Source organism: Ruditapes philippinarum, unplaced genomic scaffold (genome assembly GCF_026571515.1).
Source record: "Ruditapes philippinarum isolate M1 unplaced genomic scaffold, ASM2657151v2 ctg2368_1_1_1_1, whole genome shotgun sequence".
NCBI classification, from domain to species: domain Eukaryota; kingdom Metazoa; phylum Mollusca; class Bivalvia; order Venerida; family Veneridae; genus Ruditapes; species Ruditapes philippinarum.
The window spans coordinates 161,812-305,990 of NW_026852697.1; the positions used below are offsets into that span (position 1 = coordinate 161,812).

Here is a 144,179-nt window from a genome sequence, read left to right on the forward strand (position 1 = left end):
GTCATGAACAATCACCATATCAAGTTTGAAGTTCCTAGGCCTATGCGTTCTTTAGGTATTGATCGGAAACTGTTTTAACATACAAGGTCAATGTGACCTTGACCTTTGATCCCTTGACTCAAAAATCAATATGGGTCATTAACTGGTCATGACCAATCACAGTACCAAGTTTGAATTTCCTAGGCCTAAGGGTTCTTTAGATATCACTCGGAAACCGTTTTTACCTAAAAGGTCAATGTGACCTTGACCTTTGACCTCTCGACCCCAAAATCAATAGTGGTAATCTGCTGGTCATGAGCAATCATCATATCAAGTTTGAAGTTCCTATGCCTAAGCGTTCTTTAGTTATTGATCGGAAACCGTTTTTAACATACAAGGTCAATGTGACCTTGACCTTTGACCCCTTGACCCTAAAAACAAAAGGGGTTATCTACCGGTCATGACCAATCACCATACCAAGTTTGAAGTTCCTTGGCCTAAGGGTTCTTTAGTTATCACTCGGAAACCATTTGATCTACGGACCGACGGACCGACGGACCGACAAGACAAGTGCAAAGCAATATACCCCCTCTTCTTCGAAGTGGGGGCATAATAAAAATGAAAAAAAAAATAAAAAAAAACAGTGGATATTAAAAAAAAAAAATCAAGATATTGCTTATATTTGAATTCAAATGAGAAAGGGGCGTTGTCCAAGAATTCAATAAAAGGCATAATAATTTGAAAAGTGTCCAAGGTACATAAATCCTATGAGCATATCAGTAAATTATCAATAGTCCTTTCCCTTGTCTAGAGCAGTAAAGCAGACGACCATTTAACCTATTGTAAACCTACGATGTTTATCATTCTTTGAATTTGTAGCATATGGGTCAGTTGGTTATCTTGATATTGAAAGGAAAAAAATCATATTCATGGCATTAGCGCAAAAATGGGATCTTCTCAATAAAGGTGATCATCCTTTGAAAATTGAAGGCTTGGTGTCAAAAGAATATTTAATGATTAAAACCCATTTTGACTCAGAAAAGCTATCATTTTTATTTCTAAAAACATTTTATTTTCGGTATCTTGTTACAGTTTATAAAAAAAGCTTATTTACCATATAATTTAATTGTCTTTGCTCCGTTTGCTTTGTTGGCAATGAAAATAATAATAGTGAATGAGTTTATTTTTTTTATGGAAGTGAAAATACTACTTTGTTTCCATTTTGCTACCTATACGACTCATTACTGCACAGTCATGGCTACTTTTTTTCCTCAGCTGTTAAACAACTAACACGGTCTAAATCCATTATTGTTTTATAATTTAACTTATGCTATCCATTATTGTATTATTATTATCAAACTTACTAGTATGTTAAACATTTCTGCAAGACCACTTTGATCGTGATCTTCATAAATCGGCGCCTTAAAACAATAGAGGCTTCTCCTAAGTAATGATGATCATCATTAGAAGCTAAGATACTGTGTGTCAAATGGGTATTTCTAGTTATCGAGCAGAAATAGTTATTTCAATCAAGGTCACCGTGACCTCTTCCTTCATGCATACCAACCCCTACAAAAAGAAATCAAAAATCAAACATTGTAAGACTGTATTCTTTGAACGTTGGTGATCAGTGTTGGAGGCTGAAGGACAAATATTGAAATTGAACAAGTATAGTTTTCATGCAAGGGCACCCAAAACAGAAGGGGTCTTCTACTCAATGAGGTTTTTATCCTATGACCTTGAATATTGTAAGTCAAACGGTTTCGTAGTAATTGAGCGGAAACAGCTTTCACAATTAAGGTCACTATGACCTTGACCTTATATGTTTATAAACACACGACGCCAGTGTTAGTGAGAATGCGTTGAGCTGTAATTACAGTACACTTAAATAATCTTATTTAAGATACATTCAATTAATTCCTAATATAAATTATCATTTTTAAACAAATAAATAAACATACCAACTATTGGTATTATTGCGGCGTTTTAAATGTATCGTCGTGATGCTTATAAACTGTATGAACGTTTTTAAATTTGATCATTGCGTTTCTGCTGACATAAAATATGACGTAACGCGGTGTGTTAAGCCGCGTCAAACGTTAACGTTAAATTTGGTAACAAAAATATCAGTAAATAAGAAAACGATATTATGTGAATTAAATAGATGTAAGAAAGAGAAAAAATGTAAATATATAACAAATATTATGTTAAAATCTTAATAAATTCAAAGAAGAATTTAATAATGTTGTTTTATACACAATAAGATTAATAATGCTGTAAGATAAGAAGACTGGATCAAATGGTTCACTTTCAGAAATGAACGAATCTTCCGACGGACGAACTTAAGGACAGACGAACGGACCGACCGTCATTTGCACTTTCTTTGAACAGGGACATTTAAAATTGTAAAACACGCAAGAAAAAATGGCCTGAAATATGTTTTCGGTTCAGACTGGAATGTCGGTTTTTCGGGTATCCGCCCAAAGACGTCTTCAAAGCGAGTACCCTGTGTCCGAACAAGATTGTCGGTATTTGATGAAGTCATTTTTAAAAGCTATCAGTTTCAATTAATAAGTGACTTTTTATGAGAATCTACAATTATTGTTAGCGCGGAGGAAGGTAGTCTAGTACTGGTGTAAGTCTCCAGGAACGATGGTTAGGAAACTACCCGCCTATATGACTGAAATACTGTTGAAAAAAGGCGTAAAATGAAACAAACAAACAAACAAAACAATTATTGTTGAGTAAGGTTTTTTAGGCAATCAGTTTAAATTTTTTCCATGTATTTTGATGTATAGAGTAACAAACATTGTTCTGTGTCAGTGTAACGTAAAACCCAATCAAACAAACAAACTATATAAATCAATATAATATTTTAAGTTTCCATGTTCACAAATGTACATATATGATGCTTCATTGTAGGCTGTATGTTGGTTCCCCTATTACACCATGCGCTAAGTACACCTTTTGAGTCCAACAAAAGTTCAGGTTTAAGAAATTGTGATCATAACGAATGCTCACTTATAACTTTTTATACAATATGAGTCAATTACAATGTGACATACAAAATAAAATACAATTTATTATAGCATCATCGCCATTTGTAAACAACATTTGAAGTCGTCGTCACCATCATCATCATCATAATCATCATCAGCAACAACAACAACATCATCAACAACTACTACTACAACAAAAAAAACATCATTATTAGCATCATCATCAATAAAACATCATCATCATCATAACAATAAATGGAATTAAAATCGCCTTAATTATCAGAACAACATATAATTTAAAATTATTAAGATAAGCCATTTGCTTTAACAAAATGCGTATATCATCATTTTTCAAAACGCTTTTCTCTTGGGTGTTGTGTTACAGTGACAAGGGAAAATAACTCTAAAAACACAATCTCATATTTCAAACTTTGATACTTGGTTATTTAAGAATGGTTGCTTGCCTTGACTCCCATAACTGTAAGAATTAAGACAAAATTATTATAAAATATATCAATTGTTACTCATTGACATAGCTGATTCATCAATTGCTTCTTTTATTGTAATAAAAATCGCGCTTTCCGGTGTCTGTTAAAAGTTTTCAAGATGGAGAATTATTTGCAGAAAGACATGTAGTTTCCTTTTTTTCGATTAAAATTGCAAGAAGTTCATTGTCCTAGAGATATTAAGGGCTTCGCTTTCAAGTATCTAGTCATATATTTCCTTGCACTCGGCACCGCGGTATTATCACGTTATTGACTAATAAATGATTTAAATTGAGAGACAAACGCATTTAGCTCACATTCTGACATATTATTGAAGCATGCGTACAAAAATAAGGCTACCAAACTTAAGTCCTTTGTGTTCAAAGTGAATGACCGGTTGAACCGAATTTCCTGTTTATCAATAGCGTTTGAAAAGAGAAAAGCGTGAGGTGAATGTCGCAGAGTTACAGTATAGACAGGAGTTTGACAGTATATACCAAGATTTCGGTTACAGTGTAGACCTCGATATAAAATTATATAAAACTGTTGCTTCTGTAGATACAAGGTAAAATGTAAAAATGATACATAGCCCTTTAAATCTTTAATCTCAGTTTAATTGGTGTGCTTATGAGCCCAATGTCATTCCTTACAATTTTTTACAATTTTCTTACAATTGCATGTGTGTCTTATGACATCTGTTCAATATGTACTTGACAAAATTTCATGAAATTTACATAAATGTCTACCATTTCTTTTAAAAATATGTCTTCCTGTCTTCTCGTAAGCAATCCTCCATCTTGCAAATTATATATTGTAACCGGAAGTCGCAATACTGTTACATGCTACTATACTTACTATAATGTGTCTTTTGTGTTTAATAGTTTACTAACAACTTTGTTTACATTTTGATACTTTTATCACTTTTAATTTTACATTCAGTGCTGTTTTCTTCCGATGAAAAGCGTCTTGAATGTTATCATCACCTCATAACTCATAACTTCAACATTATAAAAACGCAAGATTGTCCTTTCTACAATTTCTGAGGTTGATTGTGTCTTTAATTATTTATTCTATCTCCTGCCACATTTGATATTGCAATTCTAAATATAAAATTGGTAACCGGTGTGTAGAACGGCATATACCAGTGACTAAATGTGAAAGTTAAATTGCTAACAGCATTTGTTCTACCTTTGAGCTCAAGGCAGCCTCTCCTTTGTATAAAAGAGAGTTTTTTAAAGTCACGACATAAAGCGTTCAACCAACTTAGGTCAAACGAGAAGTATTTCGAATTCGGCACATATACGGCGTCTTCGTGTATTTCTGGAAGTCTGCTGCAGTAGAAGAAAGGAGAATTACCTTCTGTTTTATTTTCTCTATGTAGTGGAGTGTGGTAATATTTTTGATGGTTATATATATTGAATTGGGCCGATAAGAAGAGAGGGCCGGTGGCGGAAGGTTTGTTTAGCATAGGTTGATATAACGGCAGATTATCGATTATCTGTTTTAAAAACGGATGTTTTGCCTTACAAAATATCAGATCGTGGTACAATACATAAGGCATTTTAAACGTTATAGCGTGTATTTCAAAAGGCACAGTTGTCAATATACACGCATATTTGAAAGTTAGTCTCTTTAATGGTCTTAGACATTTTATACCAATGTCCGCAAATACACCACCGAATTCATACAGTACAACGTAACGAAGGATTTCACTTTTGGCTGCATGCCGAGAATAAGCGTCGTAGGTTCCCAGTAAAGGCCGGTGTCGTCTGCCAATAAGCTGTCTAGCAGATTCTTCCGTCCAGAAATGATATTTCCAATCAGAATTATAGTTAAGGAAGCTTTTTATATTTGAAGCGTATTCTAATGGGACGTAATGGTCTTTGTGTGCTTGGTGCAGTATATGGGGAATTCGGGGCTCAAACTCCGAGCCGGTTGGAAAGTCCTCGTGTAATTCCGGTTCGTATGGTGGATATTCTTCTATGTTCACCCAATCCGGCACGGACACTGCAATGTAAACCAATTATCGTTAGATTTCTGATTAAAAATATATACATATATTTATGAATAACATTTTTAATTTAAACAAAAAATATGTTGATGTTTTCATGGTTTTTATTTGTTTGGGTCGTCAGACCAAACAAATAATGGTAGCGAAATTTCAGAGTCTAATGTTCTTATTTGCAAATGCCGAAAGTAGTCCACTTTTTTGAAGCGGTTACTTCCCTTTTGTATGTACACTAAAGCCGAAAAAATCAGGGGAGATCACTGCGTAAAGATGGTCAAAGACAGGCGCATCAATTTTCAAGCAAAGTAATTCCCGAATGGTCGAAGATTTCTAATATTGTTTTCTGGTATTTTCTGATCGAAAATAACTAAATACAAAGCGGACATTCAATCTCTGACACAGAAGTTTATGACAAACCTAACAACAAGTAGTTCTCAAAACAGCTTAAAACTAGCGATTTAAAAGAAAGAAATATTTTATTTTGTTACAAGTATCCAACAAATTACAACGCATTTAAAGTTAAACAATAGCGTTGGCTTATAGAATTGTCAATAAATGCACAATCACAAATTACGCGGATGAATATGATTTTATCAATGAAAATACTATTTTTAGCCTGTAGATTACCGAATACTACACAAACCGAGTAGTGGAATATATAGATTCTACATGTCGGACTGTTTGGGCGAGAGGATTTTCGCTAAAATATTTACTTCAATTTTAAACAACAGGTTTACCCTGAACAAAATACCTCGAAATTAATAAGGATTACAAACCTGAATGCAATGGAAGTTCTAAATTTAGAATGACTTGATATTATTCAGACAATCTGTGTATAACTTCTCCTTGGTACAGTGGTAACGCGCTCGCTTAGTGAGTGAGAGGTCTCGAGTTCGAATCCAAGTCGAGGACATTTTTTTTTGTTAAATTCTTTTTTTAATTATTTTTGTTAAGGAAGTAGCCATAATTTACAAGGATAAACTGTGGCTGTCGTAAAAAAGTACATAAATGATTTTTTGATGCAACTCTAGTTGCATACAGATATACAGTACGATTTAGATTGCAAAGATCAGAAAATACCAAAGAACTTGAAGCCCTTTGATTCTTTATAAATATACATGCTTATAGTAAGCTTCAGGATTATTTACATCTGTGTTAAACAACAGTTAAAAGTCGTTACAAGCCCTAATTTAGAATAATATGGTTTTCTTCAGGCCGTTCACATATAAATTTAACCGTGGCTGAAGGGTTTTCGGGCTCGCTTAGGAAGCGAGAGGTCTGGAGTTCAAATCCCAGTAAAGGTAACTCATTTTTTTAAATTGTTAAAGTCAAATAAACATTGGATTGAATATCAGTGTTGCAATTAGTCTTATAGCCAATTTACTACAATTAAAACGCTGGAAAGCATTGGTGGCACTAAACATATAATCTCACAACCTGCACCTTTCTTACATTCTGAGACCCAAACAAATTCAGCGCCTTCTGTGCTTTGATTTTTGTATGTTTTTGTTGTTGTTGTTTTTTGTGCTTCGATTTGTATGAATATAAGTGACAAGTTCTGAAATGAACTAGTATAAAATGCTTTGGTAAATTATATATGAGCCGTGTCACGACAAAACTAACATAATGGGTTTGCGACCAGCATAGATCTAGACCAGCCTGCGCATCCGCTCAGTCTGATCAGGATCCATGCTGTTCGCTTACCAACTCTATTACAAGTAGAGAAACTGATAGCGAACAGCATGGATCCTGATCAGACTGCGCGGAAGCGCAGGCTGGTCTGGATCCATGCTGGTCGCAAATCCATTATGTTGGTTTTGTCGTGACACGGCTCATATATAGTTATAAATTACCTGTGTTATTTTTCATCAATGTAAGGACATATCAAAACGAGGTATTTCCCCATTTGATTAATAATGGAAGACCTCGCCGTTATGATATTTTATTAAGATGGTAGGCCTCTAATTGGAAATTCTAGCATTTTTTTACAAAGACGATAGAATAAAACAAAAACAAACGCTTTAAATAAACTTAAATTTTAGCTGAAATTGGTGATAAACCCATTCAAAGAATGTTTCCTGAAAAAAAATTCAATTTCTGTAAATTATACATTATTTTTGTTAAAAGGCACATTATGCCTCAGAATTATTTTTATTTACAATCTTTACAATCAAATGTTTTCTTTAATTATAAGTATTGCAATTTAGAAGGTCCACCACGACATTTTGCATAAGACATAGATGTTTTGCTCCAAAACCTGATATTTTAAATCTGCCGTTTGTGGGTCTGCAAAGCGTAAAAGGGAAGATAAACATGAAAAATAAGTCCAATGGACTCCTGAGGGTTACTAAAACAAAGAAAAAAAAAAGAACTTTTGGCACCCAAATTTCCTGAAAGTCTGCGAGTGCCGAAGAATCAGTCGCAGACCAACGAAATGAATTCTGGAGGGTCCCTTTATGTAAAAAAATCATTATCATCAAAAATTTCTGAAAGTCTGAGAATGCCCCAGAATCAGTCGTAGAACAGCAATATGAGCTCCTGGGGGTTACTAGAACCCGAATTGGATTTAAAATCAGCACCAAAATTCATGGAAGTCTGCGAGGATGTCAGAAGTAGTCGCAGACAAGTGAAATAGACCCCGGTGGTCTCTAGGCAAGAATAATAACATTTCAGAGGCATTGAGAGTGAAAGAGGAGGTATGAGAGTTTACATAAGGTTGGGAGGGGAATATATGTATAGAATAAAGTGAAACACTGGGTATATGGAACGAAAACGAGCCGCGTCACAACAAAACCAACATAATGGGTTTGCGACCAGCAGGATCAATGCTGTTTGCTATCAGTTTCTCTACTTGTTATAGGGTTTGAGAACGAACAGCATGGAACCTGATCAGACTGCGCGGATGCTGGTCGCAAACCCATTATGTTGGTTATGTCGTGACACGGCTCAAATAGTTCCATTGTTTTATTGATATCATAAATGCACCGTGGTGTTGAAACAAAACAACGCGTAGAAACTTCGCATAGCAAGCAATAAAAAATTACTTTATGTGTAACTTAGAATGTCTTTAGTCTTAAACTAAAAACATGATTGTCCAAACGGAACACTGTTCATACAAAAGTGGAAATAAAAGTAATGTCATGGACCTAGTTTGTGTATTGTAGATTTAAAGTCTAGAGTACGGTCCGTAAGTCATATAAAGTAGAGTTTTCATAAACATTTTAAAGGAACTCCTCTGAGATACAAATGCGTAAAAACATAAAAAAAGTTAAATCTGACAAATTTAAAGTAAAACACTTCAAATAGAAAATCTGCAAAGGATAAGGAAGAAATATACTCAGAATTGAATATAAAAATAAGTTTTGATCAAATTAAAGCCGCTTTTCAGTCAAGAGCGTTGCAACGCTTTTCCTTGTTTTGGATCAATTTGCTCTATAAAAATGATTATCCTGTGAAAACGGGGTGAGGGAATGACCTGAAAATTTGCACACACATTATTGGTCAAGATCTTCATCGGATGGTATACAAATCTGGGACAAATATTTCCAGTGATGTCATCTAAAAAAACCTCAGATGAAGCCCTTTAAGTATACACGAAAGGATGACTTTTGAAATGCAGGTTTCACAAAATTCATAAAGTTATTAGCCTTTTAAAAAGTAAGATATGATAGTATCAGTATCGTTCTACACTTAAGCTTAAACAAGAATAATTATCGCCAATTTCGGGTTTGGTACAGTGTCACTGTCGTCAATAAACCGTAATTTGAGCTACCTGTAATTACCATTCACAGTGTCACGCCAGGACGTAATTAAACCCAAATCGGTGAAGTCAAAACATTGATCCCTGACTTGTCTAATTCTAATTATCAGGTATCTACCTTAAAGGTCTTTACAATTCTTTATCGGATCTCAAAATAAATTGTCGTTTAAGTCCAAAAAAACAGCAGACTATGTATGTCGCTTACATGAACTAAGTTTGTAGCTCAAAGATCAAGGTCACATCAAGGGACTGAACATAGTTTATTTGTCGTAAAGTTTCAGTTTCAATTTTTATTAAACCAAGGCATATATTATGCAACTGGTTATAACAAACAAACGAACAAAACAAAAATAAGAAAGTAGTCAAAAATCACTTATATCATAATAAAAGAATACAATTTTGACTAGCTAAATAAACGAAAAAGGAGATTATATTGTTCATTTCAACAACGGGAACGGAGAAGGAAAAATATTAATTATCTTAAGTTTAACATAATGTTTTTACAATATAAAGACAATTTTAATAGAATCTTTTTATAACAACTATTCATTAATCTGTCAAGTTAAAAAATCACCGATTTTATTATTCCTCTTTTTAGATGACTTTGAATTATTTTTACAAAGGGATGTAAATAGTGGTTTGACTATAAACGATATTGTTTTGATTTTGTTACTGTTTGCTGATGATATGGTCATTTCAGGAGATACACCAAATGATATAAACAGAAGTTTGACGTTATTAAATGACTATTGTAAAAAATGAAACTTAGAAGTAAATATCGATAAAACCAAATGTGTTTTCAGAAAACGTGGAGTTTTAAATAACAATGAATTATTTTATTACGAAGGGAAACATTTAGATATTGTCGATAACTTCAATTACTTAGGAACAATATTTACTTATACTGGTAGTTTTAGTTTAAATCAAGAACAATTGATCGGCAAAACTCATAAAGCTCTAAATGTACTACTAATTAATTGTAATAAATTTCAGTGAAAACCTGAAGTGTTATGTCAGCTTTTTGACTCTTTTGTTGGTTCAATTTTAAATTACGCTGCTGAAATCTGGGGTTTTACTAAATCTAAGGAAATTGAAAGACTTCATCTTAAATTTTGTAAAAAGATATTAAATGTAAAAGTAAATTCATTTAAATTTGCTGTGTATGGTGAACTTGCATGTTATTCTTTATATATTTCAAGATATGTTAACATTTTAAGACTTTGGTTTAAAATGCTTGAGACAGATAATATCATTCTTAAAAATGTATATAACATTGCTCTTGAAGACTGTAATAATGGTAAGAAAAATTTGTTATCAAATCTCAAATTGTAACTATGTAATTATGGTTTTAATGATATTTGGGATTTTACAGATTCGTAAATAGTAAAATATTTTTACCAATATTTAAGCAAAGGGTAAAAGTATGTAAAGAGACCAGTCCTGTTTTGTATCTGTATAATCCTGTTAAAGATTCTTTTGTATATGGAAATTATCTAGATATAATTCCAAGTACTTTAAGGAACTCAAGTATCTTACAAGAATAAGAATATCTTCGCATTCATTACATGTGCAAACTGGTAGATTTCATAGAAACAGAATTGTTAGAAATAAAAGATATTGTTTATATTGTAATCTATATGACGTCGAAGATGAATACCATTTCATTTTAATTTGTCTTTGTTATATTGATATAAGAAAAATATATATAAAGATACTATTATATTAGATCTAGTATGCTCACTGATATGCTAAAATCAAACAATAGAAGTACTTTTAAATTTATCCTTGTATGTACAAGATGCATTTTCTCATTGAAATAACTTAGATTTTAAAAGTAGATACAACTTAATATATTAATAATTCATCCTCTTTATTGATATGAAAGAGACATGTTTAATTCCGATCTTGTGATTTATGTTAGTATGTATTGTAAAAATGTTTACATACGTATAAAGATTTATGATTGTACAAGTCAAAAATAAAGTATCTGTTCTATTCTGTGCTGATGAATATAAAAACTTGGGATAAGAGATGTATGTCTAATGTCATATGAAAGTACGAACATTCAAATAAGTAGTGAAATTCATCACCAATAACTTGATACGGACATAAGGAACAGAGTCTTTTATTATAACCAATTGCCAAATGGCTGCAATTTTCACTTGGTAAAAGGTAATTCATTGTTATTTACATAAATATTTGCCTATGTCAAATGGAAGTACATCTAGATATTTTTTCAAAACAATTAGTATTTTTATATGTACGATACACTAAACACTTCAAGTGTTGTTAAAGTACGTTAGCGGCCCGTAATTTATGTATAGTTAATTTGTACTAGACTAGTATAAAGTAACAATGTGTTGTTGCTTAAGATTAAGGTCTCTAGCTCAGATGAAGATCACTTCAAAGAGATTGAAAAGGATCAAAGGTGAAGGTCACTCCAAAAGGATTGAAAAGGATTGTGACGCTGTTATACCTGTCCCTTCTACTGCTGCAGGATTGATGCAGTTTTATCGAAATATTGGTATACATGATCATTTTGTGTCCGTCCGTAGTTGAATAGTCATATAATCGGATTAGTCGAATATACATATAATCGGATAAGTCGAATAATCATAAAATCGGATAAGTCGAATAGTCATAAAATCAAATGAGAAGAATAATCATATAATCAAATAAGTTGAAAAATCATGTAATCAAATAAGTCGAATAATCTTATAATCAAATAAGTCGAATATTCATATAATCAAATAAGTCGAATAATCTTATAATCAAATAAGTCGAATATTCATATAATCAAATAAGTCGAATAATCATAAAATCAAATAAGTCGAAAAATCACATAATTGGACAAGTCTAATAGTCATATCTGTCACACCGGTGATTTATAAATTGTAAGGAATTTAAAGACGGTGACTTGCACGGAAATGGGTAATTACTAGTTTGTTATCCCGGATTGACTATGGATTAACTGTCAAGTTATTATCAAAAATATTTGTTAAAATCAGCGTTTAAACGAAAAAAATGAAGAAAAAACAAATACAACAAACGAACAAAAACACTTTTCAAAGTGGTTATTTTATTATTTTACTGTGAAACATTGTTTTGTTATGGTTTAAGTAGAACATTATGCGCGTGAAGGTTTAATACTAAATATTGAACTCGTTGAAGAAAATAATACCATGCTTGTCAGCGGCCAAAATAAATACACGTTCACTCGCGCATAATATGATTCAAACCGACTTGTTCAAAATATAGGAAGTATCGAGAAGCTAGCACTGACATCGAAGATCGAAGATCGAAATTCAGTTTATAGTGAATATCGAGCTAGCTTTGAACTTCGAGCCAGCTCGAAGATCGAAATTCAAAGTAAACCAGAGCTGAATTTCGAGCTGGAGTTGAATTTCGAGCCAGCTCGAAGATCGAAATTCAAAGTAAACTAGAGCTGAATTTCGAGCTGGGGTTGAATTTCGAGCCAGCTCGAAGATCGAAATTCAAAATTTTCAAAAGTTGAATTTCGAGCTGGAGTTGAATTTCGAGCCAGCTCGAAGATCGAAATTCAAAATTTTCAAAAGTTGAATTTCGAGCTGGAGTTGAATTTCGAGCCAGCTCGAAGATCGAAATTCAAAATTTTCAAAAGTTGAATTTCGAGCTGGAGTTGAATTTCGAGCCAGCTCGAAGATCGAAATTCAAAATTTTCAAAAGTTGAATTTCGAGCTGGAGTTGAATTTCGAGCCAGCTCGAAGATCGAAATTCAAAATTTTCAAAAGTTGAATTTCGAGCTGGAGTTGAATTTCGAGCCAGCTCGAAGATCGAAATTCAAAATTTTCAAAAGTTGAATTTCGAGCTGGAGTTGAATTTCGAGCCAGCTCGAAGATCGAAATTCAAAATTTTCAAAAGTTGAATTTCGAGCTGGAGTTGAATTTCGAGCCAGCTCGAAGATCGAAATACAAAATTTTCAAAAGTTGAATTTCGAGCTGGAGTTGAATTTCGAGCCAGCTCGAAGATCGAAATTCAAAATTTTCAAAAGTTGAATTTCGAGCTGGAGTTGAATTTCGAGCCAGCTCGAAGATCGAAATTCAAAATTTTCAAAAGCTGAATTTCGAGCTGGAGTTGAATTTCGAGCCAGCTCGAAGATCGAAATTCAAAATTTTCAAAAGTTGAATTTCGAGCTGGGGTTGAATTTCGAGCCAGCTCGAAGATCGAAATTCAAAATTTTCAAAAGTTGAATTTCGAGCTGGGGTTGAATTTCGAGCCAGCTCGAAGATCGAAATTCAAAATTTTCAAAAGTTGAATTTCGAGCTGGAGTTGAATTTCGAGCCAGCTCGAAGATCGAAATTCAAAATTTTCAAAAGTTGAATTTCGAGCTGGAGTTGAATTTCGAGCCAGCTCGAAGATCGAAATACAAAATTTTCAAAAGTTGAATTTCGAGCTGGAGTTGAATTTCGAGCCAGCTCGAAGATCGAAATTCAAAATTTTCAAAAGTTGAATTTCGAGCTGGAGTTGAATTTCGAGCCAGCTCGAAGATCGAAATTCAAAATTTTCAAAAGCTGAATTTCGAGCTGGAGTTGAATTTCGAGCCAGCTCGAAGATCGAAATTCAAAATTTTCAAAAGTTGAATTTCGAGCTGGGGTTGAATTTCGAGCCAGCTCGAAGATCGAAATTCAAAATTTTCAAAAGTTGAATTTCGAGCTGGGTTGAATTTCGAGCCAGCTCGAAGATCGAAATTCAAAATTTTCAAAAGTTGAATTTCGAGCTGGAGTTGAATTTCGAGCCAGCTCGAAGATCGAAATTCAAAATTTTCAAAAGTTGAATTTCGAGCTGGAGTTGAATTTCGAGCCAGCTCGAAGATCGAAATTCAAAATTTTCAAAAGTTGAATTTCGAGCTGGAGTTGAATTTCGAGCCAGCTCGAAGATCGAAATTCAAAATTTTCAAAAGTTGAATTTCGAGCTGGAGTTGAATTTCGAGCCAGCTCGAAGATCGAAATTCAAAATTTTCAAAAGTTGAATTTCGAGCTGGAGTTGAATTTCGAGCCAGCTCGAAGATCGAAATTCAAAATTTTCAAAAGTTGAATTTCGAGCTGGAGTTGAATTTCGAGCCAGCTCGAAGATCGAAATTCAAAATTTTCAAAAGTTGAATTTCGAGCTGGGGTTGAATTTCGAGCCAGCTCGAAGATCGAAATTCAAAATTTTCAAAAGTTGAATTTCGAGCTGGAGTTGAATTTCGAGCCAGCTCGAAGATCGAAATTCAAAATTTTCAAAAAGTTGAATTTCGAGCTGGAGTTGAATTTCGAGCCAGCTCGAAGATCGAAATTCAAAATTTTCAAAAGTTGAATTTCGAGCTGGAGTTGAATTTCGAGCCAGCTCGAAGATCCGAATTCAAAATTTTCAAAAGTTGAATTTCGAGCTGGGGTTGAATTTCGAGCCAGCTCGAAGATCGAAATTCAAAATTTTCAAAAGTTGAATTTCGAGCTGGGGTTGAATTTCGAGCCAGCTCGAAGATCGAAATTCAAAATTTTCAAAAGTTGAATTTCGAGCTGGCGTTGAATTTCGAGCCAGCTCGAAGATCGAAATTCAAAATTTTCAAAAGTTGCATTTCGAGCTGGAGTTGAATTTCAAGCCAGCTCGAAGATCGAATTTAAAAATTTTATAAAGGCGAATATCGAGCTGGAGTTGAATTTCGAGTCAGCTCGAAGATCGAAATTCAAAATTTTCAAAAGTTGAATTTCGAGCTGGAGTTGAATTTCGAGCCAGCTCGAAGATCGAAATTCAAAATTTTCAAAAGTTGAATTTCGAGCTGGAGTTGAATTTCGAGCCAGCTCGAAGATCGAAATTCAAAATTTTCAAAAGTTGAATTTCGAGCTGGGGTTGAATTTTGAGCCAGCTCGAAGATCGAAATTCAAAATTTTCAAAAGTTGAATTTCGAGCTGGAGTTGAATTTCGAGCCAGCTCGAAGATCGAAATTCAACAAGAATTTCAATTTTATTGAACTTATTTTAAGAATCAACTTATTGAATCTAATCTGTTCAAAACTGTCATGTTTTCCAACGTTGAATGGTCATTGACACTGACGTGCATGTTGACGTTACGTTATGTTATATTACACTGCAAATGAATTTCCGTAAGTGGTCATCTTTTTAACTTTTGTCAGGTTTGTTCTTTTTTCACATTTGTATGCCTAATTGTTGCCTTAAAAGAAAACATTCTCAAATTGTAGATAATGAAAAAACAAAAATCTTTAAAGATACACATTTGACACATGTTCTTCAAATATTGTCCTTTACATCAAGTTTAGTTGGTTTCTTTCAGTGCAGGACAGTTCCATTCGGAAAAAATTTGGGAAATTTGAGTAGGTTCTTTTGTCTGTACTTGCTACGGACACTGTCGAGGCTCTTTTGATGTTTATATGTTCTGTTCACTGACCATATAATCAGTATGCAATTGACATGTTAATAAAACCGGAAAATATTACATTTATTTAAAGCTTTACTTTTTTATGTTTTCTGACAAATGTCAGATCACACTATTTCTTTCCTTTAAAAGAAAATTCAGGATTACATCTTGGTTCTTTATTTTTGTATACAGAATCCGTATTTGCAAGATTACGAAATTTTGTATGCTAGGAATTTGCGGACTTTTAATAAAAAGATCCGTATTTAAGTAGAGTATAAAGTTGCCGTATATTTCGAATGTACGAATAACGATATTTGTCATGTACGTATTGCATGATATACGGCCCTGTACACCTCCGTATTTTAAATTTCAGACCTATTTATAAAAAATTTATGTAGAATTCCGTACACTTCGGTATATCTGCAGTGGTCATAATGTCATTTATGGCGGAATTTTAACACTAATTTCAGCATAAAGAAAAATAAAACAATTTCCGTTGAATACAGCAGCATTTAAGATAATGTATCTGCCGTTGGCTAGGAAGTACCCGTAACAGTTGTCAAGGATACGCAGCGAACGGTCTTTGTTGGTCATCTTTGACGTCCTGTACAAAAATTGGCTGAAATTATTAAAAAAAATCCAACGGAATCTAATCTGAAATATGACAACATTTTACATGACGCTAGTGTCGCGTTCTACCTTAATTACATTTTATGTTAATTATTGGCTGAAGTATATATTATAATGTGAAAGAATGTGAATCTTGACTCGATAAAGCTCGACACCAATCATATATTCTGAAGTATCTGAAATAGATCTTTTCTTATACGTGTATCTCGTATGTTTTCAAATTATTTTAATTACTCTCCTATATTTGAAAATAAGTACTCGTACAATTGTAATATGACATTAGGAGCTACCTTTGACGCAGAAAGCCTTCATGATTTAATAACAAGCATAAAGTGTTCAATATATACACAGGATATGTCAAATAATGAGTAGATTTTAAGATACGAATGAATAGGTAATGTCCAGCCTATCATTGAAGTATTCCGAGTATTTCCGAATATCTCATCCGCTTATTTTGTTAATCTCTAATCAAAATAGTTTTTAATTTATTCAAACGTGATGATTTATCAAAATGGATATTAATAAGTAATTTCTTATGTTCATCATCGTTACTTCAGTTCTTCTAAATGATTATGATGTTTATTTACTGATTTTCTACATCATACTTCTACCGGAAGTCTTCTTCGGGACAGAAGAGACTGCCACTAGCAACTGTCTGAATTTTGTTGGCGCTTAAACAACTTTTTTTTTTTCAAAAGCGTCTTGAAATCTAATTATAGCTCAAATATAGAACCAGTCCAAGAGTTTCAAATTGGCGGCGTCCAGCTAACTATGGCTTTTTAATTAGACATTATATTTTTACTTGATTTAAATGTGATTTCAATTTAACTTACACAAGTCATACATGTTATCTATGACCGCGTATAATTTATTTAGATACTATTATTTTTTCTTCGATTTTCTCTCAAAAGCGAATAAGTAAGTGCGCTAAATTTCACGCTATCCCTGCTAATATTAATGGTAAGAGTAATTCAGGAAATACAAGAAGTGTTGGAAAAATAACTTGGTTTTCATCGAGCTAACTTTGTATTTCGTAATGGCATTCAAACAAGAAGGAAGTGTTCATGTATAATTTGGGACAAAAAAACCCAACGAGTCATGTTTAAACGCGCTGGAAGCTCCGGAATATTCCGGAAAATAACATTTAGTGTGGTGCTCCAATACTGTAAATAGTCTCACTCCTTGCGAATGCTTCCGAACAAAAATAGTCCAAGTATATATAGTTATCATTGCGATGAAACTTTCTTCTATATCAGTGAAGTTAACAATTTTAACATAAAAGTAACAAAACGCAATTATCTAGTTTTGTTAACAGTCAATGATGTAGGAAGCCATGTTATTTGTGCGCGTTTCCGTTCTCCACTGTATATACGGCGCACAGCCCGAGAACTTTTTGTTTATATATTATCATTAATCAGCTTATAGTTATAATAATAACAATAATGAATTCAGTTGGAAAAATTGTGACCTTTCATTTTCAGTGAAATAGAAATTCAAAGTAAGCTTGAAGTTGTTGGACAAAAATATTACAGCTTGATCGAATTTCAAATCTTTTCTTCAGTAGATAAAGACAATTTTGTATCTTATCTTGCAAGCATATAAACTTCAATGTATACCATGTTATACAATAACAAGCAACTGCTACTTCCGTTCATTATTACCTTTTTGGAAGCTTTCAGGAAGAAGACTTGATTATCACAAATACAATTTAGACGCTTTATCCCCGGTTACTAGTCCATTCCGATAAGAAATCTTACTTATGATGAGCGCTTGTTCGTATCATTTACAGTGTTTTTAAACAAAAGGAAAGACCGACACTCTCTTAACTTAATATAACCGATTGTCTTTGATTGATTTAGCAATAGTGATGATATATTCTAAGATATTTATGTGATACTCTCTAGGATTTAAAACAGAAAAACGTAATGCCTATTTAATTTCCATAAATGCTAAAGTCGTATGTTATTGTAATTTATTACGACTGTGTCATTGCGACGGTGCACCGTTTCTAATGTGTCTCTTATAACAACAGGTGGCAGAATCAGTGTTTGGACACCCATCCCACCATGCCCCTGGATCCCTGCTACAACCCTGACAAAAAAAAAGAATTCAACAATCTGATTCAATACTCTGAGTCTTACTATATGATATCAAATACAAATGAGCGCGTCATGACAAAACCAACATAATGGGTTTGCGGCCAGCATGGATCCAGACCAGCCTGCGCATCCGCGCAGCCTGATCAGGGCTTACAAACCCTATAACAAGTAAAGAAACTGATAGCGAACAGCATGGATCCTGATCAGACAGCGCGAATGCGCAGGCTGGTCTGGATCCATGCTGGTCGCAAACCCATTATGTTGGTTTTGTCGTGACGCGGCTCAAATGTGTAGAAAACGTAAAGATTATATCATTATGTCACTTTTCTATTCCGACGTAAAATGCTTTAAAAATGTGCATGGTAGTTTTTCAGGGTTTTTTTTTTCAGTTTTTTTTATTTTTTGAAACACACATATTTTGTTAATGAGTGAAAATAGCACCGAAAGATACAAAATGTATAATTTATTAAAGAGGGAAGTAAAACCGTTTGCATCAATGATCGAAGCAGTTGTATATCTCGTGTCATTGGCAGTTGAACATGTCAAATTCGTGCTTTAGTTTAAACAAGTTTTATTGCATTAAATACATGTTTACAAAATATTATACAAATAATGAGTATATATCAAAATACAAATGGGTTGGAGACAAGTTATAACAACATAAGATTAAGCTTCCCTTCCTGCTTGATGCAGAGTGGTGCTGCGCTATACGAAATTTGCACGAATCTTATCGTATCATTAAAATATTTAATTCATTAGAAATGACAAATATGTGTTTAATACTTTTTTAATAATAGATTTAGAGTATATAAAATGTTTAACAACTTATGAAATTTGCGCTGAATGTGCAGTAATGTTTCGTAAAGGTAGCCAAAATATAAACAAAGTTGTATTTTTGACTTCCATACAAAATGCTCATTTACTATGATTATACCCCTTTCAACACAGACAAAGAGCAAAAGAAAGTTAATGTTTGTGGCAAATGAGTATTTCATATGTAAGTGTAACATGATAACAAAAACAGAAAGTTTTTTAGAAATAAAAACGATAGCATTTCTAAGGCCTAATAGGCCTTTAAGGGAGGGAGAGACGTAGGGCTGGCCAAAGACTGAGTTTATTTAATTTGCGTCATGTATAATAAATGAGCCGTGTCACGACAAAACCAACATAATGGGTTTGCGACCAGCATGGATCCAGACCAGCCTGCGCATCCGCGCAGTCTGATCAGGATCCATGCTGTTCGCTAACAATCTTTATAACAAGTAGAGAAACTGATAGCGAACAGCATGGATCCTGATCAGACTTCGCGGATGAGCAGGCTGGTCTGGATCCATGCTGGTCGCAAACCCATTATGTTGGTTTTGACATGACGCGGCTCAAATGTACTCATGTAGTACCAGCCTAGAAAACACCAAATTCATGAATGGTATAGCAATGGTAAAAGGACTGACAATATCAGCTTATTAGCTCTGTGTTTCAAGGATCTACCGATTTGTCTGTAATGTGGTCTTTATGTAAAGAAAACTGCTGAATAAAAGGGAAATGTTATATGATTCTACATTCTAGGGAGAGTATTCCCATAAACAGATATATGATTCTAAAAATGGTAGATCTTATCATCTCAAGGTATTATTATATTGTGTTGCTATGTCGTGTGTACTTATGTATTTTGTCTTTGTACATGTACATTGTAGAAAATGTATAGTGTACAAAACTAGAAGATTTAATAATACGACATTTTGTCGGGTTTAGTAATTGATGACTTTGATGTTGATTATCATGTTCCTTCTAAGTTTTGGCTGTGACATACTTAAACTATTGATTTAGCTAGGCAAGACTTAACATAAGCTTCTAGTTCAAAATTAAACTGCTCAGGGCATGCGGTTGGTTTTAAAAAACAACAACAAAAAACTGCTTTACAAGCAGAATGAAATTTGATAGAAAATATCTATACGAATCAAAACGAGATGGCGCCGCCCGGGAATCGAACCCGGGTCGCCGGATTTAAAATCTATCGAGCTGACTGGGCGACTATTAGTTCATAAGAAAAAAAGAAGTCTAATGAGTTTTGTCAGTCTATGAAAAAAGTCATGTATTTTTTTTAAATTTATTTATTTTTTGGTAAAAATTAAGATTGTTGATATGTTAAATTGCAGGAAATAAACGTTTGTTTATAAGTTATTCAAGCCTAGCGGATAATGTATGCAAGTATCCGTTATAGAACCATATTAACTGTCAAAATTGTCGAAACTTTAGAAATGGAAGACAAAATAAAAGATAATTTACAGGTCAAGGCTTGCTCAAAAGACACGAATTGCCAGATTAAAGCTGGCTCAAAATTCAACTCCAGCTCGAAATTCGGGTTTTGAAAATTTTGAATTTCGATCTTCGAGCTGGCTCGAAATTCAACTCCAGCTCGAAATTCAACTTTTGAAAATTTTGAATTTCGATCTTCGAGCTGGCTCGAAATTCAACTCCAGCTCGAAATTCAACTTTTGAAAATTTTGAATTTCGATCTTCGAGCCAGCTCGAAGTTCAACTCCGGCTCGAAATTCGGGTTTTGAAAATTTTGAATTTCGATCTTCGAGCCAGCTCGAAATTCAACCCCAGCTCGAAATTCGGGTTTTGAAAATTTTGAATTTCGATCTTCGAGCTGGCTCGAAATTCAACTCCGGCTCGAAATTCGGGTTTTGAAAATTTTGAATTTCGATCTTCGAGCTGGCTCGAAATTCAACTCCAGCTCGAAATTCGGGTTTTGAAAATTTTGAATTTCGATCTTCGAGCTGGCTCGAAATTCAACTCCAGCTCGAAATTCAACTTTTGAAAATTTTGAATTTCGATCTTCGAGCTGGCTCGAAATTCAACTCCAGCTCGAAATTCAACTTTTGAAAATTTTGAATTTCGATCTTCGAGCTGGCTCGAAATTCAACTCCAGCTCGAAATTCAACTTTTGAAAATTTTGAATTTCGATCTTCGAGCTGGCTCGAAATTCAACTCCAGCTCGAAATTCAACTTTTGAAAATTTTGAATTTCGATCTTCGAGCCAGCTCGAAATTCAACTCCAGCTCGAAATTCAACTTTTGAAAATTTTGAATTTCGATCTTCGAGCTGGCTCGAAATTCAACTCCAGCTCGAAATTCGGGTTTTGAAAATTTTGAATTTCGATCTTCGAGCTGGCTCGAAATTCAACTCCAGCTCGAAATTCAACTTTTTGAAAATTTTGAATTTCGATCTTCGAGCTGGCTCGAAATTCAACTCCAGCTCGAAATTCAACTTTTGAAAATTTTGAATTTCGATCTTCGAGCTGGCTCGAAATTCAACTCCAGCTCGAAATTCAGTTTTTGAAAATTTGAATTTCGATCTTCGAGCTGGCTCGAAATTCAACTCCAGCTCGAAATTCAACTTTTGAAAATTTTGAATTTCGATCTTCGAGCTGGCTCGAAATTCAACTCCAGCTCGAAATTCAACTTTTGAAAATTTTGAATTTCGATCTTCGAGCTGGCTCGAAATTCAACTCCAGCTCGAAATTCAACTTTTGAAAATTTTGAATTTCGATCTTCGAGCTGGCTCGAAATTCAACTCCAGCTCGAAATTCAACTTTTGAAAATTTTGAATTTCGATCTTCGAGCTGGCTCGAAATTCAACTCAAGCTCGAAATTCGGGTTTTGAAAATTTTGAATTTCGATCTTCGAGCTGGCTCGAAATTCAACTCCAGCTCGAAATTCAACTTTTGAAAATTTTGAATTTCGATCTTCGAGCTGGCTCGAAATTCAACTCCAGCTCGAAATTCAACTTTTGAAAATTTTGAATTTCGATCTTCGAGCTGGCTCGAAATTCAACTCCAGCTCGAAATTCAACTTTTGAAAATTTTGAATTTCGATCTTCGAGCTGGCTCGAAATTCAACTCCAGCTCGAAATTCAACTTTTGAAAATTTTGAATTTCGATCTTCGAGCTGGCTCGAAATTCAACTCCAGCTCGAAATTCAACTTTTGAAAATTTTGAATTTCGATCTTCGAGCTGGCTCGAAATTCAACTCCAGCTCGAAATTCAACTTTTGAAAATTTTGAATTTCGATCTTCGAGCTGGCTCGAAATTCAACTCCAGCTCGAAATTCAACTTTTGAAAATTTTGAATTTCGATCTTCGAGCTGGCTCGAAATTCAACTCCAGCTCGAAATTCAACTTTAGAAAATTTTTAATTTCGATCTTCGAGCTGGCTCGAAATTCAACTCCAGCTCGAAATTCAACTTTTTGAAAATTTTGAATTTCGATCTTCGAGCTGGCTCGAAATTCAACTCCAGCTCGAAATTCAACTTTTGAAAATTTTGAATTTCGATCTTTGAGCTGGCTCGAAATTCAACTCAAGCTTATAATTCGGCTTTTGAAAATTTTTAATCTTGATCGCCGAGCTGGCTCGAAATTCAACTCCAGCTCGAAATTCAACTTTTGAAAATTTTGAATTTCGATCTTCGAGCTGGCTCGAAATTCAACTCCAGCTCGAAATTCAACTTTTGAAAATTTTGAATTTCGATCTTCGAGCTGGCTCGAAATTCAACTCCAGCTCGAAATTCAACTTTTGAAAATTTAAATTTCGATTTTCGAGCTGGCTCAAAATTCAGCTCTAGCTTGAAATTCGGGTTTTTGAAAATTTTGAATTTCGATCTTAGAGATGGCTCAAAATTTAATTCCAGCTCGTTATTCAGGTTTTGAAAATTTTGAATTTCGATCTTTGAGCTGGCTCGAAATTCAACTCAAGCTCTAAATGAGACTTTTGAAAATTTAGAATTTCGATCCGTGAGCTGGCTCGAAATTCAACTCAAACTCGAAATTCGGCTTTGAAAATTTTGAAGTTCGATCTTTGAGCTGGCTCTAAATTCAACTCCAGCTCGAAATTCAACTTTTGAAAATTTTGAATTTCGATCTTCGAGCTGGCTCGAAATTCAACTCCAGCTCGAAATTCAACTTTTGAAAATTTTGAATTTCGATCTTCGAGCTGGCTCGAAATTCAACTCCAGCTCGAAATTCAACTTTTGAAAATTTTGAATTTCGATCTTCGAGCTGGCTCGAAATTCAACTCCAGCTCGAAATTCAACTTTTTGAAAATTTTGAATTTCGATCTTCGAGCTGGCTCGAAATTCAACTCCAGCTCGAAATTCAACTTTTGAAAATTTTGAATTTCGATCTTCGAGCTGGCTCGAAATTCAACTCCAGCTCGAAATTCAACTTTTGAAAATTTTGAATTTCGATCTTCGAGCTGGCTCGAAATTCAACTCCAGCTCGAAATTCAGCTCTAGTTTACTTTGAATTTCGATCTTCGAGCTGGCTCGAAATTCAACTCCAGCTCGAAATTCGGGTTTTGAAAATTTTGAATTTCGATCTTCGAGCTGGCTCGAAATTCAACTCCAGCTCGAAATTCAACTTTTGAAAATTTTGAATTTCGATCTTCGAGCTGGCTCGAAATTAAACTCCAGCTCGAAATTCAACTTTTGAAAATTTTGAATTTCGATCTTCGAGCTGGCTCGAAATTCAACTCCAGCTCGAAATTCAACTTTTGAAAATTTTGAATTTCGATCTTCGAGCTGGCTCGAAATTCAACTCCAGCTCGAAATTCAACTTTTGAAAATTTTGAATTTCGATCTTCGAGCTGGCTCGAAATTCAACTCCAGCTCGAAATTCAACTTTTGAAAATTTTGAATTTCGATCTTCGAGCTGGCTCGAAATTCAACTCCAGCTCGAAATTCAACTTTTGAAAATTTTGAATTTCGATCTTCGAGCTGGCTCGAAATTCAACTCCAGCTCGAAATTCGGGTTTTGAAAATTTTGAATTTCGATCTTCGAGCTGGCTCGAAATTCAACTCCAGCTCGAAATTCAACTTTTGAAAATTTTGAATTTCGATCTTCGAGCTGGCTCGAAATTCAACTCCAGCTCGAAATTCAACTTTTGAAAATTTTGAATTTCGATCTTCGAGCTGGCTCGAAATTCAACTCCAGCTCGAAATTCAACTTTTGAAAATTTTGAATTTCGATCTTCGAGCTGGCTCGAAATTCAACTCCAGCTCGAAATTCAACTTTTGAAAATTTTGAATTTCGATCTTCGAGCTGGCTCGAAATTCAACTCCAGCTCGAAATTCAACTTTTGAAAATTTTGAATTTCGATCTTCGAGCTGGCTCGAAATTCAACTCCAGCTCGAAATTCAACTTTTGAAAATTTTGAATTTCGATCTTCGAGCTGGCTCGAAATTCAACTCCAGCTCGAAATTCAACTTTTGAAAATTTTGAATTTCGATCTTCGAGCTGGCTCGAAATTCAACTCCAGCTCGAAATTCAACTTTTGAAAATTTTGAATTTCGATCTTCGAGCTGGCTCGAAATTCAACTCCAGCTCGAAATTCAACTTTTGAAAATTTTGAATTTCGATCTTCGAGCTGGCTCGAAATTCAACTCCAGCTCGAAATTCAACTTTTGAAAATTTTGAATTTCGATCTTCGAGCTGGCTCGAAATTCAACTTCAGCTCGAAATTCAACTTTTGAAAATTTTGAATTTCGATCTTCGAGCTGGCTCGAAATTCAACTCCAGCTCGAAATTCAACTTTTGAAAATTTTGAATTTCGATCTTCGAGCCAGCTCGAAATTCAACTCCAGCTCGAAATTCGGGTTTTGAAAATTTTGAATTTCGATCTTCGAGCTGGCTCGAAATTCAACTCCAGCTCGAAATTCAACTTTTGAAAATTTTGAATTTCGATCTTCGAGCTGGCTCGAAATTCAACTCCAGCTCGAAATTCAACTTTTGAAAATTTTGAATTTCGATCTTCGAGCTGGCTCGAAATTCAACTCCAGCTCGAAATTCGGGTTTTGAAAATTTTGAATTTCGATCTTCGAGCTGGCTCGAAATTCAACTCCAGCTCGAAATTCAACTTTTGAAAAATTTTGAATTTCGATCTTCGAGCTGGCTCGAAATTCAACTCCAGCTCGAAATTCAACTTTTGAAAATTTTGAATTTCGATCTTCGAGCTGGCTCGAAATTCAACTCCAGCTCGAAATTCAACTTTTGAAAATTTTGAATTTCGATCTTCGAGCTGGCTCGAAATTCAACTCCAGCTCGAAATTCAACTTTTGAAAATTTTGAATTTCGATCTTCGAGCTGGCTCGAAATTCAACTCCAGCTCGAAATTCAACTTTTGAAAATTTTGAATTTCGATCTTCGAGCTGGCTCGAAATTCAACTCCAGCTCGAAATTCAACTTTTGAAAATTTTGAATTTCGATCTTCGAGCTGGCTCGAAATTCAACTCCAGCTCGAAATTCAACTTTTGAAAATTTTGAATTTCGATCTTCGAGCTGGCTCGAAATTCAACTCCAGCTCGAAATTCAACTTTTGAAAATTTTGAATTTCGATCTTCGAGCTGGCTCGAAATTCAACTCCAGCTCGAAATTCGGTTTTGAAAATTTTGAATTTCGATCTTCGAGCTGGCTCGAAATTCAACTCCAGCTCGAAATTCGGGTTTTTGAAAATTTTGAATTTCGATCTTCGAGCTGGCTCGAAATTCAACTCCAGCTCGAAATTCAACTTTTGAAAATTTTGAATTTCGATCTTCGAGCTGGCTCGAAATTCAACTCCAGCTCGAAATTCAACTTTTGAAAATTTTGAATTTCGATCTTCGAGCTGGCTCGAAATTCAACTCCAGCTCGAAATTCAACTTTTGAAAATTTTGAATTTCGATCTTCGAGCTGGCTCGAAATTCAACTCCAGCTCGAAATTCAACTTTTGAAAATTTTGAATTTCGATCTTCGAGCTGGCTCGAAATTCAACTCCAGCTCGAAATTCAACTTTTGAAAATTTTGAATTTCGATCTTCGAGCTGGCTCGAAATTCAACTCCAGCTCGAAATTCAACTTTTGAAAATTTTGAATTTCGATGTTCGAGCTGGCTCGAAATTCAACTCCAGCTCGAAATTCAGCTTTTGTTTACTTTGAATTTCGATCTTCGAGCTAGCTCGAAGTTCAAAGCTAGCTCGAAATTCACTAGAAACTGAATTTCGATCTTCGATCTTCGATGTCAGTGCCAACTTCTCGATACTAATATAGGACATATCATGACTATTGAAATGATACGGAACGTTAAAGGGCCTCCAATAACTGGGATCACGGTGTGTAAGTCGGCTGATTTTTGTTCGATTTGATAAGATGTTGTAATGCAAATCAATTCAGTTTATTCACTAAAGACTTGATTAATTTTGTCTTTCTTAGTCACTTTTCACAAAATGCTTGAATTTTTCGTTTAGGCACCTTTTGTTAAAATAAAAAAAAATAAATAAAAAAGATTCGCTAAGAAAAGCTTCAAGCACATCGATAAAATGTTCAGCTAAATAAACGTCTTTTTTCTCATCTTGGTGAAAAGAATTAATTGATTTGTGTAAAAATGTTTGATTAAATCGAATTAAAATCAGATGACTTTCACATCATTATTATGCTTATTGGAGGCCCATTAATGTTTCCGTAAAATTGAGGCAAATTTTATTAATTTTGACGTTCATTTAATTAGGCCGCCAACAACGAAAAAAGTAGTGTACAAAGCCTATATCAATGCAAAAATATTTGTATGAAATAAAAATGGCAAAAAAATGCCTAAACGCAAGTGGCGCATGCACAAAGTCATTAATAAACGAATAAAACCCTACCTAAAATCATATTTTGTTTTGTTCCGGAACATTTTATTCTGTGTACGTACATCATTCATATGTATTAGATAACAGAGACAATCTATGTTACAACTTTTTCGGGAATCAGCAATATGATAATGGAGCCGATATAATTTTACTGCTGATTAATTTTATTAACATATTTCATAAGATATAGATTTATAACCTTTAAAGGGCCTCAATTTGATGCAATCATGAGGTGGGATAAGGGATCATAGAGATACATAAATAATGTTAAAAAGAAAATTTAAAAAGAAAGAAAATAAAGTTGCCCCTTCTGGGGTTTGAACCCACGCCCTCCAATTTCAATAGAGTTGACAAGTGATTCTAACATATTTGAATACATGTACTCTTCAAAGTAAAGGTAATGCATTACCCATCAAATCAATTCATTTTTATTCACAAAGACTTGATCGTTTTTGGTTTTACATTCTTAGTCACTTTTTTCAAATTGCTAACTTTTGTCAAACAGCCAAATGCTTTACAAAAGACGAAAAGATTTCGCCTAGACAAAAACTTTAAGCATATCGATAAAAGGTTCGACGAATTAAAAGTTTTTTTTAAATGTTTAGTTAAATCGAATTGAAATCAAATGACTTATACATTATGGTCTCACTTATTGGAGACACTTTAACGTTTCCGTAGCCAACATATATACTTGTAAAGTTTGTAAATTCGTCTTCAATGATTATATGATGTTAAAAAAGTGTATAAAGCTTTATGTTGTCTGTTATTTACATAAAAATGTTTAATTTTATATAAAAAAAATCTTTTTGAAATACTTGAATGAAGAAAATTTTGTTTTGTTTATATCTTCAAGTGCGACTGTGGCAAGCACGGAATCATTGCTAAACAATTGCAACCCAATTTAACAGCAAAATATTTTCTTTGCGGAACATATTATTTTATTAACATACAATAATCATTTGTGTTAAATAGCAATCTATGTTATAAAAATTTTTGACAATCGAGCGAAAGATTTAAGAAACAGCATATTTTAACGTTTATAATTTTTATGAAAATATTTCACTACATGCATTTTTATACCCTTTAAATCTAGGAATATTATTTTATCCAAAAGTAAAACATATTCTAGATTGTTTAAATAGTTTTATTATAATATAAAACTTACCTTGAGAATCTGGAGATATGCAAAATCCAACTATGAGACATGTGCATAAAAATCCAGAAGCAACTATCAGACGTTTGTGTGCTTTGAGAAAGTAGCTTAAAGTTTTAAAAATCAAACGAGAATAGGCACACGCCAGTTTTCCTTCTCTGCATCTCATATTCCTTTCAGTTTGATATATTTTTCCTGAGCAAACAAAATGAATGAATAAATAAATAGAAAATAAATAAATAAAAAAGAAGAATTTAATAATTACAGAACAGACAAGAGAAGATACTTTATATAAGTGTTTTGTATCTAAGTCAAAACACGCATGCGTAGTTTGTGGGTTTACAAACAAACACATGCAAAATACACGCGTATATGCCATTTAAAGTGAGGTTTAAAACGGGATAAACTTTGAAACGCCTTAACAGTCTCATTATACATGTGTGTATAAACTATTATATTTTGTTACAAAATAATGATAACAAATAACACGTATTTTTAAGCTTTTATAATCAGTGTAATTATATAGTATTTATTATAAATGATTTGATATTGGATAGAATATTTACATATAGTGTATTGAAATAACTCGACAGTCATAAATAGCATATGGAATGTAAAATTAATTAGTAAATTAATTTTTTAATTAATTAAAAAGATAATTAAACAATTAAGTAAATAAATAAACTAAATAAACTAAATAAATAAATTAGATAAATAAATAAAAATGAAAACATGAATTATAGATAAAAAGAAAATGAATAAATTAACAAATAAAGAAAAACATATATTAAAAATATAATATAATATAAATAAATAAATAAATAAATAAATAAATAAATAAATAAATAAATATAAATAAAATTATATATTTAAATAACTCGAAAATAGTGACATTAGTGAGAAGGCGGAAAGATATTCCCAACGTTTATAATCTTTATGAAAATATTTCACTTTAATTATGTATTTTTATACCCTTAATAAATAGTAAAGTTTTTTTTTCAAAAGTAAAACGGATTCTAGAATTATTTTCTTTCTTTTCAATAAACTCAATAGTTTTATTATGATACAAAACTTACATTTAGAATCTGGAGATGTGCAAAATCCAAATATAAGAAATGTGCAAAAAAATCCAGAAGCGAATTTGTGTGTTTTTAGAAAGTAGCTTAAAGTTTTTAAAGTTAAATGAAAATAGACACACAACGGGTTTTCTTCTCTGCGTCTCATATTTTTCACTGTTTATGCTTCACGGTTTTCTGATAAATTAGATGAAAAGTTAGATGCAAATCAGATTTTTTGTAAATATCTATTAGTTGTAAATCAATCAGAAAAAACGCAGTCCAAAGGACAGCTATATCTTTGCCCACGATACTTTTATAGCAATACAGCTCAACATCATCTGGCAGGGTTAGATGGGTTTTTTTAGTACAGCTTTAGTGAACTAAACATTTGAAGAAAGTTTCATGAAAATCCTTCAACGGAATTGGGGGATACGGAGCGGGCACAAAATGCAGGCTTGAACATTAATCAGTGATCAGGTCAGTGATTTTGTATAGGCTTTAACATCGTATTAACCGTCAAAAGTTGATTTATATTAAATTGATGACTTATGCGGATATAGTTCGATGCCTTCAATATATTATGGGATATCAAAAGAAACTGAAAAAAATTGAAATGAAGAACACCTTCATTTGAATAATATGCATTTTTAAGATTTTCAAATACCTTCACCTACCCAAAGATTATTATTTATCAAACTGAACTGTTTAAAAAGGTATCACACTGAGTTTAATGAATCTTGATTCCGAGAGTTTCGATGCATAACGTGAGCATTTTTATCTGAACGCGTAAGAGTTATTAATTGAATATGTGTGTGTGTATTTTGAAAAATCAAATCCCGTTACGAGGTCTATATTTTGCATGTGCACGTGGTTTGTTCTTGTCAGACAGACCCGATTATATAAAACATGTGAAAAGATAGACCTGCCTCGATATGCAGACGAATTAAACATTGAAATTAATCAGAAAATAAAATAATAATAATAAATAAAAAATGATAGAAGTAATAAGTGACTGAATAACAAAAAATAACACCAAAAACAAAGAAGAAAAACAACATTATAATATAGCGAAATCATTACGATTTTCATAAAATTCCTGTCATAAAAATAAATCGGGACACAAATTCTAAACAAGATAATGTTAATTGAATGCACATAGCAATTATCCAATGTCCCTTTATTAAATCTTTCAATAAAATAATTGACAACGTATCAAATATAAAATACTGTTCGCGTTTTGTTTGTTTGTTTGTTTGTTTGCTTATTTCAAAGTAATAATCTAAACGGTTCTTCCGGCATTAACTTTACAGTATGACAAAAGTGGACGCTTGAATTGTACTGCAATAAAACTATAACATTTATTATAGCATATTTATTACTACATTTTAAATTATGCAATCAATAACAGGTTAAACGCTTTACAAAAAAAAATGTACGAAATAAATCATATCGAAAAATCATAACAAAAATTACGTCCTTTGAAAACGCATTTGTGATTCAAATGAAGTCTTTTTGATTAAAAACTGTATCCACTACCCATAGTTAATAATGATCAGCCCTGGTTTAATTTCAACCGCGGGAGTTAGATTGTTAAAATCCGTTTCACCCCTCGTTTTTTGGGTTATTTTTCCCCTCCCCGGAAGCTGCTTTTTAATTTGAAAATGAAATTTTTGCTTATATTTTTTATATGTTTATTTTTTTTTATGTTGGCCTTTTTCGTCATTGTATTTGTTAAATTGGGCCAAAAGGTTGTTAAATATCCTTTTTTGCCAAAAAAAAAATAAAATAATTAATCAAAAACACAAAATTCAACGGCAAAAAGAAAAAACTGTTTTCCCACTCCCAAAACCTCCTAAATCTGTGTGCTACATTAAAAGTGTTTAAAAACCATTTTATATTGGACTACCCGCAAACTTGCCTCAAGGACATAATTATTTAAAAATAATTCAAATGAAAATTTTCCCTTCAGAAAAATATTATTAAATTTTTAAAGGGAAAAAAAAAGTTAAAAGCAAAATATGTGTCCTAATAGAACGTTGATAAAATCTTTACCTGTACGCGTGCTGTGTTAAAAATGCATTATGAATTAAATACAGTGTTTGGGATATAAAGTAACCTGAGCCGTTGTATCAACACATTTACTATGACGGTGTCTAAGACTCGAACTTGCAACCACGTAGTCACAATTCCGTCGCACTTACCACTAGGCCATCGTTCAGGTTTTGTTGATTAAAGAATCAAGATCTATACTATCATATCATTTTAATCTGAAATGCAAATCATAATTAATTAGGGAAATAAAAAACCACAACAACAAAATTAATGAGTCTCAAGTCAATATTGGCAATCAATACATACGCGTATTGTTTAGGTTTAGATATTTTAGATAAATGTTAATAAGGTATCGTATTAAATTATATTTTTGATAAACAGCGTTTTCCAAAGTCATGGTCTTAGAGGGTAATTATACCTATATTGAAGAAAAAGAGATAACGCTAAAGCAAATAATTATGAAGGTATTTGCATGCAAAATTATTCAATGGTGTTTTTTTTGGTGGTTTTCAGTTGTTAAACGCCAGTTATATGCTTTAATGACAAGAATGCACAGACCGATATCTCAGTAACGCTAACTTCTTTAGAAAAAGTGCGCGTTATTTAAAAAGATGCACACTTATGCAAGTTAACTTGGTTAAAAAAAAAGGTCGCTGGAAGAAACAGATATATTCAGACTAGGGGTAGGTGATTCGATACTGGGGATATGGCCTTCTGTTAAGAAATAGGTTTGTCTGGTGCATAAACGTACTTTTCTATAAACCTTTTAATCCTTTTTCCTGAATGTAATTTGGTTCTTGGAGGCAAGTCCCCGAGATAATAACAATAATCTTTTTCAGTGCAATAAATTTAAAAATCCATCTTTTGGCATGTCATTAAAAAACGACGGTTATTGTACTACTATCGCAGCACAATTACTTACAGCATCAATGTTTTTTTGTTCGTCTTCGGTTATGCAACCAAGCCGGAACACCCACCAAACTTCTGATTTTTACGGTGTTCCGTTTGGACAGTCGAGATTTTTTTATTAAGTCTGTACCCGCGATGCACGATGGTATGATGGTGAAAACACGATGGTACGATGATGAAAACGCGATGGTATGATGTAAAATCGCGATGGCGAGATAATACGATGGTGAAAACGCTATGTAACATCGTGTTTTCAGCATCGTACAATCGCGTTTTCACATTTGTACCACCGTGTTTTGACCATCGTGCCATCGTGTTTTCACCATCGTACTATCGTGTTTTCACCATCGTACCATCGCGTTTTCACCATCGTACTATCGTGCATCGCGGTAACAGACTAAATAAAATATCACGACTGTCCAAACGGAACACCGTAGATTTGCTCTTACGTTATTGGGTTTAAATGAGGGAAAGAAATTGGTCATTTACATATACCATATAAAGTAACCGAGGTTCCGAGTGTAGACTTGAATCTATTAAGGAAGCAAAGGATAAATTGAAATTTTATGCCTTAAATTATTATTATTTATATCAAAATTATTATATGTGATAGAACAGTTATAATATATCGAATTCGACTGTTAGGTGGAAATATCATGGCCTGGGGCGGCACCTTGGGTTTCCCCTACAGTTAATTTCCCCGGCTTTACGGCCTCGATCATTTTCTACACAGAAAATCCAAAGATGACTCCCCAGGCCATGATATTTCCAAATTACAGTCTAACTATAACCTATAGATATCAATGAAAGATTAAAGAATTGGTCTACTGTAGATGATATTGTTACTGATGCACAGTCTGGTTTACAAGCTGATTATAGTACTGTAGATACAATATTTATATTGAAATTGAAAAATAGATCTAAACTGTACTGTTGTTTTATGCAAGAATATTATTCTGATTGTGAAAAATGATCTAAAATTGAAAAGCGTTGCCACGCCTTTTACTTAAACCGGGCTATGAACATCGCAAAATTACGAATTTCAATTTATTTTTTAGTTTATTTCTTAATTTTCTACTGCACATCTTCGTGTTTTAAGTGTTGCAGTAGATCTGTGTAAGAAATTCATATGTTATGTTTTAGGTTTTTGAACATGAGTCGGGTTAATGAGTCCCCGTAATAAATGTTACAATTTTCAATCACAAGAATTTATCAAGAGTGTGAGCTTAACGTCTATTAATTTGATTGTGCATTCACTTAAACTTACGGGTCTTGCCGTGCTACCCGCTTTAAGTGCTCTGATTCAATCAAACTGTAGTTTTAAAACGTTATGAAGCATTTTAAATGAGATACTGCTTTTGACAATGTGCACCTTGTCGGATCGATTGCACGACTTGTCTATTATGGCCCGTAATTATATATCATAACGATATAATGCATAAATGTGAAACATGATATCATTTTATTCAAGTTTCTTCTTGTCACAAATTGTTTAAAAACAAAAATAATACATGTATATAGGCATTTACAACCAATAAGCGATGAGTGACGGTCCACAATTTAGGGATGACGATGTGTAAAAACCCGGATTGCTCAGTCGTTAGAGCCGATATAAGGGAGTATATGTGTAAAAGCGTCGCTCGAGGTCTGTATTTGACACAAACTCCTCGCAGCGGTTACATCCCCTGATCAGTACAGTAACCACTGCCACCACAAGTAAGTTCGGTCGAATATAGCCGGATATGTTTTTTTTTAAATAGAATACTTTATATAATTTTAGTTTTCTTTCATTAAATAGTTATGCTTAATGTACAAGATTGTAAAAAATATACGTATAAAAATTATTTTGTAAACATAACGAAAGATATTTTCACTGTGACACCGTATGTATAGTAAACAATGACAGATTAAGACAGTTATTGAACGATTGCAAAAAAGATTTGATCCGACACTTGTTTTAAAGTGTAAACAAATTGTGTATTTTGAACATATTTTGTCTGGTAAGAATGTAATCATAAATCTGCCAGTTTGATATGGTATCCTTGGCGTTCTGAAACTGGCCGCCATGTTTTTGTCACATGATACAACTATCGTCACGTGATTTCAGTGGTGGCAGTGGTTAAAGTAGCAAAGCGTGACATAACCGCTGTGAGGAGTTTGTATTTGACAGAATAGAATCCTTTAAGTGACAGAATAAAGCATACATATTCCCCTACCATCCACCCTTTTTTGTTTTTGTTTTTTTTACAGTCTTTTCTTAGAGTCAGATATTTTCAGTTGATTTCATCATTACTCCGCCGAAATTCGAGACAGCCCTCATTCCAGCAGATGTGTTTTGTAATAGACTAGGGACATGGTTGTTTTTGAAATGTACTAATTCTGTCTAAACCTATAATGCTTGTTGTTGTTGTTTTGAAGTATTTGAGAATAGAAAATAATTGATTTACTCCGTGGTCGAGGGGTTAGAGTCGATGACTTCTAATCCAGTTACCTCTCTGGCGTGGGTTCGATCCCCGGGAAATGCTTTGGTAGTTTAGCGCGGAGGAAGGTAGTCTAGTACTGGTGTAACACTCCAGGAACGATGGTTAGGAAACTACCCGCTTATATGACTGAAATACTGTTGAAAAAGGCGTAAAATGAAACAAACAAACAAAAAAAAAAACAAACTCACGGTTTAGCGAGTAACATGTTATATTGAGAGAAAGATAACTCATTCATTATTAAAAAAAGTCTTTATCCAAGTAACCTCCCTTTTTCAACATAATACTGTTAGCACGAAATGTAACAACTTCTTACGAAGATTAACGTATAAAAATCGATATAAGTGTTCGTAAAAACATGGATATAAATGTGTTACTAGTGTTGTTCTTAAAACCTTGAAAACCAAAAGAAAATAAGATATTTCTGAAGTGTATTTAAAATTCCGGATTGAAAATTTTAGTGGATTAACATGACGAATCGCCGAAAATCAATTTGAACATACCACATCTTTGGGTCTGAAGAGGTTTTCAGCATCATGTTTAGGTCGACTATTCGATAAGAATAAGTAGAGCTATTGTAGTCACCCGAGCTTCGGCGTTGGCGGCGGTGTCGGCGTAACCACTTATGTAATACCTCACATATTTTCAAAGTCCATTGACATATGGCTTTAAACTTTGCAAACTTGTTCATCATCATGACCCCAACCTGAAGACAGTAAGCAATTCCGAGCAAGCATTTTGGGTTTAGGTGCTTTATAACAGTAAAGAGAACAAAAAAGAACAATAGATTCATTCCGTGACCAAAGGGTTTAGGGGCTAGTAGCCCTTAAGAAAACAAAGAAAATAACAAAGAAAATAGCCCCTAGAGCCAAAATGTTGGAACGTCCGTCCGTCTGTCTGTTCTCTTTTGTGTCGCACGTAACTCAAAAAGTATTTGACCTAGAGTCATGAAACGTTACAGGAATGTTGATCAGCATGTGTAGTTGTGCACCTGGGTATTTTCGTTTGGATTTTTTTAGTATTTTTAGAGTTATTGCCCTTGGCTTAGTAAAATTTTGCAATTTTCAACTTGTGTCGCATGTTACTCAAAAAGGATTTGACATAGAGTCATGAACCTTTACAGGAATATTGATCAGCATGTGTAGTTGTGCACCTGGGTTTTTTCGTCTGGATTTATTTAGTATTTTTAGAGTTATTGCCCTTGACTAAGAAAATTTTGAAATTTTCAACATTTGTCGCATGTAACTCAAAAAGTATTTGACATAGATTCATTAAACCTTACGGGAAGGTTGCTAAGCATTATCATTTAGTTTTGCAGATGGGGTTTTGCTTGTGGATTTATTTAGTATTTTTAGAGTTATTTCCATTGACTTAGTAAAAACCGTTTCATTATGTTGTTACTTGTTCCTTGATTGCTTGAGTTAGAATTAGCCAACTTTACAGGAATAATGATCAACATCACTTAATTACAGGAATAATGATTCATATCACTGTGAAGGTGTGGACCTAGGACTTTGCATTTGGATCTTTTTCAGTTTTGTTAGAGTTATTGCCCTTGACTTACAGTAGTTTAAATTTGGAATTTTCAACTTGTTCATGCATAGCTCAAAAGTATTTCACTCGTAGGCCTTAAAGTTTACAAGAATGTTGGTCAGCATGTGTACTTATGCACCTTGGGGTTTGCTTGTGGATTTATTCAGTATTTGTAAAGTTCTTACCCTTCACTTGGTAAAAGACTTTTAGTTTTCAAAAAATATTTGACCTAGAGTCATAAGATTGACAGAACAGTGGCGCGGTGGGGGCCCCCGTGTCCTATGGACACATTTCTAGTCAACTTAGAATTTATGTTAAAGTTTTTAATGATTTTTTTTGTGATTAATGCTTCCGAGGGATCACTTTGTTTCCAGAATTTTGTACTTCACAACAGCAGGTGTCAAGTGCCGTGTGGCAGCCGTAAAAAGTTGCCCCGTACTTCACTTCAGTGTTGTTATATTTTCTGGTCCTTCGGGATCATTGATACCAGCACTATAAAGTGTTGAGAATTGAGTACCGCTCAAGCCGGTGCTAGGGGGCGTGAGGGATGTTGCACTTATTCATTATCCCTCATGTACAGACTCAATCAAACCGAGTCTGCAATTCTTATGTTATTTTGTTGTGATTAATGCTTCCGAGGGATCACTTTGTTTCCAGAATTTTGTAATACCTCAAATATTTTCAAAGTGCACACTTGTTCACCATTATTACCCCAACTTGTAGACAGGAGAAGGTAACTGTATCAAGCATTTTGACATAATTATGCCCATTTTTCGACTTAGAATTTACGTTAAAGTTTTTGTTATACTTCTAATATGTTCAAAATCCATTGACATATGGCTTTGAAACTTTGTACACTAGTTCACCATTATAACCACAACCTGTACACAGGAAGAGGTAACTGTATCAAACATTTTGACAGAATTATGCCCCTTTTTCAACTTAGAATTTACATTTAGGTGTGCATACTACCTCAGATATTTTCATATTCTATTGAAACAATTGAAATTGTATACTCTTCTTTGAGAGAATAATAGGACTCTCTCCAAGGCTTATAACTGTAACATGGATTTAAAGAAAGTTTTTGTCCTTTGGTTATTTACTAAGAAAATTTCACATTATCAAGGCTCTTTTACTATCAAGCACTAAGAATAGATAGTCGAGCGTTGCTGTCCTACCGACAGCCCTTGTTATCCCATATTACCACTTTGTTTACATTTTAGCCCTAATTGTTCTGGAATTTCATTCATTAAACACATTATCAGGGGATACTAGGAATATATGTCATCTGTCATCGTAGGAAGTCTGTACAACAATTATTAAGAGATAGAACATGTCCTATCCTGTAAATCTTGTATTAAATTGTATGAATTCAAGAAATAGTTGCCTTCAAAGATTAAGATTTGCCTGTACATCGTAGTTGTGATTGGTGTTGTATTGCAAAATCATACCATCTGGCTCTTACACGACTCGATATCAGATAAAAATAGAGAGTGTCACTTCTTTAAAATTAGAAATTTTTGGGTTTTTCCCCAGCAGCCCGTAAAACCCCTTCCTTACAGGGTTTTGGGCCAATTTAAAATTGCCTAAAAAATAATGGTATTCCATCTTCTACTATGGGAAAAACTTCAAGATGGGCTTTCCTATTCTAGATTGGGTTTCCAAAATAAGAATAGTAGCTTACACATTAAAGTTTGTTTCATTTTACTTTTAAATTTGTTGTACTTAAATTTTCTACCACTTTTTGGGGCCTCACAGCGATAGGGGTTTTTAAGTACAATCCCTTTAAAACTAAGGTGTACAAAAAAAATTTATTGGGGGGTACTTTTTTTTTTTTTTAAAACGTAAGGATAGGATTTTTCTTTTTTAAAAATTTTGTCGTAAAAATTTCTACAGACCTCCCAAATAAAAAGGAAAACATATATAAGATGGGGTTAAAAGATTTTTTAAAAAACTTTTCAGGATACCCAAAGTTGTGTAATGTTCGAATACCAAATTGTTCCGAAAATGATTCTGTCACGGTATTAAACTGTTCTCTAATCAGGGGAGGTAGGCGGACGGATAGCTCAGTCATTCCGCACTACGGTATTCCGAGGGTCCCAGGTTTGAGTCTCGATTAGGCTGCACATTAAAAAATCATTTAACTTTTTTTTTAAATGGAGGTGTTTCAATCGTAACTCATTGAGAAAAACATATTTAGTGAGTAAAGTATGTAAGGGATCAACTGAGAGGAAACTTTTTTAGGGAAACCTGATCTGATTCCTCCATTGCAGAATTACCGTCTGAATGCAAGTGTTGTATTGCTTTGAAAATTGTACATGTTATCTCTACTTAGTGTTGTAGAACTAAATCCTACCGTCTGTTTGATCCCTATCATACTTTTCTCTATAATTTTTTTTTCTCCATGAGTAATGATTGAAACTCCTCCATTCTTTTATAAAAAGTCTATAATTTCATGGGGCATGTAATGTGCACCCTGACAGGGCTCGCACCTGGAAATTCGGAAACTGTACTGCGCTCTACTGCATCAACCCGCTAAAAAATCCACCCCTGTTAGTGGCAGTTAAACCCCGTGACAAAATCTTATTTTTGAAAAAATTTGGGTTCGAACATCCCACATTCGGGTTCCAAAAAATTTTTTAAAACATTTTTACCCATTTTTTTTATGTTTACATTTACCCCTTAAAATGTTCATTGGAAAAAATTGGGGAAAATCTGTCCCCTGCCGTGGGAGACTGTACAACAAGTTTTTAAGGATTCAATTCTGCTGTGTTGGGTTTTCTTGGGGTTCTGTAATTTCTTTTTTATGATAAATCCGTGTTTTTGCCCCCCGTGTGGCGGCTGAAAAAATCTCCCGTACATCTATAAATATGTTTTTTTTCGACCCTTAAAGATCGTTCAGCACCTTATTGTTGTGCTTGGGGTTTTTTTAGTTTAAATTTTTTGGGCTTTTCTAGTTGGGGGGTTTTTCCAATTTTCCCTATTGAATAATGTTAAATCACCTTAGGATATTTGCCGCTTTTTAAAATTTGTTTTTTTGACGTCTTTCTGTGTACGTAGGTTTTAAAACCCTTGACCCCCTTTCAAATTCCATTTTATTTAGTTCCCCCTTTTTTTTCTTTTAGGACACACTTTTTTATTTATTAGGCCCATACCCCGCTTTTCTGAAGGCAGGGAAAGGTTTAAATTTAAAGGTTCCATGAAAACCGCCTTTGAAAACTTTGAAAATTTTTTAAAATTCAAAATGTTACTTTTCATTTTTTAAAGTTAAATTTGTTTAAGGCCGGTGCGGGACGGGGGGAAAACTTGCACTTTCCAGTCCCGCCCATAAACGGCTCAATCAAACCGAGCCCAACTTTTAAATTTTCCCGTTTTGGGTTTCTTTGGGATTCAAATTAAAATCTTTTTTAAAAATAGAAATTCATTGTTTCTTGCCCAAAAAAAAATTTTGTAAAAGGGAAAAAATGTATAAAATTGGTTTTGGTACACTTTTGCTTGGTCCTTGTTGTTTTTCGTCTAGGGAAAAATTTCCCCGTCACCCCTATTTTTTTTTCTTTTTTTCCCCCCCCCCCCCCTTTCTGGTCTCCGCCCCCTTTCCCCTGGCCCTTCATTTTGGGGCCGTTATTCATCTTATTTTTTTTTTTTTAATTTCCTTCAGTTAAAAATTTATTTATCATTTAGTGTTTTAAACTGCTGCTCTTGTGCCCTGTCCTTTTTTTCTTTTGGGGGGTCCGCGGGGTCTTCCACTTTTTTGTTGCTGGGTATATGGGGGGGTTTATTGAACGCCGCCTTCCCTTTTTATTTAATTCAATTCAAAAAGGTCGTTTTAATTAAAACCCTTTATCCATATTTTTAATACAGTTTTCCCCAGCATTAAAACAAATTTTGTTTTGCTTATTTTTCTAAAAATTTTAAACAGTCAGAAATTAAAAATTGCATTTTTTGGGTTTAAAGGATATGAAAGATACTGTGAAATTATTTTTTTTTATTCCCATTGCAGGAGTGTTTTCAACTAAAACACCTACCTCTTTGCCTCACTTTCCATGAAAAGGTCTCTTCGTAAAACGGAAAATTAATGATCGGCTAGGAGTCTTTGGTTTATATTTTTAAAATTATAAAAAAATTAAAATATTAAATTTACAATTGTTCCCTTTACTTCTTAAATAAGTCCTTTTTTCAATTGACAAAAACCAATATTTTCTCTTGACTTTTATTTTAAAAAATAGGAAAAAAAAAAGCGAAAAAATTTTTTTGGTTTGTATTAAAAAAAAAGGAAAATTGATAAAATGATAAAAAAAAAAACCTTTAAAAATTCCCAGGGGGCCCACACAGTGTTTGGATGGTATATATACTGCTTGATAGTGACCTTAAAATGAGTTTTTTAGTCATAGCCTTATAATATGTATATAAATATAGACAAGGGGCATTACTCGCTAAATAGAGAATTTTCGACCAACCACAAGTTCATGCGAGATTTTCCTCTTATTAAATAAAATATTTCCAAAAACTATACTGCGTTGCATAGCTTATTCAATCCACAATTGATTAAACACTAACTATTTTCTGATTCCCTTAGCCCATTTTAAGAAATTTTTTCAAAACCCGTTGCACTTCAGTCACAAAATTGCTTAGTCGTACGAGATGTCCGCAACACCAATTTCTACGGGTAAAATATCAATTTTAAATGGGGGAGGTAAAAACAAACGCATGCAAACAATAACTCAACATAGTTTCTATTACCTACCTGCGCAAATAGTCGTGAAGCGCTTCAGACATTCGCCTGTTTAGAACGAAATCTTCAAATCAGAGCAGAATTCTGCATCGACGTAGACATGCTTGGGAAACCCCGGTCACGTGACCAGCCGGTGTATCGAGTCATTTCCTTGGTTCTCGCTCAAGGCGATATGGTTCCCGGTTTTCCACGTAAAATGCAATGTGAGAAGAGTAAACAATAAACCGGATGTATACATCAGCTGTTTTTGTAAAAACGCACATTTTTCTTCGTGAAAATGAACTTTTATCAGCAAAGGGCCGTTGATATCTCCACTGTAGGTCATAATCTTCTTCTGTTAGGTAGAGCTGGAACTGGAAATTTTTTGTGTTAAAAGAAATTGTCAAACGCCTTCGGAATAAGGGAAAAAACAGGTGAAATTTTGTTCAAAAGGGGATAGCATGTTTTTTTACGTGAGAATGATGTCCTCCATGTTTCCGGGAATTCTGACGGGCGTATGGGCCGGGGAAATTTTTAGCGTTTAAAATAACAGGAAATATGAGTATGTGCTTTACAAAATTTCAAAAATTTATCTGTATTCTAGGAAGTTTAATGATAAATCAAAATTATTTTCACAAACAACAATGTATGCAAAATCAAAGATCCAAAATCTTTTGGTGGGAAATTTAAAAGTTTTTTCGGGATTTTCAAATTTCCTCCGTGAAAATTTCCCTTTTGGGGGCAGGCCGGTACGTTTTTAATCAAATTTTCTACCCGTTTTCCACACAGAGTATATTAGAAGAAAAAAATGAATCAAGGATCAAAACCCATTTTCAATAGTCAAATGGAAATTTTTTTTTGCTATTAAAATGTTATAAATTTTAGTAAAATTCTTTGCCCCATTTTCAGGTGTACACAGTCCAAGACTGAATAGAGACCTAGATACCCACAATAGACATGGCAGTCAAAACCCATTGAAACCCTGCCTTTGGTCTAACTATACAAGATAAAGCTCAAGGCATGACACCGCCTTTTCAAATGAGAGGTAAACATTATATTAAAATGTATAAATATATGTTTTTTCAAAAAAATTTCTTTACAAGGGGAAAATATAAAAATAACTTTAAAGATTTTCTATAAAACAAAGATTTTTTTAACCAAACATCCAGAAAGAAATGATTAAAGTGTAGATATTGTTTCAGCAGGTTATATTTATCAGACCCTTTCTTAATGATATAAGATATAAAATTTAAAAAAAGTATAGCCCTAAATAAATATAACAAATATACACTATAATACTTGAATGCCATGTAATTATTGTCTATTTATAAAGGCCATAGATGGTAGTAAAATTACTAACTTAAAAAAATGAAGGGAAGAAATAGAATGTCTAACTTTAAAAACATTATACCTTAAAGCTTGGCGTAATAAAAAATTAACACAGTTGTTTAAAAACATTCAAGATTTTAACTAGAAGTTACATCCACTTTTAAATACTAAGAAACTGAAGAAAATTGTATTTTTTGGACACACACTGTATTAATACTGTGTTCACCTGTGGTATTTGCTTACTCATACAATTTTATTTTATAATTTCATTGGGATTGTGTAACAGTTATTTAAATTACACATACATTTATATAAAATATCAGAATATTAAAAAATGAAATAAAGTATCATTCCTTACCATATTTTACTGTCATTTCAGAGCAGAAATTGACTGTAGGAACATCTTTCAGGCAGGTCAGCTTGGTGTGGCAATGTCGAGAGTAACCAAAGCAGCAGGTCTTCGTGTAATAAACTACCACCCACGATATGTCTTTCCACCACCCCAATCTGTAAAAGATTTCATGAATGAGATGTCTAATCCCACTGCCCCAGACTTAAAATGCTGCATTTATTACAGGTAATGTAGAATGACTTTTGTATGTTGATTTCATTTGCAAGTGTTTCTTATGTAGTTGTAGACTTTTTGGGAGGCTCATCTTAATACAGTTTGGAATATTATGATTGCTTACTAAATGCAACAAGAAATGGTATTTTATAAATTTGCAATGTAAAATAGGTATCACCTCTATTTAGCAATCATCAGACTAATGCGACCAGTACAAACAGTTTCAAAATTATTGTTTATATATGTGCTGAGTTATGCAATTAAAATATCTCAAAAACTATAAAAATGTTTCACTTGAAACTTAAAAAAGTCAATTGATTACATTTTTTTTAAATAATTGAATCATGCCCCATAATTATGCTTTTGCATTATCACAGAGTTATGCCCCCTTTGGATATTTTTTTGAAGTCAAATATCTAAATAGCTATCAAAGCTTTTTACTTAATTATTTTAAATAAATTTAATGATTTATAATTCATCATAAATTCTTTTATTGATAGAATAACTTCCCATTATTCTGAATTGAATATGAGATACATGTAGTTATGCTCCCTTTTCAACTTAGAATGTTTTGGCTTAGTCAGTTCATAAAGCTTTTATTGTAGTGTCAAGCACTGATAAATGTCAACCACACTATCTTTCTGAAAGCTCTTGTTTTAACCTGTATTCAGCAGAAACCTGTGTTGAAAAGCCAATTTTTGTGACTCCCTTGACTGGCTTCCTAACACAGGTTATACTGTATGAAATTAAGTTTTTGTGTTCCTATTACAAAATCACGAAATCCGCTTACCTTTATACTCTTATAACTTTGAAGTTTGAACTACTGCTGCTGGCCGTAGCTGGTGTTTTTTTCCTATTATTTTTCTTAAGCTGCACAGTGAAGGGGACTTCAGTCACACTCGAATGTCCTGCATTTGATTTCCTGGATACAACATTTTGACCTGTCAGTATACTATTGATGGTTCTTCTGTATTGCAGAGCATTGGGGTTACTATTTGCACCATTGTAAGTTGAACGTTGTTGATTAAAGATATTTTCTATTACGTCAGAGTTGATTAAAGCTGGGGTAATATGGATGTTGCTTGATCGTTTCAGTACTGTGCGACATAATAGCACAAAGCCTTGGATACAGGCTTGTATGTCTTCGTGACATTGTTGAGACATCAACACTTTTTTAGGTTTATTTTCTTTTTCATTTCCAAATTTTTCCCATTCTAAAAACCATACACTTATTTCATTTAGTGTCACAAGTCTGGGATCATTAATAGTTGTTATTGGTTTAAAATCGCGAAATATTGAGATGAGTTGGGATGTTTTCTCTAGAAGTTTAATTGCACCATCAAATATTTCTCCCTTTTCACCTAGTGTGTTCTTATACCTAGTAAATAAATTAAGCATTTCGGAATTGAGCACTTCCTCTGCAAGGTGGTTCCTCATTTTCTGCTGATTATCTGGGAACATGTGTTCATTAGAAAGTTTTCTATGTAATTGCAAGCTATTCTGTGTATCCCATCTATAGCAGTCTACAAACATATTCCATTGTATAGTAGAACCATTTATTAAAGTTAGATTACGAGTGAATTTTTGCTTGGTACCAGTTTGACTTATTCCACTCTTCAAAATATTATTTCTGATTTTTTTCAAAACATGTGAAATATCCATGGTGAAGATTACTGTTTGAGATGTCGTTGGACTTTTTGATGTAAATTTATAATTTAAGTTAGAGTTGTCACCAACACACAAATGCATAAAAGAGCGGTTACAAACTGCACCATCCATACATGTGTAAATTACATGAAAACCATATGTCCAAAGATGTTGCACTGCTTTCCAAAAAATGCTATATAACTCAGATGCCTGGACCCCATCACTTACAAAATGAGCAAAAGGAAAGCGGAACCCAGTTACTCCCAGAAACAGCATTTGCAGTATATGAGTCCCTAAAGTATTGTCTACATTTCCTTTTCTGAGGATGTTACACTTGTCCCCTTCCACACCCAAGTCAGTGAAACCCACTAACTCAACAACATCACCATTTTTTGAAATTTGTATGTCAGATTGAATTGACATCTCGTCAAATATGAGTCCTCCCACCATTCCTTCGTCAGGGATTCCTTTTCTTTTTGCTTCTTCGAACATCCATTCAAACATTGTATGATCAAAACCGGGATCTTGTTTCAGTTTACTTTTGTATAAAACTAGTGTGGATGCTGATGGAAGAATGAGAATCTTTGAAGACAACAGTAGTTCATAACTGTGTGGACTTCTATTATAAATCTGTAGGCATGTCCCTATAAATGATTTCGACCACCGCCTGCCTCTTGGGTCTCTTGAAATATTGTCTGATTGTTCTAAAAATAAGCTTACTAATTCAGGATTTGCATGTTTTAACAGGTGTTTAATTCTTGTAACTTTATCATCATTAACATCATTGCTTTGGCCTGAACATGGACTTTTATTTTCTTTGTCTGGGGTTGAAAATGTCATTGTTCTACAAGTTCTACATGTCTTGCTTTGTGAAGCAAATCCAACAACGCCATTACAGGTTACAGATCTAATTGTTCTTACTGCAGGTTTTGATTCAGAGACCTGAAATTTGTCCATTGTGTGAAACCTACTCATTAAAATAGATTGCTTGTGTATTATTCCTTCACAAATATGAAGGTTCTGCACTAAAGAACATACACCATTTATACTTGATTCACAATATTCAAATGTATTGTCAATGTCAATCTTACTCAAATCAACAATCCTGCCAAAAACATTAAGTTCCCAGGTGCCATTGTCATGGAATGATACTGTTTTAATCACTTTATTTCCATTGGCAATACAGTTGCTTTCTATATGACATGACACAATTTTATCTGTTGCCTTATTTATAGTGTATATGTGAGGTATTTGCTTCACAATATCTTCAAGAGAATATTCAGTTGATTTAATTGGTGCCATTGGCTTTAGAGAAACTCCTCTATATAATGTCAACCATTTACCACTATGTCCTCTCTTTCTTACACGTTTAACATGTGGAAAAATTTCTGTCAAAACTTCAATAAGCACTCTCATTCCAACAATAGGCTGAGGAGACCTGTTTTCTGTCTCTATTTGTTCCAGTTTATATGTGTTATATAACACATTAACTTCAATTTCACTTTCTGCATCAGAATGCAAACGTGACATTATCCTGGAAAGAGATATAATTATATTTGAATGCATTTGTTGTTTTGCTACAATTCTTTTTATTAAATAGAGGGAAGATTATTCCAAAAGCAAGAAAGATAGAGTTATGGTTCTTAAAGCAGCATGCCTCCAGATTCATGCTGATTTTCATGAAAATTTTGAAAATGTATTTGAATGTGTAATATTGTGAAGTAACCAAAAGGGAGCAATTTAAACGTTATCAATCACACTTACAAACCACGTAAAATACCATTAAGTGGTCAAAATATGCATAAATAGCCTTTACTGCATTAGTAACGCAGTCGAAATTTAGTTGTTAATACTGAAAAATCAGTCATTAATCCCACATTATCTGTAAAGTATTAATTGAATCTTGAAACCTTTTACTTTTCCTTACATCTTAGTACATTTTTCTCAAGTTTGACTTTATTGAAATATTTTGACTCATCTGGAGGCATGTAGCTTTAAACACTGTACTCCTCTTGTCATTTATTTATATTTTAAAGCTACTTTCCCACATATTGTTGCTTTAATTTCAATAGGAATGGGCATTAACATCACCATATCTGTTAACAGTTATAAAGCATGTGTAAAAGTAAAACTTATCAGTTTCCACCAGATTAACATGTATTAACAATTGTTTTGCTTAACTCAAAAGATGTGTAAATACCATTGCCTATACTTTGATCAATTTTTGTCAATATTTCAAAATAAAGCGTTGCAACGGTTTAAAAATTTAAAAACTTTTCAACAAAATCACCATATGGTTATGAAAACAAAGTTATTTTGCTGTTTTTAAATATTTACAAATTTTTTCATTGAATATATAGCTAGATACACTTTAAACAAACAATATCTTTCTAGGCCACAATTATTTATTTACATGTTTCATGTCATTTCTATAATATTAAAGTAAAAATATCTTTCCATTTACAGTACCCCAGATATTATTCAGTCGAGGATGGAGGTAGAATCAGAAAAATCCTTGACAGATGATGTCACTGTTCCAAAAAATGTTGACATAGAAGACATTGATATTGAAAATGATGAAGAAGAATTTGACAGTGAATTTGATAATGTTATACAGAATATAATTCATGAGGAAAATGAAGCATCAGATTTCAATATTCCACAAGGATTTGATATTGAAAGTGTCATGCAAAACATGACTTACAAAAAGGAAGTGACACAAACCCATACTATTATAAATGGAATTATCAGAGGTATTGATAAACCTAGGTTAACTAAGTTTGTGAAAAAAATGTTTCTAAAAATTGCTAGTTTTGTAACAAAATTAACTGGGAACAAGACAGCGTCATGTGGCATTCCAGAAAAAAATATTGTAAGCTTTTATCGGGAAGTGCATGAGTACAGTACAGGGGGTGATTATAATCTTAGTTGTTTAACATTGTTTGAGAATGAAGAATTTTCAGATAACCACATGATTGTGTGCTACAATGTATTAGAAGCAGTCAGGTTGTTTTTCCTGAAAGAGAAAGTTGATTTACTGGAAATAGGAAAGAGAAACATTATGAAAAGACATATAACTGATGCTTCAAGGGCACGTGTGCGTTATGTTGCAGGGTATTGTCTGGCATCTCTAAGGAAAAAATATACTCGTATGCAAAAAAGTCATTTGTGTGACAAATCTAAGCAGGGCCAGGACATTTATAATGATGCAAAGTGGATTGTTTTCATTCTTAACCTTCTACAAGAACATGAGTTCTATTTAAAAGAACACACTGAAGAGCCTGAATCATTAATCGATGTTGAAAGAAGACAGTACACTTCAAGAGGTTTAACAAATGTAAGTGACAGTCTTTTTAAATTTTTTGTAAAACTTACTGATGTCTGTTTAAACCTTTTAGTTCGTGAGAATCTTATGAAGTGTGGAAAGAACATGTATAAAAAGTGTTTTGAAATTTTAAACTCTGACTCTTTATTGTATGAACAGTTTGCAAATGTAATTGCAACAAGTTATTCAAAACAACCAATGGAGGAGTTTGGTGAAAATATGCAGGTTAGCATTACAGTTGAGAAAATGGTCCTCATTTCATCTCTTGTGAACAAAATCTTCAATGAATTTACAGAAAAATACCTTATGGTTCTTTTTGCACAATTCAGAAAAGATGTTAAATCAGCTTTTAGAATTGAGAAAACAATGGCACATAGAAAACAAATAAAAGCTTCTAAAAGAACAATTGAATCTCAACAAAGTTCTCAGCAACAAAACTCAAAAAAAAAGTCATTGGAAAATGTAAATTTGGAGCCTCAGCCAGGGTGTTCTACTCAAAATCTACAGATTGAGCCTCAACCAGGGACTTCAACTCAAGATGAACTGCAGTTAGACACTGTTGATGACTCAACTGATTTATGTCAATTATGTTTCACTGATAAAAATGATGAATGGATCCTTTGTGAGTCATGTAATGGTTGGTATCACAGAAAATGTGCAGGGTTAAAAAACGCTAGACAGTGGAAAAAATTCAGTAAAGAAGGAGTCATATGGTTGTGCAAAACATGCCAGTAAATGCTGTCAGTACTTGTACTGTACTCAAAAAGTCGTAATATATAAGTCATTTAATGTGTGCATTATTATTTACCAATTTGAACTCATTTCCTTGGTTTTCTACGCTTTATCGTCAAGAAAATTTATAAGCAACTATGTACTGTTTAAAAATTCCGCCAATATGCACATTGTTTACATGTGGCATTAACCCGGCTAATGTACTTACCGCTTTAACTTATACCGGGAACCATATCGCCTTGAGCGAGAACCAATGAAAGGACTCGATACACCGGCTGGTCACGTGACCGGGGTTTCCCAAGATGTCTACGTCGATGCAGAATTCTGCTCTGATTTGAAGATTTCGTTCTAAACAGGCGAATGTTGAGCGCTTCACGACTATTTGCGCAGGTAGGTAATAGAAACTATGTTGAGTTATTGTTTGCATGCGTTTGTTTGTACCTCCCCCATTTAAAATTGATATTTTACCCGTAGAAATTGGTGTTGCGACATCTCGTACGACTAAGCAATTTTGTGACTGAAGTGAACGGTTTTGAAAAAATTTCTTAAAATGGGCTAAGGGAATCAGAAAATAGTTAGTGTTTATCAATTGTGGATTGAATAAGCTATGCAACGCAGTATAGTTTTTGGAAATATTTTATTTAATAAGAGGAATAATCTCGCATGAACTTGTGGTTGGTCGAAAATTCTCTATTTAGCGAGTAATGCCCCTTGTCTATATTTATATACATATTATAAGGCTATGACTAAAAACTCATTTTAAGGTCACTATCAAGCAGTATATACCATCCAAACACTGTGTGGGCCCCCTGTGTATTTAATGTGTGGCCTTTATTTTACGCAAGGATTTAGAAAATATTAAATTGTCTCCCGAATCTACATAAGTCAGTCTCAAGAGCAAAGCACTCTTTTTTTATCAAGAAGCATCCAATAGGAAACCCCTTAGTATTCTTATTTCTTCTGTAACAAAATACCATAAATTGTAGGGATGTTTTGGTTAATATTATTATTTTGATTTTTGCTTTTTTTTTTCAATTTCTTTTTTGCTTAGTTAGAATGTATTTGTTATAGACATGAAACTCATGTGCATGATATAATTAATATGAAACAATGTCAAAGAGCCAGAAAAGTGCTGCAAAATTTGAGACGATCTCTTTCTCAGAGAATTACTTTAACAATTTGTTAAATACGCACAGCAAGTACAATGCTATAAAACATGTTTCCCTGATGATAATTATCATAGTTTGGAAGATGAACAATGGTGCTAGATGAACCTAATTATAAATAACAAATATATTTAAGCTAGGAATAACTGGTTCAATTATGTCGTAACTGCAATGTATAATTTACAAGCCACAGTCATTAACATATATTGACAAATGCTATTTTATTACAAGGGTAATAAAAATAATCCGAAAGGCGTTCTCGCCAAACGCACAAGATTGATGCAAATAAAACCAAGTAAATTACATGTATCTGTTCCTGCGTTAATATTACCCACTACTAATAAATAATACTGTGCGTTTTGTGACGTTCAAACTGTGGAGTCTACAAATTTAGGAATTATTTTCTTCTATGATAATAGAAAGTAGCTGTGACGAGATAAAGTTTCGTTATAAAGTCCTTTGAAACGCTTTATTACAGGGCCTTATGTTTTTTTTAGATATATAGTATTGTATATTCTAGTAAGCATATGTCTTAGGACCCCATTGGAAATAAGCCTTCTGGCTTTCATGGGCAATCAGAGGTTATTGCGACCTACTTTATACATGTTTTTACTTTACTTACATAGTCTCATTCTCAATATTTTGTAAATTAATATCAGTAGTCAAAGAAAAATGATATAGATTTGCCCTGGTCTAAATTGTAATTTTTAGCTATTTATTATTTTATAAGCCTCCTGTGATAGTTATGTTTGACAAACTTCCGAAATATTTTATAACAATTTTGTTTAATACCATTTTTATATAAAAATGCATAAGTGTATGTATTATGTATATGAGTGTTTTAACCTAAATACATATTTATCTATCTCAATCTGTATATAGAATAGAAAGACATATGTATTGTTGTATTGTAGCATAATGCTTGCTGTAGGAATAAAATTGATTTCTCATATTCCTAAATGTAATATTTTAGATCTTATTCACGTGATGTACATGTATATAATTTGGTTTTAATGCATAACATAGATTACATGTTTCTTACAAGTTTCGATGGCACTTTCAAATAACTGATATATATTGGGTGCCGGTAGCGGAAACCCTAAAGTCATGACGTCAACATATTCATGCTGTGAAATTGCTCGCACAAGAAGCTTTATATTATGTTTTAAACAGGAAGTGCACAAAAATATAACTATTTTTACACCAATATACTTTTGTAATAACGAAGATGCTTATTACGGCTATACTTCCGCGCACAAAAACAGTTCGGCTTCTATAACATTATAAAACAATTGATACAACAATATGTCAATGTAATATTTTAGCAGTTAACTAAATATAGACAAAAGTTATTCGTGTTTTTCAACTAAAGAGGACAATTATGCAATTGACACATTTTCCATAAGTATATCAAATATTGATAAAATCAATTGATATGTATCATTCAACGTATTGTTTGGACATAACCATCACACATTTCTTGGAAGAATTGTTAATAAAGTTCTAAGTGATAGAGTATGATCATTACTTTGTTTATTAATAATATTTTGTATTTGAACAATTCGTTTTCTCTATATATAGATATATTATCGGATCCCGTGCATCACATTTACACCAACAACATCCATTTTATATAATTATCTCGTGGTATGTTGTCACGAATGATACTTAATACTAATAACATAATTATTCATGGTATTTATAGACATTCGATTTCGGAACACTTTAGTTAAATGTCTAACGAAACTTGAAATTGTTTGTTTCGAGTGTTGCTCGCACTTTATGTTTCCGCTTTTTATATGCATTTTTATATCAATATTTTATGTAGGCAAAGACATTATGCATTTTGCAATGATAAACAATAATAACGTCTACACATACTGAGTATAAACATATCAATAAAAACGTAAAACATAAAAATACCAGAATAGTAATATTACATTAAATAATACCACGGTCATGAAATAGTTACTATCAAAATAAAATAAATAATGTTTGAAAAAGTTTCAATTAGCTACCAGTTGTTTCTCTAACTAAAGTTTCATAGTAGACATTTTCTGTATACCATTCTGTTGCGAGTTATTCATTAACATGTTAAATTTTTGTGCATTCAGTCAGGAACAGTTGTATTGTGGTAGGTATTCTGTTCGTAGATCAATGTAATACTGACAAGCATGTAAAAATGATATTCAGTTTCCATTACATTCATATTACATTTTTAACAAAATTGTTGATTTTTTAAATCTTATTAGATACACTTCACGAGATACTATGTAAACCACATCTGTTCTGATCAACACATGATTAATGGCTTTTCCTTATTGTAGTTTCTCCCTCGTTACATTTATGGTTGTAATAAATCACCATGAAAAAGTAACAAAGCCATGTAACAAATAACTTAGTTTCTGATCGGTAGGTATAATCGGCCAGGATCTCTTATCCTCAATTAAGCATTTTGGTTTTCTTGGTTAAAATGAAAAATAAGGTTTCCGGAAATGCTTTGGGATAGAGTGTTAATTGCTGTTATTCTTGGAAACCTCTCTTCTAACAACATGGTTAATGTATGCAAAAGTAATTTCAAGCTTCGTCGAGCATAAACTGCTTGTAGCACATTTAAGCCAAAATAACGCTTGATTTGTTGACAGACTGATTTAAGAATAATGTTAAACACAAAACTGTATGTGCTAATTACACATGACCGCGGAAAATATGTATCCCCTGTCCAGCAATGATGTGATTTTTCCGGTATGAAATATGTTTTGTTAATTACTGAAAAGTTACAAATTTATTTTTTATGAACAATTTCTCATATATCTCTAAAATAATCCTCGAGAAATTCACCTCCCCCATCACAGCCCCTAAAAAATCAAACAAACATACAAACAGAAAAGAAATTAATAATTAAAATGAACAAACAAACAAAAACAGTTGATATAAAACAAGCATAAACAAGAAAAAAATAACTTATACAACAAAACAACATTTTTTTTGCATATACAGTTGTTTATTATACAGGGAAAAACAAAGAACAAAAAAAGAGAAAATTACAAGCAAACAATTTACAATTTTAAAGATCCTGTGTGATGTAATTAATGTTGTTATCTCACTTAGTGAAATTTTATATATGTATATAATTATGCTTCTAAAACAATTTTCAAACATGCAAATATTTGTCCACCTTATATGTAATCTTTAAAATATATGCACTCACTTAGACTTTATAGAAAATAAATTTCTAAGTTCCTCACTTTATTTACACGAAATGTAAATTCGGTAATATCTTTACAAATCATGCTTTTTGGAACTTCCAATATTGATAAATCTTCATTTGAACATTATTTTTATGATATAAAACCATAAAAAAAATGTGTAACAGGATCCTTAAAAGTACAAACTGGCTTATTCTCCGCTTCTTTGCCCATTGTTACTGAAAACAGAATAGTTTTTACGTCAGAAATATAAGGTAATTATTTTACCTGCAATTTCCTAAAACCTGATTCATCAAATATTTACAATAATTGACCGAACACCTTTTGTTCAATAATAAAAGAAAATAATTGAGACCTTAATGGTACATATTTATTACATATTTTATGAAATGGAGAATAACGGAATCCCCAAAGAATTCCCCACAACGACAAAAATAAAAATGTTGCAGGCCAGGTTAGACTGAGTCTGTTCATGGACAAAACTGGAAAGTGCAAACTATCGTTCACGCCAACAAGCCTACTTAAGCAGAACATGAAAATGTTGAAATTTAAAATTTATAAACCGCAGCTGATCATAGTTTTGAAAAATCACATGAGCATTTAGTCATCACTACTTTTGTTTTTTCATAGAATGGGATTTTCTTATTTTAGTAGAGCCGACATTTCATATACCCTTTGTACAGGAAAGGACGTTTTTAAGTACATTAAAATCTTCAATAATTTGACGTTTCAAATTTTTGCTTTGTTAGAGACAGAAATTTGACGTATTTGTTTTGTAAAAATAGCCGTAATGTTAGATAATCAAGATGTTTAATAATGGAACTTTTTATACAAACTTTTAGGACTACCATCGTGTACCAAAACATGTAAAAAAACATTTCAACTATTTAAACATATACAGCACGAACTATGCACATCTAAATCACGGATTCGTTATCCTTTTATTTTTCTGTAAACTCACCAACATTGAAATATGAAAAGTAATATGAAGAAGGAAGGGCGGCATTTGTTAAACGCATCTCCAAACATAGCACCGGCATGAAGCCAGCTGGACACCAAACTGGACAGGGCACACAGGCAAAACAACGTTCGGGATCTTAGTATAAACCATTTAGATATGTCTTCATCATCGAGTTTTCCAAATAATTCACATGTAGTTTACAGTGATCTTTGTTTGAAACTTTGAAAATATCTATTTATTTTTCTTTTAATTTCTTTATCTATGTAATAAAGATGTGAATAAGCAAACACTCGCGTGATAACGTATGAAACATAACTGTGCAAAGTTTACCAAGTTTGTCCGCAACTTTAGAACTCGACATACCATTTTCTTGAACCACTACGTTTCTATGAATTTATTATTATTGCAATGAAAATACAAAAGTTTCAATTTAAATCACTACCCATTTCATTAGAATACAATCTCTGAAACCAACTTTATAATAATTGTAGCAAATTTATATAAACGGTATCGTGTTCGACTTACATTCGTCAAATACAATAACATTTAATTACAACCGATTGTCGGACGGACACAAGCACATAACCTACCTTGCCAAATTTGCTCGCCATCTAGATGTTCGATCAATTATTGTACATCATTTGTGTTTATATATCTAAAAAATAGTAATTGCAAAATAAGTATTCTTAATAATGACCCGACAAATTCGCAAAAATTGTCTATAATTCAACAATGCAGGCCAGTAGCATGCAGATGCCATTGTTTATGACCTCGTTTATTTATTAATAAATATTATATCATATCTAATCATTTTAGACTTTTCCTAAAATTTTGTACCAATTAAGACAATGTCCTAGCGGAAATTGGTATACTAACTACGGCAATTAAGGAGATAAAAATGATACAAACGTATTATACATATTGGATTTGTGAAGCTTAATACACTATTGGTAAATATATTTAAATATGTTGCTTTTCGCTAACGTCTCTTATTAGACGTGATCTTCTCTTGCAGAGTGGTAGTTATCGGTGCGATCAAAACAGTTAGGCTTAGCACATTGAAATTGGTGTATTTTTGATTTGTTTCTGGATTGAGTTATAACTATTTCAACTTACAACAGCTTTTAATTTCTTGGTATAATTGAATATGTAAGGATTGAAAGAAAGGTCTGTATATTTTGATTATAGATATTCATTTTTTAATGACGATATGGAATTAGATTGTTTCTTTTTAATATATGCGAATTTTGAAAATGAAATGTGAAATGAATAGTATAAAATATATGAACATATTGACAAAGTACTTTAACTTTTTATATTGCATTTGAATTTGGCACATTTATAATTATCATAAAGAAAAATATTGGTTAGATCATTAACATGGTTTAATATAACTGCATATAATATATAATATAATTATAAAAAAAGATACATAAATATAGTATTACGTAAAAAGTATCAAACATTCAAACATAAGAAATTGAAAGTAATTATTTTATTTAATAAACGGAGTAAATTTGTGTTATAAGGTTGATGTTTTTTTAAAAGGAATTACTGAGAAATGTTTTGTATAAGAACAAGTTACTTCTATTCAAGTCGTTGTTGTAAAGGAACATTTAAAATCTAATTAATATACAACGTAATGAATTATGATTCAATGTCTCCTTATTAAATAGGTTTTCTCGCTCTCATGTCTGTTTTATCATGTCCACGTTATTAAATGATTAATTTAGATTTTATCTGAACTTAATGTTAATTAGAAAAATTATCTCAGTGACACTGTGCTCATTGTTTCGCACTCAAGTTTGAGTTGGAAAAGTAATATATTTCAAAAGATTTACTATTATTATGATGATGATAAATGTTATGATACAATATGAAAACTACCTTAATTGTAAAGAATACTGCCAAACTCTTTTTTGCGTTACCAATACATTCTGACCAACATTCATAGAAAAAATACCATTGGTCACGTGGGTTGTTGATTTTTCTTTTCATATTAAAATATAAAATTTAAAGCATACTGCCAAAATGTTAAGTTATTATTTTTACACCAATGTTCACTGATCATTTACACTGTAACTGGCATTAATCTCATTTTAATTAAGAAACAGTAAGTAAGTTTAATAAGAGTTTATGGGCTACGTAATAAAAGGAATATAAGGAGCCGTTTTACTCTGTTCCTTTGTTGCAGAGAAATTCTTTATAACAAAGAATGTTGAGAATTACTAGCTTTCTTAAATGACAGATAATGTATTTTTTAGATATAAACAAAACAATTGTGTGTCAATGCCAGAAAGGGTTTTTTTGTTATATTTTGATGGAATTACAAATTTAATTAGTACTTTGTATTTCATTTATCGTACATATTATGAATGATATCAAACAAAATCATATTATTTATCTGTGCATCTTATAAGTATCATATTTATTCCATCTTTGCTTGCATTTCTACATTACTATCGGCATTGAGCTGGCCTTTCTTTTGATTTATTGTTACGAAGACTGTCCCTGCAACAAATTAATACCAGTTTTGTCCCAAATTTGCCCACTAGTGTCTTAGTCTTTAGTCCGCAACTACAGTTTTTTATATTCATGCTTTAACAACAACAACAAAAATAAAAACTAAAAACAATAAATTAAAAACCAATAGCAACAACAAAATAATACCCAAAATAAACAATAAAATAAACAAACAACAAACAAAACAAACACCAAAAAAAGCAGACGACATTCCTCCACTTCGTTAACTAAAACAAGCTGTCTCTGTGGCGTGCGCTAATTTTAGATAACATATGTAAAATCCCTGGCGGCAAAACATCAAACATTTATAACGTAATAATATAATATATCATAAATATTATTTATAATTCTAAATGCATTATATATGTTACATAGATTATTCCAATTTTATAGCATGCTTTTCAGTAGATTTTGAAACATTAACCGAAATCGTTTCTTCTTCTTCTCTATAACGTTTTAAGCGTTCAGTTAAGGGTTGACCCTTTTTATTACTGTTTAGTATATGGAACCATTAACAAATATTACACAAATATATATTTTAAAGTAAAATATTTGAGATTATTGTCATTGGTATTGAATTATTTTTGAGTATTTTCCGGTTAGCTTTCGGTTTCGTGTACAGAACCCCCAATTCTTCCAATTTCTGAAAAAATAACATCATTTGTTTTAAGAATATTATATTATATTTAAGAAAATCTTAAAAATAAATGAAATGAAAGTTTTGAAAAGAACCCAAAAACGCGAAAATGAAAATTTTGCATTCTCGGTTTGATTAAGTATGAGCGGAAGTGAACAATGCAATCTTCACTTGACCCTAGCACCGGCCTGAACAGATCTTGAAATTTCATCATGAAATCGGTAAAATAGTTAAAGCGACAAAACCTTAGACTGATTTATTTTACTTATAATTCTTTATTGTTCTATTGAAACATAATGATAAATATAAGTGCTTTACTATGTGATACTTGAAATAAATATATTATTACTTTTACATTCAATAAATTCCTTTAAAAAAAAAAAGACTTGTAAATTCGAGCCTTTTATATTAGTAGTGTAAATATTTAACTCTTTGGCAACAATTATTGATGGCATTTGGAACGCAACACCAAAAAAAAGCCGATTGACCAAAAATCGCAAAAATGAAATGACCTGTTCGTTCATGGTAAGTGCAAGTTACCGTCTGCGCCCCCTGGCACCGTCTGAGACATTATTCAACATTTACAGGCAACAATGGAAAAGTCAGAGTCGTATCAAAAAGTACAAATGTATTTTTAGAACAGCAACCATTTTAAATGGTTCATAAATTTTGTACTTAATAGCAAATCTTATTTTCTTTACAAGTACATATAATTATATTATTGACTTCATAATATTACTTTACTTTAATGTAAACAAAATATTTAAATCACATTTTCGTACTCGTAAAGAAAATTTTGCCAACAGTTTATTTATTGTTTGTCTTATTATTTTATGATTTCTCTGAATTGCGCTTCATTATTGTCAGAAGCAATATAAGCTTAAGTTAAGAACCTGGTGCTTTTCATCATTGTATTGAAAAGTAGAATTCATTATAATAAATAAAAGATGATAACTTAATACATTGTTGGAAAAATTTGAGTAGATTTTGCATTAGTTCAGGTCTCTACAAATTGAATTGGATTATGTAAGTGTTCGAGCAGAAACACAAATAATGTGATGCTAAGAACACTTCAAATCTTTAAATGATTCATTGCCATTTTAAAACACAGAAAGGTAAGATTGTGTGGATTCCATAGATAGAAGAATAAGAAGAAACATTGAAAGAAGTCTATCCGAAATAATTAATTTGAAATAATATCGTTCAGCATGAATAAGAATAAAACAAGTATTCTGTGCATTGACTAAAAAAGTAAACAAAATTCCCGAAAAAAATGAAAAATACCACATCTTTTAACATATGGTCACGTAACTAGAAATATTGAAACCTTGGAAGGGAGAAATTGTGTTGTCACCTGCTCCCTCTTTTATTCAATTATCTTTGTATAACGCACACTACTTTACACGAATTCATAGCAAGGTAACTTGATATACAGTTATCGGTATTCCTATACAGTTTCTGAAGAAGATAATTTTAATACTAGAAACATTTCTATAAGGTTTTTGTAAGTTGGTTCATTACTATTATTTCGAAATAGATACAACTTACATATAACCTTAAGATGGAAGCATAAATGGTCAATACAATAAGTTTTATATGAAGAGGGATCTGCAAAGATCGGAAAATACATGTATATAACAGCATTGTATATTTGTTGTAATAAATTCTTAGTCAGTGAAGATACACTTACACGGATTCCTATAAGGAATGGGTCAGCATCAAGTGTTCTACTAATTAAGTGTTTAAATTTCTGATACAGTTTCTAGAAAATGCTCTTATAAGTAAGCCTTTTTAGAGTATACGCACTATAGCTATGATATCTAGCATATCATTAGAAGGTTGGTTGATCGGTTTAAGTTTTAAAATATGTTCAAATTGTCTTATTTATTACCTCTAACATGCCAATATGTAATAGGCAATAGTTTTATTTTGTTCATCTAAAGTTTGAACTCCCTTTTAATGTTCAGGACCTTTTGTTTTCAATTGCGCTGTCCGTGCGTGCATTTGTCCGTACATGAGTCGTTTATATTATAATAACTTTTGAAAAGTTTTGTTAATTTGATTTGTATTTTTTTTGTATTTAATTTGTTACCACTGTATACAATGAGCATTAAGTATGCTATAATGAATAAATGAATGATCGTGAGGCTTTCGTTTTACGTTACATTTATTTGTATTCGAATCTTATCATCTGGAAACTGAATGTGAATTGAATGAATGCTGCTGTTCAAACTGCCACTTTTATTTACTTGTTTTCAGTAACTCATATCTCTTGTTTTATAACATGTTACTTAGTCAGAAGGTTCCATTATAATAGCTATTTATATATAATTTGCTTAGTATTAGTTACAAAAAGCAACAACAAAACAAAACAACAAAAAAAAACAAAAAAAAAAACCACAATCAACCATAACGTTGAATCCTGCTTTAACGGGTTCTAGGAAGCATAAACAGTAGCTTGCATATACAATGTACCACTACTGTGTATGAACAGGCTCAATCAAACCTACCCTGCATCATTTTGCCGCTTATGGCGGTCTTTAAGTTTCCAATTGTTGACCATTTCAAAACATATATAGGCCAAGTTCAAACAAGTAACTGGTGTATATATAATATGTCGATTAGTACTGTAACTGGTATCTCGGTATACAGGTGATTATTACATCAATGACGTAAGTTTACCATAAACACTAGAGCGTTTATCACCATAATTTAGGTTATTAAAGTATTAAGTGTTGGATACCGTTCCAATAATCTACATAATTGAGTAATTTAGAACGCTGCCTATTTAATGCATATAAATGTGGTATTGTTCTCTAACGACGTAATTGTAAGAAACCCATAGACTGTGACTGATAACGATAAACTTAAAGATTAGTTCCGAGTTGTATTATTTTTAACATAGAATTTATAGGAGAGAAAAAGAATTTCAACCATACAAAAATGAATTTCTTTGAAAGCAAAGTGGTAACAGCTATAGACGTACATCAAGCGAATGTTGGTTAATAACCAAGTTTTCAAAAAATGTTAGCAGTGTTTATGTATGAAAACTGTTCATTCTGTACTCAACACTTTTAACAGTTCCCCTAATTATTATATCTAAACATTCACAAAACTACCGTTATCAAATACCCTAGTACATACTATCGAAGTATTGTGATGGGAAATTATGACACTAACTATTTGATTTATAGGAAACTATCCGATGATGAGCATGCCATGTGTGTATTTATGCCTATACATTAAATATGTTTTGTGCAAAGTTAGGAATTTGCGATTCGATGATTTTTGAAGGAAAAATATGTGTGCAAATTATTTAACATTTCGAAGGGATTGCGATCAAACTTTTTATAAAACTATTGCAAGTCCATGATTTTTGACAGGCCTGTTTGGTCCCTTCTTTTTTTCTGTCATGATAATGTAAAATATAGAGGAATTATTTTTTATGTGCGTGACTCATTTTACATTTCTCTAGGGATTTCAACCAAACCCTCACACAATTTATGTCACTTTGAGTGTTGGTATATTTTGTTTGACTTTTGCGATTTTATTATTTTTGGCAGAAACTATGGTAAATCGTGAATGTTTATCACATAATATTATGTTATTTAATACGGGAAACTCCTCTCCTCTCCTACACTTCTCAAGGGACTTTAAAATTTCACATAATTGACGTCATAAAATGCCCTTATATACATTGTTGGTATTGTGATATTTTCCTATGAGAAAATGATGCTTCATGTATGTATTTATTTATATACTACAGTCATATGTTTTCAACAATTTCTATATTTCACAAGGGATTCCGACCAAAAACCGTTAATTAGATCTTCGTCAATGCCGTGGGCTTATTGTTAGGTATTTCGATCCTATAACAATTATTGGCAGAACATATTTTTGTGACAAATTTCAGTCATTTGTTGTCATGTTATATAAAATTAAATAGAACATAAAAGACGTATTTCTTACATTTTAATTTGATTTAGTATTTGATAAAGTATCTATTTATCGCTTTTATAGTCTACCCTGTTACGAATTTGGTATGACGTGATCTTGTTTAGTCGTGTGTGGAGTGCTATCAAATTCATAAAATGGGCAATGAAAATTGTCGAAGCAATAAATAAATGAAAAATAGAACAAAAGAAAAGACAAAAAAGCAAAAAAGAAAAACTAATTTCAAATAACAAACAGGAAACATATAAAAACTAACAATAATTGCATTGCTAAAAAGGAAGTTTTCATCAACTTTTCAACAAATGAACTTCCTTTTGTGACAAATTGACAAAACATCGACTTCAGGAACGAATGCTATTTCTAAATTTTGAAAGGTTTTTCTATTTTAAGCTGACGTCTTATTACGTCACACGGAATCGAAATTAAAAATGGTTTTATTTCACAATAAGTTATTTTACCTTTTGTATGTTAACAGTACTCGTATTTTTATACCTATATGCATAGCAAGTACAATGTATTATGTAATATTAAATATCGTTATGGCTTTTAAATGATTTTAAGATAGTTTGATAATAAAAAATGATTTCATATGTTGTTAATAATCACTTTGATACTCAAAGATAATACTTAAAGATACAATGTTTCGTTACTTATTTATATTTAAGGACAGTTCCCTTCTTATCAAGATTGCAATTATGTAGTAGCAGATCTGGCACTTGAATGAGTGTCCATCAGAACATTAATATACTTTTTCTAAAGCTTGTTTATAAAATGCAGGGTTGTAATCAGGTCACCAAGGGAATATTTTATTTTTAACGCAATTCTGAATCATAACCTAGCAGGCTTACATATTTACGAAATGCTTTCTGGAATTGAAAATGAATAATATTTCCTAACAAAAGGTGTGGGTTAACAAAGTGATCAATGATTATAATATTATCAATCAATATTGAACTGAATATATTTCCAAGTCTAAAACTAAACAATCTGCTTTTCCACCACGAGCCTTTTTCTTAATGACTTCAAACTTAATTCTTTATTATTGTTCTTTTTTTCTTTCGCTTTGATGTTTCGTGTGCTAGACTCAATAGATATTTTGCGTATTCAACAAAATCTGATGATCATCATGAAATCATGATATTTAAAGAAGAATGCATATACTTACATTATAAATTGTTGGAATGCCGAAGATAATAGATAACTGGGTCAGCCAAGTTTAGTATAATTATTAGTTTTATAAGATAATATCAGAACATTATTCATTCCTCGAATTTAATCAACAAAAGCACATATTGCCGTCGGCAGAATGCAATAATTTGAAGAAACCATGCTAATAGTTGAATAATTTCTAGACATTTTGACTGTTTGATGTTGGAAAAAATGCATTGTCTTGGATTTTGTCTTTAATTATTATTATGTGATAATTCTTTAAATTATCTATGCCACAAACATTTTCTTTGATCAAAAACATGACAGCTGGTTCCTCCTTGTTCTTATGGTATAAGTTAAATCTTTAAATCAATAATAGAATTGCACTTACTACCAATTTTAATCTATTACTCGGCGGCGAAAATTTGAACATTTTACTATCTTTCCATGGTGTAGATTTGTATGTTTAGCACCATCATAGGAACAAAAACTATCGTCATTTTCACAGGCATATAATTAACAAGTAATGGAAAACTGTCTGTTACAGCACACTTTTCTCTCTTTTAAAACATGCTATAAGCAACGGATTGGCATCTGGTAAGCAAACATAGGTTATTTAATTTACTTGTTAAGTGGCCTCTTGACAGCAAATATGCTTTAAGTTAATCGTTTGTGTCAGCAACACTGAAAATACACTTGTCTACAACATAGCCGTCCAGTTTGAGATGTACGCATTTGCTTATATGAAAATTAAAAGAATGTCTTCAAATAAATATAATTTTGATAAATAGTGTTGTATGATCAGATGTACTTTTAACTTTGCTTGTTTGGTAGTCTTTTAGAATGAGCGTTGTTTGTTTGGGAGCTTTTGAAAGAGAGTATTGTATGTAAGGACATTTTATGAGAAATAGCGTTGCATGTTAGAACATTTTTGAGCATAAGCGTTTTATGTTAATAACAAATGTTTTTGATTTATCTTTCTTTTTTATTGAAATTGAATACAATATACTATTATGTATTATTGTTATTTTCATAATAATAACTGAAAGAATCAAGGACTCGCATACTTCAGAGTCACTTCCTTTTCAATTCTTAAAAGTGTATTGGGAAGTTGTTTTCTTGTAAATGTTCGAGTAGATAATATATTAAATATTTATATTTCATGAAACAAAGTAGTCTCTCCAGTTAGTCGGAATAAGTTCTTGAAAAATTTTCATTACTAAACAATCGAATAATTGTTTGAATAATTGTTATAATTATTTTATGACAATTTTAATTTCAATTGTTGGAATTGCAGTAAGTAGCTCAAAGTTATAAGTAGACAAGAACAATAGCAAGGAGAAAGCAAATGATAGCAGTGAATTAAAATTAATGATCAATTTTAATAATAACTAATTCGTTTGCTGACATATATTACCATCCATACGCATGGTTAAGTATTGATGAAGCAATTAAAAGCTGCGATAAGTGTCTAATTCCGTCCACTCTCTTTCTCCATGGACTTCATGACTTCGCTTCTATTAAATGTCCCCTTAAGAGAGATACTATTCTGACATTTAAGGTTTTCCAGAATGTTTTGTTGATATGTATCTCCTTGCACCGGCTTTTTTCACGTTGTTACTTAGAATATGTCAACAGTCATACTGGGTGACTTTTTCCGTTGTCATGTGTGTATTAATATTGTCAGGGGCTGAGTTCCACGAAAATCGCTATCCATTGTGTTGATCTTTGTACTTTTATGTAACTATTTTACATCTCTGACGAGCTGTCTTACTCTTTTGTCATCATATAATCATAAAACAATTCTAGAATTCTATTGTAAGAAATCGCATTATAAAAGAACTGGGAGATAAATCTGCTATTACAGTGTGCTAATTTGATAACCGAGACATGGAAGGAAATAATAAGGTTTCCTGCTGTTCTTTATAAATTGTGCAATGATATGTCAGCTGAAACATGATTATTCCTCTGCAAGCGTCTCCCGATGATCCTAAATAATTCGTAATATTAAACAGTTAAAAGATAATTATTCAATCATTTTTTATTTGCTTTCTTTGATTTCCTTGTCGGTTACTATTATCTCTTTTTATGCTTCGTTTTAGTGATAAGCATGTCCGTGCTCTGCCTTGCGCCCTGTCCTGCTTTTGTTTGGGGTCATCCTGGGCCTCTGACCTGTGGTTTTTGTTGCTGGATCGTGTGGGGCTTGCGTTTATTGAACGCCGCATTTCCTTGTTGATCTTGTTGATCATATTTTATGAAATAAAAAGCACTTCTTATTTGAAAAAGACCAAACATATAGGAATTTTGTTATTTATTTCTATGAAAGTAGAACACCGTACACATACACTGTATTGACGTAAAAATATATATCAATTTGATAAAAGGCCACCGAGCGCTAATGTTATTTCAACCAGATAATATCAACAACTGAAATAGGTGTAACACAACACACGAAGATATTCTAGACATTTTGCATCGTTTCAAAACTGCACAAGATTGTACTAGGCCACAGATATTATCAATGTATGATTATTTATATGTAACAAAAATATTCTAAAAGATAATGTAATAATTTTAACATGCACTGGTTGTTTCAGTCGTTATCTTCAGCCTGCCTTGAAACGATTGAATCGTTTTGTGTGTATTTATTTATCTGATGTAGGTGTACTTTATCATAAGCAATTTGAAATCGTTTTGTATATTTGATGATATTTTTTCTATTATCTCCAAATGATAATTTTGTATGTTTTTGAACAAGAATGTTAACATAAAGGAATCGGTAAAGTTTGAAATGAATGAAATATAATAATATTATCTAAATGATAAATTTAGGCAAAATTTAAGATAATCTGATCAAATATGCAATCGCCGTCGTTCAAATGAAATTATTCTCCAGAAAAAGATTCTGCCAAGTATCAACAAGTATTCAATGATTCTTCCAAGTATCAACAAGTCTTCGTCTGCACTCAAAAAGATAATCAAAACCAATTGAAATAAAATATTGATTCAGGTTAGGTATAACTCACTAACTATGTTCTTTGTGTATTATATATATATTTTTCACGCACTTGAAGTTATTTCCTTAAATTTCGTGTTTTTTTTTTCTTTTTAATTTTAACAATACTTCTTTAAGCAGACGCCATTAATGATCATATGATGTTATTGAATTTCCAAATAATCATATTTACTTTTAGATGGATAGGGTTTCTGTAAAAATGTAGATATTCGTAATTAAATGTGTCTGCCTAGAAAATATGATTAAAATTATCCAAAATTTGATATATAGAGACCAACAAATTGGATAATATTTTTGAATATTTCAAGTTCTTCTAGACTTGTACTAAATAGAAGATGAAAGAACCCTTTTAGACCAGAGAAAAATATCTAAAATATTACGACTATTTAACCGTGATATTTGGTCGAAAATCGCGTTTTCTTGTTTCTGCAGAAACCCTAAGTGTAAGACCTGTGAGGTCACGTCTACTAATACACAAAATTAATGCATTTTGTGTAATTCACATTTGTTCAATTAAAGGATATCAGACCCCAAAAAGTACATTTATGTGCATGCCAGTCGCCATATTAATATTATCTATAGTTATGATGTCTGAGATGAAAAGCACTGAAATATTTACTCAAAACAGCTATGTCGGAAATTTTAGATTTATACGATACTATCCGACATTATCCGATATTTTCCTAATCTTAAGTTAGCCTGACCAAAATAAAGAAAATAAACTAGAGAACAGGGCAACTAACAAGATGTTGAGACACAGTTGTTAATGAAATGAATAACACTGTGAGAGGAGGCATGTCAACTGGTAATTTCCTATTGTAATAATTATACAAACATTGGAATGCTTTGCCATGCAAGTACAGTATAAAGGAATTCATACCATGCAAGTCTAGACGTTCAATTATTCAGTCTTTAGTAAATATTTTGTATTTCCTTGAATACCTCTGATAATTGTTTTATGTACATTTGTAAAATAAATAGTAAATAGTTTCAAGTGCAAGGCATAACATATATGTAACTAGCGAGGAAGAATATGTAATTGAGTTAATAACTTAACTAAACAGCAATGTTAAAAATTCTTTTGATATGATACGTTGTTACTGGCAAGATTGAAAGGATAATTATATAGCATGTTAGAAGACTGTGGCTTTATGCGGGTGTTCCGCAATGAATAGTTTCCTATAATTATTATAATATTAAGAACATTCTATATTTATAAGTGAAATTTCATACTTAACAATGATTTATAAATTCTTATAAATACCCTCATTTCTAATGCAATTGTCCGCTCTTAACAAAATGATAATCAAGTAGCTTTAATTTTTTACACAAATCTGTTGTGTCATGCGAGGTGGTCATTACATTGCATCTATTGCATAAAGGTTTTGCCCCCTTGTGGCTGAGGGTGTCTTTAATGGTTGAGGCATAAGAATTGCAGTCACCATTTATCCCAGCGTGATCGGAAGAGGCGACTGAGTGGGTTCAAATAACTTGAGTCTATGCATCTCTTAGGTCAACAGGTGAGTCCTTGACCACTGTTGTTACTTTGAAGTTTGTTACACCCGAGGTTAGCCAATATCATCTTTCTTGTTTCAGCGCCATATGACTATACTGTGTTGGTACGCCCCGTAAGACCAAACAAAACAAAAGTATGGAGATATGGATTAAGCTCCATATTTATAAGAGTATAAATCTGCCAGTTACATAAAAATGCCATATCTTTACATAATAAAAATCTTCGAAGGTAATGATGTACTGCAAAATATACCGGTATCTCTTAAGTTCCATCAACGATTTCATGTCATTTACCCAGGACAATATAGTTCTAATACTTCTCTCTTAAAAGCTTCAAAGGACACTCTTCATTAAAAATCTTTCACAGTTAAATCTGCAAAATCGTTACCCGCTCCCTTTTCACAAAACCATTGATTTTATTTAAATTAAGTTATTATCGCTCCAGTATTACACACACACAAACTGAACGGACGCTTTCAAAACAATAACAACAACAAAACAACAACGCCAAGAACAACAAAAATAAGATAAATGAAATAGATAAATATAACGATGTGGTAGTTCGTTTCTACTTTAATACTTTTAGCTAAGACTTTTTTAATCCTTCAAGTGTTGAAAACTTGCCGACCATAAATTCTAGGCATCAATATACAACTCAACATAAACTTTCAAAATATCTGGGTGAAGCACCACTTCACGTCAGAACCAATAATTACAGTAATTCATCGAATTGTTTAAAACATGCAGCAAATGCATAAAATGATGTATGAAACATTAAATGACGTTATATTGTAGACGTAATGAAAGGAAATAACAACAGCACGATATATACGGAAGCCTGTTTTCGCTACCGACCTTTTTACTTAGGAGGTAAACGAAAACTAGAAATTATGCATGTGTAATTTAAACACAAAATGTCGAAAACGTTAAGCTATTCACATGACACTTGTCAAGCTATTTTCGAGTTTTCGACTTAACTTTGTTTCCAGAATTTTAAGTGCTGTTAATCAACTTCCCTGTAGGTTGAAAAGTCTTAGTTTGCATGATGATTGCCTAGCAGAAAGCGTCACATTTTCGATATTTCAATGAAATAACTAAGCGTAAAAACAACAATGTTAACTTTAAGTTTTATTTAAATTAGTCTAACATTAGTCTAAAATCGATTTTTTTTCTTCTAAATTTTCGACATTTTTGTGAATAATGCAGAAAAAATGCTTTATTACTAGTTTATGCGCATCTTTTAGGCGGAAAGGTGATTGCGGTCAAAGGATTCCGTACAATACGTGTACTTAATATGATGTATTTAACGACCGAGGCATGTTTAAAACACAGGTCTAATTATGTAAGAGCGGTTTAAGTATGTGCAGAAACTTGCAGCATTACATAATTATTTCAGAGAATGTTATCTGTTTTTAAATAGTATCTAGGTATGAAAAGTGCTTTAAGCTATGTTTTTTATAAATTGTGGCAACACGTTTTAACGCGTTTTACATGTTTTGCCTGTTATGTGTTTATTTTTTTTACATTCATTAAACAAATAGGCCGAGTATCAACAAATGATTGTTAACTTAGCTTCACGTGAATAGTTGAAATGATATATCATATATAATAAGGATACATTATTACATTAAACCCTATCGATTTTGGCAATGAAAGTCATATTAATATTAATATATGTGCTTGTCTTATGTTGTCAATAAAGACTCTATAATCAAGCAAATATCCGCAAATATCAAACTAATGACATGCCCAAAAGGTATATTTTCATTGCCAAGAAAAAAGTCATTAATGCAAGGCTGATGAATAAGTTGAGATTGAATAGAGAAATATAAAACAGTGTTTTGGTGTTCTTTCTCTTTTGTATCATAGTAAAACATAAAAGCACGTTCCCTGTATCACAATATGAAACCCCGGCAAAAATGAACCAATGAACGAACATCTGGATATGACATTTCTGTCGCTTTCCCTTTCTCTGCCGTCACAATATGTAAACCCCAGCAAAAATGAGCCAATCAATGGGCATGCTCTGGAGTGCGGGTAACTAATACCCGCACTCCAGTTAACGCACTGTGCATGTATATGTATACGATTTAACCCTGACACATTTTCAACAGAAAGGTCTCCAAACTATGATACAATATACAATATTCAATTGTACTTTTATTGTCAAGAAAAAAGACGATGCTAAGAATCACATTTCAATAAATATATGCAATTTTAAATCCTAGAATCTTCATACTCTGAATTACGTCTTTATAAAACCATCATGTTAATATAATTTCTGTTAGATGATTCATCATGTCTGTTAATATGCTGTAATGATTTTTAATCTGTATAAAATCACGTATCAGTGTCATGAACCAACAGTGTTTACTTTCAAAACAATTTATTAAAGCGTCTACTGATAAAGTATTTGAATAATAAACAAGAAAAGCATTGATGCAAAGCATCAAAGGGCGACGCCAAAAGAATTTGATCCAGGTTTGCACCTAAATACTTAACAAAAGATGTGTTCTTTATAGCAGTATCATTTCATCTGACCTGGAGGATAGGCCCAGTTTTAGTTGAAACTTAAACCAAAAAAGAAAAGACTCTGTCTTGCCAAGATGCAAAGACAATTTATAGTCAATTAACTAATCTTACTATTTATTTTACCAAATACAAGGATACCTGAGTCATCATCATATAATCACAGGCACGAGTATCGGACCTGGGAAGAAAAAGTATGACCAGATTGATAAAAAAACTGTGTTCATCTTAAAAGTGTCAAAAACCAAAAAAAAAAAAAAAAAAAAAAAAATGTAAATAATGACCCCCTTTAAAAATATACTATTAACTTAGTTTATATACTATTAACTTAAAGTATATTTTTAAAGGGGGTCATTATTTACATTTTTTTGGTTTGTGACAATTTTAAGATGAACACAAGTTTTTTTATCAATCTGGTCATATTTTTTCTTCCCAGGTCTGATACTTGTGCCTGTGCATATAATAAAAGCTTATTGCTTAGGTTGCAGACATGTCATTGACATATATTAGACATAAAAGAGGACCTAAAATGAACATCAGGGGGACACCATAGGTACTCAGAGCAGTAGTAGAAGGAGTACCAGCCACATCAACCAGCTGCTATCAGAGATAAGACTTGAAGCATGTAAGAATGTCATTACATATGGCAGATACTTCAAGTTCCATGAAGAAGAAGAAAAATAACTTCTTCATATGCAGTATAGTGTGATCAACTGTATCAAATGCTTTTTGTAGATCTAAAAGTATCATGCAATACTGCCTTTGTCCATTTCAAATAAAATACAATCTATTAAATGAGTCAAACATGTGTCAGTTGAAAAACCACTTCTAAACCCTGACTTAAACTGCCTGACCATGACTCGAACCCATGACTTTCAGAAGACCAACTGAGCTATCCGGCCGGCTACACATTTTCTCTTTAATAATGAAATAGTTCTAAACCACAACATATTTCCCCACTCTATTGGTTTATGTCCTTGAATTTCTGATGTTTACAGAGCATAGTGAATTAAACTCATGGTTATATGCAGTCACTGGATGAGAAATCTTTCAGCTTGACCAGAACTCAAACCTGTGACCCACAGAATAATGTACCGCGGCTATAAGCGATTGAACTATCTGGCCGCTTACACATTTTCTGGCCTAAATAGTGAACAGTTCTAAACCGTGACAGATATTTAGATTTTTAAATTAACAGATAATTAATTCTTAATTAATAAATAAGAAATAAAAACCTTACATACTCATAGTCTAAATTAAAATAACAATTTATATATTATGTATAATTATTTTTACTAAAAAGGGCTTAGACAATAAACTATTGGTTGTGCCATTATTTATAACGGGTCAATTTGAAAGTGAACATAACTGTGCTAATACATGTACAATATCTATTTTTTGTACGGATAAAAAACTAACCCTTTTTCTATGGTAAGAAATTTTATGAAGGCTGATTTGTATTTTGCATCAAGGGCACTGGGCGAAAACATGAAAATGCAACAAACACACCACTTTGTGTCTGGCGCCCGGTTACTTTTTTGTACTTTGTTGGTTTTCATGTGGCAAAAATCACCTGCTATAAAATTTAGTGTACAAATTTATTCAAGGGCAAGTAACAATCTACTCTATGAAAAGTCTGTTGTCGGGTTGACTCAGGAGACCTAAGCTTGGAAATTGAGACCGGTGTCCCTCCATTACAAATAGATAAGACAGAAGCTGTCCTTTTCAATCTATGCACATGTCAGAAAAAAAATTAGAATAACCATTCAAAATATGATTTTTTGAGACTTTATCAATTATATTGCTTGATCCAAGTTTCAGGACATTTTCAATCAATTCATGTATTATCATTTATAACTTTAAATGAAAGTCTCATCCCTTTAATAATAATGACATAACTGTAACTCTTTAAATTCAGAAATATTATAAGTCTCATCATATCAATATACTAAGATATACATGTATGCACATAACATTAATAATTCCCAGTTTCTATTAAATAAATATGAAATCCTAACATTAACATTGGTACTAATGGATGGAATTCAAAATCTAGTAGAATATATAAACTCTGTTTTAGATACTATTATTAGCCAGCTAACACTGGGTATAAACAACTATAACCTGTAGACTGATCAATACAAGTATTATAATGTAATCAAGTGTTTAAAATGAGCACCTATATGTATAGCTTAAATATTCTACCTTTCATTTTTACCAAAGGTTATTTTAGTAACAATTCATATACAAACACATAGAAAATAATAATTTCACATAGTGATTAGAAGATGCCTCTAGCAGAATACCTATAGGTATGTACCAACTGAACAAACTAGAAAAATCTGGTCTAGGGTATATCAAGCCAGTAAAAATATATATCAATATTCACTCATCAGGGCCTCTCTGCTTTTGATGACCTTACAACTGGTAAATTTTAAAAAAAACAAAAAATAGTAAGTAATACTAAAGATAGAGTAGACAGAGTAGACAGAAAAGAACAAATAATTTAGTAAACATGAGTTACTTCCCCTTAAAAGAGAGAAATCCTGAAACCCAAAAGAACACCCTAAACATTAAAATTACGAAATGTTGCAGGCTCAGTCAGTTTTATTAAGCCATGCAAATTAATGGTAAAGTATTCATAAAAAATAGATGACCATGTGACAGCAGTTATTGCAGAAAATCGGATAGCTTTCAACATCCGGATACTGGTACACTTTGTAAAAACAACCATTCTGTTCAACAGATAAACGTAATATGGATAAAATCAATAGGATAATCGTTAACAACAGTCCATTACCTATCCTTATACTCATTTGCAGGTGAACTTTCTTCTTGTAAGAAAATTTTGAAAATATATAAATGAATGAACGAAATGGATACGGCATCAATGTAGACCACAACGATATTCGAAATCCGGGTTTTAGTATTGTCAATAAAACTAAGGGACAAGCTGTTAAACTGAGCCTGCAATTTCGTGAAAATAATATCACAGTGCACATGCTTTTTATATAAAGTTATTAAATACAAATATAATAACATATTTGTTTACTTGATTTTTACGAATCAAAATAAATCTAATTAACTCAACATGAAATTAACTGCTAATAAGAACAGCTCCTTCCATAGGCAAAAATAAAAAGTATTCCATATAAGACGACGCCGCTCACCGGCGTCGCCAATCATTGTTACATCCAATTGTATAACAAAGTACTTTTTAGTCATCCAGAAACGCTTTCGATCAAGCAAGAATGAATTACTAGTATTGGTAAACTCTTTGGTTCTGTCTTCGTTTTGCAGTTTGCAAATGCTGTTGAATGTGTTGATTTGGTAGAACGGCGGATACTAGAATATTATGAAACAACTTTTAAATATTTTTTAAGCCTCAGAAATGATATTTTCTTCTCTAAACCTTTTTCATTTTGGTGATATGTTAGATATTCTAAATTGTTATTCGTTGGCAATTAAACTAAACTGTATCATGCCTTTTTGATATGTATTGTAACAATGTCTCTGTACTTTATATGGATGAAAAAAAAAGAACAAAAAAAAAACAATAAAAAACAAAAAAAAAAAAAAAAAAAACAACACCACATTTCATTCATTTGGCTACTTTAATGACAATATATTCCACATTTAGAGCTACATTTGTTCAGGTGATGAAAATCTTTTCAACTCTCAACCCATTATTAAATCATTAATAAAAATATGTTTGCCCTATCTTAACAAATAAATTCATTACTGAAGCTAAATGTTGCCTTTAAAATTTTTAACTCACTAAAATAGCTCATGTTACAATTATTTCTTCAAGTAAGACACATTTTCAAACTACATTTCTTGCGATGCTAACGGCCTGCTGAAAAGCTTCTAGATATCAAACAGTTAGTTTTATGGTCGGGTAATTTGTGCTTATTATTAAATTAGTCAGGTAGACATATTAGAAAAGCATTTATTTGAAATAATTACGTTGCCAGAATTGTAAATGTAATAATGAAACCAGGGATGGGTCATTATTTAAGAACAGAAATCTACTTAAAGATCCTGTATGTTTTGTGATTGATATTGTTACTGTGTGTAACACACACTTGCAAAATATTATATATGTATATAATTATGCAAATAAAACAATTTTCAAACATCCAAGAATATGTAAAATGTGTACTGCAAATATTTGTGCACATTATATTTAATCAATAAGTTACATGCATTCATTTCTTATTGGAAAATTTGACTTGGAATTTATAGAAAATAAATTTCTAATTACCTCCCTTTATTTATGCAAAATGTTAAATTGGGTAATATCTTTATAGATAATGCTTATTTGAACTTACAAGATTGACAAATCTTAATTTGAGCGTCATATTTATGAAATAAAACCATGAAAAAAATGTGTTACAGGATCTTTAAGTAGTTTGATGCTGATTTTTTACTTTATCTATAAAATATATAACGCGACCTGTCAGTAGGACAGTGTTCTCGACTATTCACCTACTTATGAAACTGCTTCACCAGACTAAAGACAGAAAATTGATAGATATAATTAATAAAAAGACATACCTCTTATCTAGATATCTTTAAAATTTATCATTTTGAAGTAGACTTGTATTTCATCATAAGGTAGTTATATACTCGTATATGCGTATGCTAATTGTATCTATTACTCTCTAAAGGGATTTCCTAAATTCTGACTTTCAAGATTGAATTACCCTTATACATTTGATTCCGCCAAGACTGATGTTCTTGCAAGATAAGGGTGATTACCCTATAACATACATTGGTCTTGGTTATATAGAATCTTATCACCAACCAAACTGTCATACTCTTGACCGTTATATGAAGAAATGACTAAGTTAAAAAAAGAACAAAACAACAAAGAAAACAAACAAAAGAAACCCACCCAAAACACACTTTGAGTTTCAAATGATATGATGATAGTCAATGATAGTAAAACTCATACATGATTACAGTAGGGTGAACGTTTCGGTTGTCAAAAATAGCGTTTTTCGTGCGTCCGTTTTTCGTGTAACGTGCGTGCGTATAGCGTGCAACGTGCGTTTGCTAAACGCTTTCTCAAGCTGCATCGTTTTAAAGCGTTTAAAACGTTTTTCGTTTTCCGGTATCGTATTTCTTTTTATCGGGCGTTTCTGAAAGCGTGCGTTTCTTATTTAAAGCGTGCGTCTGCGTTCGTTTAAAAAGCGCTTAAGTACCCGGTTTTGCGTCTGTTACTATTCAGAAGTAAAAAAATATCTTAGATGATATATTATGTAAATTTTCTTTTTCTTAAAATGTAAGAGATTTCTGTGCTCCGTGTCAAAGAATAGAAATATTATATAAAGAAGTATTATTGTACGTTTACATTAAAAGTTTTTAAAGTTTGTGACCTCGCGGTGAATACATCAATTTTCTAAATGCTTTAGGCCGAAAATTATTTAGTTTTAATCCTAGTGGACATACGCCATATAAGATTTAGTTACTAATTAATTGCAACATTTTTGGTATTAAATTCAGCAAACAGGTGTTTATATGCGTGCCAATATATATTAGATATGAAGTTCGTCAGACATCAAATGATGGTAATCAGACTAGCACCCCACCCCCTTTACAAGTTCATCTTCTGACTTTTCATCAAAGACTGTCCGAACCCGATCCGAATCCTATTTAGGGTGATAATTATTTTAGACAGTTCCTCCCTATTTTTCTTGACAGATTTATATTGATATGTAACAGCCTGGCAGGGACTCGAACCCCTGACACTCGGAATACCATTCCGCGGCTCTTGAGTTCCTCCGAGCTATTCGGCCGCTTACACGTTTTACTTGTTAAAATACTGAATCGTTATAAACCTTCTGTGTATGCAAATATTTCTTCGAATTTCCCAGGGTTACTTAGCATTGTGATTTAATTTCTACCTAGGCTAAACAAATGTTATATCAGTCACAGGGTGAGAAAAAAGTGCATCCTGACATGAACTCGAACCCGTGACCCTCTAAATACCGTACCGCCGCTGTACCGACATTTGTTAATAGTTTCATTATTTGTACATGTATATGTGAACATTTTACTAATTATACATTTGTTATTATTTCTATATTTTGTACAAATAAAAATAGCTAGATTTTTTTTCTAGATAAATTCTATGGTGGCTAAAATATACCATGATGTACCTTTTAGACATGTTATCACAACAGACAGGCTAAGCCACCCTTTTACAAAATTCCCCTACCTGTCAGCTCATTATCAAAGCATAGACTACTATTTTTGTATGTGGCCTGGGCTTTAAAAGCCCTTTATTTTGTTTCAAGATCTGTCTGACAGTCATATTGATGTATTGTTATTACTTGTGATATTTAATAAATATATGTTTTGCTAAATAACAATACCTTGATTAGGGATTTCTATTAATTTCAACCAGTCCAATCAAACAAAGAGAATACAATGATATAGCAATATTCCTATTATGTACAATAAAAAAAAAGTTACAATTACTATTTTAGCAATCTTAATAAAATTGTCAATCCTTGTTTCCCGATCCAGTTCAGTGTTTACATGTTAAAAGTTAAATGAGCCGCGTCACGACAAAACCAACAAAGTGGTATGGCGACCAGCATGGATCCAGACCAGCCTACATATCCGAGCAGTCTGATCAGGATACATGCTGTTCACTCACAAACCGTATAACAAGTAGAGACACTGTTAGCGAACAGATGCGCAGGCTGGTCTGGATCAATGCTGGTCGCAAACCTATTATGTTGGTTTTTATCGTGACTCGGCTCAAATATATTCTTAATCTTATATGAGGTCCATATTATAACCCACTTGATAAACATATATAGCTTTTGTTGATTTTTATTCTGTATATTATCTAAAATCACTTTAAAGATTTATCAATCGGTAACCATTACTTAACATAATACCCCTTTAAGATACCCGAGATGAGCCTGTGTCGCCCTTTTGCTAACTTAAAAGTATATAACCTATCCATATATAACCATATAATTCTTTGAAGATTTTTCTCAGCTAGGTATGCTGTAGTCCCAAGTCACTTGTTTAACTTCCCTCAAGTAAGTTATAACCTCAAAACTGATAATAAAATTCTAACTGTAATATACTTAAATATCACCTATGTATTTATTTAAATCTACAAAAACCCATATTGCATGCTTATATCTTTTGGGACCTGTACAATTTCAATTGGTTGTAATTTAAATTTTCCTACAATATCAATTTTATGCTTCATAGGTAGGTCAGTTCATTAAAAAGAGCTTAATACAAGATCCCTATGAAAAGTAAAGTAATTGATAACTCAATCCAAATAAACTTTATTAATTAAAAGCTTTAATTAGATGACTTAAAAAAGAAGATTTCAATTATTGTCCATGAAAAATATAAATGTTATAGTAAATTCCATGTGGACCCCAACTAATAAAGAAAGCAGTGCCACATAAAATGTTGATACACTGGGTAATTTTACCTTCCTCTTAGGAAATGATACAGAATTTTTTATATAACATAAATCTTTTATATTAATATACAAAACATATTTAATTGACTAAAATAAGGTTGTCCTTACAAATTTCATTTCAAAATATGAGAATTATGGCAAATCTCCTAAGATGCCTAAATGTCCTAGAAAATGCACTAAATCACTACAAAACATGAAAATTTTACCTAATTATAAGAGCCTTGGAATTTAAACAAAGCTATAAGATGAACATTAATCTATCATATTAATTAACAAACGTATCAAATTGACTAAAGTAAGGAAATCCCACCAAATTTCATTACAAAATATAAGAGTTATTGCAAATTTCCTGAGATACCTTACTGTCTTAAGATAGAACACTAATTCACTACAAAATGGGGATTTTTACCTTATTATAACAGCCTAGGACATGACACAGAATTATAAGTGCAACATAAATCTATGATATTAATTAACAAGCATATCTAATTGATTAAAGTAAGAATATCTCATTAAATTACATTTAATATTAAAAAAATTATGGCTTATTTCCTATTATGTATAACTATACAAGCTTACACCCTAATTCATTAAAAATGGGAGAAATGTTACCTGATTATAACCTCATGGTAAATGAATCAAAGTAAGTTAAGCAACATAGTATTATTATATTAAGTAATACCTACATCAAATTGACTTATATAAGAAAATCCCAAAAAATTTCATTGAAAATTAAGAAATAATGACTAACTTTCTATAATGCCTTATTAATAACTTTACCACACTAAATCATTGAAAATTTGGGTAAGTTTACCTTTTTATAACCTTCTGGTCAAGTAAAGCCAAATAATGTTATACTATCAAGTACAACTACATTTAATTGACTAAAATAAGAAAACCCCATTGAATTATATTGACAATGAAGAAAGATAAGGTAAATTTTCTATGATGCCTATTTGTTCAAGCAAATACATTACATCTTTAAAAATGGGGGTAATTTTACCTTATTATAACCTCCTAGGAAATGAAACTAGGTTAATATGGCAACATATTACTACAATATTGAGTAACAATTACATCTGTTTGATTGATATGGAAAAAAAATCCACCAAATTTCATTAAAAAATAAAAAAAAGTATGGCAAATGTCCTATAATACAGACACTGAGGTGTTCAGATCCACTATCAGTAAGGAAGTGTTCCCTTCCCTGTCAGGGGACCATTACTGGCATGGTATATGGAATCACAAAAAGGATACTGTAAAACTGATTTTTTCATTTCTACAGCTAAGAACTGTTCACTATTGACAGGAGGAGTATGCAAGCGGACTGATAGCTTAGCCGGTAGTCAGCTTCGACACTGTATTCACGGTATGCCTAAAATACGAAAGTGAGATTTTTGACGAAAGTGAGCGAAAGTGAGCGAAAGTGACTTTTAAAATAGTAATTATAACATTTTAATAGACTTTTAAAACAAACTTGCAGTTTGTAGACGTATATTATTAGAAAATAATTATATTTATTAACAGAAATAATCATAATGATGATTTAATCGCTACTAATTTGCATAATTTCTATACACATGTTCTTATATCTTCCTTTCGCTCACATTGAATAATACGAAAGTGACTTACAAAATATTAAATATTCTGTTTTAATTGAAATTTTTACTAAAATTACAATTTGTAGATGTATATTATCAGAACTTGATGATACCTATTTTTTAAAATAATCATTATGATGATTTAATCGCTATTTATTTGCATTGTTTTTATACACAAGTTCAGATATCTTCCTTCGCTCAGATTGAAAAAATACGAAAGTGACTTCAAAATATCAAATATAGCGATTAATTTATATCTATATTAATATAACAGATTGTAGACGTATAGTTTTGGAATTTGATAATATCTATTTTTAAAAATTATCATTATGATGATTTAATCGCCATTTATTTGCATAATTTCTATACACAAGTTCAGAAATCTTCCTTTCGCTCAGATTGAAAAATACTTAAGTGACATATAAAATATTAAATATACTGGTTAAGTTGATTTTTTACTAAAATTGCTCTAAGTAGACGTATATTATCAGAAATTGATAATATTCATTTTCAAAAATAATCATTATATATGATGATTTAATCGCTATTTATTTGCATAATTTCTATACACAACTACATAGATCTACATAGTGACTTATAAAACATTCAATATACCGTTTATTTTGAATTTATATTAATATTAAAGTTTGTAGACGCATAGTTTCAGAAATGAATAAAAAATACTTAAAAATCATTATGAGGTTTTAATATTCATGCATTTTCATTATTTCTATATAGCAATATCAGAGATCTTACTTTCGCTCACTTTCGTATTTTCAATGTTAGGGAGAGGAAGCGAAAGTGATTTTTAAAAATATCAAATATAGCGTTTAAATTGCATTTAATATTAATAATGCAGTTTGTAGACGTATATTATCAAAACTAGTATCTTTAATCAATATGATTTGATCTTCATTTATTAGCATAATATTTATACACAGGCTAAGACATTGATCTTCCTTTCACTTACTGTGAGCCTGACGAAAGTGACTTACAGAATATCAAATATAGCGTTGAAATAGAATTTCATGATAATATTGCAGTTTGTAGACGTATGTTATAAGCTATAGTAACTATCATTTTTATAAAACTGAATATGTTAAGATGAAAAATGAAATTTATTATGTAAACTATAATTGGCAAAAACATGAATTATACAATTTATGCGTTAGGGCTCCGATTTACAGTTCTCTATTTCTTACATCGTCTTTTTCGGACAGTTTTTAATTTTTGATTAATGATGGTGTTACCTAATATTTAATATTCTGTTTATATATTATATTGTAATTATATTGTTTGATTCTAATCTAACAGTAATAGGTCTTGAATGTGTTTCTCATTATTATAATGTCTCTTGAAATTCTTAAATGGAATGGTCTTATGTAGGTTTTATGTGAATAGTTGTATATATGTTTAAAAATGCATGTATACGAATGAGACAAAATAAAGTATGAATATGTTTACATGCAAACACGTGTTGTCATATCATTTTCGCATCCACTTTAATTGATAGTACACACGACGGTGACCGCATGACGCTTTAATCCCACTAAAGTACATGTGTATTATTATAATCCAATCATAGGTATGTAACTGATGACACTTGCCCGGTTGTTTATTGAGTGGACAATTGAATTAACCTTTCTTCTGCACAACCATAGATATCTTGCACGGATTAAAGTGGCAGTTATTATGCTCATCCAGGTGTAGATGAGCAATGTACATGTTAATTTGAAAAATAATTTGGAATTTCCCATCATTGTTAAAATAATATTTCATTATGGAAAAAAGGAAATAAGTAATCCACGGAATTTTCTATAAATATCGTACTATATATATCGGTAAAGTTCAATCTTTTTATAAGTTAGGATTTTTTTTATATTTTGTGCTAGTCATTTTCATCATCAGTTATAGGTCAATCACCATGAAAACATAAATAATAATGAAAATGACTCATTTATTTTTTTATTATAAAAAACATTAATATCGTGAATATTGACATTGACTATCGTCCGCTTAAGTCACTTTCGTATTGTTCAATGTGGGCAAAAGTAAGATATCAGAACAGGCATACAGCAATTATGAAAATACATGGATATTAAATCATCATAATGATTATTTTTTTTAATATATTTTAATCATTTCTGAAAACATGCGTCTTTCAGCGCTATATTTGACATTTTTGAAGTCACTTTCGTATTTTTCAATGTGAGGGAAAGGAAGATCTTTTAACTTGTGTAATGCAAATAAAGGGCGGTTAAATCATCAGAATGATTATTTTTAAAAATAAATATAATTGACTTCTGATATTGTACGTCTACAAATTAATTGCAATTTTAGTAATACATTCACTTAAACAGTATATTTGAATTTTGTATGCCACTTTCGTATTTTTCAATGCGAGCGAAAGGAAGATCTCTGAATATAACTTGTGTATAGAGATTATGCAAAATAAATGGCGATTTAATCATCATAATGATTATCTTTGAAAGTAAATATTATCATTTTCTGATATTATACGTCCAATTTGTGCAATAATAGTAAAAATAATTTCAATTTAAACGGTATATTTTATAAGTCACTTTCGTATTTTTCAATGTAAGCGAAAGGAAGATATAAGAATTTGTGTACATAAATTATGCAAATAAAAACCGAATAAATCATTATTATGATTATTTTTTATAATAAATATAAGTAATTTCTAATAATATACGTCTACAAACTGCAATTTTATTGTAAAGTCTATTAAAACGTTACAATTTATATTTTAAAAGTCACTTTCGCTCACTTTCGCTCACTTTCGTCAAAAATCTCACTTTCGTATTTTAGGCAAACCCCTGTATTCAAGGGGTCCCGGGCACAAGTCCCAGTCAGGCTGCATATTTAAAGTGTGTCTTTACACAATGTTTGTATAACGCTAAAGGCGTCATGTAAATTATATGCACAGATGTGCAATACCATATTTATCGAGTGGCAAAATTGGCACCGGTGTGTGATAAAGCATTATATTATCACACACCAGTGCAGATTTTGCGACCCTGTAAATATGGCATTGTATGGCCGTGCATATATTTTGACGTGACGTCATTAGCGTTATACAAACATAGTGTAAAGACATGCTAAATGTTAGCGTTAAACTATAGGCGCGTCAAAGAAAAATGACTCTGATTTCACTTTAAACGGTCTTTATTTTTAGTATGTGTTAAATAAAATATTATATTAAATTTGTGTATGTTCATTACTGAATTTATTGCACTCATTGAATAAAGTAAATATTATGCTCACCAGCTAGAGGTCGCATAATACAATTTTATTCAACTTGTGCAATAAATTCAAAATTGAACTTACACTCATTCAATATCCTCTTTTTAATATATATTAAGCGCACGTCAATAAATTTCAATTTTAAGTGATATGAAAAATAATTTCTGTTGCGCTGTCTTTGTAAATCTAGTAACTTTACATCACAACCGGTTTCACTGCGGTATACCGTACCCCGGATATTGCTCGATATTATGAGGACTTTCATCCCATTTCGCGACTTTGAACGAGGGAAGAAGGTAAGTTCAGTGACAATATTTAGTCATTTTGAATGGGTTTGATATAAATTTTATAGAAAAACAAATACTTCGATAATATTTCTAGTTACTGAAAACCCAAAAATGTTGAGAAATAGCTTTGAAATGTAATTAGGAGGTAAAATTTGTCACTTTGCTCACGTGATAAATGAGCTCGGATCAGTCAAATTTGATGTTTTTGTGCATATACTTCCTTAAAAGAAAAACTTGAATCGAGTGAAATGTGATAATGATGATAATGTTTATGTTGGAAATGTTCAATCAACAAAATAACCTCAGATGACAGTGCATTTTGAGAATAAATACACATGTCAGTGTACCGAGTATTGCGTTGGAGTTGCCCGCCGGTGTCACGAGTATTGCTTTTTAGTGTAACGAGTATTGGTTATCAATATAGAGTAAATGCAAGTAGTAAACACAGAGTATTTAAATATTTCTTATTGTGTATACTTATTTACACTATATGTGCAGAATATGCAGAGTTAGGAGGTACTTTACTGGAAACATCTGCGAATAATCCAGATTTTCATTCCTGCACTTGAAAAATCTCAGTCGAACGAACTCAGCAATTTTCTGTGTTTAAAAAGTTCTCGTTGCTATCGAAGAATCAACCTTTCCAGAATTTGTTAATAATTATTGCATATCTTACTTTAAAAAGTAAAAAAAATGCATCCAAACTGCATTCATGCTGCCTCAAGATTGTCAATATTAGACGATATTGAGCAATTGTGCCAATATCTAATATTAACCGACTTTCTACTAAGCCAAAAATCCATAAAAAGGTAACTTTCGGTCATTTTCTGCACTCTAGCAAAGGCAGACCGTCTGCACGTGAAATTTGTTACGCCATTAGCAATGAGTTACCGTATGACTGCCGTTTGGGTACTGCTCAAAAAACCGAATAATGGATTTTGATAAGATTACGATAAAGGGCAGCAGATTCAATAAAAAGGTTATGTTCTTTAAAACCTCATAAAGGCGTGTTTTGAAGGCTTTACACCCTACCCCTTTTGATGTCTCAAAAAGTATAAAATATGCGCTATTTAGGCCTAAACACTGTTTTTTCGTTTGAGAAATGTTGTTCAAAAGAGTGATCACCTTTTCGGCGACACCTCCCATTAAAAAGGTACATCAAGGCAGTAGCCCCTCTAATCGCCGAGAAGTTTGGGACTTGTGGGGAGGGGGCTAAAATGGCCTCAAGTCGATTTAAAGGTACCATGTAATCAACGCCGAAACCTTAGACTTTATCCCAATCAATTGAGAATTTGCTGCACCTTGAAAATTAGTTTTGATGGGAAAAAAACAACGCAAAATAGAGATTTTTGGCAAAACGTCCCCCGTTGCAATGGTAACTGGAAATTTAAAATTGAGCATGTTTTTCCACAGGCTATGGTCCAGCCAACATTTGTGCCCAGTTTGATCAGTATTGAAGCATTTTTTTATATTTTCATTGCAGTTTGAAATTGTAACAATAGGCTTAATTCAATGAAAACAGCCATTTTTCGCAATGCTCATGCAGTAAAAGGTTAAGACGATACCGGCATGCTTGGACGGCCTAAGCACTCGAGCCAATATTTTTACTAAGAATGTCGATATGTTTCTTTAGACAAACTTGCACTGTAAAAACCTATTATTAATATCATCTAAATATGTTTTGTTATTCTTCTTCTTTTCAGAGATGGGTCTCCTTGATCACAGTTTCTTGAAACATGTATTTAAAGATTTTTTTATCGTAAATTTTGATGGTTCTACCCTGCTCCCGACCCTGCTTCCGACCCTGCACACACTTTATTTCACCCATAGTGTGATTTTCAATCAAATGGGATATTAAATCTCTGTATTTGCCAGTAGGAAAAGAACAGTAATAACACTGAAAATGCCTTGTTGAATCTGAAATATTTGAATAAATATCATATAAACAGTACATTATTAGCAAAATGAAATGGAATCGATAAACAGACGTTAAAATCAGACAAATATATCCATTTTCCATACAAATGTGCTCATTCTGTTTTGCAATACACTGTACACTAAAGTTGGGCTATTTTGCAATACTCTGTACACTTAAAAGCAATACTCGGTACACTTTCTTGTATCTTTTTTGGCTTGTATCTTTTTGTACTTTCACACTTTTTGCTTGAAGTTTGGACAAAGCATACTTGGATTGTGAATAAAAAAATTGCTCGATTCAATTTTTTTATATTGGTAATATAATAATTTCTAACGATTCTACAGTATCGCGGTCAGTATTTTCTAGTGAGCAGCGGATCGTTTAGGGGTATTTTAATCCATTTTACAAATACCTGTAATACTTTTACGTCTTTTATAGCTACAACAATACTTCTAGATATATAAAAACCGTTGAGATAAATGAAATAGCAATTAGTTTGGAAAATATCGTCGCTGAACTTACCTTCGTTCCCCGTTCAAAGTCGCGAAATGGGATGAAAGTCCTCATAATATCGAGCAATATCCGGGGTACGGTATACCGCAGTGGGTTTCCTTATTTTCCTCATTTTTAAATATCGACTACTGTTTCAGACCTAAAATAAAGTTGCGTTCTTAATATTTATATATAGATCTACTCATATATTGTAATGCCCTAGAAATTTTACCTTTTTTTTGTGATTTCACTGGATTTCAGCATGTTCAGTAGACTGTTTATTTCTACTTTCACTTTCGTTTTGAGAAGATTTTACTGACGACAAGACAAGATAAATCATGCGGTGTCCTAATGAAACATACAGGACATCAACTTAAATCTACGTATTGTGCCAGCAATTTAATCATTCCTGATTCTGGAAGCTTTTCCCTTAATGTTATCCATTTCCCTTAATGTTATCCGTGGTAGAATCCTGTGTTTTTAATCTGTTTTCGTGACTTCTGTCAAAATAGTTTATTCCTTTATTTTACACTCAAGATTATATAGTTCGATTGTTTATGATGCAGCCTCACTTAATATATAGATATGCCTCATAAATCCATCTGAATTTAATTGTTAGCACTGTATATTTATAAAAATTTGCAATGCATAATTCAATGTCGGCCATGTTGGACTATTACGTAGAGATTACGTAGTGAATGCAAGGGATAGTTCTTTATTTGATTGCGCATAAAAAGGAACACGTTATCCTAACTATTTTACTTTCGATATTAGCGCACGATAGCTTATAAATATTTCTAAAAATCATTTGTTGAGGCTGTGACAAAAATTAATTTCGGTGCTAGGTTGAGTGCATTTCAGTTCTTACATAAACTCGTTTAAAATACATTTCTAGCTACCATATAGATCTATATGATAATCAAAATTTATCGCTAAACGATCTACATGTAGCTAAAGTTGTTAAAAACCTAAAATGATTACGATGTTTTAATAAAGGTTTAGAAACGTTTTCATTTTGCGTGCGTTTTAGCGTGCGTATATCGTTTAGCGTATTTCGTTTAGCGTATATCGTTTTGCGTGCGTCTGCGTATTTCGTTTCGTTTTGCGTGCGTATAACGTGCGTTCGTATAGCGTGTAACGTGCGTTCGTATAGCGTGTAACGTGCGTTTTGCGTGTAAACTGACACGTTCACCCTACTGTAACTATATTAACTTAATAATTGTTACGTTTCTAATATTTTATTACTATTGGGACCGGTTGCATAATTTAAAACGGTTTTATCCGAGTATGAACGCAAGTTTTATCAGTCTCATTTGCATAAAAGTAGTCCCAGGCTAGACAATTAAACAGGCGGGAATTGCATAAATGTAGTTTATTAAGTTCAAGTCAAAAACATGGCAAATGGGCATATTTAACTCGTTCAGGATATATTCACCGGAATATCCCGTCAGTAACTTGTATAAATTGTTGGACTTTCTTTAGGGATTCTGTTTATCACTATTTTATAATATATAAGATTGCACAGAAGCTGCCTCGTTATATTACATTTTAATATCCCGTATATCTCTTTTACTGCATGTTTAGAAGTAGGTCATCATGATTTGTTCATGATTGCTGAGAGTTCTTTGTACAGGAATCTGCCCAAGTCCTGACTAACATCACACTTTTTATGTTTACAGCAAGACAGAGTTAGGTAAAGTTGCATACTGTCTTAGCCAGGCCTTAAAGAAAGCAAACATAATCCAAATACAAACTTAAATTTTTAACTCAATTTTAGAAACAATTAATTGCATTTCATGGTCTTCGTTTCATCTGCCTTATAAAATTAGATGAATAACACTTATACATTGCCAAAAGATATGTTCTTCACAACACGAACCGAAATATAGTGAAATCTTAGTAATAAAAGGAGGTCAACCTCTTAAGTGACGAAAGCAGTAAACACATGCACCAATGTAGACTTTATTAACTTGTCTGAGACAATGCTTGCTCAATGTCATTCAACAACGGTGTGTTGTTTCCCTCAACATGTCCTCTACCTTCAAACTAGTCAAAAGATATCTAAACGGCAAGAATATTTAAAATTATAACTGGTGTAGCTAAACCAAAATTGACCGTTTGTTACGCAATTCACGTTTAAACTTGAAGTTTGCTAGATACGACTTAAGCCTTAGCCTGGGTTTGATTAAACTCGTACTTTTGCAACTGGCCCTCAGCTTGTTCTTCAAAGTCTTTATTTTAGACCTCTCATAGTAAATAAAAATAATTAAAGTCCATATAAATATATATGTACATTTGTATAACCAAATTATTTTTAAAAGTTACATTTTATTCGTATTTTTCCTTTAACACTGCATTAACTTTTCGAGGATTAATAAATATTTCAATTAATTAATAGCTTTTTTTTTCATTATTACATCAATAGATGCGTAGATTAATATTTGATAAAACAGCCGCGATTTGCAGACAAGAAATTGAAAACATTACCTAAAACAGCCGAATAATTATTCCGGTTTCTGAACTGTATAAATATCAATTATTTACTGTAACCAAGATGTAACACCGCACCAAAGTGGGGAAGTGTTACATAGTTTCTTATTCTCATGTTAATTAGCTAATGTTTATGGCTTTGTGCTTAAATAAAGAAATATCATCATGCATTGAACAGGATACACAGTTAAGCCCTCAATTATCGCGCTGATATAATGCAAATCTCATGTTATAAGAGTACGCAACTGGCCTTCAGATTAGCCATATCTTAGAGAGTACAAAAGCTTTGCAATGTAATTACAACATTATACTTGAATGAGTAATTGTAAATATGCGGCCTAGATATTTAAAAGAAGGTTCAGTTCCAGCTATTTCATTTCATACTGTGAGCAGTCACTGCCTTGCTTAGCATAGAATGTACACTTGGCAGCGTTTAAACATTTAAGGAAGAAATTATATTCAATATAGTAATGACTACCACCAACAACGAAACAACTTTATAAAAAAAGAAAAACAAAACAACAACAAAAATTATTCATTTAGTACCTGTTTCCAATTGTCAATTTCTTCGGGTAAACTAGAAAAGTCAGACTGGTAGTATTAATCTATCCGTTTAAAACAAATTTTCTAGAATGTCATCAGTTAAAACTTTTTATGTTCTTCTTATTATTTTTTTCTTTGCTTTTGTCATGTGACCACTGACTTATTATATTGTAATTATTGTATTTAACGAGATACTGTAAATGTATAACTTACCGAAATAAACTATCTTCTTCTTCTTCTTCTTCTTCTCCTTCTCTCAATTTTTTATGTATTTATTTTATTGTTATTGCAATAAAACATTTTGATTTATGAAATTTAATTATTTAGTTCTTAAACAAAAAGTGGTAAATACATATATTATATCAATACATCAGTGAAAAAATAAGGCATTGCGACGAATTGACCGTTCCAAAACATAAAGTTATAGTGCGCAGCTTGCCTTAAGAATAATTATTGGAAGTAATTGGTTTGTCTTCATTTTGGTTTAATGTTGTTCTTATCTCTGTGTTATCTAAGACATTATTTGTCAATATCTTGGGCTGATGTTCTCATGTTCCTTTTTAAAGAGCCCTCCTCCTCCAGGAGAGCCGACAGACCGATGTTATCTGAAATTGGCTTTGAGGACATTGTAACCTTAGTGATTAAGTTACTATGCAATTATCAGATTAATTCATATTATTGGTGTACACTTTAATGAAATGCAAAATATTGATTTATAAAACATTCAATAACGTCAATTATATATATTTATAGTAACTGATTGACTATAAATTGTTTGTATACAACTTTATGTTGAATAAAATATATGTTATGTTATGTTATGTTATATGTAGAACTATACGATGAGTGAAAAGAAAAGTACAAATAAAACAGCCGATAGGATGTGTATAACGACCACAGCATGTTCAAAACATCATTATTTGTAATAGTATAGAGCCAAGCCAGCAAAGCACATTCATGCCGTCTGACCAGGCTGGACACTGTAAGCTGACCATATTTAAACTTTGTCTTGATATTTCTAAAACTGACAATGGACAGCTCGAAAAAGAAGGTTAGATGGAAATATCCATTTAAGAAATAAGGAAGGTTAAAGGTTAGTTTGAACACGATATAGCCAGGAAAAGTAATTTTGACGAATGTATTATCCGTGTTAAAATAGTAACATGTTACATGTATGAAATACTTTCTTTTATAACTACTGTATGATGCTCGGCGGATAGTAACTGAAATATAATGACTTTTTTTTATAACAAATGTTGTAGAAATTGATGTTTTCATTTTGAAATTTAAGTACATTGTATAATTCATTGATTTCTTAAGGAGAAAAATGTCACTTTTTCTTGTTCTTCTGTTTTCACTTAGTTAACATAATTATAACATTTAACGAACATATAAAGTTTAAAGTATCATAATGTACACAACTTATTTGCTTGAATTAGAAAGTTTTGATACTTCAACAAAAACATATGGAGAATAACTGTCCTTTATATATATTAAACGTGGCACAAATGTCATAAAATAAACATTTTAAATCTTGTTAATCTTATATAACTGAAATGCAAAACTTAATATGAAGTAATAAAACGATGTTAACATCATATAATTGTATTTGGTGTCAATAATCATGCAATGTTAAAAGCATTGTATTCCGACAACATAAATTCTTTATATGAATTCTTCTTTTTATGAGAGTAGATTTATGATGAAATAGAGAAAAAAAGAATTCCTAAAGAAAGCCCAACACGAAAAATTGAAAATTTTGCACGCTCGGTTTGGCTGAGCCTGTTCATGGACGGTACTGTCAAGTGCAAACTGCCGTCCACGCCCCCTAGCACCAGCTAAGGAAGAATTCAACATTTAACAAGAAAATGGTGAAATGTCAAATTTAGAAACATCCGCAGATGTGTTCATACGGCGGTTATTATACTTTCTTTCTATATGCAGTAACAAGCTCTATTCTGAGTGGGGAAAAAACGGATTGGTTCACATTTGTAAATCTTTATTTCCTGAGCAATGTCGTTAAAGCAGACGTTGTGAGTGACAAACAAGTATTTAAACAAATACTCTAATGTATACAATTAATCATGTTATTGCAGTATTAAAACAAATTACATTTTCAACTGTCATTCATTCAGAATAGCTTTGTTGTAACGCAAATGAAATGTTGATTTATTTTATTGGTTTCATGTTCGAAATGTATTTAATCTTTTTTTTCCAAAAATAATTGATTGTTTTAACTGAACGAGGGCTGTCAGCGTTGCACATTCGAAAGGAAGCATTTGCAAATTTCAGTATACGCCAGCATTTGCATTGTACATGTTGTACAAAGTGAGCTGAAGTAAAGCTTATATTTAGCTAATTTTAGATTATAACTATAATTTTCAGTCATTTAAGTGACCGATATTAGTCAACCAGCAAACATTTCGATGACTGTCTGCTCAATGTGTGCAGCTGACTTGGAGTCACTTTAATGCTTTGAGGTATGTCCAAAGTACAGTGTGCTGTTCATTATATTATAATGCACTTTTTTAGAACATAATGGTATAAGGGTGGAAATCATAATGTTTTAATAAAATGTTTTGTAAAATGTACCGAAAATTGTTGACAGTCACCTGATGTAAAGCGTGTTTTTCTAATATTTTTTCGCGGTTATAAGCAATAAAAGCGGTCCAAAAACACATAATAGCGCCCAATATTCGGGACTTCAGAAAAACGTTAAATAACCTCGAAACCCGGTGTTCATTAATATGCTCCATGACCTTTGCTAGAATTAACAATGATTATTATACCGCTAAAAGTACACACAGTTAAATACCTAATTATCTCTGAGATGGAAAGCAGAGCTAAACCAATAAGAGACTATTCGTCAGATTAAACATGGCTTATTGAGCACAAAGGCTTTACAATGGTAATTAAACATCGTTAAGGAATGACCATTTCTAACATTGTGACCTATATATATATAATGAAGAAAAAGAACAGTTTATGCTTTGATTGACATAAAATGAGCACAGAGCAGCACATAATATGAATAAAAGAAAACGAAGAAATTGATGTAAAAAAAAAAATAACAAAAAATCATGTTTATTCCTGTTTCCATAATTTTCAAGTTATTGTAAAAATAAATCGCTACTTAAGAGCAGCTATTGTAAACAAATAGATTGTATAAGTTCTTTTTCGTTTTTCATTGACTGTTGTTATCGTTGTTAGTTAATGAATATACCAGGCATTTAAAAATATATTCATTATTTTTTTATATTCAGAAACAGATACATGATATTTTTTTCATTGTATTAGTGAAGTTATTTTATTGGCATTTAGTATATTGTCCTATAATAGTGGTTACATTGTATTTAATAGGACATTGAAATAATAATAACATTATAAACAAATATTAGCAAAACCCTAAGGCTAAAGTTACAGAATATGTTATTTATACGCTAATTAAGATTGATGTCTTTTGTTTAATTCTATATTCGTTACGCAAAAATTAATACTATTGTTATTGGAAGAAAACGTTAACATATTCTATTGTTATTATTTGTTTTATTATATTTATATGTTTTTTTCTTTTCAGTTTTGGTTTGATAGTGTAAAATTTATCTAACTACCGTATCGGTAATTCAAAACGAAAAAATAAAATATGGTGTGATGCTAAATATTCTATTCCAGAAACTGTTGAACAAATAAGCGAAAACTACTTACCATTTCTTGCCATTTGTATTGGTTTCTACAGAACATATTTTAGTTCGATTGTGTAGGAAGCAATAGACACGCTTTAAATCTGTTCCTGGAACCAACCAGTACCGAGCAATAAGTGTAATGTTTATTGTTCAAGGAAATACCGACTTGCCCTTGACGGGGTTTGAACCCATGCGTCTAGCGATCATTATATTACTAGTCCACCACGTTAACCAATCAGCCTCGCCGCCCTACACATAGAAGTATTATAAGCTGGTCTTTTTTTCTTATCTCTGCGTTACTTTGAATATTATTGGTAAATAACTTTTCCTGCCTATATCTCGTTACTTTTAAAGGTATGCTTTTCTTTCTAGAGACGCGACAACCTGCTGATAGTTTATCATTGGCTTTTAGAGCATTATAACCTTTGGGTTTTTTCCTATCGTTACTATCTGATAGCAATGTTGTATGACAATAGTGTAATGCTTTAGTTTGTTAGTAAACATAAAAACGGACTGGTAAAAAAGGTTAGTAAAACTAAATATGATTCATTATAAAAATATTGCATGTTGTTTTTGTGAGGCAGTGACTATACAAACTCATTGTTAAATTTATATCGATAATTTATATCATGCTAATGCTTATCCGTGAATTTGTTGCTACATCAGATGAAATAATTAATTGCGTGAATGGTATTATAGTGAAAATGCAAAGAAATGTTTTGTTATGTTGTGTTTTAGAAAAGAGAGAAGAGGAAAAATAAATTAAAAGAGTAACATATATTTTTTTTAACAATATGACGTTACTGAATTCTACGAATTGAAAATGTTTAATGCATTTTATTTAACGATTAGTTTGAAGCTAAATCAAGGTTGCAAACGCATGAATGTATTTTGCTTACTATTCAGTTGATATTGGCATTCTAGAAAAATGAATCAAGGAGTTTTGTACAGGGTAACATTGTAAACAAATAACATTGGGGATGAAACATACGGAACATAGCTAGAATTTTGAAGCATGCAGTGTTTATTTTCATTACACTAGCATCCAGACACCTATTCTTTAATGTAGTTATAAAATAATTTGATCGGCATTTTTAAATGCTTTACATCATTATTTTGACAGTATAAAATATGCAGTAATAGATTAATGTAAGATCATGTTTTACGTAACAGCACGAAATATAAGATATTTTGAATATTGACTTTCAAAGAAGTGGCTTAATATTTCATAATGTTTGCAAAATAATGCATAAATAACACATAGGTTTGTGACTATTTTTACGAGAGATGATATTTTTGATGTTACTCAAAAATCTATGTGTTATTTATATCATTACCACAAACAAACACTTCATAATTGAAGTTTTGTCGCATTTAAAATTATATAATCTTTACTTATAGAGCATTTTTATACAGTTACTACTGTTATTATCTTTACTTTGAAGTAAAATCTTAAGTTACATGGACAGCAAAAACCTAAATACAGAACGAAAATAAATTATCATAACTTAAGCCGTTACGGTAAGTTTTTTGTTTTATAATATAAAGTAACTTTCTTTTAGCATAATGTTTTCAGTATTAACTTATTGTAAAATGGTGTAATGGTTGATTTACAACAAGGCTATTTGATGAACTGAATGAATATGAGATATAAAATACACAAATGTAGTACATGTAGATATTTGCGCTTGAGAGAACTTGTTGGTTTAACGTTATATATTAGATGCGCTGAAGTCATCATAATTGGTACAAATAAATGGAGATATAGTCAATATATATAAACGTAATGCATTTTTTTATATGTTCATTTGGTTAGATATGCTGATTTATTATTGGTTCATTATTTATTCATATGAAATATTTGGGGAATATATATTAGGAAGACAATCCCAATGATAATTATATGACCTCTATCATTTCCTTTGTACATGTCTAATTGATGCACTGTTAGTACTATGAAAGTATTCAACATTGTATCGTTTCTGAAAATGTCATGTAAATGTTATTGTTTGTCTACTAACAGACCCAGTTAAACCAAGCCTGCATTTTTTCAAGTTTGGCAACTTTTTGGCTTTCTTAAGGGTCTTGAATATCTATTTTTGACACATATCTTTATTTGACACTAATGGTTTAAAAATAAATGAAATCAATATATATTGAAAAATGTAAAAAAAAAACAGTTATAGCTATTGAATATATTGGCGGCGAAAGCAACTTACACCAAGTAGTCATAATAGAATAGTAGGTAAAAAAAACACCAGAGTTAAAAGGTAAGCTCGTTGTTATCCTGAAAGCATACCTTACTGCAATAAAAACTCTATTTAATACCAACCTGAAAAAAGACCACCGAAAATCTATTGTATGTAATTTATTTTAAAGAAAAAATATAATACACTATATTCTTATACAGCCGTTGAGATCTGCTAAAGTCGGTGCTAACGTGCGTGTACAAAGATTTTCACTCACCACTAATGTCCATTAACATGCTCAATTCAACTGATATTGCATCGTTTTCAGTGTTACCGTACTATTCATATTTATTTAGCATGATCTATTTTACTTTGCTCGTAGCAATATAACAAAACCGGTATAAATTGTAATACAAATCAAGATTTTCACGCCGTTCTTCAGCTAATTCTCCAGTTGAAACTAGTATAATTGAGATCCATATCAAAGACGGAAATCATATAATCAAGTGCACCCTGGTTATCATTTGCAAACAGAAATGTGATAATTGTTCTAATAGTGGTGTATCGGTTTTAGATCAAGTTATAGATTCGAAAATAAAATATTTTCAGCTAATTATCCGCCTGTTAATTCTACTCAACAGTTGTTTTGTATCTTATCCCGTATGTTTTGAAATCTTTATATTTATTAAACTGCTTTATTTCTTGAATATTATATATATCAAATCATCGGGTTTAACCAGGTAATTGGATGAGGGCTTCATCGAATGAATCTGTAAAAATGCAGGTTCGTCTTTCAAAAGCAAAGATCCGTCATATAAGAGCTACTAATTTAATTGAAAACCACGCAATTTACTTCAGAAAGGAAAACCTTGAGAATTCAATATACTCGTTTACAGTATTGTTAGAAAATGACATTAATCAGAACGAATTCAAATGTACTAACAAACAAATTTCTCTATGCATCATATGCATACAACTTAATTGAAACACACATTTAAACTCAGCTTGTACTGTTGTACTTATTCTAGATTTGCCGGAAATTAAAACGACGAGTTTAGAGCTTTTTTTAATATGATAAAGACGATGCAGTCCAAGCCCCATAGCACTAACTACAGTATAATTCAACAGCTCATTACAAAAATGGTGAAATTTAGAATTTAGTAACATCCGCAGTTGTGTTAATAAACCGCGTGCAAAATTTCCGTTCAATACAATATGCAATGAAGTTGGAACAGTAATATCCGGATAAGGCGTCAGGAAGTGTGTCAAATTATACGTTGTGCATCATTATTGAAAGGATTAATGCAAATTCTTGCAGTAACTACATGCAAATGATTAACGAAAAATGAACTATTGTTTTTGAAAATTTTAAACGTGCTGAAAGCAAGGATTTGGCATTATCCTCTATGAAAAAAATAACTGTTTGATTTATATTAAAAAGTTTCGAGTTTTCTTGTTTCTAGATGTCATGGAACACAATTTTGACTCCCTCTCATTTCCTTTTCCCGGTTTTGATTTCGATTTTTATTGGCAATATTGTATATCTATTAAACATTTCAATTTGTTTTTTTTTCTCTAAAACACATGCTAATTTTACGACTATATGAACTATAAACACAACTGGAGTTCCTTTGAGAGGAACGTAAAATCAGAGCTGAAAATTGTAGACTCGGTATGATTGAGTCTGTGCGTGCAAATAATGAAAGGTTCAACATCCCTCACACTCTGTAGTACCGGTTTAATCGATATTCAATCATCTTTTTTTTCTTCTTCTTTTTTTCCTTCTATATTTCATTTTTAACATCGTTAAATACTTTTCAAGCTAGAGAATATGTACACCCAATCGTTTTTATTGTTCTTTCTTACCTAAAATCATTTTTTTTAATCTAAGTACTATATATTTGTGAGTTTTGATACTTCTATCTAATTGATAGTCATTCTTGTAAGGTAATTTATTGCATCAGGGAAGACCTGTTGCTAATGTTGAGAGAACTTTTGGGTCAACCCTTTTTCCAAATATGTCATATCATTGTATTATAAATGTTTACGTGTATGTTTTGGCAATAACATATGTTCAAATCAATCAATCATTTAATCATTAACATGAAAAATAATGTTATTTAAAAATAAACGCTAAAGGTATTGCTAAATGTTACAACACTGACATGAAAACTTAGACAGCTTTTACAGCAGCCTCGCTGCTGTTTTGGCAAATGTTCATTGAAATTATTTATCAAAATTCATATTTTCTTTTATAATCTATATCTTATGTATTTTTTTAGATTTCAGGTAGTTGGTTGTACTTCATCTTAAGGTGGATAACAGAAAGATAAACAACAATCATGGAATATTCAAACGAGACTACAAATATAACATTTGTGTACGTCAATTCAAATACTAGCAATGTTACTTTACCAGTAGACAATAACAGGACGTCATGTGGAACTGTGCATGATATTGAATTAAACAAGTCTGTCCGTCTTGCAATTCTCTATTTGACTATGATATTTGGCGTCTTAGGCTGTGCGCTGGTTATGTTCTGGATGACTTGTAATAGGAAAGTATCCCGTGGGTTCAATCATTTGTCTAGAGTAAATTCGTTCATACTGAATTTAACGTTTGCTGATATTCTGGTGATTTTAATTGCTGTGTTTCCTCAATTGATATGGGAATATGTTGACAGAGAGTGGTTGGCGGGGCCTGTCATGTGCAGATTGGTGAAATTCTTGCAGAGTTTCTCGATGATGTCAAGCAACTATATCCTTGTAGTGATTGCTATAGACAGACACCAGGCAATACGTGCTCCACTGAAGGAGTCTATGCCAGTAAGTAAACCTTAAAAGGCACATTAAGTCTCAGAAATAAATCATGTTTTCCATCTTTTACAAAGGGCAAACAATTTTATAACGTTTAAATAATAATTTAAGAGCATGTAAAATGTTTATTGATAGAAGAACATTGCATTGAATCTGAAATCATTTGTAATAAAAAGTAGCATAATGTAAACAAAGTAGTATTTTGACTTCCATACAAAATAATAAATCACTTAAACTTAACTAATTGCAAAAAAGTAACAGAAACAATAAACTGTTCAGGTAAATGGCCAATGAGTATCTTCTTTGGGGATCTATTATAGGACACCAAAATTAAAAAGCTTTTTGATATCAATTGTAAAAACATTTCCGAGGCATAATGGGCCTTTGAGATAAATCTACATTTATATACTACTGTATATAATAAAGGATTATCTGCAGATTTTTGTACATTGAAATTTTACCATTGCATGTAAAATGTTGAACTCTGCGGCTGGTAGGGGCGAGAATGGTAGACTGCATTTACATCTTCTATCGCCCATAAACAGGCTTAATCAAAATTTACAGTTTACCATTCTGAGCATTTTTTAAGGATTCATTCTTTTCGTTCTCTCTTTACTTAAATTTTGTATCAATATATCTTTTTCACCACTATAGGTTCGAATCCCGGCAATGACTTTGGGATCTTTCATGTGAGAAAGCTATGATCCAGCTAGCGTACGGAAAGTCGGTGGTTCTACTAAGTTGCCTTCTCATGCCTTAAATAATGTAAGGTTTGGCACCTGAGGTCCTCCTCCAGCAGTAAAGCTAGAAAGTCGTTATATGACCTTTACAGTGTTGGTGCCACGTGAAACCCGACAAAAATAAATAATGTCTTATCAGATAGCATTTGGGTGCAATTTTTCCTTTCACAATATTTAATTTAATAATACGTGATTTACCTCTAAAGTTATAAACGAAACAATATCATTCTTGAGGTAAATATCAATATTCTGTATTACAATTCTTATTTCTAATAATTATCTTGAAACGAGATATTTTTTGTTATTAGTCTCATCGGTATTTTATTGTCCCAAGCACTGTGCTCTAAAGTAATAATATGTCGTGTAGAAGTCGATGATCATCCTTCAAAATGGGTGTAAACGATGACAATGTTGTATGAGATACATTATAATCTGTCATATTTTAGTCCATAGAGACATCTCTTTGGCATTAACATTGTTCTGTCCGAATGGTAGACTATGCGTCATATATAAATACAATCGGAATGATCGGCTATTATAACCGACTTAAAGGCCTGAGAAGTTGCAAGTGCCCTTTTACAAAATCTGATTTCATATCATAAGGGGCGTCGCACTGCCAATAACGATCAACAAGACACAGAGAGAGTGACTTTCAATAAACACATTGCTAAATAATGTCCAGCAAACGTAATTATGCTAGTCTACGTTTGTCTATAGTTCTTTATACGTCTCTATAGTTCAAAGGAGCGTTAACCTGGTGGTGAATGAGTCCTTCACCAGTCATTACCATGTTTATTTACATGCCGCTATCATTTGTTAGATACTGGACTGGAATTATAAAGAACTTTTGTTACAACTGGGTTCAAATTGATATAGTTTAATTTTAAAACCCTATTATGTGTCAAAAACGAATAAAGTTTTCATTTTTGTAGAAAGGACATGTGTTTAAATAATAGTAATAGAGCAATTCAGATCTTTATCAACTGAAGAAAGAGCTCTTAATATGAAAATATTATTTAACAAAGAAGCAAAATGTAAACAAAATAGTATGTTGACTTTTAAACAAAATGCTTAATCACTATAGGTAATTGTACTAATTGCCAAAAAGCAACAGTAGCAAAAAGATGGTTCAGGTAATTGGCTAATAAGTAACGTTTTGGAAACCAAAATACGACACCAAAAATTAAAAGCTTTTCAGAACTAAAGATAAAGGCATTTCTGAAGCATAATGGACCTTTAACAATATTACTGTACATTTCAAAGAATCTTCCATCTTAAAAAATATAATACATTAATGTTTTCTTCTTTCAGGTATGGAAGATGGCGGGTCTTGGCTGGTTACTTGCAGCACTATGCTCTTTACCGATGTTTGGCGTTTTCCATCTTACGGAAAGAAACGGAACATTTCAATGTGAGAATATTTTCCGACACAAACCAATTATTCACAGACAAATATGGATAGCATATATATGCTTTTCTGTTTTCTTTATACCACTTCTTATACTCACAATATGTTACATAAGAATATTCTGGAAAGTTGCACAGAAGGCAAACGAGAACAAGAATAAGACAAAGACTCTTAGATTCAAATGTCAAACTGCAAAAGTGAAGATACAATTACAAAGTACAAAATCAACGTCATTACCAAGAGCCAAAATAAAGACTTTAAAACTCACTTTTGTAATAATTATGACATTCGTCGTCTGCAGTTTGCCTTATTTTGTTATGGAAATGATAATGTCGTTTGGTAACCATTGTATAATATCAAAAGCGGTTTATGGTCTATTTGGGGGAATGGCGGCTTGTAACTCTGCCGCTAATCCATTCATATTCCTAGGATTTAATGTGACTGTTTCCTGGCTGAAAGAGGTAAGAATTCGTATAGCGGCTGCCAGGAAACGGAAACCGAGATTTGTGTATTCTGCCACGTCGAGTATGGACTCTCACCCGTCTTTGAGACAATTTGGTCAAGCACAAACTTCGCACACGTTTTCGCAATTAATTTGAAATGGCTACTTGTAACGAACTGACAACAAATACTTTATTCCACTTCTAATGAGTCAGCAAAAATGTCTTGCAGAATTATGCGTATTTAGGTAAACAAACAAAAATGTTATTTATACGCCATAAACAACTTTTTAGTCAAAAGATATCACGAATTGGTAATCTTATAATTTCCGTCTAAAGTCTGTAACTTATGTCTTTATAACACCTGCTGTTTCCTTAGTTATAATCTATTCGTTTCATTTTCAATTCAATATTTGATATTACATATCAATACGTTTTTGTCCTTAAACTATTCTTAAAGCGGCCTTAAGCTTTTATTATAATTGTTTGTTTGAAAAAAAAATACTGTGCTGTTTCAATAATTATATCTTCGGAAAGAGCATCATATCCATGTTAAGAGTTATTTATAGCACGCCAAGGACATCCGTTTCTAAAAATAGAAGATTGGGAAACGAATTGACCGATTTTCTTATTTACTTATAGAGAGTGGACCGGTAGATTAGAGGTATCGAGTGGTCTCTTTATTGTGCATGTATTTTATTGAGGGCAAATTTCATTTTCCGCCTTAATTCTTTTGATTTAAGAACTATAAGAAACGTTTTGTTTAGAACGGTCAAAACTAACATTTAAAAAAGCTGAAGGCCGCTTTAAATTAATCAATTTTATATTTATCCATTTACTTCAGCATTATCACAGGGTTGTAATTAGAACGAATTATATTTGATATTGCAAATATTATTCTGATTTTGCAAATTTATCGTTTCTTTGAGTATGATGTTGTTTATCTTGAGTAAGTGTCAGAATATAGTACTGTTATAATAAAATAACATTCATATTGTACAACGTTCATGTAAGGGCCTTTGTGACCGGCTGATTACGGTTGACGCCACAGGTCCGCAGAAAGACGCGGCGAAAACCACTCGAAGACGTGTCGATCTAATGCGTAAAATCATTTCAAATGAAAAACAAATACTCTATTATACTCGGCGGTATACCATATAATAATTATAGACTTGCGTTTTGTTCAATATGTAATTCGTCTGACCTGATAAAAATTATATTGACATCGGACTTTTGCTCTCGGTCAATATCACTTTTCTCAGGTTCAAAAACCTATATATAGACCACAACATAAGTTTATAATTATATGATATATTATTCGATATGTTAGACATTTATTCACAGTATTCGATTTCCAATCTATGAAATATTAGAAAAAGTAACTAGGTTTTGTATTATATGCTCCCCTGTATTTATTAATTTATTGTTTAAGTTTTGTGTAATAATGAGACGCTATATTTATAGATATTGTGTTGAATAAATGAATCTTCCATACTTTATACTTTACATCTGGTTAATATTATAAGGATATTTTATACATTTCTGTGTACAATACTGAATTATGTTGGACGATAACACAGCTGTCACACTTATATTGGACGAGCGCATATCGAGTCTGTTTTAGATATGGCAGCTGTGTACGAGCCTAATAGAATTAAAATTGTTCTCAGCAATGTATAATGACCTCTTTGTTTCACATCATCATATTTTATTTGTCATTTTGACAACACATTATTGCTTAAAGTACAATAAGCATTTGTGTCTGGACTTTAAATTGAGGCTTGATAACACTACATTAATCATTTGATATAGATATTTTGGACTCCGCAAATGAAAACGAGGCTATATAGTGTACGATAAGCATTTTGTATAGATTTTTAAACTCTGGAAATAGAAACGGAGGCTAAATTGATATGATTAGAGTTAATAATGATTTCTATAAGAACATCACGTGATACACAAACTGAAGGCTAATTGGTTTTATGTTAAAGTGTGTGGAATAAATTGTACTGTATCTTGCATAGTTTAGAATCGAAAATTAAAAGTATGATTGTTTAATTTTCTGAAGAGCATTTTACTTATGATTTAATGAAATTGTTCTGTTTGAAAGGAACTTACGGCAAAAATATTTTTGATTAATAAAAACAGCTCTTTCATACTGCCTTTTGTAAACCCATTACTTCATAAACATTTTGTGAGAAAAGGCTGTTCTCATTGAAAAGCCTCTTGTTACTTGTTACAAATTGCCATGAAACTATAAAAAATGCTTCAATACTGTTCAAACTTGGCACAAATGTTGACTGGACCGTTGTAACGGCATACTCAAACTTATATTTCATGTTACCATGGCAACGAGGGGACATCTCAAAATTGCCAAAATTCACTATTTTGCGCTGATTTTTCGATCAAAACTGATTTCAAAGTGCTGCAGCTTCTCAATAGCAAAGGCTTTTCAGCGTTGGTTACACTATACCTTAAGGCCGACCTGAGGCCATTGTAGCCTCTAAATAGTCCACAATTTTCATGGAGATGAGTGGTTCTGCAGACATCGTTTAAACCCACAAGCAGAAGGGGGCACATCCCCCTATCTATTTGATAGGGGGATGGTGATATCACTTTTCTAACACCATTTCTCAAACGAAAACATGTATTTGGGGTCTAAATAGGGCTTTTAAAACTATTTGAGACCATAAAGAGGGCATACCTCTGTATGAAGTAATGGGTTAATTGATATAAATCGAATAAGGCGTTTGAGTCAAAACAGTTAATAATATATGTTACTTCCAAAAAACAACCTATTTTAAATAACAGGAAAGAAATTCTTTGTTAGGGCATACTAATTGTATATTTTATATTTACATGTTTGTTAAATGTTTTAAACTTTTCTTTGTAAATTTGTTATTTCTTTATCCTACGGTTTCCGTCTCCAACAACTTACCCCTGTTTAAATATAGTACATTTTTAGATATTGCGCATGGTTGCACATCTAGATTTATTGCCTTAAATGACCTTCACAGAGGTTTAAAAGCCTAAAAACAAAAATTGAATTTCTTAAATATATCAGCTGAGGTATCCAAAATATCCTAATAAATATACTTCAAAAATAATTGAAAATCGTATTTTGTACTATTCTAAACTCGATCTGATTGAAGCGCTGTGTAACGTGTTTTAAGTTTGGGTCATATTTTACAATTTAAAAAGGGACAACGGATCGACGAATGATCTGGTCCAGACCTTCATCAAATATCAAAGTAATCTCGAAATATTGTTTAAAGTCCCATCTTGTCAAAAGCGTCATTGGAGTTCCTTAAATGAATAGAAAACACATATTATTCAATCTTAGAGCCGTAAGTTACTTACAAATATGAAGTATTCACTTTCAAAATGTCTATCTAAAACACATTAAGATATAAGCTAGAATCATTTATTGAAAAGATCAAACTTTTGACTCCATGTATATTAATGTGAATTGGCCTGTATTAATGTAAGGCCCCTTGTGGCAGAGAGGTTGCCTTTGAGAAGTAATGCATTAGAATTGCAGCCACCGTTTATCCCCGTGACCGTTTGAGACGACCAAATGGGTTCGAATTACTGGAGTCTATGCATCTCTTTGCTGCAGCAGGTGAGCTGGTTTTGACCCACGGTGTTGCTTTAAGTTTGTAACACACGGGTTTAACAAAAATCATATTTGAATTCCTGTACCGGGGCCATATGACCTAAACTGTGTTGGTGCACCGTAAACAAAACAAAGCAATCCTGTAGTGGAAGGTCTAATAAAAATAGGTCCTCCTGGGCTCCTTGCCACTGGTATTGTTGCTTGGTCGTGTGGGGGTTTGCGTTCAGTGAACGCCGCCTTTCCTTGTTTATCTTGTTAATCATATTTTAGTATCATACATAATAACAAAAACCACAAAAAAATTACAAATGAATGTTATTGGCAAGTGTGAGATACATGATCCGATATTACATACCAGTATAAAATAGTTTTTTAAAACAAAACATTCATCATTTAAATGTTCATACTAAATCATTGTCTTTATTAACATTTTTATTCAAGCTATAATTAATAAGAATATCTTAATTTCGCATTCCTTTTGGTTTCCATCAATATTTGAAATATTTATAGAAAAGGTGCCTATTGTAGACCAATTCATTTTGAACAGTTTATCTATATTTCCAATGGGTACAATTCCTGCACAACACTTTTCCCACTAACTCAAATATCAAAATATGAAACTCCTTTTGCGGCAAGGCGAGGTCTAAATAATTCCACCGAGATATAAAAGTAATCAGTTTCTTAATTATTTATGGTTTTGAATCTGATACTTCGTTCTATAATTAACAAGAGTGGTTGGAAAAGTAAAACACTTTTCTTCATTGTAGTACTCTCTTGACATTATATAAATAAAAGTATTCACTGAATTTATAGAAAGTATTGTCTTACTATACATAAAAATAACGTCAGGTTTTGACATACTAACATTTTTGCATAATTCGAGCTTCCGTTAATTCTCTAAAATAAAGAAAAACGGAATCTCTAAAAAACGGCCAAAACGACATAACTGAAAATGTTGCAGGCTCGGTTTGATTGAGCCTGTTCATTGACAGTTCTGAAAAGTGCAAGTTACCGTCCACGCCCCTAGCACCGGCTTAAGCAGAATATAACATTTAAATATGGAAATGGTGAAATTTTGAATTTAGAAACATCCGCAGATGTGTTCATACGGTAAAAGACTGTTTAAATCAATTAATGGTAAATCTGAAGGAATATATATTTTCCTGCATGTACTCGACGTTGTTTTAAGAACGCTTAGGAAAAATGTTTTGAGCCCCTTAAAGTTATGATTATTTTTACTTATTACATGTCCTCCCTGCCTTTCACCGCCCTTGTGTCCTCTCCTGTTTTTGGTTCGATGTTTTCTTGTTGCCCAGCTGGTATGGGGGGGGGCGTTATGTGAACGGCGAGGGGAAGCGGTCATTTAATGCCAGATTTCTTTTTCTTATTTTATCTTCTTATTTCTCTTAAAAGTTGCAATAATATTTTTGTCAAGGTCATATGCATTAACAATATGTTATCAATACATTATGTAATAAAGTGTTGCTTAAAAGGCTAAGCGCAAATAACCGATATTTTCTCATTTCTGACAGGCAATATAATGACAACAAACAGATAACAGTAAAATAGCGCAACTTCCGTTCAATGGCATCATTGCTGTCCAAACATTTCAAAAGTATTCTTGACTTCAGGAAATGATTATAAGTCTTTAAGAGCAAAATACAATAAAAAGAAATAACAAACTCACAACGTTCAACATAAGGTCAATCATGGTTTACTACAAGCAATGGCATATTCCATTTAAAGATAATTTCGTTTTCAATTTTTTATGGTTCCCACATACTAAATGTTAACCTTAATATTTCGTAAGTAATGATTACCAAAAACTCTGCGTCTTGCAAAATTTCATGTAGGTTTAGAACATGCTTCTCTGAATTTATTGTGTCTTCTTACAGATCATAGATTTTCTCGTATCTCTTTTGATGGAAGATTTATTATTTTAATCGTACCAGATAAAAGTTATATTCACCTGCTCGAGTAAGAAGTCATTGCGTTCAACGAACGCCGCCTTTCCTTGTTGATCATGTTTATCATATTTTTTGAACTTATATTTTCGAAGATAAATTCATGAGAAATCCCTGGTTCTGAATTTTTCTGCAAGAGGTATTGTCAAGTAAGGGGAAGGTAAAATATGGAAAACAAGATCATCGAGGAAGGGCGGCGTTCAATGAATGCAATCCCCACACGTGCCAGCAACACAGGACAACCGACAAGAAACACAGCAGGACACCAAACAAAAGCAGATCAAGGCACTTGGCAATGCACGGAATTCATAACTGCTGATGTATATTCGCAATTTTACCAATATTGAATTCTGCTTAATCAGGTTTAAGGGGGCTTGGACAGTAGCTTGTATTTTCCTGAAGTACCGTCCATGAACAGGCTTAATCAAACCGAACCTTCAACATTCTAATTTTGTTGTTTTGGGCTGGCTTTAGGATTTCTATTTTACCGGCATAAAGTTTTTCGATGTACCCAAAAGCCTATGCAAATATCAAAATAAACGAAAACCTAGACATCTCTTTACAATACTGCAAATCAGTTTATACTCTCTCAATACACATCTACACCAAAACAAAACTTATATAACTTTATTTACAGTGTTGTACATGTACCTTCTTTTGTATTCTTCCCTCACTTAACTTAGATAACACATTTTAATGATTTTACACTTGAAAGATAGTATCTTTTTAACACACAATTACACCCTTTTTTCTATCATAATATTTTGAATTCATCACGAAGGAGGATCAAATTTGACATTAATCGCTCTTTTTAAAAACAAAATGTGTCAGTTACTTCATAAATTAATTGGATTTTTTTTCTCTTTTTTGCTGACTTCGTTTCAATAGTAAGACACAATATTTATAGACACATATATACATTAAATCAAGTCACGTATAAATCAAAGGCATTAACGAGATCTTCTTTTCCTCAAGGAGGAACTTTAATGTATTTTCTATTTAAGATTTATTATTTCCTATGTATCTGCAGGGTTTTAAGGTTTTTGCAAATCATGGTTGTATAGTTTATTCGTTCCTTGCTATTGATTACTTTCAAACACATTTCAACATAAGAGCATATTCGGCGACATTTGCTTTGATCTTAAAGCACGATATTGAATCTGTAGATGGTAGTACATGCTTGGAATATTAAAGAAAATAAGTGTATTAATACCTAATTAAAATAAAGCTATCCAATATGTGCCTATTTTTTATATGTGTTTATTGTCATTGATGGCTGAATAAGACTCAGAAATATATACTACAATTCCAAAAAAGAAAATGCAAAGAAAAAATTCTTGAACATATCTTTATCTTATTTTATTGTGACTAAAATGCTTCCGAAAGATCACACTTTATCCAGCTATATTAGAATTCCCACTTGATTACTGTTGATTCACCCCCTCCAATAACATCTGATCGCCTTTCAAAATACAAATTTTTTTAATTCAGCTCATTATTTTCTATTTCAGGGCACGCACATTTTTTGAAATTACTTTGCCTTGTTGATCTTTGTTCTCAATTCTGGAAATGTTAATCAATATCTATTACATGTAGTAGTCATTTGAAATACAAAATACACAACATATTGTTATGTAAATTCAGGATTTTTAATTACTTTTATTCACAAATCAAACAAAAATTGTATACTCTACAGGCAGTAGTTTCATGACTTTATAAACTGATGAGACTAAATGTACTTTCCAAGGCCACTTAAATACTGTCACCAAATTCTTCCTTGTTGTCAAAGTGAAGGAGTGCTTAATTTCCGCCCTGATGGAATAAATACATACATAATATATGGTGTTTTTTATATAAAGGAAATTACGTAGACCTCTTACTCCTTCATTTAGACACATAATTAATACAGAATGTACATTAGTCGAATACGTTAGCTTCATTTTCGTCTCCAGTTTCTACTGATACACATTGTTCATTATAGTTACATGTTAAAAAAGAGAAAAGAAAATACCTAAAGTTGAAAGCGCGGTTTGATTGAGCCTGTTCATGGACAGTACTGAAAAGTGCAAGTTATAGCCAACGCCTAGATGCCCCCATGCATCGGCGTATTCAGAATTCAACATGAAAACATGAAAATAAGATGTATATATATTTGGTTAAAAATTCATGTAAAATATTAGCCCCTGACTAGAAAGTGTATCATCTTCAAATATGATAAACAAGATCAACAAGGAAAGGCGGCGTTCAATGAACGCAACCCCCACATGACCCAGCAACAAGAACCAATGGCAAGGAGCCCAGGCGGACCCAAACCAAAACAGGACAGGACTTTTGAAAGTTAAAACTACTTTACTTTAATATATTATATAACATCTAATGTATAAATACGCATAAAACTACACCAAAACTATGATAAAATCGGCGTACAAACAGAAACGCAAAGAAGCAAAAAGGAACTAAAACGAATCTTTATATATTTCGAATGCATTTCAAAGTCTTTTACAATGAACTGTATGTGTTTAATCACATTAATAGCCGTTTAAACTTGACAGGATTAATGATTTTAAAGTATATTTAAAACGTTTGTTTGAATCCAAGAACGTTTAAAGCAAAACAATAGGCGATGCAGTTTAATCAATGCTTATTCGAAAATTACAAATATAACAATTGAAAGAAAACACAATTCATAATTAATATCGCCTTTACTGAAACATTGCGGTAAACGGTCATTTTAATGTGTCTGTACAAACTGAGTGACTACTTAAATACTAATCTAATGCATCAATATCTGGAAATCAGTGACTCTCTCGGAAGCATACAACAGTAAAATTACATGAAAATTGCAGACTCGATTTGATTGGGTCTGTACATGAGGGATAATGAAAAAAATGCAATGTCGCTCACGCCCCCTAGCACTGGCTTGAGTGGTAGTACAGATCAAAACTCAATTGTCAACACTTTAAAGTGCTGGACACAATGATCCCAAAAGACCAGAAAAATATAAAAACACTGAACTGAAGTATAGAGCAACATTGGCTGCTACACAGCACTTGACACCTGCTGTTGTATAATGATTTCCATGTCAGGACTTTGGTCATTAAAGAGCCTGCAATGAAATTTATTCGTTAACATATTGCACTGTTACAGCTTTTAACATTATTTCAGATGAAAATTTTCAGATTGACAAGAAGACAAAAAATAATTGAATTTTTTTACCTCCTACATGGTCGAGTGGTTAGAGTCGATGACTTCTAATCCAGTTACCTCTCTGGCGTTGGTTCGATCCCCGGGAGATGCTTTGGTAGTTTAGCACGGATGAAGGTAATCTAGTACTGGTGTAACTCTCCAGAAACGATGGTTAGTAAACTACCCGCCTATATGACTGAAATACTGTTGGGAAAAGGCTTAAAATGAAACAAACAAACAAACAAATTAACTGAATTTCAAATTTCTAAAAAAATCTGAAATTAATGAAAGACCTCGTGTTAACAAAGTTGTCTGTTTGTTAATGAAAATATCTCAATGTATAGGCAACAATGTTTTGAGCATATCTACAAAGATATTAAATGCTTCATATATGTTATTATTTATAATTGATAATGACAAAACATTTCTTTTCTACTTTTACTTACACTGCAAAAATCTATGGGATGTTATCAATGATAAAAAAACATAAACCAAATAAAAGTAATGTTGGTTGATCGTCTCTTTTTGTTTAGGGTCCCACTGGGCTCCTTTTTGGTGGTCCTGTGTTGCTGGGTCGGGTTGGGGTTGCATTCATTGAACGCATCCCTTCCTTGTTGATCTTGTTTTTTTATATTTTATCAGACTTATTTATAAGTTACCTGCAATTAAAATGACCTATGATAAATTCCAATTCATGGGCAAATGACTAAATCAATCGTTGGCCTCCTTTTAGTTTATTAAAAGTGTTTATGTTAGTATCATATTAAAAAAATATGTAAAAAATAAACAAAATTTATGTCTATGAAAACGTTTTCCATTCTGTTAATATTTCTAATATCGTGAAAACTTTTATTATTAATCAACTTGTTCAGAGTGTTGAGGTAATATTTGGTGTCTGAGAAGATAATTATAATTTGTCATAACAATTTAATCAAGTTAATTTATATTGGATAAGAAGATGTGTTACTGAACTGATCTATGAGGAGAAGAAATAAGTTAGATTAAATTTGATTTTATTACGCGCACAAGGAAGTAAATTTCAGTCTATGTAATAAATTCCGTTACATAACTATAAAATTTTTAATAGAAATGTCGTAATTCACTTTTTCTAATAAGACCTTATCATATGACAGTAAAAAATAATTTCATTTGGGAAGCAATTCCAAATGTCAGTATATTTCTTTATACATATATTGCCTATATCTATTTTTTGTTGTTAATTAAAGTCACAAATCATTAATTATAAAACTAGTGATTTACATACTATTGTTTTTTTTTTTTCTAACAAATGCAAAATGTTATATGTGAATGGTAAATTTTTTTGTTCTGATATGTTGGTCCAGGAAAAAAATGACATGGTTGCAAAGACATAATAAAACATTTGATATATTTTCTTAAAAAAGGTTTATATTTTATTAAATGATTGATAGTTGGACGTTATTAGAAAACAACAATTAAAAATATATAAATATATAAAAAATAAAAATAATAAGTATACAAAAAAAAAATCCCGAATTTAGTGCTTAAAAAGAGTATGTTTATAACATTCTTTAAAGTGTGTACATTTGAGCTTGGTTTATTAAAAAATAACGCAACGTTTTTATAGTCAAACTGCCAACGAAACGCTGCGGAAGGCAGATTTAAGGATTTCTTTTTCATTCGAAAAAGTACATTAAATACTAGATATGCTGTAAGATAAAAAACAATCACACAACATAGTCTTACGGTGTTACAAGTAGAATAACGCCAGGAAAAATATCTATATACATTGGCTACCTTAAATACTCTAACGCATATCTTTCAAAAGGATAAATATATTTTCATGACTCAAATAAAAAAGATAAAACCGTGAATAAACTTAATAAAGAATAAATTTAGGAATAAAGATTGAATGGTTCAGATATGTTAATGTTTTAATTATTACTTCAAGATAAAAAAATACAAGCTATTATTGATATTACAACGGGCTTGTTCTTATTCCATAACATGCGCATTCAGGCTTAATTACTCCGCAATGTTCTTTATCGTCTTTACGTTAGACAAAAATAGACAATAAGTAGAAAGATCAACGAGTATTTTTCGGTAACATAGGAGCACTGGTAAGACACCCAGGAAGTCACCAATTAAATGTCAAGGGAAAACGAAGAAGCGTGGCTTAATATATGCAACCACCATATCAATTTGGACAACATTTACATATTTTATGGAGAGGCGATCTGGGGTGCGACAAAATAAAACTTTTGACTGATCCACAGTTCACAAAATTGCTGAAATATGTTATTTAACATATGAATTATCTTACTAGTGTTCAGTAGGAACTCCGTAATTATTATCAGATGAAATGGGAATGTTTGACAAGTTAATATGAATTACCCGTATAATTATAATAAATGAAATTTCAATTGACGCACAAAGTTAATTTCGTTTAAAAACAGCAGTGCGGGTTTTATTTATCATTTCACGAAGTTAAAAGTTATGTTGATAACATCTTATTGTCATTGATCTTTTGAAATAATAAGAAACACAATTTGCATATAATAATATTATATGACATTTCCTCGAGCGCAACCCTACCATATTAATCGGTATCATATTTTAAGTTAGAGAAAAACAGAATCCCGAAAGAACGCCTTAAACAACAAAACTGAAAATGTTGCAAACTTGGTTTGATTGAGTCTGTTGATGGACGGTAGTGGTAATTGCATGCTACCGGCCACGCTCCTTAATACATAAAACTGAAAGGGCCTTTTATTTAAAAAAAAATAGCATTTTGAAAAGGCCGTAATAAATTTAGAACTTTTAACTCAAGAAAAAATTATTTGACACGAAGAATTACAATTTATGGCATGGTGTGTAGTGGAATGTGAAAAAAACACCTACGCTAGCACCGTCTTATATTGCAAAAATACGCGTTTAAACATACGCATCTAGTGAATGTTTAAATGTTAATATCCGACTCGTATGTAAAACAAAAAATAACATTTTAATTCTGTTGAAGGTTCATCTTGTAATATGTGCATCGTTTTTAAATGTGCACGATAAACTAAAGAGTTTGACGTTTCGAGTGTTTTTTTAGAACGTTCTGTTTTCTAGAAGCATTGGATGTGAGAAGGGAATATTACGTAATGACAGACATTACCTAGATATATACTAGTTCTCACGAATATTTAAATCTGTAATCCATGGATAACTGGTTTGATCCTTGGTCGAGGTTAAATTTCTTCACGACAATTGATTTCCGACATTGAGTTTGATGGCCGTTTGTCCCTAACCTCTGATTCATAATTCACCGCAGGGATATGACAAAACATAATCTGTAAAAATTGGCGCAAAACCAAATAAACAAGATATTTAAAAAAAAAACGAAATTGTTTAATCTTTCAAAATATATGAATTATGTTACTGAAATTTTACCATTTGTATTATGGGAACAAATTCAGCAAATGTTAAGAAATAAATCTTGTAATCACAAAGTGTTATTACTTCGCTCGTATTTAAATGTCGCCAATACAAAATGCTGGGAAAAGCTTTGGGGGAAATGTAATTAGATACACATAATTCTTTTTGTTTAAAAAAGAATATCCGATATTACATAAAAAAAAAATTATAGTTTTTATTATCTTATTTTTTGTAAAACTCATAAAATATCATTTGCCAAGAGCCTACGTAATTGCACTTTTAATACGGTGTCATAAATGTATAACGTTGGACATTCATGTATGACGATATGAGAATTCCTTATGTTAAAATTATGATAAAAATTTAACAATAACCTAAAACGAAAATTAAATGTATCACATGAACCCTTTGTGTGCCGGTCTAAACTGTTACCTTATCTGCCAAATCATGATCTGGACTGAAAATGAGGTTATTTTTTCTCCGAAATATATAAATAAGCTGATTAATATGTTAAACGTTGCAATACCATGCCTAAACATCAAGATAGCATCAGATAGTTATTTACTATGGAAATAAGAAACAATACTTTCTTGAAACTACACCAAAAGATTTAAGGTAAAGTAATTAAATGATAGGTGTGAATTTTTCGAATCAAAAAATATATTTTCATGTTATTAGTAATACGATAATTAGTGCCTTTTTATATATATATTTGCCAAATTTAAAACTTGGAGACAAAGAATGGTCCTTGTATTGTTTTATCCCTAGAAAATGTCGATTATAGAGATATTTTTGTGATTTTAGATATTCTTAATGTTTATTATTTTATGATTATTTATTATTAACAGTTTGAATTTGTAGTTATTTGTGTAATATGTATGTAAACTGTATTTCTTGACCATAGTAAGTATGTGTAAATGTTCAAATGCATTTGAAATGGCAATTTGCCAATGTAAAACATATTCCACACAATATTATACGTTACAGTCACGTGATTGATATGTCTGGTATTATCAGTTATATGTCATATATCAATACATTCAATAGGAAATAACCGCAAAAGTACAATATTTGTATTTACTACAAAAGATATGATATATTGTTATATGCCTTGGAGCCAATAGTGATACAATTGATACACTACTTGCGTGTTAATATTAATTGTATTTTAGATTTAATAAAACAGATGTAACGGTGAATGTACTTCTAGAATGTCATGTCATCAGGGGAAGTGAAATTTTTAACATACAATCTTAAATATTGTTAAATACTGGATACACTGTTTTATAATGATTATTACATATATTTAAAATTTACTACATAATGTTTTTTTTTATAATTTAGTATGATGTAATTATACACCATTTAATTCATGATTACAATTGTATACTTCATACATATGATTTTGTTAATAAAGGGATTTCTTTCTGAATTGTATGCTGTCTAAACAACTAATATATGAAAGCAATGCAGTAATGCAAAACATAATATGCACCCGGCATTTAATGTTTTTAATATTTATAGTATAAGATTTTTTCGGAGACGCTTACAAAATAAAATCTAGAAAATGGAAATCATCAATAAGTTGTTGAACGGAGTCAGTCCATTCAGGTTTTGTGACATGACTTTACTCGAAATATTTTTTCCGAGATTGGTGTACCATTTAATTTAGATTTAAACCAAGAACTTGACTATGTGCAAATATTCAAATCATTCTGATTTTGTCCACACTCGATTCGGGCTAGGAAATGCATTAACTATCAGCTAACATGTCTATTGTTGGTATACTAGTATCCTTTGCAGATTTTCCCACTTCAATCCAAATTTTATTTTTTAAGTATTCGTGACCTCAGTGGAGCTCCTTTTCAGTAGAAGGAAACCCCAATCACGTGCCGTGTCGTCATGTTGATCGGTTTGAATTTAATTAACGCTTCATATGACAATTATGTAAAACGTGTAATTGCACGAGGATTTCGTCTAAAAATAGAAAACATTACTGGGTTTACTACAAATCGTGTCTCCTACAGTTAAAAGTTATGTACGATACGTGAATTAATAGCTATAATTGTTACACTAGTGAACATTTTTCGTCAGCCCGTATGCTCCATCTTAATACATTTTTTTATATCATAGGATATTTAACAATACAAACATATCGCAAAAAAGGATATCAAAACAATTGATGACTCACCTATTTTATACACCCTTTTAGTATCTACATGGAAAATATTGACACCATCGACTTGAATATCATCAGCAAGCTATTTTAAAGAGCGTCAATTTGTTTAACATCAATCTCTGTCAATTTGTTCAACATTAATCTGCTTTAAAGCTGAATTTGATACACTCATTGACGCGTACAGAATGCATAGGTCATTCATTCGATCCATTCTTCAGATATAACTCATACAGAAGAATCAAAATGTGATAGTTAACTAGTTGTTGTTGTAGATAATATTACTAACAAATTGAACCACATTATTCTTTGTTAAGATGAAACTGTACATGTGTTTTCCTCTTCCCACATTTCTGTCAATACATACAATTACTTTATTCTTTACAGAAGAAATATGAACTGTCTACAATATTGTGAATGCGTTCTCCGTAAATATTTACTGTAATGGTGTGATTTATTTAAATGCATTTAATGCCAAGTAATAGATTCACTTCCGACGTTTTTGTTTGTATTTTGTATATAATCGGTGCAATCACGCACATTATGGCTTTTCTTCAGACAATTATGTTGCTCTGATAATTGAGAGACTTAGTTCCATGCATTTTTCATTAATTTATTCATAAAAGCCCAACATGGTAATGCATAGTATTTCTTTTTTTCTTTTTTTGATACGTAAATATATACAAAAGTCTGGACAAAGTGTGATACCTCGGAAGCATTAATCACAACAAAGTTGCATAAATGTTGCAGGCTAGGTTTGTTTGAGACTTTCACGCCCCCTAGCACCAGTTTGAGCGATACTCACTTTTCATCACTTGGAACAGTGCTGGAATCTATGATCCCGAAGGACCAGAAAAATATGATTTTAATTCATAATCACATAAAGAAGAAATATCAATTTATTTTATGCTTTTCAGTGGATTACTGATTTATCCGTGAAAATTATATTTGATAATTTCACAGTGAAAATTATCAAAATATAAGTTCACACTTTTCAATGAGGAAACTACTTTCTTAAGATTTTCCCCATGTAGTACCTGAATTTTATTTTTGCTGACAATGTCATGCTGTTCAGAAAAAAATCAAAGCTGAAATTGGTAATTAACTTAAATGTCAAAAGTAATAAAACGAAGAAAACTTACTTAAATTCATTCAAATTACCAATCACCAAATACTGTCTCTTATTTTATTTATTTATTTATTTTTTAATATTTACTGTCTGAAAAATACATTCCTTCCACATGCAAAACTGCTCTTGTTGACATTTGGGCATATTTAAGGATCCTACGAGTAATAACTGCCGTATGCTTTATGAAATCTTAATAAACAATCAGCCATCAGCCCGAAGAATAAGTAAACAATCCAACGTTCGTGAGGCAGCCTTTCAACAATTCCAAGTTCTCCAATTTCCTAGCCGCTTTTTGAATGTGTACACTTCTGTCAACACTTATTTATTGTCTGTTACAATCCTCAAATAAGTGTTCTTTCTTTTAAAAAGGAGTATGACTAACAAATCCAAATGATATTTATCTGAATCAAACACGATTATTTTCCTCCCGTGAAATACATAACTTTTAAAAATTGCGGCCGCTTACGTTAAACAAAGCCAGGTCTAGTTCGCAGTAAGTAACAGAAATATGGATGGATGGTTCGACTTTTTCTCCTATTAGAATTGTTTGTTTTTATTATTAAAACAAGCGTTCATTCATATTTTTTTAATAAAATGAATAATATAACCGCCATTTAACGTTGATTGTCGAACTTATTTTTCCGCCAAATACTTCTTGTATTTAATAAGAAATTTGACTAAATGAGGCTCTCAATGGGGAAAACAGATTTTAATTTTAACGTTAATATTAAGGACATTTCGTTTTAACTTTTTTTAAGCGTAAAATAAAGAATAAAATTTGTTTGTTTGTTGTGTAAGATGTAACTTTATTTCATCTCGTGAACTTTAAAAACAGTATTCTCACTCGTGAGAATACAATTTTTAAAGTCCACTCGATGAAATAAAATTTCATCTTACACACAAACAAATATCCTCTATTTATACATTCACCGATACAAGATACAAGACCAAATTGAAAAAAGACAATGTGATTGTAACAATAGATGTTTTTGTTGTTGTTTAAACCTTGTCTTTTTTATAGTTTCATGAACAGACTATAATGTGGTTTCGTGTACAGACTCCATGAAACAGAGTCTGCAATTTTTATCTTAATTTTTTTGCGACCAATACTTCCGAAAGATTACACTTCTTGATTGCCTTTCAAAGTACAATTTTATTAAGTTCAGCTCATTATTTCCTAGTAAAGGACACGCAATATTTTTTTTGAAATCGCATTGCATTGCTGATCTTTGCTCTCTTTTCTGAAAATGTTAATCAATATCTATTACATATGGTGATCATTCTTAAGAAAAATATACAAAATATTGTTTCTGTACATTCAGTACTTATAATTACTTTTATTCACAAATCAAACAAAAATGTGCAATATAAAGGCAGTAGTTATATATATGGCTGTATAATCTGAGTCTAAATGTACTTTCCAAAGCCACTGGAGTACTGTTGAGCACTATCGCCTAATTCTTCCTTGTTGACAAGATGAAAGAGTGCTTAATTTCCGTCCTGATGGAATAAATACATACATAATATATGGTGTTTTTATATAACGGAAATTACGTAGACCTCTTACTCCTTTATTTAGACACATAATTAATACAGAATGTACATCAGTCGAATACTTTAACTTCATTTTCGTTTCCAGCTTCTGCTGATACATATTGTCAATTATAGTTATATGTTAAAATAGAGAAAAACAGAATCCCTAAAGAACGCCAGAAACGATAAAATTGAAAATAATCAAGGCTTGGTTAAATTGAGCCTGTTCATGTACGGTACTGAAAAGTGCAAATTACCTTGCACGCTACCCCAGCACTGGCGTCAGCATAATTCAACATAAAAACACAAAATTAAGATGTAAGTATATTTGGTTTTGTTCATGTAAAGTAATAGCCCCTGACTAGAAAAAAGCAATAAACTAAAAACGGGTCTTTTGAAAGTTGAAAATACTTTACTTTAAATATATTTTATAACACCTAATGTATAAATACGCATTAAACTATACCAAAACTATGATAAAATCGGCGTACAAACAGAAACGCAAAGAAGCAAAAAGTAACTAAAATGAATCTTTATATATTTCAAATGCAGCCCAAAGAAACTAATACAATGTACTGTATGTGTTTAATCACATTAATTGTCGTTTAAACTTTATGGATTAATAGTTTTAAAGTATATTTAAAACGTTTGTTTGAATCCAAAAGCGTTTGAAGCAAAACCATAAGCGATGCAGTTTAAATCAATAATATCTGTATAAAAATAAGCTCTCTCGGAAGCATAGAAAAAACAGCAAAATTACATGAAAATTGCTGTCTCGGTTTGATTGGATCGGTATATGAGGGATAATGAAAAAGTGCAATGTCTCTCACGCCCCCTAGCACTAGCTTGAGTGGTTGTCAAGAGCAAAACTCAGTTGTCAGCACTTTAAAGTGCCGGACGCAATGATCCCGAAAAAACAGAAAAATATAACAACATTGAACTGAAGTATAGGGCAACATTGGCTGCTACACAGCACTTGACACCTGCTGTTGTGTAATGATTTCCGTGTCAGGACTTTGGTCATGAAAAAGCCTTCAATGACATTTTTTTGAAAACTTATTGCACTGTTACAGCTTTTTTAACATTATTTCAGAAGAAAATTAAAAATGTGATTTTTTTTCAATTTGACAAGAAGACAAAACTTAATTCAATTTCAAATTTCTAAAAAAAATCTGAAATTAATGAAAGACCTCGTGTTATCAAAGTTTTCTGTTTGTCAATGAAAATATCACAATGTCAAAGGCAACAATGTTTTGAGCTAACAATGTACGTATATCTACACATATATTACATGCTTCATAACTGCTATTATTCATAATTGATAATGACAAAACAGTCTCTTTTCTACCTTTACTTACACTGCAAAAAACGCACAGTCTGATCAGGATCCATGTTGTTCGCTATCAGTTTCTCTACTTGTTATAGGGTTTGTTATCGAACAGCATGGATTCTGACCAAACTGCGCGAATGCTCAGGCTTGACTGGATTCATGCTGTTGCTTGTTTTGTCATGGCGCGGCTCTATAATTTGTCATAACAATTTAATCAAGTTAATTTATATTGGATAAGAACTGATCTTTGAGGAGAAGAAATAAGTTAGATTAAATTTTTTTTATTACGCGCACAAGGAAGTACATTTCAGTTTATGTAATAAATACCGTTACATAACTAAAGATTTTTAATAGCATTGTCGTAATTTACTTTTTCTAATAAGACCTTATCATATAACAGAAAAAAATAATTTCATTTGGGAAGCAATTCCAAATGTCAGTATATTTCTTTATACATATATTGCCTATATCTATTTTTTGTTGTTAATTAAAGTCACAAATCATTAATTATAAAACTTGTGATTAACATACTATTGTTGTTGTTTTTTTTCTAACAAATGCAAAATGTTATATGTGAATGGTAAACATTTTTGTTCTGATATGTTGGTACAGGAAAAAAATGACATGGTTGCAAAAACATAATAAAACATTTGATTCATTTTCTGAAAAAAGGGTTTATATTTAAATGATTAATAGTTGGACGTAATTAGAAAACAACAACAACAAAAATTAAAAATATATAAATATATAAACAATAAAATTAATAAATATTAAAAAAAATCCCAAAAAGAGAATGTTTATAGCAATCTTAAAGTGTATACATGACAAATCGAAATCCATTAACATACATTTGAGCTTGGTTTATTAAAAAAGCACAACGTTTTCATAGTCAAACTGCCAACGAAACGCTGCGGAAGACAGATTTAAGGATTTCTTTTATTATTCGAAAAAATAGGATAAATACTAGATATACTGTAAGATAAAAAACAATCACACAACATAGTCTTACGGTGTTATCAAGTAGGAGAAGCCAGGAAAATATCTTTATACATTGGCCATCTTAAATACTCTAAATCATATCTTCCAAAAGGATAAATATATTTTCATGACTCAAATAAAAAAGATGAAACCGTGAATAAACTTGATAAAGAATAAACTTAGGAATAAAGATTGAATGGTTCAGATATTTTAATTTTTTAATTTTTACTTCAAAATAAAAAAATACAAGCTATTACTTATGTTACAACGGGGGCTTGTTCTTATTCCATAACATGCGCATTCCGCTTACTTACTCCGCAACGTACTATATCGTCTTTACGTTGGACAATAAGTACAAAGATCAGCTAGCAATATTCGGTAACACAGGAGCACTGGAAAAAACACCCTGGAATTCACCAATTAAAATGTCGAGGGAAGACGAAGAAGCGTGGCTTAATATATACAATCACCATATCAAATAGGACAACATTTACATATTTTATGTGAATGAATCTCGGAGAGGCGATCTGGGGTGCGACAAAATAAAAATATCGACTGTTCCACAGTTTACAAAAATGTTGAATCATATTATTTAACATACGAATTATATTACCAGTGTTCAGTAAGAACTCCGTCATTATCATCAGATAAAAGAGGAAAGTTTAACAAGTTAATATGAATTACCCGTATAATTATAATAAATGAAATTTCCATTGACGCGCAATGTTAATTTCGTTTAAAAACAGCAGTGCAGGCTTTCGTTATCATTTTTATGTTGATAATATTTTATTGTCATTGCTCTTATGAAATAATAATACACACATTTTTCATATACAATGTAATATAATTTGACATTTTCTCGATCGCAAATCTACCATATTAACCGGTATTGTATATAGAATTAGAGAAAAACAGAATCCCTGAAGAACGCCTAAAATAACAAAACTGAAAATATTGCAGACTTGGTTTATATGAGTCTGTTCATCGACGGAAGTGGTAATTGCATGCTACCGGCCACGCTCCTTAATACATAGAACTGAGAGGGCTGATACATTAGCCTTTTATAAAACAAAATGGCATCTTAAAAAGGCAGTTATAAATTTAGAACTCAAGAATAAATTATTTGACAATAATAATTTCAATTTAAAACATGGTGTGTAGTCGAATGTGCAAAAAGGCCATCTTCCTCGCTCCGCTAGCACCGTCTTAGTGCAAAAATACTCTTTACACATACAAATCGAGTGAATGTTTAAATGTCAATATCCGACTTGCGTTTAAAACAAAAAAAAATCATTTTAATTCTTTTGAAACTTTAAAGATCATTGACAAATGATTTCCCTCATTGAGTTTAATGACCGTTTGTCCCTAACCGTTGATTCATAAATCTCCGCAGGGATATGACCAAAGACCAAACAAAATCTGTAAAAATATTGCCGCAAAACCAAGTTAACAAGATAATTTAAAAAAAAACGAAATTGTTTAATATTTCATAATATATGAATTATGTAACTGAAATTTTTCCACTCATATTATGTGAAAAAATGTTAAGAAATGAATCTTGTAAGTACAAAGTGTTATTATTCAGCTCGTATTTAAATGTCGCAAATATAAAATGCTAGGAAAAGCTTTGAAAAATAAAAAAGTAATTAGGTACACATAATTCTTTTTTTACTAATAGAATATCCGATACAACATAAAAATATATGGTTTCTGATTTTGTCCACACTCGATTCGGGCTAGGAATTGCAATTACTATCGGCTTACATATCTATTGTTGGTATACTTGTTAAGTATCCTTTGCAGATTTTCCCACTTCAATCCATTTTATTTCTTAAGTATTCATGACCTCAGTGGGGCATCTTTTCAGTAGAAGGAGACCCCAATTACGTGCCGTGTCGTCATGTTGATCGGTTTGAATTTAATTAACGCTTAAGATGACAATTATGTAAAAAGTGTAATTGCACGAGGATTTCGTCCAAAAATAGAAAACATTACTGGGTTTACTAGAAATCATGTCTCCTACAGTTAATAGTTATGTACGCTACGTGAATTAATAGCTATAATTGTTACACTGGTGAACATTTTTCGTCAGCCCGTATGCTCCATCTTAATACATATTTTTTATATCATAGGATATTTAATAATAATACAAACATATCGCAATAAAGGATGATGACTCACCTATTTATACACCCTTTTAGTATCTACATGGGAAATATTGACCCATCAGCTTGAATATCATCAGCAAGCTATTTTAAAGAGCGTCAAATTGTTTAACATCAATCTGTGTCAATTTGTTCAACATTAGTCTGCTTTAAAGCTGAATTTGATACACTCCCTGACGCGTACAGAATGCATAGGTCATTCATTCGAGCCATTCTTCAGATATAACTCATACAGAAGAATCAAAATGTGATAGTTAACTAGTTGTTGTTGCAGATAATATTACTAACAAATTGAACCACATTATTCTTTGTTAAGATGAAACTGTACATGTGTTTCCTCTTTCCACATTTCTGTCAATACATACAATTACGTTATTCTTTACAAAAAGAAATATGAAATGTCTACAATATTATGGATGCGTTTTCCGTAAATATTTACTGTAATGGTGTGATTTATTTAAATGCTTTTAATGCCAAGTGATTCACTTTCGACGTTTGTGTTTGTATTTTGTATATAATCGGTGCAATCACGCACATTATGGCTTTTCTTCAGACAATTATGTTGTTCTGATAATTGAGAGACTTAGTTCCATGCATTTTCCATGAATTTATTCATAAAAGCCCAACAACGTAATGCATATTATTTCTTTCTTTCTATTTTTAATACGTAAATATAAACAAAAGTCTGGACAAAGTGTGATACTTGTGAAGCATTAATCACAACAAAGTTGCATGAATGTTGCAGGCTAGGTTTGATTGAGACTTTCACGCCCCCTAGCACCAGTTTGAGCGATACTCAGTTTTCATCACTTGGAACAGTGCTGGAATCTATGATCCAGAAGCACCAGAAAAATATAAGTTGGATCCATAATCACATAAAGAAGAAATATCAACATTTATACATTCACCGATACAAGATACAAGACCAAATTGAAAAAAGACAATGTGATTATAACAATAGATGTTTTTGTTGTTGTTTTAACCTTGTCTTTTTATAGTTTTATGAACATACTTTAATGTGGTTTCGTGTACAGACTCAATGAAACAGAGTCTGCAATTTGTATCTTTTTTTTGCGACTAATACTTCCGAAAGATTACACTTTTCCCACATTTTCAGCATTCCTACTTGAATACTGTGGGATCAACCCCATAACATCTGATTGCCTGTCAAAGTACAGTTTTATTTAGTTCAGCTCATTATTTTCTAGTTAAGAGCACACTCATTTTTGAAATCGCTTTGCCTTGTTGATCTTTATTCTCATTTCTGGAAATGTTAATCAATATCTATTACATGTGGTAGTCATTCTTAAGAAAACATATACAAAATATTGTTTTTGTATATTCAGCATTTTTAATAACCTTTATTCACAAATAAAACAAAAATTGTATAATCTATAGGCAGAAGTTATATGGCTTCATAAACTGATGAGTCTAAATGTACTTTCCAAGGCCACTTAAATACTGTTGAGCACCGTCACAAAATTCTTCCTTGTTGACAAGATGAAGGAGTGCCTTATTTCCGTCCTGATGGAATAAATACATACATAATATATGGTGTTTTTATATAAAGGAAATTACCTAGACCTCTTACTCCTTTATTTAGACACATAATTAATACAGAATGTACACCAGTCGAATACGTTAGCTTCATTTTCGTTTCCAGCTTCTGCAATACATATTGTCAGTTATAATTATATGTTAAAATAGAGAAAAATCCCTAAAGAGCGCCAAAAACGATTAAATTGAAAATAATCAAGGCTTGGTTAAATTGAGCCTGTTCATGGACGGTACTGAAAAGTGCAAGTTACAGTCCACGCCCAGATGTCCCCATGCATCGGCGTAATCAGAATTCAACATGAAAACATGAAAATAAGATGTATGTTTATTTGGTTTTTGTTCATGTAAAGTATTAGCCCCTGACTAGAAAGTGTATAATCTTAAAACGGGTCTTTTGAAAGTTGAAAATACTTTGCTTCAATATATTTTATAACACTTATGTATAAATACGCATAAAACTATACCAAAACTATGATAAAATCGACGTTCAAACAGAAACGCAAAGAAGCAAAAAGTAACTAAAATCAATCTGTATATAGTTCGAATGCATCCCAAAAAACTATTACAATGTACTGTATGTGTTTAATCATATTAATTGTTTAAACTTTATGGATTAAAAGTTGTAAAGTTTATTTAAAACGTTTGTTTGATTCCAAAAGCGTTTAAAGCAAAACCATAAGCGATGCAGTTTAATCAAATAGAGAGAAATACGAATCCCTAAAGAAACCCCAACACGGCAAAATAGAAAATGTTGCAGACTCGGTTTGATTGAGCTTGTTCGAGAATTACAAATTTAACAATTGAAACAAAATTCACCATTTATATCACCTTTACTAAAACATTGTGGAAAACGGTCATTTCAATGTGTCTACTACTTAAATATTTATCTAATGCATCAATATCTGGAAATAAGTCACTCTCTCGGAAGCATTAAAAAACAGCTAAATTACATGAAAATTGCAGACTCGATTTGTTTTGGTCTGTACATGAGGGAAAATAAAAAAAGTGCAATGTCGCTCACGCCCCCTAGCACTGGCTTGTTCTGGATTGCTTGGATTCTGTTTTTCACTATTTGAGTGGTAGCCAAGAGCAAAACTCGGTTGTCAGCAATTTAAAGTGCCGGACGCAATCATCCCGAAAAACCAGAAAAATATATCAACATTTAACTGAAGTATAGGGCAACATTGGCTGCTACACAGCACTTGACACCTGCTGTTGTGTAATGATTTCCATGTCAGGACTTTGGTCATGAAAAAGCCTGCAATGAAATTTATTCGTTAACATATTGCACTGTTACAGCTTTTTTAACATTATTTCAGATGAAAATTAAAAACGTGATTTTTTTTTCAAATTGACAAGAAGATAAAACTTAATTCAATTTCAAATTTCTAAAAAATTCTGAAATAAATGAAAGGCCTCGTGTTAACAAAGTTGTCTGTTTGTCAATGAAAATATCCAATTCATTGGCAAATTTTTTTAAAAGCTAAAAATAAAATTTTTGTATTTTACAAAAGATATTAAATCTTATAATTTATTTTTCCCAAAAGTATAATGAAAAACCCAATTTTCCCTTCTCTCCCTTTAAATTTTAACATTTTAAAAAAAGGGTTCTAGGGATGTGAAATAAAATAATAAAAACTTTAAAAAAAAATAAAATTTTAAAACTAAGACTTGTGCCTGTTGGTTGATCGTCTCTTTAATTTCCTTGTTTCTATTATTTCCTATTATATATAATTAAAGTAATCGCTATTATATGTAATTAAAGTAATCGTCCCGTCCATGCTTGGCCTTGTGCCCTGTTCTGTTCTGTTTTTTGTTTTTGTTTGGGCTTCTTTCCTGTAGTCCTGTGTTGCTCGGTCGTATTGGGGTTGCATTCTTTGAACGCCCCCATTTTTGTTTATTTGTCTTTTCAAAACCTTATTCAAAATTTTATCTGAAAATTAAAAATGACATATGAAAAACTCAAATTTCAGGGCAAAGGAAAAAATCGTCGTTGGCCCCTTTTTTGTTTTTTTAAAAGTTTTTTATTTATTCATTTTAAAAAAAAAATTGGTAAAAAAAAATTTATTCTATAAAACTTTTTTCCTTTTTGTTAATATTTCAAATATCGTGAAAATTTTTATTTTTAAACCCAATTGTTCAGAGTTTTAAAGGGAAATATTTGTGTCTGAGAAAAAATTATTTTGCTTAAAAATTTAACCCAATTTAAATTTTTATTAAAATAAAAAAGATTTTTGTTCTAACTGATCTATGGGAGAAAAAAAGTTAGTTTAAAATTTGGATTTTATTACGGGGCCAAGGAAGAAAATTTTAAGTCTATGTAATAAAATTCCGTTACATAACTATACAAATTTTTAATAGAAATGTCGTTATTCACTTTTCTAATAAGACCTTTTCATATGACAGTAAACAATAATTTCGTTTGGAAAGCAATTCCAAATGTCAGTATATTTCTTTATACATATATTTGCCTATATCTATTTTTGTTGTTAATTAAAGTCACAAATCATTAATTATAAAACTAGTGATTTTACATACTATTGTTGTTGTTTTTTTTCTAACAAATGCAAAATGTTATATGTGAATGGTAAAAATTTTTTGGTTCTGAAATGTTGGTCCAGGGAAAAAATGACATGGTTGCAAAGACATAATAAAACATTTGATTCATTTTCTTAAAAAATGTTTATATTTAAATGATGAATAGTTGGACGTTATTAGAAAACAACAACAACACAAATTAAAAATATATAAAAAATAAAATTAATAAATATTAAAAAAAAATCCCCAATGTAGTGCTAAAAAGAGAATGTTTATAGCAATCTTTAAAGTGTATACATGACAAAATCGAAAACCATTAACATACATAACATACATATGAGCTTGGTTTATTAAAAAAGACACAACGTTTTCATTGTCAAACTGCCAACGAAACGCTGCGGAAGGCTGATTTAAGGATTTCTTTTTTCTTTAGGTTAATTAAATACTAGATATGCTGTAAGATAAAAAAAAACAATCACACAACATAGTCTTACGGTGTTATCAAGTAGAAGAACGCCAGGAAAAATATCTATATACATTGGCTACCTTAAGTTCTCTTACGTATATCTTTCTAAACGATAAATATATTTTCATGACTCAAATAAAAAAGATAAAACCGTGAATAAACTTAATAAAGAATAAACTTAGGAATAAAGATTGAACGGTTCAGATATGTTGTTGTTTTAATTATTACTTCAAGATAAAAAAATACAAGCTATTATTGATATTACAACGGGCTTGTTCTTATTCCATAACATGCGCATTCGTGCTGAATTACTCCGCAATGTTCTTTATCGTCTTTACGTTAGACCAAAATAGACAATAAGTAGAAAGAACAACGAGTATTTTTCGGTAACATAGGAGCACTGGTAAGACACCCAGGAATTCAACAATTGAAATGTCGAGGGGAAACGAAGAAGCGTGGCTTAATATATGCAACCACCATATCAATTAGGACAACATTTACATATTTTATGTGAATGAATCTCGGAGAGGCGATCTGGGGTGCGACAAAATAAAACTACTGATTGTTCCACAGTTCACAAAATTGCTGAAATATGTTATTGAACATATGAATTATCTTACCAGTGTTCAGTAAGAACTCCGTAATTATTATCAGGCGAAATGGGAATGTATAATTATAATAAATAAAATTTCCATTGACGCACAAAGTTTATTTCGTTTAAAAACAGCTGTGCGGGTTTTCGTTATCATTTCACGAAGTTAAAAGTTATGTTGATCATATCTTATTGTCATTGATGTTTTGATATAATAAGAAACACAATTTTCATATAATAATATAATATGACATAATCGAGCGCAACCCTACCATATTTACCGGTATCATATCTTAAGTTAGAGAAAAACAGAATCCCCAAAGAACGCATGAAACAACAAAACTAAAAATGTTGGTTTGATTGAGTCTGTTTATTGACGCTCCTTAATACATCGTAGTGGTAATTGCATGCTACCGGCCACGCTCCTTAATACATAGAATTGAAAGGGCTAATACTTTAGCCTTTTATAAAAACAATTAGCATCTTTAAAAAAGACCGTTATAAATTTAGAACTTTTTACTCAAGAATGAATTATTTTACAGAAAGAATTACAATTTAAGGAATGGTGTGTAGTGGTATGTGCAAAATGCCACCTTCGTTAGCACCGTGTTAATGCAAAAATACTCATTTACTTATACAAATCGAGTGAATGTTTAAATGTAAATATCCGACTCGTGTTTAAAACAAAAACATCATTTTAATTCTGTTCAAACATTGTAGGTTCATCTTGTCATATGTGCATGGTTATAAAATGTGTACCATAAACTAAAGAGTTTGTCGTTTACATTGTTTGTTGAAACCTTCGCTGTTTTCTAGAAGCGTTGGATGTGAGAAAGGAATATTACTATCGTAATGACAGACATTACCCAGATATCTACTAGTTCTCACGAATATTTTGATCGGATTTGTAATCCATGAAATAGCCGGTTCTATCTTTGTTGGAGGTTAAATTTCTTCATGACAATTGATTTCCGACATTGAGTTTGATAGCCGTTTGTCTCTAACCGCTTATTCATAAATCACCTCAGGGATATGACAACACTTAATCTGTAAAATATGGCGCAATACGAAATAAACAAGATATATTTTAACGAAATTGTTTAATATCTCATAATACATGAACTATGTAACTGAAATTTTACCACTCATATAACGTGAAAAATGTTATGAAATAAATCTTGTAATTGACATTACTCCGCTCGTATTTATAGTCGCCAATACAAAATGCTAGGAAAAGCTTTGGGGAAAAATGTAATTAGATACACATAAGTTTTTTTTATTAAAAGAATATCCGATATAACATAAAAAATTATAGTTTTTATTATGTTATTTTTGTAAAACTCATAAGATATCATTTGCCAAGAGCCTACGTAGTTGCACTTTTAATACTTTGTCATAAATGTATAACGTTCGACATATATGAGAATTCCTTATTTCAAAATTAAGAAAAAAAAACAACAGTAAACCTGAAAAGAAAATGAAATGTTTCACATGAACCCTTAGTGTGCCGGTTTAAGTCGCTACTTAATCTGCCAAATCATGATCTGGACTGAAAATGAAGTTATTTTTCCTCCGAAATATATAAATAAGCTGGAAATAATTGTAAAAAGTGCAAAGTTTATAATGGAAGCTAATAAATTGAGGAACTTAACCCTTCAAATTATTGCTACTTCTTAGAGTTTTCTTTGTGAGTTGAGATGTTCTGTGATTATCTATTATTTAAAGTTAAATTTGTAGTAACATTTATTTTTGTAGTATGTATGTAAATTGTATTTTTTACCTAAGTTAGTATGTTTAAAGGCATATGAAATGCCGATTTGCCAATGTAAAACATATTACACACAATATGTTTTGTTTTAGTCACGTGATTGATATGTCTGGTATTATTCAGTTATATGTCATATATCAATACATTCAATATGAAATAATTGCAAAAGTACAACATTTGTATTTATTACAAAAGATATGATATATTGTTATTTGCCTTAGAGCCAATAGTAATACAATTGACACACTACTTGCGTGTTAATATTAATTGTATTTTAGATTTAATCAAACATATGTAACGGTGAATGTACTTCTAGAACGTCATGTCATCGGGGGAGGTGGAATTTATAACATACAATCTTAAATATTGTTTAATACTGGGTACAATGTTTATTAATGATTATTATATATATTTAAAATTTACTACATAATGTTGTTTTTTTATAATTTAATATGATGTAATTATACACCATTTAATTCATGATTACAATTGTATACTTTATACATATGATTTTGTTAATAAAGGGATTTTTTTCAGATTTGTATGTTGTCCAAACAACTTATACATGAAAGCAGTGCAGTAATGCAAAACATAATATGTATTCGGCATTAAATGATTTGAATATTTATAGTCTAAGATTTTTTTCGGAGACGCTTACAAAGAAACAATCTTGAAAATGGAAACCATCAATAAGTTGTTGAACGGACTCAGTCCATTGAGGTTTTGTGACATGACTTGACTCGAAATATTTTTTCCGAGATTGGTGTACCATTTGATTTAGATTTAAACCAAGAACTTGATTATGTGCAAATTTTCAAATCATTCCCTCACTCTGATTTTGTCCACACTCGATTCGGGCTAGGAATTGCAATAACTATCGGCTTACATGTCTATTGTTGTTATAGTTGTTAAGTATCCTTTGCAGATTTTCCCACTTCAATCCAAATTTCATTTTTTAAGTATTCGTGACCTCAGTGGAGCTCCTTTTCAGTAGAAGGAAACCCAACTCACGTGCTGTGTCGTCATGTTGATCGCTTTGACAATTTAGATGACGATTATGTAAAATGTATAATTTCACATAATTTTAAGATTTCGTCCAAAAATAGAAAACATTACTGACTTTACTAGACAACAAGTCTCCTACAGCTAGTAATTTGGTACGCTTCGTGAATTAATAGCTCTAATTATTAAGCCGGTGAACAGCCCGTATTCTCCAGTTAATAAAGTTTTTATGCATAGGATATTTATAAATAAAATCATATCCGAAAAAAGGATTCCAAAACAATTGATGACTCACCTTTTCTATAGACCCTTTTAGTATCTACAAGGAAAATATTGACACCATCGACTTGAATATCATCAGCAAGCTATTTTAAAGAGCGTCAATTTGTTTTACATCAATCTGTGTCAATATGTTTTACATCAATCTGCTCTTAAGCTGAATTTAATACACTCATTGACACCAACAGAATGCATAGGTCATTCGATCTATTTATTCTTCAGATATCACTTACACAGAAGAATCAAAAAGTTGTTAAATTAACTAGTTGTTGTTGTAGATAATATTACTAACAAATTGAACCACAGTATTCTTTGTTACGTTGGAAGTGTACATGTGTTTTCCTCTTCCCAGATTTCTGTCAATACATACAACTTTTTAATAGAATTGTCGTAATTCACTTATTCTAATAAGACCTTATCATATGACAGAAAGAAAAAAAATTCATTTGGGAATCAATTCCAAATGTCAGTATATTTCTTTATACATATATTGCCTATATCTATTTTTTGTTGTTTATTAAAGTCACAAATCATTAATTATAAAACTACTGGTTTACATACTATTGTTTTTTTTGTTTTTTTTGACAAATGCAAAATGTTATATGTGAATGGTAAATTTTTTTGTTCTGATATGTTGGTCCAGGAAAAAAATGACATGGTTGCAAAGACATAAAAACACATTTAATTCATCTTTTAAAAAAAGGATTTATATTTAAATGATTAATACTTCATGTCATTTGGGGAGATGGAATTTATAACATACACACTTAAATACACTACTGAATTGTACGCTGTCCAAACAACTTATACATGAAAGCAATACAGTAATGTAAAACATAATAATTATTATGTATCCGGCAATCAATGTTTTTAATATTTAAGATTTGTTCAAAAACGCTTACAAAGAAACGATCTTGAACATGGAAATCATTAATAAGTCAATAAAAGGACTGAGTCAGGGGAAATGGGAAAGTTGAAAGTTTAAAATGAAATTAAAGTTTTAAAATTTAATAAAAAATTTTCCAATTTAAGCCCCAAAGTTAATTTCGTTTTAAAAAAAGCATGGGTTTTTTTTTATCAAATTTTACGAAAATTAAAAGTTTTGTTGTAATATCTTATTTTCCATTTTATGTTTTTTATTAATAAGAAAACAAAATTTTCAAATAATAAATTATATGACCATAATCGAAACCCCCAAACCCTACCTTATTTTCCGGGTTTTTATATTTTAGGGTTAAAAGAAAAAAAATTTCCCCCAAAAAACGGCATGAAACAAAAAAAACAAAAATCCCCCAAAAAACGCATAAACAAAAACTAAAAAAAGTTGGGTTTTATTGAGTTGTTTATTTTCGGGGAGTTGGGAATTGGGTGCACCGGCCGCTCCTTAATACAGGAATTGAAAGGGGTAATAAATTTGCCTTTTTATAAAAAAAAAAAAAAGTTTTAAAAAGGGCCCTTTTTAAATTTTGAAATTTTTTTTTCAAGAAAAAGAATTATTTTTTCAGAAAAAATTACAATTTAAGGAATGGTGTGTAGTGGTATATGTAAAATGCCACCTTCGTTAGCACCGTGTTAATGCAAAAATACTCATTTACTCATACAAATCGAGTGAATGTTTAAAAATGTAAATATCCAACTTGTGTTTAAAACAAAAAAATCATTTTAATTCTGTTCAAACATTGTAGGTTCATCTTGTCATATGTGCATCGTTTTTAAATGTGTACCATAAACTAAAGTGTTTGACGTTTCGGTTGTTTTTTTTTATAACGTTCTCTGTCGTCTAGAAACGTTGGATGTGAGAAGGGAATATTACTATCGTAATGACAGAAACTCCAATATTCTAGTTCTCCGAATATAAAAATCAAATTTTTCCATGATAGTGGTTTGTCCTTGGCGGGTTAAAATTTCTTCATGAAATTTGTTTTTTCCGACATTGAGTTTAATGGCCGTTTTTCTCTAACCGCTGTTCATAAATCACCGGGGGATTGACCAAAGCCAAAACTAACCTTTAAAAATTGGTGAAAAAACAAAATAAACAAGATATATTTAAAACGAAATTGTTTAATTCTATAATTATAAATTTTGTACCTAAAAAATTTTTCCAAATCATATAACGTTGGGAAAAAGTTTTTAAAAAAAATCTTTAATTTAAAAATTACTCCCCGTATTTTTTGCCAATACAAAATTTTAGGGGAAAAACTTTGGGGGGAAAAATGTAATTTGATAAAAAGTATTAAAAAGTATCCGTATAAAAATTTAAAAAATATATTTTTATTTTTAATATTGAAAACCCGATAAGATATCATATGCAAAAAAAGCCTAAGTAGTTGGGTCTTTTTTAAATTTTTGTAACAATGTATAACGGTTTTGACATATTAGAGAATTTCCCTTTTTTCAAAATTAAAAAAAAAACCCCGTAAAAACCCTTTAAAAAAAAATGAAAATTTTATCAAAATGAACCCAATTTTTGTGCCGGTTTTTTAAAGTCGCTATAATTCCAAAAACCCTGATCTGGAATGAAAATGAAATTTTTATTTTTCCTCCGAAATATTTTAAGTAAAAACTGATAAAATTTTAAAAAAATGCAAAGTTTTTTTAATGGGGAAACAAAGAATTTAGAAACCCCTTTTCCCCTTAAAATTATTGGGTACTTCTTTAGATTTTCTTTGTGGTTGAATGTTCTTGATTAAACTATTTTTTTAAAATTAAATTTTAGTAACATTTATTTTTGTAGTATGTATGTAAATTGTATTTTTACCCATAGTTAGTTATGTGTTAAATGTTCAAAGGCATATGAAATGCCCCAATTTGCCAATGGTAAAACATATTCCACACAATTTATATCGTTTTAAGTCACGTTGATTGATATGTCTGGTATTATTCAGTTATGATGTCATATATCATTACATTCAATATGAAATAAACCGCAAAAGTACATACATTTGATTTTTATACAAAAAGATTTGCGATATATGCTTTCGAGCAAATAGTAATACAATTTGACACACTACTTGCGGTGTTGATATATATTGTATTTTTACATTTAACTAAAACAGATGTAACGGTTTGCATGTACTTCTAGAATATCATGTCCATTTGGGGAGAAATTGGAATTAATAACATACCACTCTTTAATACACTACTGAATTGTACGCTGTCCAAACAACTTATACATGAAAGCAATACAGTAATGTAAAACATAATAATTATTATGTATCCGGCAATCAATGTTTTTAATATTTAAGATTTGTTCGGAAACGCTTACAAAGAAACGATCTTGAACATGGAAATCATTAATAAGTCAATAAAAGGACTGAGTCCATTTATGTTTTTTTGACATAACTTGACTGGAAACATTCCCTCACTCTGATTTTGTCTACACTCGGATTGGGCTAGGAATTGCATTAACTTACCGCTTACATGTCTATTGTTAGTATACTTAATAAATATCCTTTGCAGATTTTCCCACTTTAAGTGTTTTTCTTGATTTATGTAAAAAATCCAAATTTTATATTTTTAAGTATTCGTGACCTCAGTGAAGCTCCTTTTTAGTAGAAGGAAGCCCCACCCCTGTTGCCCTGTCTATGTTTATCGGGTTTTAAAAATTTTTTTGGGGCCCCTTCAATGACGATTATGTAAAATGGTTTTAAATTTCCAGGATTTCCCTCCAGAAATATGAAACAAATTTTGGTTTTCTTTAAACTTTTTCCTTTCAGCTTTGTAGGTTTTTTTTTACGGGTTCGTTTAATTTTAAAAGTTTACCCCGTTTCCCCGGGGACCATTAATTTCGTCAGGCCCCTTTTGCTCCATCCCTTTAAAAATATGGTTTTTGCGTAGGATATTTATTAATTTAAAAGGCCCTTCGCCAAAAAAAGGGTTTTTAAAAAAAACTTTTGGACTACCCTTTTTTAGACCCTTTTTTTATATCAAGGAAAAAAATTTTAAAACCATCGGGCTTGAAATTTATCAGCAAGCTATTTTAAAGGCGTCAATTTGTTTTAACATCAATATTTGTTTCAATATGTTTTACATCATTCTTGCTCTTATGCTGAATTTGATACACTCATCGACGCCCTACAGAATGCAGACGTCATTCGATATATTCTTCAGATATCACTTATACAGAAGAATCAAAACGTGGTTTAATTAACTAGTTGTTGTTGTAGATAATATTACTAACACATTAAAACCACAGTATTCTTTGTTACGTTGGGAGTGAACATGTGTTTTCCTCTTCCCAGATTTCTGTCAATACATACAATTACTTTTATTTATTTATTTACGAAGAAATATGGCCTGTCTACAATATTGTGAATGCGTTCTCGGTGTAAATATTTTACTGTAATGGTGTGATTTATTAAAATGCATTTAATGACAAGTAATAGATCCTTCCGGCCCCTTTTTTTTTGAAATTTTTTAATTTTTTTGGTGCAATCCACGTACTTTTTTGGGGTTTTCTTCAGAAATTATGTTGCTCTGATAATTAAAAGACGTAGGTCCATGCATTCGCTATGAATGTTTACATAATAATGCAACATTCTCATGCATCGTATTTCTTCTCCTTTTTGGGATAATGTGAATATATATAAAGCAAAATCATAATCACATTTATACAGCATTCATACATACACCGTTTAAAGATCAAAATGAAAAAGACAATGTGATTAAAACAATACATTAACGTTGATAATGTCGCAATCATAATTTCATAATGGCAATAGTCTTTGCGTTCACAAAATGTATGTATTCTTACATAAAAAACAATAAAGTTTCCTTTTAAAAGGAAAGGCTTGCACAGTTGTGCCTTCATCCCAACCCTTTAAAATTGTTTTTTTTTTTGTTTCAATTTATTATCACAATTTTTTTGAATTACGGTATTTGTATATCATAAAGGGTTTATTTAGTTGTTTTTTTTTTTGGAAAAACGAATATATTTTGTCAAAACGATTTGAAATCTATTCTCTATTGTATAAAACTAATAAAGAAAATGATCAATCGTAAAAATACTAACGTGGAGATCTATCTTTCATACTGAAGGGAAACAAGTGTGCACATTTCATTTCCCCTTTTTCGCAGAGAAATCATTCGTTTGCTTTATAGACCAGTAAATGCACTAAAATACTTCGTTACGTGGTACCAATTAATAAGCATGTATCAACTATGTTACACGATCCCAAATACGATGCGCTATCTGTAGATCAGCACGTGGCAAGGTTAATGATATGCATGGGCTATTTTTAGATTACCTCACCAAGAAGTTGAATTGCGTTCAGTAGATCTAAATATAACTCGATCATGCGTGATTTGGTAAGCAGGACCACCCTTTGAAGACGGAATACTACTACAGTCACCATTCTCTATTGTATAAAACTAATACAGACAAAAAACAATTATAAAAGAAACTAACTTTTGCGTCTTGAAAAACAATTGAAACGGAACAATAGAAATCCTATTTATATAAACAAACTGGGATTACCGAAGTAGCTAAAATAGCTTAGATTTCCGTAATATTACTTCGTCTGATTCCGCAGTATGACGGAATCGCCCGAATTGTCACGATTGCAATCGGAACTACATCGGCTATTATCATTAATCCGAAGAGTGACGGAAAAGGCCGAAAAGTTGCGATTGGCACGATTGCAGCTGGTTTCCCGTTCAATCATGCACTAACAATTGGAAACAGGAAACCACCTTACCGGAACAAGTTATTCAAAACAAATGGCTGCAAGCCAAAAAGAGTTGCTATCATGCCTGATTTTATTTCAGAAAATTGGATTGCAAATGACTCTTATTGATAGGCGCTTTGAATTTGCATTTTGAGTAAACACATTACAATTATACAACATATAATGTAATATGCAAGTCACAGAAATCGTTCGTTATTGTGTAATCGTTTATTTTGCAAGATCGTAATTACCTAGTCTTTCAGAACACATCAACGGCTTTGTTTATTTTATATGCGAAATTAAATATTTACATTATTTATAACTCTTAATTTACGAACTTTCATCAGAAAAAAAATCAATTATCGTTTTGCTTAAAAGGTTGTATTGGACTTAAAAATAGTTCTATGTTCTTATTTTTTGGCATCGCCACGATAACAAATTAAGATTACAAAAACAATGTGGTGTAAAATTAAATTGCCTTATAATGTCGGCCATACCCAAGAATTATGCATAAATGTAATGGTTAAAGTAAAGTCTTCACGAACGTTTAATTGAGCTTCATAGACAATGAAACGAGAGAACGGCATTATCAATAATCATACAACTCACTTTATAAAAAAATACATTAGTTATTTGTCAAAAACTTATTTGTACACTACCAAAAGACAATTCAGTGACTATCACTTTAACAAAATAATTTGTTATAATAAGAATTTAATAAAGTTAATTTATATTGGATAATGTGTTACTTTGCTGATATATTAGGAGAAGAAAAAAATAAGTTCGATTAAAAGTTATTCTATTTTAGCACAAGGAAGTAAATTTCAGTGTAGATGATAAATTCCGTCACATAACTTTAAGATTTTTAATAGAATTATCGTATTCTCTTTTCTAATAAGACCTTATAATATGAGAGAGAAAAAATCATTTCGTTTGGGAAGCAATTCCAAATGTCAGTGAATTTCTTGATACTTATATTGCCTATATCTATTTTTGTTGCTTATTAAAGTCACAAATCATTTATTATAAAACTTCTGATTTACATACTATTGTTGTTTTTATTTTCTTACAAATGCAAAATGTTATATGTAAATGGTAAAAAATTATGTTCTGATATGTTGGTCCAGGAAAAAAGGTATGGTTGCAAAGACATAATAAAACATTTCATTCATTTTCTTAAGAAAAGTTTTATAATTAAATTATTAATAATTGGACGTTATAAGAAAAGAACAATAAAAATAAAACTAAATAAAATGAAAAAAATATAAATATATAAAAAATAAAATATGAATAAAAAACGATTTTAGTGTTTAAAAACAGTATCAGCTATTTAAAGCATTCTTTAAAGCGTCTACATGACAAAAAATCGAAAACCTTTTACGTACATTTGCGCTTGGTTTATTAAAAAAAGACGCAACGTTGTCATAGTAACGAAACGCTGTGGAAGGCAGATTTAAAGAGTTCTTTTTCTCATTAAGTTTTTCTTTCCGAAAAAGTATGTTAGATACTAGATATGCAGTAGTATTTCTTTTTTAAGATAAAAAAAATCTTACAAACACAACATAGTCTTACGGTGTTATCAAGTAGAAGAACGCCATGGAAAATATCTATAAACATCGGCTACCTAAAATACTCTTAATTATATCTTTCAAAAGGATTAATATAATATTTTCGCGACCCGAATAGAAAAAATAAAACCGTTAATAAGAATTAATTAATATTCTGTAAATTCAGGAATAAAAAAAATGGTTCAGACATTTAATGCTTAAATGTTTTACTTCAAGATAAAATAATACAAATTATTTCTATTACAACCGGCTTGTTCTTACTCCATTACGTGCGCATTCTTGCTTACTTACTCCACAATGTTCTTTATCGTCGTTACGTCGGACAAAAAAACAGACAATAAGTACAAAGATCAACGAGCAATATTCGGTAACACAAGAGCACTGGAAAGACACCCAGGAATTCACCAATTAAAATGTCGAGGGAAAACGAAGAAGCGTGGCTTAATGTATACAATCACTATATCAATTAGGACCACATTTACATGTTATATGTGATTGTGATCCGGGGTGCCACGAAATAAAAATATTGACAGTTCCACAGTTCACAAAATTGCTGAAACATGTTATTTAACCTACGAATTATTTTAGCATTGTTCAGTATGAACTCTGTTATCATCAGAGGAAATAGAAATGTTTGACAAATTAATATGAATTACCCGTATAATTATCATAAATCAAATTTCCATTGACGCACAATGTTAATTTCGTTTTAAAAACAGCAGTGCGGGCTTTCGTTATCATTTCACGAAGTTAAAAGTTATGATGATAACATCTTGTCATTGATCTTTTGAAATAATAAGAAACACAATTTTCATACAATAATATTATATGACATTTCCTCGAGCGCAACCCTACCATACTTACCGGTATCATATCTTAAGATAGAGAAAAACAGAATCCCTAAAGAACGCCTTAAACAACAAAACTGAAAATGTTACAAACTTGGTTTGATTGAGTCTGTTCATTGACGGTAGCCTTAATTGCATGCTACAGGCCACGCTTCTTAATACATAAAACTGAAAGGGCCTTGACTTTTAAAAAATATAGCATTTTAAAAAGGCCGTTTAAAATTAGTTGACAGGAAGAATAACAATTTAAGGCATGTTGTGTAGTGGTTGTGAACAAGCCACCTTTCTCGTTCTGCCGGCACCGTCTTTATGCAAAAAAATACTCATTTATATAAACACATTTGAGTGAATGTTTAAATGTACTTAAATGTCCGAATTGTGTTTGAAAATAAATCATTTTAATTCTGTTGAAACATTATAGGTAACCGTTCATCTTGTAATATGTGCATCGTTTTTTAAATGTGTACCATAAACTAAAGAGTTTATGTGAGAGTTAATCGAGTTAATGTTTAAATGTGAATATCCGACTTGTGTTTGAAAAGAAAACAACATTTTAAACCTTTTTAAACATTATAGGTTCATGCATCGTTTTTAAATGTGTACCATAAACTAAAGAGTTTGACGTTTCGATTGTTTTTATAACGTTCTCTGTTTTCTAGAAGCGTTGGATGTGAGAAGGGAATATTACTATCATAATGACAGACATTACCCAGATATATACTAGTTCTCAGGAATATATAAATCGGATTGGTAATTCAGGAATTAGCTGGTTCCATCCTTGTTGGAGGTTAAATTTCTTCATGACAATTGATTTCCGCCATTGAGTTTAAAGGCCGTTTGTCTCTAACCGCTGATTCATAAATCACCGCAGGAATATGACAAAACAAAATCTGTAAACATTGGCGCAAAACCAAATAAACAAGATATATTTAAACGAAATTGTTTAATATCTCATAATACATGAGTTATGTAACTGAAATTTTACCATTTATATTATGTGAACAAATTCAACAAATGTTAAGAAATAAATCTTGTAAGCACAAAGTGTTTTTATTCTGCTCGTATTTAAATGTCGCCAAGACAATATGCTAGGAAAAGCTTTGGGGAAAAATGAAATTAGATACACATAATCCTTTTTTTTTATTAAAAGAATATCCGATAAAACATAAAAAATAGTTTTTATTATGTTATATTTGTAAAACTGATAAGATATCATATGCCAAGAGCCTACGTAGTTGCTCTTTTAATACTATGTAACAAATGTATAACGTTCGACATATATGAGAATTCCTTATTTCAAAATTAAGAAAAAAACCCAGTAAACCTTAAAAGAAAATGAATTGTATCATATGAACCCATATTGTGCCGGTTTAAGTCGCTACTTAATCTGCCAAATCATGATCTGGACTGAAAATGAAATTATTTTTCCTCCGAAATATATAAGTAAGCTGATTAATAATTGTAAAAAGTGCAAAGTTTATAATGGAAGCAAATAAATTGAGAAACTTAACCCTTCAAATTATTGCTACTTCTTAGAGTTTTCTTTGTGAGTTGAGATGTTCTGTGATTATCTATTATTTAAAGTTAAATTTGTAGTAACATTTATTTTTGTAGTATGTATGTAAATTGTATTTTTTACCATAGTTAGTATGTGTAAATGTTCAAAGGCATATGAAATGCCAATTTGCCAATGTAAAACATATTCCACACAATATTATTCGTTTTAGTCACGTGATTGATATGTCTGGTATTATTCAGTTATATGTCATATATCAATACATTCAATATGAAATAACCGCAAAAGTACAACATTTGATTTTTATTACAAAAGATACGATATATGCCTTCGAGCAAATAGTAATACAATTGACACACTACTTGCGTGTTGATATATATTGTATTTTACATTAATAAAACAGATGTAACGGTGAATGTACTTCTAGAATATCATGTCATTTGGGGAGATGGAATTAATAACATACACTCTTAAATACACTACTGAATTGTATGCTGTCCAAACAACTTATACATGAAAGCAATACATAAATGTAAAACAGAATAACTATTATGTATCCGGTCATCAATGTTTTTAATATTTAAGATTTGTTCGGAATCGCTTACAAAGAAACAATCTTGAACATGGAAATCATCAAGAAGTTAATAAAAGGACTTGCATTAACTTACCGCTTACATGTCTATTCTTAGTATACTTAATAAATATCCTTTGCAGATTTTCCCACTTTAAGTGTTTTTCTTGATTTATGTAAAAAATCCAAATTTTATATTTTTAAGTATTCGTGACCTCAGTGAAGCTCCTTTTTAGTAGAAGGAAGCCCCACTCATGTGCCATGTCGTCATGTTGATCGGGTTGACAATTTATTTGACGCTTCAGATGACGATTATGTAAAATGTATAATTGCACGAGGATTTCGTCCAAAAATAGGAAACAATACTGAGTTTACTAATCATGTCTCCTACAGCTTGTAGTTTTTGTAGTTTTGTACGCTTCGTGAATTAATAGTTCTACCTGTTACGCCGGTGACCATAATGCGTCAGCCCGTATGCTCCATCTTAATAATATGTTATGCGTAGGATATTTATTAATAAAAACATATCGCAAAAAAGGATTTCAAAACAACTGATGACTGACCTTTTTATAGACCCTTTTAGTATATACAAGGAAAATATTGACACCATCGACTTGAATATCATCAGCAAGCTATTTTAAAGAGCGTCAATTTGTTTTACATCAATATTTGTCAATATGTTTTACATCAATCTTGCTCTTATGCTGAATTTGATACACTCATCGACGCCTACAGAATGCAGACGTCATTCGATATATTCTTCAGATATCACTTATACAGAAGAATCAAAACGTGGTTTAATTAACTAGTTGTTGTTGTAGATAATATTACTAACACATTAAACCACAGTATTCTTTGTTACGTTGGGAGTGAACATGTGTTTTCCTCTTCCCAGATTTCTGTCAATACATACAATTACTTTATTTATTTATTTACGAAGAAATATGGCCTGTCTACAATATTGTGAATGCGTTCTCGGTAAATATTTACTGTAATGGTGTGATTTATTAAAATGCATTTAATGACAAGTAATAGATTCACTTCCGACGTTTTTGTTTGAATTTTGTATATAATCGGTGCAATCACGTACATTATGGCTTTTCTTCAGACAATTATGTTGCTCTGAAAACGTAGGTCCATGCATTCGCTATGAATTTATTCATAATAATGAAACATCGTAATGCATCGTATTTCTTCTCCTTTTTTTGAAAAATGTGAATATATATAAAGTTGAATCATTATCATATTTATACAGCATTTATACTTTCACCGTTACAAGATCAAAATGAAAAAAACAATGTAATAATTACAATATATTAACTTTGATAATCACACTTCAGTCTATCAAAATGTTATAACGGCAATAGTCCTTGTGTTCACAAAAAGTATGCATTCTCACATGAAGTACAAAAAGAGTTGTAAGCCTGATATTATTTCAGAAAATTTGAATGCAAATGACTCTTATTGATGGGCGCTCTGAATTCGCATTTTGAGTAAACACATTACAATTATGCAACATATAATGTAATATACATTGCACAGAAATCTTTCATTATTGTGTAATTGTTTACTTTGCAAGACCGTAATTACGTAGTATTTCAAAACACAAATAACGGCTTTGTTTATTTCATATGTGAAACTGAATATTTACTTCATTCAAAACTCTTAATTTACGAATTTTCATCAGAAAAAATCATTCATCGTTTTACTAAAAAGGTCTCATTGGATTTAAAAAGAGGTTTGTTTTTGGCAACCCCCAAATATCAAATTCAAATACCAAAAATGTTTGGTTTAAAATTATATTGCCTTATAATGTCAGTCATGCACGAAAGATGTGCAAATATAATTTTTTTCAGTGAAAACATCGGAATCAATATAAATTACAGATGTGTTGAGTGTTTCAGACTCATATACTAAGTTAAACATGGAATTAAAAGGTGAAAGACACAAATGTACTGCTCGTTTAAGTGTTTATTGTTTTCTATCCTTTCTTCGTCTGGTCAAGAAGGTTTTAATGTTACATTTACTGTCGATAAACGATAAACACATATTTGCTCTGGTATTTATTGATATCCATATAGCAGAAATTGTCTGCAACAGGATTCAAAGGTAAAGTCTAAGCATTTATTTGCAGGGTGATTTCTTATGTAGAAAAAAGAATATATCAAACAAAGCACAGTGCACCATTATTTCAAAAGATAAAGCAAGCCTTGACGAACTTTTTATTTAGAAAAATTACCATGTAAGAAACAATTTGTAGACAGCCAAACGAAAGAGCGGCATTCTCAAGAATTATACAACTCGTTTTATAAAAAATACATTTTAGATGTTTTGTCTATAACTTATATGTACACTACCAAGCGACAAAATGTTTTCAAGTTCTGGCGAATTTTGTATGAAGATATTGCTATCTAACAGCTTATTACTTAAAAATATTTAAAAGACATTTTAGACTTTGTATGATTAAAAAAAGGAGAAAAAGTATAGATTCTTTATTGTCCTTCAAACCATTGATGAACAATACTCTTTACTTTTAATTTATAAGGTATTACAGACTAACAAAGAAACCTGATATTTATTAATTTTACAAGTCGGTTGTATAATTGTCAAGATATATTTCATTTTTTTATGCTTTTCAGTGGATTACTGATTTATCCGTAAAAATTAAAATTGATGATTTCACAGAGAAAATTATCAAAATATAATTTAACACTTTTCAATAACGAAACTACTTTTTTCAAGTTTTTTCCCATGTGGTACCTCAATTTTATTTTTGCTGACAATTTCTGACATTGTCAGGGCTGTTTAGAGAAACGCAAAGCTAAATTTGATAAATTACTTGAATTTTAAAAGTAATAAAAAGAAGAAAACTTACTTCAATTCAATCAAATTACCAATCACCAAATATTGTCTCTAATTTTTTTGTTTTATTTTTACAGTCTGAAAAATACAATTCCTTCCACATGCAAAGCTGCTCTTGATGACATTTGGACATATTTAAGTATCCTACGAGCAATAACTGTCAATGCAATATGAACACTTGAAACGCAATGGCAGCCATCAGCCAAAGAATAAGTAAACAACCCAGCGTTCGTATGACAGCCTTTTCCATTTTCCTAGCCGCTTTTTGAATGTTTACACATCTGCCAACACTTATTTATTGTCTGCAACAATCCTCAAATAAGTTTTCTTTTTTCTAAAAAGATATATGACTAACAAATCCAAATGATATCCCTCTGAATCAAACCCCGTGAAAAACACAACTTTTAAAAATGGCGGCCGCTTATATTGCACAAGGCCAGGTCTAATATAGAATCGCAGTAAGTAACGGAAATAAGGTCGGATGGTGTGACTTTTTCTTCAACTAGAATTGTTTGTTTTTATTATTAAAACAAGCGATCATTCATATTTTTTAATAAAATGAATAATATTACCCCCATTTCACGTACTTATTTTTCAGCCCAAGACTTCTTGTATTTTATTTTAGAAATTCGACTAATAGAGGCTCTCAGTAGGGAAAACAGATTTTAATATTTAAGTTGATATTAAGGAAATTTCGTTTTAACTTGTTTTTAAGCATAAAATAAAAAGAAAATTTGTTTGTTTGTTGTGAAAGATTTGGCAATATTTATAGACAAAATTATGTACCATTATCATCTATTTTTGTATTCGTTTTTGGTATGAAAAGGAAAATATCAAACGTATTTAATAGGCCACTGATGGTCAGAAAATGGATACATGTTTACATGATTCTTTGTAGATTTGTGTAATAAAGTTGTGCTATTTATTGGAGTGTTTTTCATTTCATTGATTATTGGATTTGCATAATCATGTTTTGATAAGAGCGGTTCTATATTGGTCTACATGATTTATTACTCTACCGAAGGATACGGTATTCTTATGTATGCATGAACTAACATTTGATTTAGGAAAACAAATAAACAAATTGACACTTTCATTTCAGCAAATTGGCACTTTCATGTTTGACATCAATGTGTCATTACCCGCAAGAAGGGAATTTGATACCTAAAAGATTATGTATAATTGCAAACATCGCAAAAGAATATCTGTAAATATTCAATCAAAACTCTTTAGCATTTTAACAAAAAGTACATTCACAGACCAGTTTGCAAGGCACTAGTATTTGTTTTAAAGTGGATAAGTCTATAATGAGAAGTTTAACATTTTTATATTCCTTTTTCAAATATTGATAAAAAATTAGAAATGCATCATTTGGATGTTCTTATAAAATGTTGGATGAAAACAATTGTTGATCGCGTTATAGTATTTAGTAATTAGTTACGGGGATTAGAAATACATGACACTAAATTTAATATGCTTATATTTTAAATCAAATTTAAATGATTGAATGCTATACAATAATTTTAAAGTAAAACATATTTTCTTAGACTAAGTGTGATCATTTACTTTGAAAAATTGGATATTAATATTCATATTTTATTTTAAAAAAAATCGCAATCTATAAGGTCTGTCAGCATGGCGTTACAAACAAAATCTAACTACCAATAATCGTCCCATACAAAACGCTATATAATAATCTGAGGAAATATAGAGATTTGATATACATGTACGTCTGTTTGCATGAATAAACCACGCATCGTAAATAGGAACTCTAATTTCTTTTATCTCAAGAAAATGTCGATTTAAATCGGGAGTATGCTGTTTTCTATCACGTCATAACTTTGGGTGTAAAAAAGGTAAAGAGTGTATTCTACATATATTTTAAATTGTTTCATCCTTGTCGTACACACAATATGCAAGCATTCCACTCATCTTCAGAACTGTAAAAAATGATAAAACCAAAAGAACAACAAGAGAACAAGAGGTAGAAAAAGGAAAGGCAACGAAAAAAAAAACCCACTTAAAAACAGAAGAAAAAAACCACTCAACAACAGCAAAACAACGACCATTAACTTAATTATTTTTAGTTTCACAGATTCACGGGAAAGTTATGGAAATTCCTAATATATTGTACTCTCAATTCATCGAATGAATGAAATATTCTTAATACATTTAAGATAATGATATTGTGATTGATATGTTGTAAAACTTATTCCACGTAATAGCATTCGTTTTAGTCACGTGATTGATATGTCTGGTATTATACAATAAGCATTATCTCATAGATCAATTCATTCAATAAGGAATAACTGCACTAGTGCAACACATCAAGTATTTACAATAGATACAATGTATTGTTTTATACCGTGGAGGCAATAGTAATACAATCTTCACGTTACTAGCCTGTTAATATTCGTTGTATTTAAATTTGCAAAAACAGACGGGAATGACATTTTTTTGTATTTTTGTCGTTTTATAAAATACAGCATACAATCTTAATTATTGTTCAGTATAAAATGTCAATAACAATTACAATACTGAAATTTTGTCTATATATGTGCTTTTGCAAATGTATTGATTATTTTCTCAAAATTAACCTTGAACTTAAGTTCATAAGTAACAGCCACCGGAAAATCTTTGCACCACCGGGATAGTGGCAAACTTCACTACCATTTATAATTGCCCTAAACACTTAAAAATCATTTCATCTGATAGATTTAATGTTAATTATAAATAATTGACTTCATTTGAAACTATTTTAAATTTTTTTCTTATCAAAAATTGTATTTTAAAAAAAAATTCCGGGCGGAAATTCATGTATTCCGCCCGGAATTATGCTGTCCGGCCGGAATTTACTTATATTCCAATTGGATTTTTTTCCAACATTATTATTTATTCCCAACGGGAATTTCAATTTTTCCAGCAATGCTTTAAACTATAAAAATAACCATTCATACATCCTTTAATGA

At 31.4% G+C, this 144,179-nt stretch overlaps 4 protein-coding genes across 5 annotated transcripts; 2 read left to right on the top strand and 2 right to left on the bottom strand.

Annotated features, from left to right (window-relative positions):
- Nucleotides 1-2,843: 2,843 nt before the first annotated feature.
- Nucleotides 2,844-29,700, bottom strand: LOC132721417 (uncharacterized). Of its 2 annotated transcripts, XM_060705733.1 has the most exons (3): nt 29,245-29,700; nt 28,181-28,363; nt 2,844-5,470 (listed from the first exon to the last, which is right to left on the bottom strand). In XM_060705733.1, exons 2-3 carry the CDS (start codon nt 28,335-28,337, stop codon nt 4,521-4,523), a joined length of 1,107 nt encoding a protein of 368 aa, XP_060561716.1. In that variant the 5' UTR covers nt 28,338-28,363; nt 29,245-29,700; the 3' UTR covers nt 2,844-4,520. The 2 variants fall into 2 exon arrangements, with proteins under 2 accessions (XP_060561716.1, XP_060561708.1); XM_060705725.1 differs by lacking the exon at nt 29,245-29,700 and having other exon boundaries at nt 28,181-28,469.
- A 12,904-nt stretch (nt 29,701-42,604) lies between these two features.
- LOC132721355 (uncharacterized) lies at nt 42,605-49,138 on the top strand. The gene is made up of 2 exons (XM_060705645.1): nt 42,605-42,817; nt 46,919-49,138. The coding sequence occupies exons 1-2, from the start codon at nt 42,672-42,674 to the stop codon at nt 48,510-48,512; spliced, it is 1,740 nt and encodes a 579-aa protein (XP_060561628.1). The 5' UTR covers nt 42,605-42,671; the 3' UTR covers nt 48,513-49,138.
- On the bottom strand, nt 43,496-45,988 carry LOC132721345 (uncharacterized). Its single transcript, XM_060705636.1, has one exon. The coding sequence runs from the start codon at nt 45,980-45,982 to the stop codon at nt 43,598-43,600; it is 2,385 nt and encodes a 794-aa protein (XP_060561619.1). The 5' UTR covers nt 45,983-45,988; the 3' UTR covers nt 43,496-43,597.
- A 5,736-nt stretch (nt 49,139-54,874) lies between the features above and the next one.
- LOC132721432 (cephalotocin receptor 2-like) lies at nt 54,875-101,385 on the top strand. Its single transcript, XM_060705742.1, has 3 exons — nt 54,875-55,012; nt 95,380-95,922; nt 97,965-101,385. The coding sequence occupies exons 2-3, from the start codon at nt 95,440-95,442 to the stop codon at nt 98,658-98,660; spliced, it is 1,179 nt and encodes a 392-aa protein (XP_060561725.1). The 5' UTR covers nt 54,875-55,012; nt 95,380-95,439; the 3' UTR covers nt 98,661-101,385.
- Nucleotides 101,386-144,179: the final 42,794 nt, after the last annotated feature.

Coding starts and splice junctions, on each gene's coding strand:
- LOC132721417 (XM_060705733.1), bottom strand. CDS start 28,337: ATGAGATGCAGAGAAGGAAAACTGGCGTGTGCCTATTCTCGTTTGATT. Junction 5,471..28,180: donor CATATCTCCAGATTCTCAAG/GTAAGTTTTATA, acceptor TTTACATTGCAG/TGTCCGTGCCGGATTGGGTG.
- LOC132721355 (XM_060705645.1), top strand. CDS start 42,672: ATGTCGAGAGTAACCAAAGCAGCAGGTCTTCGTGTAATAAACTACCAC. Junction 42,818..46,918: donor AAATGCTGCATTTATTACAG/GTAATGTAGAAT, acceptor TTCCATTTACAG/TACCCCAGATATTATTCAGT.
- LOC132721345 (XM_060705636.1), bottom strand. CDS start 45,982: ATGTCACGTTTGCATTCTGATGCAGAAAGTGAAATTGAAGTTAATGTG.
- LOC132721432 (XM_060705742.1), top strand. CDS start 95,440: ATGGAATATTCAAACGAGACTACAAATATAACATTTGTGTACGTCAAT. Junction 95,923..97,964: donor CACTGAAGGAGTCTATGCCA/GTAAGTAAACCT, acceptor TTCTTCTTTCAG/GTATGGAAGATGGCGGGTCT.